The 144,179-nt window shown below is 39.1% G+C and overlaps 1 protein-coding gene and 4 long non-coding RNA genes across 5 annotated transcripts; 3 read left to right on the top strand and 2 right to left on the bottom strand.

Moving 5' to 3' along the window:
- The first annotated feature begins 54,372 nt into the window (after positions 1 to 54,372).
- On the top strand, positions 54,373 to 55,766 carry LOC128515933 (uncharacterized). The gene is made up of 3 exons (XR_008356722.1): positions 54,373 to 54,503; positions 55,242 to 55,314; positions 55,717 to 55,766. It is a non-coding gene; the product is annotated as an uncharacterized LOC128515933 (long non-coding RNA).
- Positions 55,767 to 58,767: 3,001 nt separating this feature from the next.
- On the bottom strand, positions 58,768 to 60,430 carry LOC128515932 (uncharacterized). Its single transcript, XR_008356721.1, has 3 exons — positions 60,078 to 60,430; positions 59,267 to 59,339; positions 58,768 to 58,864 (listed from the first exon to the last, which is right to left on the bottom strand). It is a non-coding gene; the product is annotated as an uncharacterized LOC128515932 (long non-coding RNA).
- A 13,251-nt stretch (positions 60,431 to 73,681) lies between these two features.
- On the bottom strand, positions 73,682 to 75,315 carry LOC128515931 (uncharacterized). Its single transcript, XR_008356720.1, has 3 exons — positions 74,589 to 75,315; positions 74,110 to 74,202; positions 73,682 to 73,992 (listed from the first exon to the last, which is right to left on the bottom strand). It is a non-coding gene; the product is annotated as an uncharacterized LOC128515931 (long non-coding RNA).
- A 145-nt stretch (positions 75,316 to 75,460) lies between these two features.
- Positions 75,461 to 139,526, top strand: LOC128515923 (NLR family CARD domain-containing protein 3-like). The gene is made up of 11 exons (XM_053490184.1): positions 75,461 to 75,532; positions 78,738 to 78,880; positions 86,200 to 86,316; positions 91,948 to 92,064; positions 99,061 to 99,177; positions 99,880 to 101,646; positions 102,800 to 102,994; positions 106,715 to 106,888; positions 121,825 to 121,998; positions 137,322 to 137,495; positions 138,220 to 139,526. The coding sequence occupies exons 2-11, from the start codon at positions 78,828 to 78,830 to the stop codon at positions 138,224 to 138,226; spliced, it is 2,895 nt and encodes a 964-aa protein (XP_053346159.1). The 5' UTR covers positions 75,461 to 75,532; positions 78,738 to 78,827; the 3' UTR covers positions 138,227 to 139,526.
- A 1,713-nt stretch (positions 139,527 to 141,239) lies between these two features.
- On the top strand, positions 141,240 to 142,876 carry LOC128515930 (uncharacterized). Its single transcript, XR_008356719.1, has 3 exons — positions 141,240 to 141,969; positions 142,356 to 142,448; positions 142,566 to 142,876. It is a non-coding gene; the product is annotated as an uncharacterized LOC128515930 (long non-coding RNA).
- Positions 142,877 to 144,179: the final 1,303 nt, after the last annotated feature.

Raw genomic sequence — 144,179 nt, 5'->3', positions numbered from 1 at the left:
CCGCCGCTTCGCGTCGCGTCCTTTGTTGTCCCTCAGGATCTCACTTGGCCAGCTTGGATCCGGAGTTAAAAACTTTAAAACATAATAATTATATAAATATTTCTATATTTTGTAATATTTTTATTATGCCCTTTTTTGTACAGTTTGTTTATTTTACTAGTTACATTTATTTTCTTTTGTATTTTATTTATTTTTATTATAATTTATTCCTTATATATAGTTTTTATTTTCCTTTTAAGGTCACCGGCGGTTGTACAAGCATTTCACTGCATATCGTACTGTGATTGTCTTTGTATGTGACAAATAAAATTTGAATTTGAATGAATTTAAATTTGACAGACACACACACACACACACACACACATTAAAGGCGAGAGAGAGAGAGAGTGTGAACCGGCACGGTGTTAAATTACGCGCGCACACACATGACACACACATACACTCAAAAACTGACACACACTAACGACGAGAGTGTGTGTGCGAATAATCAGATAACACACACTCTGCAGCGCAAGAGAAAGAAAAACACACACATAACACACACACTCAAACACTGACACACAGTAAAGACGAGAGAGAAAGAGAGCGTGTGTTTTTGTGTTTAAACAGGCGCAGTGTCAAATTATGCACACACACATAACACACACACTCTGCAGCACTTTCTCCCAAGAGAAAGAAAAACACACACACATAAACCACACACACACTCTGCAGCACTTTCTCCCAAGAGAAAGAAAAACACACACACACAACACACACTCAAACACTGACACACAGTAAAGGAGAGAGAGAAAGAGAGCGTGTGTATGTGTGTGTGTGTGAGAACCAGCGGTGTCAAATTATGCGCGCACACACATAACACACACACTCTGCAGCGCAAGAGAAAGAAACACACACACACACACACACACACACACGGATTGATTATACCAGTAAGAGACAAGCACTAAGACCCAGCAGGGGAGATGATTTCCCCGCAGCGCCAAAGAGAGAAAAACCGCTGGCTCAGTTGTGGTGACGCGACGCTCGGTGTCAAAACAAGAAGCGCATGCGTTATACATGATACTCGGTGCTCATAAACCACTACAACGCTCATTTTTAAGTCAAAATCTATTACAAATCTTTGCTTGTCTTGCGAAACACTCGTAAACCGTGTTACTCGTAATCCAAGGTTTCACTGTACATTTATTTTACTAATTTGTAAATAAAGTCTTTAATGTAATTTATAGTTGAGTATTTATTTCCAGTTTGCTTATTATTTAGCAAAACAGTTAAAGTGCATGTAAAGCATTGCTGCAAATGACATTGAATAGAATCAGATGTTACTCCACTTCCTTACTGTGTGAGGGTACAGGCTTACTGTGTATACAGTATGTGATTTTAGCATCATTAATGTTTTTCTGCTAAATAAAGCATGCTGCCTTGGAGATATTATTGGCATCTCTGTTTCAGTTCGAACAACATATTCCATAATATTTATGAATACAGATACTCGAAAACATACGTTTCGAGAAAAAGGATCCCGCGACTTGTCGCGGCAAGCCGTGAAACTGTCCTTCATTACCTGTAGGTGGCAGTCGTGTTTCAGTCAGAAGTATTGTGTGTCTACCGAAGCTGAAAATGTGTTATCTCTCTTAGGCGCCCCATGACAGCAAGCGACAGAGCTCATAAACGTGTCAAGCTCAAACTGTAAATACTGATATGTATTTATTCTTCATTTTCTTCTCCTTCAGTGATGATACTGTACTTCTTTAACTGCAATTTCTCCATTCAGTATTATTATTATTATTATTAGTAGTAGTGCTCCGAATTTATTATTATTGTTATTATTCTTATTTTTATTGTAACGCACCTGCGCGTGTGTGCAAAAAGACGAAATAATAATACTCCCTTTTGTATATGCAGTAAACCCATGGGCGAACACGATGATTTACGAATTTAATTAAACACAAATTGTTTTGTCACTGTTGTATATAATTGAGTAGTGGCCCCTTTAAGAAAAGTGTAAGTAGGGTTTTGTCAGGTGACCTGTATTCAGAGGCAGTCAAGCAGAGACAGAGAGTAGCGTGTTCGGCTTTCCTTGCAGTGAAATGCGATATTTGAGTACTCCTTGCTTGTAGTAGCATCGTGGGTATGTGTTTATTGTTTTATTGATCCCTACATGCGTTTTGAAATTATTGACAGCACTTAATTTAAGTGTTAAGTTCTTTCCTAAAAATAATATTTCTGACTAGGTTGCTTTGCTAACATATTGTTGCATTAGCATTTTTTTGCAGTTCATAGAGTGCTAACACTACATGTACAACAGTGCAAAAAATAAGGTTTTGGTAACTGTCTGTTAAATGTTAGTGAATATGTTATATTTGAAAAAGTGCTACAGTTAAAATGAGAACATTTAATTTATTTCTTTGAGCATTTGTTTAGCTGTGCATTTTACACAGAAGTTTAATTGTATTATTCTTTTGTACTTTTAAACATTTCAGTTTCACCTTTCTTGTTAATGTCAATAAACCTGTGGACAAGGAGAGTCTCGTCTTCAGAGTCTTGATGTTACGAAAGTGTTTATCTGGCATATATTCCAGGACATATACCGAGGGCAGCACACAAATATATATATATATATATATATATATATATATATATATATATATATATAAGTGGCATTTTAATTCAAATCCAACATTTTAATGGTTAAAATGTTGCACGTTCTGTAATATTTTATTGTCAATCATACTGCCATTGTTTTAAAGCCCTTTACTAAAGCATGTTCTAGTAAAGTACCCTAGCATGAGTTTATATATAATAAAAATATTATGTATAAAGAAAATCTAATTTATATATTTGTGTTTAATTAAATTCTTAACATTTTAATGGTTAGTGTAAATGGTTATCTTACACAATTTTTGGGGAAGAGCTTGGCTTTTACTGGCTACTATACGCTGATCAGCAGTCGACGCCCCGCCATAACCAGCAGATCAAAGGAGCAGTTATCAGCTATGACACGTAGCCTTCTGAGTTTGGGGGCCAGGGTTAGATGGTTGTTGGAAACCTTGTTTAACACTAGAAGCGCCGCGCCAGTGTCACCTACTAAAAGCGCGGTTCAGCGGTCATTTGACCGCCTATTGTTTTGAATGGGAAGCTGCTGCTGACACACAATGATCGCTAGATGGCGCTTTCACCCAAAGCAAATAGTTTAGCTCCAAGATCAACTTGCACTTGGACAATGCGCCATTCATTCCCGCGTTGATAATAAGCGGTATCTTTTTTCATATTCAACTGAGAAAACCTACTACAGAGTCTCTAAGGGGACAAAGGAAAAGGGAAAAAACAAGTTATGTTTGGAATTATAACCCAAAGTTTTTGACTTTTTTCTGCCGTTTTTTCTCCTCCTTTGTCCATCTAGGGGCTATAACAAAAAGGAAAGCTCTACTTAATTTTATATCGTATGGAGAAAATGTTATTAGTTTGTTCATTCTATTTGAAGCTTCTGAACGTCTCGGAGCAGCGATTTAGTTCTGAACTCGCTTCCGTAAAATTATCGCTAAAACAATATTAAATTTGTATAAATCAGATATACTACAGCAAATAATAAACTATGCTATGTCATAACCGAAGCAAACACAACGAATATGTCTCGTTTCGTTCAGTGTTGCTAGGCAACGGACCACGCGCCTAATCGGTTCACTTGGCCGCGGTGTATTATAAACCTGCGGGATGTTTCACTGCTTATGTTCATGTAATAAAAGCGAGGGAAATGTGGAGGTGATGTGTGGCCACTGAATGAGAACTAAATCAAAGATTTCGGTAACTACACTGAGTGTAACATCTGCATAGTGACACTAAACAGCTGAACACCTTCACTTTCCCGTTTACCTCTGAGAAAGAAAAAAGCTGTATGTTGTTTGTTTATATTTAGAATGTTTATAAAAGTACACGAAGTAGGCGCGCGCGCGCGCGCGCACACACACACACACACACACACCTCCCCTGAGCTCTCGGTCAACATCTAATGACCGTCGATATGCAAATGAGTCAAGACGTAGCCTAACGTGGTGTCGTGTCGGATTTCAGCGGTCAAGGAGAGGAAAGACTTTGAACAGTTGCAGCGTTTTTGTCAGTTACAACAAGCACAGCGATGAGTCCACGTTGTTTCACTGGTTATGACATAGTGACACTAAACAGCTGAACAACTTCACTTTTCCGTTTACCTCTGAGAAAAAAAGCTGTATTTAGTTTGTTTATATTCAGAGTAACACCTTCCAACCACCTCTCATAGTCTATTGTTAGTTTTAATGATTTGGCTGAAACTAATTATCACTACATAAGTACCCCAACACCATTGATCATGAGTTTCAGCTGAAACTAATTCTATACATGCAACAGAAAATGTAGATGCAGATTCCAAATGTATAAAGATGCATGCTATATATATATATATATATATATATATATATATATATATATATATTCCGCTTCAGCGTGTTTCTTAATCTTTCCCTATATATATATATATATATATATATATATATATATACTTTTCAAATAAAATCGACCCTGAAGTTTAGTTTAGCACACAAAAACTGAAAAGTCCTTTCTGGTAAATCAACTGCATATGTAGTTTATTCACAACAATTCATTAATAAAATAAATATACATTGTACAGTACAAGGTAAACACGAGAAAGATTACAAAATAAAAAAAACAAACAGTGTCTTCTTTATAAACAGCTTCTACTGTGCGTCGAGATGCTGAAATCCCTTGCATGTTGCCCCTCAATTTTGTGCTTCCATTTCAAGTGGAGAGATATTTGACCGACAGCTTAGAACAAAAGAACTGTAGGTGTGATCACAACCCCCTCCGAACGACCGTGCCATCAATCACTGACCACCTCAGAAGTTCCCTCCAATGTATGCTGATGTTTTGCAAGTATTTTTGCAAAACTATGGCACTCTCTTGAGAGGTGGTTGGAATGTGTTATTTATTTATTTATTCTATACAAGGGCACTAACTACACAGACCAAACTGTTACCTTATTTTATTCTTATACTCATCGCTGTGCTTTTTGTAACTGAAAAACGCCGCAACTGCTTCAGGGGAGGTGTGTGTGTGTGTGAGCGCGCGCGCTGCAGCCTGTGAATGAATACACACAGCAGAGGGACAGAGACATGAGGGACATCTATTACCTTATTGTGTAGTGTCCCTTTTTCAGCGGATTTCTCTGCTACCGCAGATCAGTTTATCAACTTGTAATATATTAATTTTAGGAATATATTAACATGTGCAGACATTTAGTTGATGGGGCGCTGCCCCTCTTGCCCCTGAATAGAGCCAGCCTCGATTACACACACACACACACATATACATAGCATGCATCGAATACACACATATATATATATATATATATATATATATATATAGCATGTATCTTTATACATTTGGAATCTGCATCTACATTTTCTGTTGCATGTATAGAATTAGTTTCAGCTGAAACTCATGATCAATAGTGTTGGGGTACTTATGTAGTGATAATTAGTTTCAGCCAAATCATTAAAACTAACAATAGACTATGAGAGGTGGTTGGAAGGTGTTACTCTGAATATAAACAAAATAAATACAGCTTTTTTTCTCAGAGGTAAACGGAAAAGTGAAGTTGTTCAGCTGTTTAGTGTCACTATGTTATAACCAGTGAAACAACGTGGACTCATCGCTGTGCTTGTTGTAACTGAAAAAAACGCTGCAACTGTTCAAAGTCTTTCCTCTCCGTGACCGCTGAAATCCGACACGACTCCACGTTAGGCTACGTCTTGACTCATTTGCATATCGACGGTCATTAGATGTTGACCGAGAGCTCAGGGGAGGTGTGTGTGTGTGTGTGTGTGTGTGCGCGCGCGCGCGCCTACTTCGTGTACTTTTATAAACATTCTAAATATAAACAAACAACATACAGCTTTTTTCTTTCTCAGAGGTAAACGGGAAAGTGAAGGTGTTCAGCTGTTTAGTGTCACTATGCAGATGTTACACTCAGTGTAGTTACCGAAATCTTTGATTTAGTTCTAATTCAGTGGCCACACATCACCTCCACATTTCCCTCGCTTTTATTACATGAACATAAGCAGTGAAACATTCCGCAGGTTTATAATACACCGCGGCCAAGTGAACCGATTGGGCGCGTGGTCCGTTGCCTAGCAACACTGAACGAAACGAGGCATAATCGTGGTGTTTGCTTCGGTTATGACATAGCATAGTTTATTATCTGCTGTGGTAGATCTGATTTATTTACATTCAATAATGAGGCTTTATATCCTCAGGAGGGGCCATTACATATGTAATATGTAAAACAATATTGTTTTAGAGATAATTTTACGGAGGCTTCTAACAGAATGAATTAATTTTCTTAAAACCTTATAAAATTAAGTAAAGCGAAATTCCCTAAATGTCCTTATAAAATATCGCTGATTATCAACGCCAGAACGAATGGCGAATTGTCGATATTTTACGGAAGCATATATATATATATATATATATATAATAAACTGCATATATGGAATGAAACCTGAGATAGTTACATATACGCACTGAATGACGCATAGATAGTATGCGCGATTCCTTGCGCCATCTGCTGAGAGAAATGAGAATCGCAGGTTGGAAAAGACAGGAAACGTCATGCCGCCGCGCAGCTGTCAGCGATTTCACGTAAATAAGAGCAAAATAGCTTTATACTGGCTTTTACTGGTGCGATTTAAAAAATTTAAGCATACAGGGTGATTAAGCTCACAGAACTAGGAAAAGTCATGAAAGGAGGGTCCTGGAAATTGATCGAGTGTGAAGTATTATTTTTTTTTTACCCCCTTGCGGTCAAATGACCGCTGCTCGGCGCTTCTAGTGTTAAAGGACAATATAACGTCACAAACACACACACAAACTCTCCGTACATACACACACAAACTCGCCGTGCACACACATACAAACTCTCAGTGCAGATACACCGTGCGTGAAAAAGATAATTTAAAATCCATCTAAAAGTTATTCATTGACGTGTATAAACCCGCGGCATAAAAATGCAGACAACCCCCCCCCCCCTTCTTTACCATAGAGAAAGTATAATACGACTGTCCATACAGTAAATAAAAAGAAAAGTATCAAATACAACTATTAAATCTGATTTAATTGCTGTCATAACAATTAACAATTAGCTACCAATGGTAGTATATAAAATAAGAAAAGCTCAATGAGTGCTCAAATGTAAAGTAAACGCAATTATTAATTTATTGTGTATATTTAACTTCATTCAGCCGTCTAAGTTATATGAAAAATAACGTTCCTACCAGCCCACTATTATTTTTTGTTCAAATTTAAAGATGCCCGCGCGTGTGTGCACAAAGACGAATACAAATAATACAAAAGTGAATAATTTTTAATAAAGTTATTGTGGGAGATAATTCTTTCACCTGTTGATGTTGCTGTTAGTTTAAAATATCAGTTAACAAGTCATTAACAAAGAGAATTAAAGAAGAATTAAAAAAGTTTACGCCACGCAGAGCTGGATGAAGTAAGTCAGGCTTTTATTGCAGCAATAAGAACCCAGGTGAGCCGGACTAGCAATTCTTTAGATCAGATCACAAGCAATGCTGAAAAATCAGACTACCTTCACAGTCAAAATCATGCTCCTTTTATACAGTTTCTGAGGGAGGGGGATCTCCAGTCCCCTCCCCTGTACCTTCACCTTGTTTGACTGCATCAGAAGTTTTATTCCATTATAATCCAGTTTATATCAATTAATATTTCCATTATAATTACACCTCGTTATTTTTGACTCCTCCCTGCGCTTAACTGACTCCTCCCTGCGCTTATCTTTCCCATTATAAATCGTTTTCTTTAGTAATGATTTTCTATTATCTTTACACTTTTCGTATCATTTTTATAAAAAAAATATAGGGTGGCGCTTGTTTTCAAGGCTTTTTTCTCGTTTTTCTTTGGTTTGTTCTTTATTTCTCAAGAGACCAGCCATGGGTAAGCATCTCCTTTGCACTATTTTACTTATTTGCCTTATTTTACCCATTTCAATGTTTCTCATGTATTTTGTTCTATTTTATAGCTAACCGCGACTTCTCCATTGATGACTTTATACCTTTGGATAATTCAGACAGCCAAGGCAGTCCAGATCGTGTGCCTTCTAAGGACTACAACCCAACTGAACCTGTTATGGATCAGGCCTCCGTGATTCTGAGTTGTCTGGCATTATCTGCGTGACAAAGGGTTTACCTATGTTAAGAAAGGTGATTCTAAACCTGGTCTTTCTAAAAGACGGCGTTTGGATTTTGAGAGTCCTCACTGTTCTTTTCAGCCAGTGAGGCCAGAGTCTTCTACTCCAGCTTCATCTGTCAGAAAGCCTAGATGGTATGTAAGTATTGGTACCCAAACTGATTTTAAAGTGTCTGTTAGTAGACAGACTAACGAGACAGCTACTATTGGTACTCAAACAGATTTTCCTCAAGCTCCTGTTCCTTTGTTAAATCGTGGCATTTCTTTTATTCCTCTCGGTGTTGTTTTAACTCAAAGAAGGTTTGATATGTAATTTTATTTTTGTTGATGCTTCACCCTAGCCCCTTATGTTTTTGTGTTATACGTTGGGCTTTTATACTCTGTATTTTTATATTATTACCATGTAGATACACATTTTTATTCTGTATCTACTCTTTTTAAACTATATTATTCATAAGACTGGCTCTGTGTCTCTGATTTTTTCCCTGCTCTTTGTTTGCTTGTACCAGCCTGTGCCCATGGTGCCTTGCACATATGTTTTAGGGAAACTCCTGATCCTTTTATGTTTGGTTTCGAGGACATAATTTATTACATAGGTTACTGTGCACCTCGCTAGCTTGTCTCATTGTCTGTTTTTTTCTATGACCTGGTCTTGTGTTTTTTTCTATGTTTCTCTCATTACCTTAGTTTCTGTTTATCTGCATGGGCAGTTTTCATGTATTTCCCAAGCTCCTGGTACCGCTGTTTCTGACTTGCTCCTGTCCTCTCTTTCTGCCATAATGGTATACTTACAGGTCTTTTATATTTCTGCCTGCACAAATATATATTAATTAAAACATGCTTACATGAATATAAGTTGATTAAAACATGCATACATATTTGATTAAAATATGCTTACATATTTCCCCCTCTGCGACTTTTAAGTCGCATAATGGAAATAACTCTGTAAGACATAGGTAAAGGAAAATACATCAAAGAAAAATAAATGGTGATTACGGGTCCATTATAGTCATATTATATGGTTATCATGTTATACGTTATATCATGTTATATGTTATATGTTCCACTTACATATTACCCCCTCAGCCAAAGGCCCACATCCAATCAGGGTCACACATTGGATACACATGGTGATGAAATAAGGACTAATAAATGATTAAAGAAAGGGTAAATATTGGTTACAACCATGAGTAAATAGCGGGTATGTATAATGAGTTCAGAGGTGGGCGAAAACCCCTCAAGTTCAAAAAGGGAAAAAATTCCACATCTTGCTAGCTTGTTTGTGCTCGACAGTGCATTCATCAGTGTGTGGACAAGGCATCCAATGCTCGCTGTGCAGTGCTGGGAGTATCTGTCCACAAAATGTCTTCTCCCAATCGTACCTTAGTGATGACCTTCGATGCTCTTAGATAGACACGTTCGAATTCAAGTATTCCACAAGGACCATACCTTTCCCCGTGCTCCTCACCGTTGGCAGTCGTGCAGAGGCCAAACTCAAGGTATCTCCCTAGTTGGTACAATGTCGTTTCTAGAAGAAGTCCTCGGTTCTCATCAAGGGAAACTGTGTCCTGTTTTCTCGATGTGACCCATTTGAGGTCCTGAGTCACTACGTCTGCCATGATGATGAATCTAGTAGGCCATGTTGGGTAGTGTGGATACCAGTCGACCAGATCATGTCGTAATGCGTCCCATCGTTTCGTGGGGGTCCGTGCTGTAGTCTGCCTCCAGATCTCCGTGCAGATGGTACAGGAGATTGTCCACTGTGGCCACGGCCTTGCTTCCCCCTCTGGTGCAGGTTCTACAGGGTCCATTCTGTAACACATATATCTATAGCAGGACAACAATACACTCTACTGGAACTAGGTCCATTTTCTATTGTTATGTAACTACTATTCATGGGTTAAGTGGTTTAAAGGACTGATTCAGAGAGTACAAGATAAAGCATGTTTTCTGAACAATTTCAGTATACATATGATCATCAAAGATATAGTTCATGATGCAGCTGGTTGATCAGTGATCACTCATTTGCATGTAGATTGATTCATCTCCCTCATTTTCAACATAGACTGTTTGCCTGTCATATTCCACAAGAACAGTATACTGTCCTACCATTTTTCTGATGCTTGCTTTTGCTAGTGGAATGACAGGTATGTCTGTATGAATAAATTGTTTAAATGTATGTATCTCATTGCTGTGCTGTTTGGGGAGGGACGTGTTAATGAAGATTTGGTCTGCTGTGTGTATGTGTGTGTGTGTGTGTGTGTGTGTGTGTGTGTGTGTGAGAGAGAGAGAGAGAGTGAGTGTGTGTTTGTGTGTGTCAACTTATCAATGAATTATTAAAATGGCCAGTCAGTTTCCTTGCTGTTTTTCCCGACGCATTCATAATCATTAGTCTACTTCTGCCAGTGCGGTGTTTTCTTATCCCCACCCCATTAAAATGTCGTATTTAGACGATCGCCAGCGAGAGGTTGTGCGCGCGGTCCACTACAAAGCAAACATATGTTAATATATAATAAGGCAGGTCACACCGGCGTGCGTTTCGCACAGCTCCGCAAATATAGCGCTTATTTAACACGTATAGATGTGTGTTTGTCCTATTTCTGGGAAAGAGAAATCTCTTATAAATCTCTCGATTCGACGTGAAAGAGCGCACGCGCGCCATGTTCTCTTTGCTGTTTGAGTTCAGCTTCGTGTATATTCATGCCACGAGTCATTTTATCATACAAACATTATTACGTTGTGCTCGGACCATAAGCGTCTGTAGATTCAAAAATTGACATTTTTACCGTTTTTTAATCACTGGAATGAAAGAGATAGAAAGTTTCCTTATCATAACAAGCCTTATATTGTTTTATATAGTTTCTTCAAATGTGTAAAGGTGAGAACAGCTGATTCACACCTGGGGAGGGTGATTTGTTTGCATTTGAATGTGTCTGCTGTGTGTGTGTGTGAGAGAGAGAGAGGTGTCGAGAGGTCTTACATACTCATGAAAAGTCGTGGATTATTCACTGAAACATACTGTAGGCTCTGCTAAAAAAACGTTAGGCACATCAGTCACGTTCTTCTGGCTCTTGTTCTTCTGGTTCAGTCCACGGCAATCCTTCTGTGTGCTCGTAAGGGTCTGGTGCCTGTCGTCTAGGTCTTTCTTCAGTTTCCTGAGTCCCCTGGGGGCCTGCTTGTAGTCCCGATGGTTTGGCCCTTGGAGAGTCTTCAGGGACCTCTGGGGGAAACCTGTGTCTTACCCGGTCTGGGTTTGGTGCTTTGCAGCAGTGGTTCAGATGATACCACACGTCTTTTCCTTGTACTTTTATGGCGGTTGGAGTTGCCAATACTACTTTGTATGGCCCTTCTCTCCTGGCTTGGTTCGACCTTCTTCTGAATACTCGAATGAATACCCAGTCACCAGGTAGTACTGTCCTGTCATCTTCTTCTTCGTTAACTGGTCTTTGTCTGTTGTCGTCAAGTAGCGTTGCTCCCTTAACCTGTTGGAAAATACCTTTGTGTATTTCAGATAAGTGTTTTACATAATGATCAAGTTCACTTTGTAGTTTCACCTTTATAGGGTCCTCGAACAAAGGACGTCAGCATTGGTCTGCCAGTAAGCATTTCATGCGGTGTTAAATGCGTGTTTCGGTTAGTCTGCGATCTCATGCACATTAAAGCTAGTGGTAAAGCTTCTAGCCAATTCATGTTTGTTTCTGCGCAGATCATAGCTAGTTTCATTTTAAGTACCCCATTCGCCCTCTCTACCATCCCTTGATGTTCAGCCACTGAGTTACCTTTTGTATTACCTTGTTTGCAAAATGCTTTCTGTTATCTGAGCTAAGGGTCTCTGGAATCCCAAATCTCAGTATTACCTCTCTACATAGAAATTTTGCTACAGCAGTTGCATCTTCCTTAGCCGTTGCTACAGCTGCTACCCATTTGCTAAATTTATCAACAACTACTAGGATGTATCGTTTCCCTTGGAATCTAGGTTCACCCATGTCTACAAAGTCACACATTATGTGTCTAAATGGTCCATCTGGCTCTGGAATGTGCCCTACAGGTGAGGTGAAATGCTTTCTATTGTTGAATCTAGCACATATGTCACAAAATTGAGACAACATTCGATGGACCATGGGGCCTAAATAGGGTGACCACCATGTCTTTTGGATCCTCCTTATCACCTCTCCTTTTGCTACATGGTCGTCGCCATGGGCTCATCTTATTAAAGCCAGGAGGAAGCTCTGTGGTGCTACCAATCGCCCATCCATGCTTCGCCAAACATTGGTATCGTTATCTTTCTTTGCCCCCCTAGAGAACCATTTTCAAATTTCTTCGCCCGAGGCTGTCGTCTGCATGTCTGCTAAGTAAACTAAATCTGGTGGGGGCGGTGCGTAATCTTCAGGCCTGAGTATTATCCTTTCTTCTACTTCCGGGTCTACTTCTGGCCTAGCAATGCTGGCGGCTGAGCCAAGGCTGGAGCTTGAGCTGGAGCTCAAACTAGATCCTGAGCTAGATCCTGAGCTAGATCCCGAACTAGAGCTGGAGCTAGAACTGGAGCTTAATCCTCCCTCTGCCTGCGGTTCAGGCTCTACCTGTGGATCGGGTTCTCCCTGCGCATTGGGGTCTCCTTATACAGCCGATTCAGGCATCATATTTATCCGCCTTACTGCTGCTTTCTTTGCTGCTTTATCTGCTGCCTCATTTCCCTCACTAACAAATGTACCGTCTTTTTTGTGTGCTGCACATTTGACTATGGCTACTTTTGAGGGTAATTTAATTGCTCTTAGTAGTTCTGCTATTGCTTCTCCATGTACCACTGAGGTTTCATCTGCTTTTTTATAACCTCTTTGTGCCCATATAAATGGCATATCCCGTATGCATATGCTGAGTCAGTATATATGGTACACGCCTTTCCTTTTGCTAGTTTACACGCATTTGTTAGTGCGAGTAACTTAGCTAGCTGAGCGGAACAGGGTTGTGGCACCTGTTCCGCTTGTGCTATTCTGAATGTTTTTCCATCTAGTGTCGGTGTCACTACAGCATAACCTGCTTTATTGCTGTCTCCATCTCTGAAACATGATCTATCTACAAAGAATATACAGTCTGGATGTGTTAGAGGTTGATTTTGTAGGTCTTGTCGTGTCTTTAAGTGCTCTGCAGATACTAACTGACAGTCATGTGGTTCTCCCTCTGCTAGGGTCATTATGCGATCTGCTGGATTGACCGTCTGACACCTCCGTATGGTCAACTCAGGTACAGAGAGTATAACATCATATCCTGTTCTTCCAGCATTTGTGATTACAAATGACGGACTGGTCAGTAGTGCGTAAAGTGCATGGGTGGTGTACAGCGTAACTGGGTGTCCCATAGTTATTTTAGCTGCTTTTTGATAAGCAAATGCTGCTGCTGCCACCCCTCGGTAGCAGGGCGGCATGCCTTTTTCAATGTTATCAAGTGCTGTACTGTAGTAGGCAATTAGTTGTTTACTAGGCCCTTGTTGTTGAGTCAGAACCCCTGTGGCAAAGCCGCCACGCTCTGAGACATACAGGTGAAACGGTTTATTATATTCTGGACTAGCCAATGCTGGTGCCATGCAGAGTTCCTTTTTCAACTGTTCAAAGGCTTCAAATGCTTCAGGCGTCCACTCTAGTAGTGCACTATTTTTGGCTTGTCCAACTGCCTTGATTAGCGCCCTCAGGGGGGCTGTATTTAATGCAAAATCACAAATCCAATCTCTGCTAAAGCCTACCATGCCTAAGAAGGACAACATCTCTTTTATAAAATGCAGCTTGGGGGCCTTTAATATTGCTTCTACGTGCTCGGGAGATATGTGCTTAGATGTTCCTTTTAGTATTCTGCCTAAGTATTCCACCTTCTGCTGCCTGTTTGACCATTAGTCCTAGTTCTTTTGACTGCATTCCTTCTCCCACTAACAGTGAGATGTGGGGTGCGGTGTTCGGTACTTGATGCCAGTGTTCTATCTGTTCAGTCAAATGCACAGTGATGGCTGCTCCTACAGCACCTACGAATATGTCTCCTAATGCTACATAGGTGATTGTGTCTTCCATGACTTCTGTCCATAGCTGTGCATATTCTTTATCATGACTTCCTGTGTCGTAGTACATGGTACAGTGTAATGACAAGGTCACTTCTTTGCAGTCTGGTCGTCGTTGAATTATCCAGTTTTCTTATAATTTTTGAGCATGTTGAGCTCCTCTGCTTGTGCAAAGCAACCAGTATACTGTGTCCATGTTGTGTTGTTTTTCTACAGTCTGTCATGATAAAGGGAACTGTCCTATTGTTTCACATAGTCCTTTAATATTACATTGGATCTTTGCTTTTAGTTTACACAACAAATCTCTTCCAAGTAGATTAACTGGGGTACTTGGTGAGAAAAGTAAAAGTGCCGTTATAGTAGTGTCTTCTAGTGTTATCAGTTGGGGCTCTGTAAAGTGCAATACTTGGGATAGTCCCGAGAAGCCTGTGGTTTTCATCGTACTGCTTGAGAGGGGGAGCTTCGAGCCTTCGCTACCTACACATGAGTAGGTTGCACCTGTGTCAATCATAAATGGAATTGGTTGCGAATTGTTTATAGACACCATAACAGTTGGTTCTTGTTGTGGATGCAGTGTTGAGACATACTGCATCTGCTCCCCCTCTGGCTTCTCTGGGCCTCATCAATTCCAGTTTTGAGGTCCCATTCAGGGGCCTGTCCACTGGTTTTGGGGTTGTCTCTGTGTCCAAGATCCAGGGGGTCCTATGTTTCTAGCAGATGCTTGCACTGCTCCATACGGTCCTCGAGGTTGGGGTCCCATTGGCATTCCTCCTGTCAGCTGTGGGCAGTTTCGTCTGAGGTGTCCCATTCCTCCACATTGCCAGCACTGTATGTCTTGAGATCTTGGACCCATTGGTCCTGGGGCACTCATTTGTTGTCTCCTGGACTGTTGTTGATATGATCCCCTCTGACCTCGGCCTCCATAGGGCCTAGGGCCTTGTCCTTGCCACCTCATTGGTGGAGCTGGTCCTTGCTGGTTTCCAGGATATGTATATGGTGGAGGGGCTGCTGGTTGCTGTACTTGCTGTATTTGCTGCACTTGTGGTGCTGGTCCAGCAGAGGGTGGTATTGTCTGATTTTCCGGCACCATCACAGCCGCTTGGATCTTGCTTTTTTCTTTTTCTTTTTTCTTGGCAGCTGAGAGTTCTCCCAGCTGTATTTTGTGCAGTTGGGTTGTGATTGACTCAGCTGCTTCCTTGTTCTCCCTCTTTCTCTTTCGATATTGGTCCACATGATGTACAATGTGGACTTGGAACGTGTCCCAAGGTAGTGTGTTTAAGCCCACCACTTCCTCTAGGGCTGCCTGGACCTCCAAAGGCATGCATTTCTTTAGCATCATTCGGAACAGGCATTTACTTGTGTCTGTTTGGTCCCATGATCCTCCTGTTCCTTTTCTCCACTTGGTTTGAAAGTTATTAATGAATTTAACTGTATTCTCATCTTCCCCTAGTGACACTGATTCTAGTTTTCCTGGGTCCATTTTTGTAGGATAGGCTCTTCGTAGAGCATTTCATATCTCGTTTCTGTACGCCTCGAATGCAAGTCCATCTCCGGCGTTTTGGCCTGTCAGGGCAAACCTACAAGCATCGTCTAATATCTCCATGGTTTTCACTCTTCCAATTGTTTGTGCTAGGATAGCTTTTACGTCCCAATTGCTGGCAAATATCCAGTAGTCTTTTCTTCAAACTTAGTTAGCCACTTCTGTGCTCTGTTGCACAACTCAGGTAATTGGCCAGCTAGGCCTGTCATGTCCATGAATGACCATGGCACATACTGGCACTGGGCTTCCTTTATCACAAGAGGGCACTGTTTGGTGGTGTAATCTTCTGTATCTGACATACTAACACATAGTTTATAACCTATTTATTGTCTGGGTTTTCTCTCGTATGTGGGCACGTGCCATTCTGGGCCATCGTACCAACGTGATGTTTGCTTTGTGCGTGCAGATCTCCTTATTACTCTTGGGTCTGTCAGTGCTCTCTCTGTCTTTTTCAGGGCACTTTTTGTGTACTGTGTCAGATGGTCTTCACACAAGGCTATTCCTTCTTCTGCCTGCTTGAGTGCCTTGTCCATGGATCTTTTATCAATGATTTTTTTTTTCAGTTACACGGGGAGTTTCATGGCAACTTCTACTCCTGTATGTCTGTTCTTTACTTTTTGTATATTTTTAATTGCTGCGTCTTGGGGTGCTCATCCGGCCTTGTCTTTCTGCTCGTTTCACTGCATCTTCTCTCGGTTGAATGTACATAAACCCCTGTACTTTTTTTCTTACCGCTTTGCCTTGAACCTCTTCAGTCACCTCGTCTTTTTCTTCAGACCCCGCTTCGTCCTTATCTGAATCGGACCCAGGATCTGAATCGGACCCTCTTTCCTTTTCCTTCATGGGAGGTCTTTCTTGTTCCCTCTTTCCTTTGTCAGGCTTGGGGTGCCGTGTAGGTTTGAGCATTTGGGTTTTCTTCAGAAATAGCTCACTTTGTTTCTCCATTGAATCTGTTATCTTTTTACCACTCTGTCCTTTCTCTCTTTCTATGCGGTATCTGAGGGTTGTCGCTTCTTGCTTTTTACGTTCAGCTTGCTGATCGTCCCATTCGGGGTTGTATGATGTCAGTTCAGGGTTGCATGGCATCAGTTCAGGGTTGCATGGCGCCATTTGAATATGTCCCGTCACTTGCCCTTTAAAGTCCCATGTTCCTTCGTTATTTTCTGTTAGTGTCGGGTACATTCCCCTAGCCCTCCGTTGCATGTGTTCCTCAGTGTATGTTGGTGGTCTTTCTTCGTCTATACTTATCTAATTTCTCTTTTCCTCACGTGCTTCTTCTTCTTTACCTGCTTTTACTTCCTGTTCTTTTTCTTCAGTTGGTTTTGCCTTTCCCTTTCTTTTTCCTTCTTTTATAAACCATTCAATGATGTCTAACTTATGCTCCAGTTTTATTCTTTCCTTACTGCTTTTTCCTTTAGTAGTATGCCTGAGCATTTCTTTGACTTCATTGCAATTTTCTTCATTGAAGGTTCCCTCTTTAGGCCATTGCAGCTCTCCTGTTGTCCCGTCATGCCATTTTGTCATGCATTTTCTGATGTACTTTTCCTCTTCTCTGTGTTTATCTATAAATATATCTGCTGGAGTTACTGGCTTTGGCCAGGTGCTCTTTCTGCAGTGGAACATCCTCTCCATCACACTCTTTTGTTCCTGTTTATGTGTTAAATGCTTGTGTTTCTTCTCTCTCTTATTCACTACCGTTCGTCTGTTGTGTACCTTGTGATTGTTGCTGTAGATCTTAAATGCTTGCTTTTCTTTTATATGTTCTCTGAGCATTAATCATCCACTGCTGTCATAATCAGAGGCACAACAAATTTGTCAAGAGTCTGAAAAATTATTCGTCCGTCAGGGCCGACTGGTATCAGAGTAAAAATCACTAGTATTACTATTAATCCACCATCACGACACAGCACTAGCGGACCAGCTTCTGCTTCTATCAATCTGTACCTTCTTAATGTTCGTCCGTTTCGTCTCTCATCTAGGCGTAACACATCTAAACTTAGATATGTGCGTAGCAGCAAAATGAGTGGAATAAGACTGGGGGGTCCGCCTATTCCTTTTAATTCTAATGTACCGTTTATTACCCTTAAACAAATTTCTCTGGGCACTAATCCGATGAAGGACATCTCTTCATTTTAAAATAGGACGTAAGGACTATAGTGTGTGTGTTATATGTGTTGACGTCAGTTTTTAGTACGTCAGGTATCAGCGAGTGTCTAAGCGTCCACTTTCCCTTACTATCCTCTATTCTAAAAAGTAAATCCTTTCCTGTATTATTCAGCAACCATCGGTATATTTCGTTTTGATGTACTTCCGGTATCCTAAATATCTGGTCACATTTAGTTAATACTCCCTCTTCACTTATCTATTCATCCGAATTTATCTCTCTGCAATCAGCTGTCATACGTTTTATCTGTTCCCTTATAATCTATTGCGGATGTGCCACATCCGCCAATATCTGATTATTGCTTTAACACTAGAAGCGCCGCGCCAGTGTCACCTACTAAAAGCGCGGTTCAGCGGTCATTTGACCGCCTATTGTTTTGAATGGGACGCTGCTGCTGACACACAATGATCGCTAGATGGCGCTTTCACCCAAAGCAAATAGTTTAGCTCCAAGATCAACTTGCACTTGGACAATGCGCCATTCATTCCCGCGTTGATAATAAGCGGTATCTTTTTTTTTCATATTCAACTGAGAAAACCTACTACAGAGTCTCTAAGGGGACAAAGGAAGAGGGAAAAAACAAGTCAGAGGGAAAAAACGAGTCATGTTTGGAATTATAACCCAAAGTTTTTTACTTTTTTCTGCCGTTTTTTTCTCCTCCTTTGTCCATCTAGGGGCTTCGTACTATAACAAAAAGGAAAGCTGTACTTAATTTTATATCGTATGGAGAAAATGTTATTAGTTTGTTCATTCTATTTGAAGCTTCTGAACATCTCGGAGCAGCGATTTAGTTCTGAACTCGCTTCCGTGAAATTATCGCTAAAACAATATTAAATTTGAATAAATCAGATCTACTACAGCAGATAATAAACTATGCTGTGTCATAACCGAAGCAAACACAACGAATATGTCTCGTTTCGTTCAGTGTTGCTAGGCAACGGACCACGCACCTAATCGGTTCACTTGGCCGCGGTGTATTATAAACCTGCGGGATGTTTTACTGCTTATGTTCATGTAATAAAAGCGAGGGAAATGTGAAAGTGATGTGTGGCCACTGAATGAGAACTAAATCAAAGATTTCGGTAACTACACTGAGTGTAACATCTGCATAGTGACACTAAAAAGCTGAACAACTTCACTTTTCCGTTTACCTCTGAGAAAAAAAAAAGCTGTATGTTGTTTGTTTATATGTTTATAAAAGTACACGAAGTAGGCGCGCGCGCGCACACACACACACACACACCTCCCCTGAGCCCTCGGGTCAACATCTAATGACCGTCGATATGCAAATGAGTCAAGACGTAGCCTAACGTGGTGTCGTGTCGGATTTCAGCGGTCAAAGAAAGTGGAAAGACTTTGAAGCAGTTGTAGCGTTTTTTTCAGTTACAACAAGCACAGCAATGAGTCCACGTTGTTTCACTGGTTATGACATAGTGACACTAAACAGCTAAACAACTTTACTTTTCTGTTTACCTCTGAGAAAAAAAGCTGTATTTGGTTTGTTTATATTCAGAGTAACACCTTCCAACCACCTCTCATAGTCTATTGTTAGTTTTAATGATTTGGCTGAAACTAATTATCACTACATAAGTACCCCAACACCATTGATCATGAGTTTCAGCTGAAACTAATTCTATACATGCAACAGAAAATGTAGATGCAGATTCCAAATGTATAAAGATACATGCTATATATATATATATATATATATATATATATATATATATATATATATATATATATATATACAGTGGTGTGAAAAACTATTTGCCCCCTTCCTGATTTCTTATTCTTTTGCATGTTTGTTACACAAAATGTTTCTGATCATCAAACACATTTAACTATTAGTCAAAGATAACACAAGTAAACACAAAATGCAGTTTTTAAATGATGGTTCTTATTATTTAGGGAGAAAAAAAATCCAAACCTACATGGTCCTGTGTGAAAAAGTAATTGCCCCCTGAACCTAATAACTGGTTGGGCCACCCTTAGCAGCAATAACTGCAATCAAGCGTTTGCGATAACTTGCAACGAGTCTTTTACAGCGCTCTGGAGGAATTTTGGCCCACTCATCTTTGCAGAATTGTTGTAATTCAGCTTTATTTGAGGGTTTTCAAGCATGAACCACCTTTTTAAGGTCATGCCACAACATCTCAATAGGATTCAGGTCAGGACTTTGACTAGGCCACTCCAAAGTCTTCATTTTGTTTTTCTTCAGCCATTCAGAGGTGGATTTTCTGGTGTGTTTTGGGTCATTGTCCTGCTGCAGCACCCAAGATCGCTTCAGCTTGAGTTGACGAACAGATGGCCGGACATTCTCCTTCAGGATTTTTTGGTAGACAGTAGAATTCATGGTTCCATCTATCACAGCAAGCCTTCCAGGTCCTGAAGCAGCAAAACAACCCCAGACCATCACACTACCACCACCATATTTTACTGTTGGTATGATGTTCTTTTTCTGAAATGCTGTGTTACTTTTACGCCAGATGTAACGGGACACGCACCTTCCAAAAAGTTCAACTTTTGTCTCGTCGGTCCACAAGGTATTTTCCCAAAAGTCTTGGCAATCATTGAGATGTTTTTTAGCAAAATTGAGACGAGCCTTAATGTTCTTTTTGCCTAAAAGTGGTTTGCGCCTTGGAAATCTGCCATGCAGGCCGTTTTTGCCCAGTCTCTTTCTTATGGTGGAGTCGTGAACACTGACCTTAATTGAGGCAAGTGAGGCCTGCAGTTCTTTAGATGTTGTCCAGGGGTCTTGTGTGGCCTCTCGGATAAGTTGTCTCTGCGCTCTTGGGGTAATTTTGGTCGGCCGGCCACTCCTGGGAAGGTTCACCACTGTTCCATGTTTTTGCCATTTGTGGATAATGGCTCTCACTGTGGTTCGCTGGAGTCCCAAAGCTTTAGAAATGGCTTTATAACCTTTACCAGACTGATAGATCTCAATTACTTTTGTTCTCATTTGTTCCTGAATTTCTTTGGATCTTGGCATGATGTCTAGCTTTTGAGGTGCTTTTGGTCTACTTCTCTGTGTCAGGTAGCTCCTATTTAAGTGATTTCTTGATTGAAACAGGTGTGGCAGTAATCAGGCCTGGGGGTGACTACAGAAATTGAACTCAGGTGTGATAAACCACAGTTAAGTTATTTTTTAACAAGGGGGGCAATCACTTTTTCACACAGGGCCATGTAGGTTTGGAGGTTTTTTTTCCCCCTTAATAACGTAAACCATCATTTAAAAACTGCATTTTGTGTTCAATTATGTTATCTTTGACTAATAGTTAACGGTTTTTGATGAGCAGAAACATTTAAGTGTGACAAACATGCAAAAGAATAAGAAATCAGGACGGGGGCAAATAGTTTTTCACACCACTGTATGTGTGTGTGTGTGTATTCGATGCATGCTATATATATATATGTGTGTGTATGTGTGTGTAATCGAGGCTGGCTCTATTCAGGGGCAATAGGGGCAGCGCCCCATCAACTAAATGTCTGCACATGTTAATATATTCCTAAAATTAATATATTACAAGTTGATAAACTGATCTGCGGTAGCAGAGAAATCCGCTGAAAAATGGACACTACACAATAAGGTATTAGATGTCCCTCAGGTCTCTGTCCCTCTGCTGTGCGTATTCATTCACAGGCTGCAGCGCGCGCACGCTCACACACACACACACACACACACACACACACCTCCCCTGAAGCAGTTGCGGCATTTTTCACTTACAACAAGCACAGCGATGAGTATAAGAATAAAATAAGGTAACAGTTTGATCTGTGTAGTTAGTGCCCTTGTATAGAATAAATAAATAAATAACACATTCCAACCACCTTTCAGGAGAGTGCCATAGTTTTGCAAAAATACTTGCAAAACATCAGCATACATTGGAGGGAACTTCTGAGGTGGTCAGTGATTTTTTTTAATTTTTTTTTTAAAAGTTAGTCCTGTCCAATTCTTTTTTCCCCGATTTTCTCCCCAATCTAGTCGTGGCCAATTACTTCCCGTCACTAGGAGGCTCCTACACACATCAAGGCTACTACAACCACTCAGTCGGGAGGACGAAAGCTATCCCGTGTTTCCTCCGAACCACGTGACGCGAGCCGACCGCATCTTTTCGAACTGCTCGCTCACACACCGTAAGGGGCGGAGTAACACACTTGGAGGAAAGCGCTAGCCGCTCCTTCCGTGTGCGCGAGCTCACAGACGCCCCTGATTGGCTGTAGCGCCGTGACTAATGTGGGAGCACAAGTACCTCTCATCCCTCCCCCCTGAGAGAGCTCAGCCAATCAGCTCTCTCTGTGCCTCCGGCTGTGAGAGGAAAATAGCATCACCCGGGGTTCGAACCAGCGATCTCCGGATGATAGGGCGAGCGCTTTACCACTGCGCCACTCGGAGGCGTTAGGTGGTCAGTGATTGATGGCACGGTCGTTCGGAGGGGGTTGTGATCTGTCGGTCAAATATCTTTCCACTTGAAATGGAAGCACAAAATTGAGGGGCAACATGCAAGGGATTTCAGCATCTCGACGCACAGTAGAAGCTGTTTATAAAGAAGACACTGTTTGTTTTTTTATTTTGTAATCTTTCTCGTGTTTACCTTGTACTGTACAATGTATATTCATTTTATTAATGAATTGCTGTGAATAAACTACATATGCAGTTGATTTACCAAAAAGGACTTTTCAGTTTTTGTGTGCTAAACTAAACTTCAGGGTCAAGTAATAGCGATTTTATTTGAAAAGTATATATATATAGGGAAAGATTAAGAAACACGCTGAAGCGGAATATATATATAGCATGTATCTTTATACATTTGGAATCTGCATCTACATTTTCTGTTGCATGTATAGAATTAGTTTCAGCAGAAACTCATGATGTTGGGGTACTTATGTAGTGATAATTAGTTTCAGCCAAATCATTAAAACTAACAATAGACTATGAGAGGTGGTTGGAAGGTGTTACTCTGAATATAAACAAACTAAATACAGCTTTTTTTTCTCAGAGGTAAACAGAAAAGTGAAGTTGTTCAGCTGTTTAGTGTCACTATGCAGATGTTACACTCAGTGTAGTTACCGAAATCTTTGATTTAGTTCTCATTCAGTGGCCACACATCACTTCCACATTTCCCTCGCTTTTATGCATAAGCAGTAAAACAATTCGCAGATTTATAATACACCGCGGCCAAGTGAACCACGTTCCCGCCGATTAGGCGCGTGGTCCGTTGCCTAGCAACACTGAACGAAACGAGGCATAATCGATGTGTTTGCTTCGGTTATGACATAGCATAGTTTATTATCTGCTGTGGTAGATCTGATTTATTTACATTCAATAATAAGGCTTTATATCCTCAGGAGGGGTCATTACATATGTAATATGTAAAACAATATTGTTTGAGATAATTTCACGGAAGCTTCTAACAGAACGAACAAACTAATTAATTTTCTCAAAACCTTATAAAATTAAGTACAGCAAAATTCCCTAAATGTCCTTATAAAATATCGCTGATTATCAACGCCAGAACGAATGGCGAATTGTCGATATTTTACGGAAGCATATATATATATATATATATATATATATATATATATATATATATATATATATATATATGTGTGTGTGTGTATATATAAACTGCATATATGAAATGAAACCTGAGATAGTTACACATACGCACTGAATGACGCATAGATAGTATGCGCGATTCCTTGCGCCATCTGCTGAGAGAAATGAGAATCGCAGGTTGGAAAAGACAGGAAACGTCATGCCGCCGCGTAGCTGTCAGCGATTTCACGTAAATAAGAGCAAAATAGCTTTATACTGGCTTTTACTGGTGCGATTTTAAAAATTTAAGCATACAGGGTGATTAAGCTCACAGAACTAGGAAAAGTCATGAAAGGAGGGTCCTGGAAATTGATCGAGTGTGAAGTATTTTTTTTTTTTTTACCCCCTTGCGGTCAAATGACCGCTGCTCGGCGCTTCTAGTGTTAACTATATTTTCATTTCTTTTATTACTGTAAGGGTCCACCACTAGATGTCACTGTTTTTCATTTTGTAGTTTTTGTTGGCTGACTCAGTTTCCCAGCAGGCACCTCGGTCAGGTGATGCGAGTGCACACCTGAACCGAGGTAGCCATCAATCCATCTCTATAAATAGCCGTTTGGACTGGGAAACTGGGTTGAGCATTTTTGGTATCACCACTGTCACTTGTGTGGGCATTTTGTTTTAGTTTGTTTTTCTTCTTTGTTTAGTTTATTTTGATTTTAGTTGTGTTGACATGCTTAGCTAGGTGTATGTGTAGCTAACTGCCATGGTTAAGCACAGCTTAACCATGTTTAGATTAAAGCCATGCCTAGCTGATTGCCATGTCTTTAGCCCTCGTCCCGTCCCTCTCTTAGTCTCTATGTGTCTCCCCTCTCTCTAGTGTTTAGTTTCAGCTCCACGCATAGGTTGGGTGTCCTGTTATGTGTTTATCCTCCCTCTGCCTGTGTCTCGCCACAGGGCGTGTTATGTGTCCCTCTGCCTGTGTCTTGCCACAGGGCGTGTTATGTGTCCCTCTGCCTGTGTCTCGCCACAGGGCGTGTGTTTGTCGTCCAGTCTTTGTCTTGCCAGAGAGCCCCTGTTAGCACAGAGTTGAGTATTGTTTGTGTTTGTTCCATTGTTTGTGTCTTTTATTTACTTTGTTTAACCATCATTAAAAGACTCTTTTTTTTTTTTGATTACACAACCCCTCTGCCTCTATGCCTGCTCCTTCCACCCACGGCGTTCAACACCTGCCACTACACCCCATTCGTGACAATTACTTGTTTATTTATATATATTTATATATGCTTTCTTTTACTTCATACACGCAGGCTCTATACCTAGGTGTTAACACACACATATAACATATACACAGAAAATGTACACTCCAAATTACACACAATACAAGCGCTTTTGATGAGTTTTACAAGTTTGAGTACTCCAAATCACTTCAATACTAATTAACAGTTCATCACACAACTGGGCCCAGAACACAAATACCACCTGTAGGAATTTCAGATATCTCTTATCTCCTCGTTCCTAGCGAAACCTCATACACATGGGCTCTAGCCCTCGTACGTTAATCACCTACAGGACTTTTCCACAATACCACCTGTTGAGCTCCGCGTCTTAGAAACACCTCACTTTTCAATGAGTTCTATACTTAGCGGCTTATTACAGGACTTTTCCACCTGCCACGTCTAAGGATTTGCTACCGTCCTCTACCTAGTGAACTGCAGGACTTTAAACCATCTGGGTCCGGCCCCACTGTTTGGCGAATCCTCGTGTACGGGCTCTAGCCCCAACACAGTGGCGTTACCTCAGATATACCAAACAGAACGTGCGTGCACCACAAATATAAAATAACCTTTGAGATCTCCTATTGTTTTGTTACTTCATCCAGTCTTTTGTATTAACACAAATACAGTACTTATTTTGTCAATATCAGCAACATTCAACAACATGTGTTCAATATACCTTAGGAGTTGCTTCTTCTAGCTGGAAACACGCATACTAACAGACCATAACCTTCTAATGCAGAAATTTGACAAACAGGTTTTCTGCTTACCTTCTCTATGGTGGCCAAAGTCGATGGTCTGTCAGCCTGCGGTGGTCCTAGGTGCCCAGAGAGACTGCCCCCCAACGGCAATCACGTCAGGGTCACCAATAAATGTGGGAGATAATATAGAGATATATAGGTCAAAATATCAATCAGTTAACAAGTCATTAACAAAGAGAATTAAAGAAGAATTAAAGAAGTTTACGCCACGCAGAGCTGGATGAAGTAAGTCAGGCTTTTATTGCAGCAATAAGAACCCAGGTCTTGCCGGACTAGCAATGCTTTAGATCAGATCACAAGCAATGCTGAAAAATCAGACTACCTTCACAGTCAAAATCATGCTCCTTTTATACAGTTTCTGAGGGAGGGGGGGGGGGGGGATCTCCAGTCTCCTCCCCTGTACCTTCACCTTGTTTGACTGCATCAGAAGTTTTATTCCATTATAATCCAGTTTATATCAATTAATATTTCCATTATAATTACACCCACTCTAAAAAATAAAACTGTGCTGTACTCAATGTTTTTGGTGAAACATTTTTACACTTAAAAATATTGAGTAAATATAAAAAAATATAAAAATCATGTAAAATATACTTCATGAATTAAGTACAAGTCAGTAAAAAAAATTAAGTAGACCTGAATAACTATATTTAGTACAACGATGTACAAAATTGAGTAAATGTATTGAAAATTAGAAGTTAATGAAAAGTGAAAATGAGTAAAATAATTGAGTAGATATAATTGAAATTGAAGGTAAAAGATACTGAAAATTATACTATTATTTAATAAACAAATGTGCGACATTTACTAAATATTTTAACTGAATGAAAGAAACAATACACACATTTTCATTTTAATTAAACATTTATTTGCCAAATTTGACAAGACATGAAGTCTAAACTCAACCTGGTTTACTTTGCAAATGACATGTAACAAGATCATAAACAAAGAGCTGAATTTATGTTATTAGTAAACAGTTTCAGAAACAATACTCCTGCCACAAGTATTATACAGTTAACACATGGAAAGTAGACTTTTGTATTAGAATCTAATGAGTCACATTTTACATCTGAAAGATTGCACACCTTCAAACTTCAGTTTCCTGCAAACTGTGGGATCCATACAAATGTGTGTGCAGACCTTCTCAGGTCTTAAAGAAGCAATGACAGTCTAAATGAAGACAGGACACCAAATATCCATGACCAACAGTACCATGCTTCACTCGGTAATGATCGAAATTCCTTTTGATGATACGACAAATATGCAGAGCTTACACCGCCTTCCCATAAACTGGCACCTAAAAAGGAACAATAGTGTACAAGTAAGTACAAGTGTGACTGTTAATATAAAGTCTACCAGACTGGTAAAATAGTACTTCTGTTCAAATACATACTTTTTGGACTAATAGTCTATTACTATCTTTGATTCAATGGTTACACATTTAATACTTCTGTAACATTTAAAAAAGTTGACATTTACCAGTTTTATCTCTATTCAACTTCTCTTGATTAGTGGTGTTGGTGCTGTGAAAGAGATATAGAAAATATATAACATGTTTCACACAAAATCAATCAGTTTTAGGTTCTTTTACTTACATATCAGAACATACATAATGTTTCACTTCAATATTTTAATTTCATATTACTTTCTCCCAATTCTGAGAGAAATGTTGTATTTTCACTAAATCTTTATATTTTATAGCTTTAGTTACTAGTACAGTACTTACCACATTTATTTTATAACATCTGCTGCTGCTTGCTCAGTGTTTAATCATGTTAAAAATACTCATATACAGTAACGTATAAAACACTGCCAGAATCCGGACACTGCACCTCATTTCTGCTGTTTAAACCTGCTTTGGTCCGCGTTTCTTCCTTAAAGTGTCGGAGTGACCGAGCAGACTCGCGGTTCAGTATGTGAGGTGGACCGGTACAAGTGCGTTAATTACTGTATTTGAACATCTTAGTTTTATATCCTCGCCACAGTGGCGGTAGGCTGCACAAAATCACCGCATTTGGCGGGAGAAATTCAAATATTGCGGCACAACCGCCGCCGGTTACACCGAGAAACCCGGACATGCACGGTGCTCGGTGCTGCTCGGTGTTAAATCTCTCCTTTTACACCAGAGTTTAAGTGTCTGTATTAAACGCGCTTTAGCTGAGCAGTTTGGTGGTTGGAACAAACAAGCTAAATCACACTGAACCCCAGGACTGGCCTGTTGCTAGCTATCGTTAGCTCTGGAGCTCGGCTGTGACAGGATTCAGAACAGTAACTCACACCCTATAAAGTTGTGTGTGCAGGCAGACAGAGTCATTATTACAGTAACGTGTGTTAGCTGTTTACTTACCAGGATTTGTAAGGAATGTTCCAGAATGTTTCAGGTGCTTCATGTCCATTCTCACATCCTCACAGCCTTCTTGTCTCTGATGTTACACCAGACTGCCCATGAGCACTTGCACAGGGCAATTTACTCAATTATTTAAGTTTTTGTTGTTAAAAATAAAGAATATTGAGTTGGAATAATTTATAATTGTAGTTCTTGAAACTAATCAGTACAATTACTCCATTAACAGATATTTTGATTGAAATGTATCAAAAATATTAAGTGCATGTTAAAAATATAATTCAGTTAGTCAAATACTGATTTTTACTAGTGAAGTAAACTTAAATTATAGTGTAAATTTAAGACAAAATGAATAATTGTTTTTTTAGGCATTTATTTTGATTTGTCTAACTCAAACAATCATGTATGTGACTTTTAGAGATTTTATTAAGGTAACATAACTTTTTTATAACTGTGAAATTTACAAGGCCACAGAATCATTTTTTAGAGTGCCTCGTTATTTTTGACTCCTCCCTGCGCTTATCTGACTCCTCCTACGCTCATTAATTTTCCATTATAAATCGTTTTCTTTAATTTTTATTTTCTATTATCTTTACACTTTTCGTATCTTTTTTATAAAATGTATAGGGTGGCGCTTGTTTTTAAGGCTTTTTCCTCGTTTTTCTTTGGTTTGCTCTTCATTTCTCAAGAGACCAGCCATGGGTAAGCATCTCCTTTGCACTATTTTACTTATTTGCCTTAATTGACCAATTTCAATGTTTCACATATATTTTGTTCTATTTTATAGCTAACTGCGACTTCTCCATTGATGACTTTATTCCTTTGGATGATTCAGACAGCCAAGGCAGTCCAGATCGTGTTCCTTCTGAGGACTACAACCCGACTGAACCTGTTATGGATCAGGCCTCCGTGAGTCCTGTCCGAGCTGATTCTGAGTTGTCTGGCTCTTTGATGCATTATCTGCGTGACAAAGGGTTTACCCATGTTAAGAAAGGTAATTCCAAACCTGGTCTTTCTAAAAGACGGCGTTTGGATTTTGAAAGTCCTCACTGTTCTTTTCAGCCAGTGAGGCCAGAGTCTTGTACTCCAGCTTCATCTGTCAGAAAGCCTAGATGGTATGTAAGTACTGGTACCCAAACTGATTTTAAAGTGTCTGTTAGTACACAGACTAACGAGACAGCTACTATTGGTACTCAAACAGATTTTCCTCAAGCTCCTGTTCCTTTGTTAAATCGTGGCATTTCTGCTTTTATTCCTCTCACTGACCTTCCTCTTGGTGTTGTTTTAGCTCGAAGAAGGTTTGATATGTAATTTTATTTTTGCTGATGCTTCACCTTAGCCCCTTATGTTTTTGTGTTATACGTTGGGCTTTTATACTCTGTATTTTTATATTATTACCATGTAGATACACATTTTTATTCTGTATCTACTCTTATTAAACTATATTATTTATAAGACTGGCTCTGTGTCTCTGATTTTTTCCCTGCTCTTTGTTTGCAAACCTCCAGCGCACTTTGTCTTTGGCCCTGACACCTTTTATTGGTGCGACCGAATGATCACATGAGTGTCGCGGTATCACGACCCGGCCGTTGTGAACAGTTTACAGGCTCTGCCCCTCGCGCGAGCCACGTTGTTACATACAGATGGAGCCACGCCAAATAGCCGCAGCCGTGTGAATTGCGTACGAACGCCCTATGCACGCCGTAGTCCCCCCTCCTTTTTCTTCGAAAAAGGCGTGTCAAGATTTTACAGTAAACACGCCCATTCAAGCCCTATTTATGCATTTACCTGGTTCCACCACTAGATGGCGCTTCGTTCTCAAGGACACGTTAACAACAAGCCAGCAATTTAGCTGCGCTGAGTTGCAATCACGTGATTTTAACAACCCACCCCCACCCCCGCCGAACTGACGCTGCCAAACTGCACTAGAGATGAAGATGGCGGCTTAATGGACTATTCGCGGTAAGTGGTGTTTTTATTTATAAAATTTGTTTGGGATTAGTTTACAGTTTATTTTTCAGTTTCATTTTTTTACCGGCCGTTTCGAAAATCACTGGCAGCACCAGCAGCGGTCAGATGTGACTTTAGATAACTTAATGATCTGTTTACCAAGGAGGAGGAGGTGTGTGGGAGGAGGAGGTGTGTGGGAGGAGGAGGTGTGTGGGAGGAGGAGGTGTGTGTGTGTTGTGGGCAGGGGGAGGTGTGTGCGCGGGGGGGCTTCAGTACTCGGGAAGTTATAGTTTGGCTTCAGAGATGAACTAATATATACGAGTGTTATATCGCCTAACTTATTTGTATGAAAAGCGCATTTTAATTTAATGCAGACTATACTATAGACAGACCGGGGTTAACACTAACATGGTTAAAGTTAGCCCAGTTTATTTACATTCCAGAATTCCCCAAAACAGTATTTTACACACTCTGTGGTGTAGGTTTACTAATATCTTTTATATATATTACACCTAGATATTCTGTAAAGTTTATTTATCTTTGTCTTCACTAAATTCTCCTGTTGTCTTTAATCAGAGCTCTGTTGTGGAGGATTGGGGGGTCAGACGAATGACGGTTGGCCTTTTGGAGCTACTGGAGGAGCCTGAACAAGCTGTTGAGGGAGCTGTAGGAGGGATGACGTCACAGTGCAACAGCTTTAGAATTATGTTTGGTCAGGTCTACTGTATATTCTGAACATAGAATTGCAAAACATCTAATACTTTAGGGGGTAAACAAAGAATTAAACAGTTCCATCTTTAATATTTTTTTAAAATGATATTTTAATATAAAAGAACCAGATAGAGACTGATAAGCAGCTGGTGTTATCCGGGTATTTTAATGACCTTTAAGCCAAAAATTAAACATGTATTTACCTGTTTTATACAAATTATTGTTTTACCTTTGACTAGTTTTGAAAGAATAAATTTTATTTTTAAAGTCATGTGTGCGTGTTTTAATTGTTGGGGGATTGTTTGTGTATTTAAAAATACATTTACTTAAACCAACAACTTCAATGTGCAAAAAATGGGACCGGATATTGTTTTAAATAGTCAAAGAGTTGGGCTAATAATAATGATGATAATAATAATAATTATTATTATTTACAAATTTATCACTACTCTTCTCTTATGCAGCACGGCTAAAAAGATAAAAAAAATTACACCAAAGTGCTGCAGGTTTGGTGTCTGTGTGCTTTTCCTAATCAGAGTTATATGGGGGGCATTTTGTGGCTGCCCCAGTTACACTCTACTTAGATATTGCACAGAGGGGAGTTCACTTCTGTTCTCTTCATCCTAGCTTAATTTCATCTCATGAAATAATAGTAAGTTTTGTAAAGTCTGAGTTCATCTCCCCAGCCAGTGTTGTGTATGGACAGGGTAGCATCATGGCAGGATTGGTGTAATTTTTATTATCTTTTTAGCCGTGCTGCGTAAGAGAAAGTAGTGGAAATTCATTACTTTCGTTACTAGACTATTTTGTCTGCAAGTGAAATACATCGATACGTTAATAATTTACACCACGACATTACTGCAGAAGGATCTAGAGACGTGACTTTGAGACGTTCACAGTATATTCGAACCGTAGACAGTGTTTATTCTGCATAACATTACAAAACAGCCATGTCCAATAAAACAGTGCATCTTTAATAAGCCACATTGGTTTCCAGTCAGTAGTAAAATTAACGAAAGACTGAGAAGCCCCGTAATTTATATATATATATATATATATATATATTTATATATATATATATATATATATATATATATATATATATTTTTTTTTTTTTTTAATGTTCAAATTAACGTTTTAGAGTAGCCTATATAATTTGTCCTGTTATCTGTTTACAGCGTTGGCTGATTTTGTGATTGAGACCCATGGGTTACATTGAAATATTTTTATTAGTAGTAGTAAGCCAGTCTTTAGTAACCTTGAATAAATCACAATATAATTCCTCTCCCGCGTGCACGCTCTCTCTCTCTCTCTCTCTCTCTCACACACACACACACGTACACACACAAACAAATAAAACATGAAATTGCGTAAAACCAAATGAAACTATGGCAAAAATATATAAGCAGTAAAAATTACAGTAGTATCCTGTAGGTGATTCCTGTCCTGATAACAGGCGCTGACCCTCTGGAACTCTTTAGTTCTGTTAGTAGTGTGAATGTTTAAAGGGATTTAATCTGTCTCTGCTGCTTCATCTATTCACCGTAGTGATAAGTGATTATTGTCCCATCAGATCTTTGATGTGGGAACGTTATACTGGTTAAATGACTAAAGAAATACTGATCCGTATGGACAGATATTTGTTTCAGATATTATGCGTTATTAATCGATTTGTCCATCAGCGAAAAAAAAAAACATCAGAGAAAACATCAAAAATATAACGAAAACAAACCCAAGCAGGAGTTAAATTTTAAGCTTTACTTTGCAGCAAAATATTATCTACCAGTGTATTAAACGGAAATAGATAAAATACACCGTAATGTAAAATACTGTACATAGCCCGCATTTGTATTCCATACCTACAACGACTGGTATAGATAAATTACAGATGTTAACGTGTCTTTAAGTGTTATTAAGGATGTCGTGAAAAATATTGCAATAAGTAGTTTTATTAATTAATTTAATCATTAATTAAAAATAGCATAAGCATCATGGATTGTGTATTGAGGGATTTAAATCTGTTTTATGAATCGTTTTTATCCCTCTTTTTTACCACATCATCTATTTATGAAACTAAGTTGACGTAAGTTATGTTCAATTCAATTCAATTCAATTTTATTTATATAGCGCTTTTAACAATGGTCATTGTCCCAAAGCAGCTTCACAAAAAAAAAAAATTAAAGATTTTTTTTTTTTTTTTTTTTTTTTTAGAAAAGAAAAGAAAAGAAAATATTTGGAAGTGTGTATGTGTGAGAAAAATGTGTCTAGATAATAATGAAATGAATGAATGATGAATGAAATGTCTCTGATGAGCAAGCCAAGGGTGACGGCGACAGTGGCAAGGAAAAACTCCCTGAGATGGCAATAGGAAGAAACCTTGAAAGGAACCAGACTCAACAGGGAACCCATCCTCATCTGGGTGATAACAGATAGAAATAACATCAAGTGTGTTGTGCAGGTGAAAGTTCAATATATCAGAAGTTGTGTAGATTCAGTTCAGCAGTAGCTGCAGAGGGCAGATGGGGTCAGGATCACTGGAAGCACAGGAGCAGGATGTGTAGCTCCAGCCATCATAAAGCAGAATCTAGCTGGAGCAGGTCCTTCTCAAGATGCCTTAGAAACCTCGCAGGGTTGGCCTTTGTCTACTGAAGCTGGCACAATCTCCATATGTCTCAGGATGGGTAGAAAAATACAGAAAAGATGGAGAGAATTAGCGTAGTTGCCATTCAGGATAGGTGTACTGGAGTATGAGGTTATGGGATGAGTTACGCGTATGCCAGATTAAAGAGATGCGTCTTGAGCCTACTTTTGAATAGGGAAACTGTGTCTGCTCCCCGAACAGTGTCTGGAAGGCTATTCCAAAGCTTTGGAGCCAAATATGAAAATGCCCTGCCCCCTTTTGTAGATTTTAAAATTCTGGGAATTACCAGAAGTCCGGAGTTTTGTGATCTTAAGGGACGTGGTGGATTATAGCGTATCAAAAGACTGGTTAGGTATGAGGGAGCTAAACCATTTAAAGCCTTGTATGTAAGTAGTACTATTTTGTAATTAATTCTAAATTGAACAGGTAGCCAGTGCAGGGATGATAATATAGGTGTTATATGATCATATTTTCTGGATCTAGTGAGAACCCTGGCGGCTGCATTTTGGACTAACTGTAGCTTGTTTATTGAGGATGCAGGACAACCACCTAGTAATGCATTACAATAGTCCAGTCTGGAGGTCATGAATGCATGAACTAGCTTTTCTGCATCAGATACGGATAGGATACTCCTAAGTTTGGCAATATTTCTAAGATGGAAAAAGGCTGTTTTTGTGATATTGGAAATATGATTTTCAAAAGACAAGTTACTGTCTAATATCACGCCCAGGTCTTTTACTGTTGAGCTAGTAGTAACAGTACATCCTTCTAAACGCAGGCTGAATTGTGAAAGCTGTTGTGTGCTGGTTTTTGGGCCGATGAGCAATATCTCTGTCTTATCTGAATTTAGTAAAAGAAAGTTATTGGTCATCCAATCTTTTATGTCCTGGACACACTCTCTTAATCTAGACAACTTGGGTATTTCATCTGGTTTTGTTGAGATGTATAATTGGGTATCATCAGCATAACAATGGAAACTAATCCCATGCCTTCTAATGATGTTTCCCAGGGGAAGCATGTAAATTGAGAACAGGAGAGGTCCTAAAACTGACCCTTGTGGGACCCCATATTTCACTGTCATTACATCAGACGGTACTCCATTTAGATCTACAAAATGGTATCGATCAGACAGGTATGATCTAAACCATTTTAATGCCTGCCCCTGAATACCTATATGATTTTGTAGGCGGTCTATGAGAATATTATGATCTATGGTGTCGAATGCAGCACTTAGATCAAGTAAGACTAGTATTGAGATGCAGCCTTGGTCTGAAGCTAAAAACAAGTCGTTTGCAATCTTAACTGGTGCAGTTTCTGTACTATGATGGGGCCTGAAACCTGACTGAAATTCTTCTAGGATGTTGTTTTCCTGCAAGAATGTGCATATTTGAGCTGATACTACTTTTTCTAATATTTTTGATATGAACGGAAGGTTTGAAATCGGTCTATAATTTGTTATTTCATTCGCGTCCAAATTAGATTTTTTAAGAAGCGTCTTAATAACCGCCAGCTTCAAAGGTTTAGGGACGTGACCTAGATATAATGAAGAATTAATAATGTTTAGAAGTGGCTCTCCAACTGTAAGCATCACTTCTTTTAAAAATCTGGTTGGTATTGGGTCTAACAGGCACGTTGTTGATTTAGCTGAGGTGATAAGTTTATACAGCTCTTCCTGTCCTATACCTGTAAAGCACTGAAAATCTAAATGTGAAGCTCTAGGCTGAACTAGATCATGAGATGCTATTAGAGGTTGAACCTCTGTTATTTTCTTCCTTATGCTATCGATTTTTTCATTAAAGAAGTCCATAAAATCTTCACTACTAAAATGTTGTGGAGTACTCTCTGCAGGCATCTTAGGTTTTGTTAGGCAGGCTACTGTACTAAATAAGAACTTGGGATTGTTTTGGTTTCTTGCTTCCTGTTTTCGTATCGTTGGTAGCTTCCTGTTTTCGTATCGTTGCCGCGAAAGTTTGCGTTTGTGTTAGCGTTTAAATTACATACTTTTTTTCATTTATACAATAATAATATTAATAGCAACTAGTTTTTACATCTCACACTATTTGGCTTCGCCTTCTTCTGCGATTTATGGAGAACGCGCGAGTTTCTTTTTCTAAAAACAACAAACGGAATTCAGCTCCAAACAACTACAACTCCGACTCAGGTACGTTATCATGTCCAATATTCAGCTTGTTCAGTGTGTAGAGTGCAGGATGTTTAGACATTCTTCCTCCGTCGTTAGCGGTAATTTTATTTGTGATAGGTGTGTGTTAGTGAGCACTCTGACGGAGAAGATATCAGCGTTAGAGGAGCGCATCCAGACTTTAGAGAGGGTTAGAGAGTGTAAGAGCAGCGTTATTCCTGTAGCGGACAGTCTGGGTGCCGCAGGCAGAGATAACAAGCCCCCGACTCCGGCATTAGAGCCCTCACAGCGGGGCGAGTGGGTGACGACTCGGCGGCATACTCGTTCAGCCAAAGCTAACGCTAAGGCTAGCCCACCGGAGCACACCTCTTCTGCGCTTCACGTGTCCAACAGGTTTGCTCTCCTCAGTGATGCACCCACTGAGAAACCCGAAAGAGCTCTGGTTATAGGAGACTCTATGATGAGGCATGTGAAATTAGCTAAGCCTTTAGGGGCGCCAGCGGCAGTGGTTAGGTGTATCCCGGGAGCCAGAGCACCGGACATAGCAGGTAATCTTAGGGCTCTAGGAAGGCACAGGTTCTCCAAGATAGTAGTACATGCTGGAGCTAATGATATACGCCTTCGTCAGTCAGAGGTTAGTAAGAATAACTTTATAGAGGTGTTTAAATTAGCGAAGGCGATGTCCGATGGAGTAGTATGCTCTGGTCCCATCCCAATGAGACGTGGTGACATAACTTACAGCAGGTTATGGTCGCTGAACCGCTGGATGTCCAGGTGGTGCTCCGAAAACAACGTGGGCTTTATTGATAATTGGAAGACCTTTGAGGGCAAAGCTGGCCTGTTAGGGCGGGACGGTGTCCATCCCACTCGGGAAGGTGCTGCTCTCATTTCTTGTAGTATAGCTCATAGTCTTAGAAAAGGCCTAGTTAATCGGTGACAATCCAGAGCCCAGGCCAGGGAGCAGACAGACAGGCTAAACCAACCGTCTGCTAGCTGCATAGAGTCGTCACTCAGGGTTCACTCTATTGAGACTGTGTCTGTTCCCCGAGCTAAAATCTAATTTAGAAAGACTCAGAAAGTCTGTTTTAGTAATTTAATTAGCATAAAGACCACAAACTTGGATCAGACTGAATGCGCAGCCGGCACCTCTGATCTGAAGCTAGGACTGTTAAATATTAGATCTCTCGCATCTAAAGCAGTTATAGTTAATGAAATTATCACAGATCAGGAGTTTGATATACTCTGTTTAACAGAAACCTGGATTAAACAGGACGAGTATGTAGCTCTAAATGAAGCTAGTCCTCCTGGATACAGCTACATACACCAGCCTCGGTTAACTGGTAGAGGAGGAGGCGTCGCAGTTATTCACAATGATAATTTGACTATTGTACAAAAACACGGACACAAATTTAATTCATTTGAAATTCTTTATAGTAACATAAGTGTATTTAACTATATTAAGTCAGCTCAGTCGATCCCGCTAATTGTCATTTACAGACCTCCAGGACCGTACTCGGAATTTCTTAGTGAATTTGCAGATTTCCTCTCAAACCTAGTCGTTTCTGTAGACAAAGTGTTAATTGCTGGAGATTTTAATATTCATTTTGAAAACCCAGAAGACCCTCTGAGAACTGCATTTATGTCTATACTGGACTTGGTAGGAGTAAATCAGTGTGTAGTAGGACCCACTCATAAAGCAGGTCACACTTTAGATTTAATAATATTATTTGGATTAAGTATAAGAAATTTATTCACAATACCACTATCTGAAGTTATCTCAGATCACTATCTTGTCTCAATTCAAGTGTGTCACAATAATAATGTACACACAGCGCCGCGCTACCGTATGAAACGTACATTCACATCAACTACCAAACAGAGTTTTATCAGTAATCTCCCAGAGTTCCCAACTTCGATTAGATCACCGTCTGACCCCACAGAACTCGATCAGGCGACTGAATATTTAGAGTCGACATTTCGCTATACCCTAGATAATGTAGCTCCAGTCAAAAGAAAAATTATTAGAGATAAAAAACTTGCTCCCTGGTATAACGATCACACGCGCACTTTAAAACAGACCGCTCGGAAATTAGAACGTAAATGGCGTCAAACTAAAATACTAGTATTTCGAATAGCATGGAAGGAGAGCATCCTGAACTATAGAAAAGCTCTTAGTGTAGCTAGATCAACATATCTCTCCACTCTTATAGAAAATAACAAAAATAATCCTAGATTCTTATTTAATGCTGTAGCCAAATTAACCACAAATAAGACCACTGCAGAAATCTCCACAACAACATCATGCAATAGTGAGGACTTCATGAACTTTTTTAATAATAAAATTGTAAATATTAGGCATAAAATTGAGGTTTTGAAACCGAACAATGTAATTGATGCAGATGTTGATCTAGCCATGTCAGACCAGAACCTAGAATACTTTACTCCCCTTGAAGAGAATGAACTAATTTCACTCATCTCTTCTTCAAATTCATCAACCTGTATATTAGATCCTGTACCGACACATTTTCTTAAACAGATAGTACCAGCAATAATAGAACCCTTGTTGAGAATAATTAATTCTTCACTCAGCATTGGATATGTTCCAAAATCTTTTAAATTAGCAGTTATCAAACCAATAATTAAGAAACCTGACCTCGACCCCTGTCAGCTGTCCAGTTACAGACCAATATCAAACCTCCCCTTTATCTCTAAGATCCTGGAAAAGATAGTAGCGGAGCAGCTATGCTCATATATACATAGAAATGGCATACATGAACTGTATCAGTCAGGATTTAGGCCTCATCACAGTACAGAGACAGCGCTCGTTAAAGTAGTAAATGACATTCTATTGGCCTCTGATCAGGGTTGTGTAACTATGCTTGTATTACTTGACACTGTTGATCACGCTATTCTTCTTCACAGATTAGAAAATGTAGTGGGAATTAAGGGTACAGCCCTCTCCTGGCTTAGATCCTATCTGACCCATCGTTATCAGTATGTAGACTTAAATGGTGATTATTCTGCATGTTCTCTAGTGGAGTTTGGCGTTCCGCAGGGTTCAGTTTTAGGTCCACTGCTTTTTTCCCTTTACATGCTTCCTCTGGGCAACATAATCCGTAAGCATGGTATTAGTTTTCATTGTTATGCTGACGATACACAGTTATATGTCTCAGCAAAACCTGATGAGAAAAAACAGCTTACTAAAATTGAGCAATGTGTGCAGGACATAAGAAATTGGATGCTAATTAACTTCCTTCTGCTAAATCCGGATAAGACAGAAGTTCTAGTCATAGGACCGCATACAGCTAGGAGTAAAATTTTAGATCACACCGTAACTTTAGATGGCCTTTCTGTTCCATCAAATGCAACAGTGAAAGACCTTGGTGTGATTATTGATTCCAGCCTTTCATTTGAAGCACATGTAGATAATATTACCAGGATAGCATTCTTTCACCTCAGAAATATTGCCAGAATAAGAAATTTATTGTCGCTAAACGACGCAGAAAAACTAGTTCATGCTTTTATCACCTCTAGGTTGGACTATTGTAATGCCTTACTGTCTGGTTGTTCAGCTAGATGCATAAATAAGCTTCAGCTAGTCCAGAATGCAGCAGCGAGAGTCCTCACCAGAACCAGAAGATATGAGCACATCACCCCTATCTTATCTTCACTCCATTGGCTCCCTGTGAAATTTCGCATTGATTTTAAAATACTACTCTTGACATATAAAGCATTAAATGGTCTCGCGCCGCAGTACCTGAGCGAACTGCTAGTGTCTTACGATCCGCCACGCCTACTTCGATCAAAGGATGCAGGCTGCTTGTCAGTACCGCGTATTATGAAAAATACAGCTGGGGGCAGAGCTTTTTCTTACAAAGCCCCAAAGTTATGGAATAGTCTTCCAAATAGTGTTCGGGACTCAGACACAGTCTCAGTGTTTAAGTCCAGGCTAAAAACCTATTTATTTAGCCAAGCATTTTTATAAATAGATTTGCCTTAGGTAAAGGAGCAGATCTGGGGGACTTATGGACATAGAGTATTATGGTGAACTGGTATGTTTGGATGCTGTCTTCCTCACTCTCATTGATCACTCAGGTTTGCTGACGGTGAGGTGATTGTTTGCTTTACATGTCAGGAAGCCCTCATGTTTGTGTTTCCTTCTGGCTCTCCCTTTTAGTTATGCTGTCATAGTTAGTCCTGCCGGAGTCTCTGCTTGCACTCTACAGTTAATATACATTCACATTATACATTGTGTGACTGTGACCATACCTAACTGCCATCTCTCCTCTTCTTCTCTTTCCCCCCCTCTTTCTTTTTCCTCTCTCCTCCTGTCCCCCCTTTCACTCTTTCTCTCTCTCTCTGTCGAGCTACACATGTCGTTCCTGAGCTGCCAGTGATCCAGACTCCCTCTGCCCTCCGGACCTGTCTGACCCATCCTGGTGCCCCGCTTCTGGCTGAAGATCTCGTCACATGGATGCCCCGTGTGTCTCTCTGGGATGCGTCTGGTGTCTGGGAATGATTCTCTCTACCTAGAAAATGGTTCTGGCCTTGACTGGTGTTGGCAACTGTTTCTCTGGGGACTTGACAGTTCGATAGTTCATGACTGGAACTTCTTACAAGTCTACCTGGGTCTTCAATAACTACCTGGACTCCATATTAACATCAATTAACATCAGCTATTATAGCTGAACTGCCTCCCACCCTACACACTGTATTAATGCAGATCATTTACTGCTTTCTGTTTCACCCAAATGAGGATGGGTTCCCTGTTGAGTCTGGTTCCTCTCAAGGTTTCTTCCTATTACCATCTCAGGGAGTTTTTCCTTGCCACTGTCGCCCTCGGCTTGCTCACCAGGGACAAACTGACCATTTTGATTCATACAAATTCACATTTCATACAAACCTAAATAATTCTTTTGACTATGTAAAGCTGCTTTGCGGCAATGAAAATTGCTAAAAGCGCTATACAAATAAAATTGAATTGAATTGAATTGAATTGCTATCAGTTGGCTAAGATGCTCGGTCCTAGCGGTTTTTAGAGCCCGTCTATAGCTGCACATACTGTCTTTAAACGCAATTCGAAAAACTTCTAATTTAGTTTTTCTCCATTTTCGCTCAAGGTTACGGGTTGCTCTCTTTAGGGCGCGAGTATGACTATTGTACCAAGGAGCAAGTGTTTTATCTCTAAGTTTTTTGAATCTGATGGGAGCAACAGTGTCTAATGTACTGCTAAAAATAGTTCCCATGCTGCTGGTCACTTCGTCTAGATCGTCTGCATTTAGGGGTCTAATAAGAATTTGGGACAGATCCGGTAGATTACTTGTGAATCTGTCTTTAGTAGTCGGATTCATATTTCTAACAAATCGATAACGTGGAGAGACACAGCTAATCTGTTCTACGGGTAGAGTATATATCAGGAGGTGATGATCTGTGATATCATCACTTTGAGTTAAAATCTCTATATTAGTGACATCTATACCATGAGATATAATTAAATCTAGTGTATGATTACAGCAGTGAGTTGATCTATTTATATTTTGTTGAACCCCAAAGGAATTTAGTAAGTCCATAAATGCGAGGGCTAAAGTGTCGTTAGCATCATCTACATGAATGTTAAAGTCACCTACTATCAACACTTTGTCAGAGTTAACAATTAGGTCTGATAGCAGATGTCCAAATTCTTTAAGAAAATCGGCATATGGCCCTGGGGGTCTGTACACGGTGGCCAGAGTTAAATATAGCACGGGTTTATTATGCATTTCATTAAGTGCAACATTGATGACGAGCACTTCAAATGAGTTAAACCTGGGCCTTATTTTCTGAGTAACAGTGAGTACATTTTTGTAGATAGTGGCGACACCACCACCGCGACCAATTAGACGGGGCTCGTGCTTATAAAAATATCCTGACGGAGTAGACTCATTCAGACCAATATATTCATTTGGTTTAAGCCAGGTTTCAGTGAGGCAGAGTGCGTCAAGGCAATAATCTGATACCATTTCATTAACAATAAGTGCTTTAGGCATAAGGGATCTAATGTTGAGAAGTCCAAACTTTAGAGGTAGACTTCGATTACTTATTTGGCCTTTTTCTGGTTTAATGGTTACCAGATTGTTTCGGCTGGATTTAACGAATTTATTATTTTTTCTCACTATTCGGGGAACAGACACAGTTTCTATAGTACAAGCTATGTGTGTGCGTCTATTAGTATGGTGAGTTGTATTGTGGCTGATATCTAAAGAATCTGAGGTATGACTTACCGCAAGTAATTGCTGGAGATTTTAATATTCATTTTGAAAACCCAGAAGACCCTCTGAGAACTGCATTTATGTCTATACTGGACTTGGTAGGAGTAAATCAGTGTGTAGTAGGACCCACTCATAAAGCAGGTCACACTTTAGATTTAATAATATTATTTGGATTAAGTATAAGAAATTTATTCACAATACCACTATCTGAAGTTATCTCAGATCACTATCTTGTCTCAATTCAAGTGTGTCACAATAATAATGTACACACAGCGCCGCGCTACCGTATGAAACGTACATTCACATCAACTACCAAACAGAGTTTTATCAGTAATCTCCCAGAGTTCCCAACTTCGATTAGATCACCGTCTGACCCCACAGAACTCGATCAGGCGACTGAATATTTAGAGTCGACATTTCGCTATACCCTAGATAATGTAGCTCCAGTCAAAAGAAAAATTATTAGAGATAAAAAACTTGCTCCCTGGTATAACGATCACACGCGCACTTTAAAACAGACCGCTCGGAAATTAGAACGTAAATGGCGTCAAACTAAAATACTAGTATTTCGAATAGCATGGAAGGAGAGCATCCTGAACTATAGAAAAGCTCTTAGTGTAGCTAGATCAACATATCTCTCCACTCTTATAGAAAATAACAAAAATAATCCTAGATTCTTATTTAATGCTGTAGCCAAATTAACCACAAATAAGACCACTGCAGAAATCTCCACAACAACATCATGCAATAGTGAGGACTTCATGAACTTTTTTAATAATAAAATTGTAAATATTAGGCATAAAATTGAGGTTTTGAAACCGAACAATGTAATTGATGCAGATGTTGATCTAGCCATGTCAGACCAGAACCTAGAATACTTTACTCCCCTTGAAGAGAATGAACTAATTTCACTCATCTCTTCTTCAAATTCATCAACCTGTATATTAGATCCTGTACCGACACATTTTCTTAAACAGATAGTACCAGCAATAATAGAACCCTTGTTGAGAATAATTAATTCTTCACTCAGCATTGGATATGTTCCAAAATCTTTTAAATTAGCAGTTATCAAACCAATAATTAAGAAACCTGACCTCGACCCCTGTCAGCTGTCCAGTTACAGACCAATATCAAACCTCCCCTTTATCTCTAAGATCCTGGAAAAGATAGTAGCGGAGCAGCTATGCTCATATATACATAGAAATGGCATACATGAACTGTATCAGTCAGGATTTAGGCCTCATCACAGTACAGAGACAGCGCTCGTTAAAGTAGTAAATGACATTCTATTGGCCTCTGATCAGGGTTGTGTAACTATGCTTGTATTACTTGACACTGTTGATCACGCTATTCTTCTTCACAGATTAGAAAATGTAGTGGGAATTAAGGGTACAGCCCTCTCCTGGCTTAGATCCTATCTGACCCATCGTTATCAGTATGTAGACTTAAATGGTGATTATTCTGCATGTTCTCTAGTGGAGTTTGGCGTTCCGCAGGGTTCAGTTTTAGGTCCACTGCTTTTTTCCCTTTACATGCTTCCTCTGGGCAACATAATCCGTAAGCATGGTATTAGTTTTCATTGTTATGCTGACGATACACAGTTATATGTCTCAGCAAAACCTGATGAGAAAAAACAGCTTACTAAAATTGAGCAATGTGTGCAGGACATAAGAAATTGGATGCTAATTAACTTCCTTCTGCTAAATCCGGATAAGACAGAAGTTCTAGTCATAGGACCGCATACAGCTAGGAGTAAAATTTTAGATCACACCGTAACTTTAGATGGCCTTTCTGTTCCATCAAATGCAACAGTGAAAGACCTTGGTGTGATTATTGATTCCAGCCTTTCATTTGAAGCACATGTAGATAATATTACCAGGATAGCATTCTTTCACCTCAGAAATATTGCCAGAATAAGAAATTTATTGTCGCTAAACGACGCAGAAAAACTAGTTCATGCTTTTATCACCTCTAGGTTGGACTATTGTAATGCCTTACTGTCTGGTTGTTCAGCTAGATGCATAAATAAGCTTCAGCTAGTCCAGAATGCAGCAGCGAGAGTCCTCACCAGAACCAGAAGATATGAGCACATCACCCCTATCTTATCTTCACTCCATTGGCTCCCTGTGAAATTTCGCATTGATTTTAAAATACTACTCTTGACATATAAAGCATTAAATGGTCTCGCGCCGCAGTACCTGAGCGAACTGCTAGTGTCTTACGATCCGCCACGCCTACTTCGATCAAAGGATGCAGGCTGCTTGTCAGTACCGCGTATTATGAAAAATACAGCTGGGGGCAGAGCTTTTTCTTACAAAGCCCCAAAGTTATGGAATAGTCTTCCAAATAGTGTTCGGGACTCAGACACAGTCTCAGTGTTTAAGTCCAGGCTAAAAACCTATTTATTTAGCCAAGCATTTTTATAAATAGATTTGCCTTAGGTAAAGGAGCAGATCTGGGGGACTTATGGACATAGAGTATTATGGTGAACTGGTATGTTTGGATGCTGTCTTCCTCACTCTCATTGATCACTCAGGTTTGCTGACGGTGAGGTGATTGTTTGCTTTACATGTCAGGAAGCCCTCATGTTTGTGTTTCCTTCTGGCTCTCCCTTTTAGTTATGCTGTCATAGTTAGTCCTGCCGGAGTCTCTGCTTGCACTCTACAGTTAATATACATTCACATTATACATTGTGTGACTGTGACCATACCTAACTGCCATCTCTCCTCTTCTTCTCTTTCCCCCCCTCTTTCTTTTTCCTCTCTCCTCCTGTCCCCCCTTTCACTCTTTCTCTCTCTCTCTGTCGAGCTACACATGTCGTTCCTGAGCTGCCAGTGATCCAGACTCCCTCTGCCCTCCGGACCTGTCTGACCCATCCTGGTGCCCCGCTTCTGGCTGAAGATCTCGTCACATGGATGCCCCGTGTGTCTCTCTGGGATGCGTCTGGTGTCTGGGAATGATTCTCTCTACCTAGAAAATGGTTCTGGCCTTGACTGGTGTTGGCAACTGTTTCTCTGGGGACTTGACAGTTCGATAGTTCATGACTGGAACTTCTTACAAGTCTACCTGGGTCTTCAATAACTACCTGGACTCCATATTAACATCAATTAACATCAGCTATTATAGCTGAACTGCCTCCCACCCTACACACTGTATTAATGCAGATCATTTACTGCTTTCTGTTTCACCCAAATGAGGATGGGTTCCCTGTTGAGTCTGGTTCCTCTCAAGGTTTCTTCCTATTACCATCTCAGGGAGTTTTTCCTTGCCACTGTCGCCCTCGGCTTGCTCACCAGGGACAAACTGACCATTTTGATTCATACAAATTCACATTTCATACAAACCTAAATAATTCTTTTGACTATGTAAAGCTGCTTTGCGGCAATGAAAATTGCTAAAAGCGCTATACAAATAAAATTGAATTGAATTGAATTGAATTGCTATCAGTTGGCTAAGATGCTCGGTCCTAGCGGTTTTTAGAGCCCGTCTATAGCTGCACATACTGTCTTTAAACGCAATTCGAAAAACTTCTAATTTAGTTTTTCTCCATTTTCGCTCAAGGTTACGGGTTGCTCTCTTTAGGGCGCGAGTATGACTATTGTACCAAGGAGCAAGTGTTTTATCTCTAAGTTTTTTGAATCTGATGGGAGCAACAGTGTCTAATGTACTGCTAAAAATAGTTCCCATGCTGCTGGTCACTTCGTCTAGATCGTCTGCATTTAGGGGTCTAATAAGAATTTGGGACAGATCCGGTAGATTACTTGTGAATCTGTCTTTAGTAGTCGGATTCATATTTCTAACAAATCGATAACGTGGAGAGACACAGCTAATCTGTTCTACGGGTAGAGTATATATCAGGAGGTGATGATCTGTGATATCATCACTTTGAGTTAAAATCTCTATATTAGTGACATCTATACCATGAGATATAATTAAATCTAGTGTATGATTACAGCAGTGAGTTGATCTATTTATATTTTGTTGAACCCCAAAGGAATTTAGTAAGTCCATAAATGCGAGGGCTAAAGTGTCGTTAGCATCATCTACATGAATGTTAAAGTCACCTACTATCAACACTTTGTCAGAGTTAACAATTAGGTCTGATAGCAGATGTCCAAATTCTTTAAGAAAATCGGCATATGGCCCTGGGGGTCTGTACACGGTGGCCAGAGTTAAATATAGCACGGGTTTATTATGCATTTCATTAAGTGCAACATTGATGACGAGCACTTCAAATGAGTTAAACCTGGGCCTTATTTTCTGAGTAACAGTGAGTACATTTTTGTAGATAGTGGCGACACCACCACCGCGACCAATTAGACGGGGCTCGTGCTTATAAAAATATCCTGACGGAGTAGACTCATTCAGACCAATATATTCATTTGGTTTAAGCCAGGTTTCAGTGAGGCAGAGTGCGTCAAGGCAATAATCTGATACCATTTCATTAACAATAAGTGCTTTAGGCATAAGGGATCTAATGTTGAGAAGTCCAAACTTTAGAGGTAGACTTCGATTACTTATTTGGCCTTTTTCTGGTTTAATGGTTACCAGATTGTTTCGGCTGGATTTAACGAATTTATTATTTTTTCTCACTATTCGGGGAACAGACACAGTTTCTATAGTACAAGCTATGTGTGTGCGTCTATTAGTATGGTGAGTTGTATTGTGGCTGATATCTAAAGAATCTGAGGTATGACTTACCGCAAGTCAGATGGTTCGTAATGTCCTGGAGATGTTGTCAGAGATGACCGCTGCTCCAGCTCTGCTAGGGTGCAGGCCATCTGTGCAGTAGAGCCTAGGACGCTCCCAGAAAACATTCCAGTTATCAACAAAGGGTAATCTCTGTTGTTGACACCAAGATTGTAACCATTCATTCAAGGCAAATAATCTACTGAACCTCTCGATTCCTCTCTGAAATGTCGGAAGTGGTCCAGATACGACGATCTTTGTCGTGGGTGATGTGCTGCGGACCTTCTCGACCAGGCTCCTGAAGTCCTTCTTTAGGATCTCCGTCTGCCTCAGCCTGATGTCGTTGGTGCCAGCATGAAGAACCACAGCTCGAATGTTCTTCCTCAGGGCCGCAGGCACCTGTGCAGCAACATCAAGAACACGTGCACCAGGTAAACAGCGCGTGTACGCCTTACCTTTAGCTGTGGTAGCACGCACGTGCCGGACAATGGAGTCTCCGATGACCAGCGCGTCGTGTGCCGTCTCACGGAGAGGAGCGAAGCGGTTTCGGGTTGAGATCTCGAAGACGGGTGGTGGCGGAGGAGGAGAGGTCCTCGCCCGGGGCTTGGCGCGCGTCTTCCGCTGCTGCAGTATCCAGGCCTCGTTGTATCCCGGCGCCGGGGTGAAGGAAAGCTGGGCGGGCTGCGTCCTCGGTGCGTTGGACCTGGGCAGAGAAGCACGCGGAGTAGAGGTTGTCGGAGAATTCTCATGCCGAGAATTTACCTGGGACAGGTGAGCGTCGGTCCGCGACGATTCCAGCGTGGCTTTCCGCTGCTGTAGCCGGGCCAGCTTCACCTGTAGGTCGCGGATCAGCTTCTCCACAGCCTCCATCTCCAAGTCCACCGAGTGCAGCTCCAATGTCTCCTCACCTGCACACAGAGGCAGAGACACAACCGACATGGTGTCTAAAAATAGAAATAACCGGTGCGAAAGAGCGTAAACAAACTTGTGATAGCCGGGCTAACGGGCTAGCGATGCTAATGAAAAGCCGGCTAGGAGCGGTGTGCTGCAAAACAATTAAAACTTATGCGAAATAAACTTATACGAAAACGATATAACACGCATTTCTAGTGAATATATTATAAGGTAGTATGAAATACTTATCTGTTATATGTTTACTCTTCGTAAGGGGACGAAAAAGTAGAAAAATTGGTCAGTCTGGCGGAGCTCGGAAAAAAGCAGCCTGCAATCACAGATGCAAGGCTGTGTTATATATCAAATATAGTAACCGGCTGCTTGGACACTGCAGTTAACTGAAGCAGTCAATGCTCCATCTGGCGGAATTATACAGCATTGCAACCATCTTTTTAAAAAGCGCATGGGGGCGTTTATGGGGCGGGGCATCGTTAACTACGTCATCGCGGGGGATCACATTCCGTGCACGGATCGATCATGGTCCTGTCACGGTCCTGTCATGGACCTATCATGCTCCAAGCGGCTGTTTGACGTGGCTCCCACTGTACATATCCACAAATGCTTTAACAACTTACACTTATCATGAATTGCATTTTATATGAATGTTACATATGAGCGGCGTGCACAAACACATACTTATATAATATATTCACATACAAACACACACTATTTGGCTTCGCCTTTTTCTGCGCTTTTTGGAGAATGCGCGAGTTTCTTCGTCTAAGAACAACAAACGGGATTTAGCTCCAAACAACTAAACTCCGACTCAGGTACGATATAATGTCTAATATTCAGCTTGTTCAGTGTGTAGAGTGCAGGATGTTTAGACATTCTTCCTCCGTCGTTAGTGGTAATTTTATTTGTGATAGGTGTGTGTTAGTGAGCACTCTGACGGAGAAGATATCAGCATTAGAGAAGCGCATCCAGACTTTAGAGAGGGTAAGAAAGTGTGAGAGCAGTGTTATTCCCGTAGCGGAAAGTCTGTTTGCCGCAGGCGGAGATAACCAGCCCCCGACTCCGGCATTAGAGCCCTAACAGCGGGGCGAGTGGGTGACGACTTGGCGGCATACTCGTTCAGCCAAAGCTAATGCTAAGGCTAGCCCACCGGAGCACACCTCTTCTGCGCTTCACGTGTCCAACAGGTTTGCTTTCCTCAGTGATGCACCCACTAAGAAACCTGAAAGAGCTCTGGTTATAGGAGACTCCATAATAAGGCACGTGAAATTAGCCAGGCCTTTAGGGGCACCAGCGGCAATGGTTAGGTGTATCCCGGGAGCCAGAGCACTGGACAAAGCAGGTAATCTTAGGGCTCTAGGACAGCACAGGTTCTCTATGATAGTGGTACATGCTGGAGCTAATGATATACACCTTCGTCAGTCAGAGGTTAGTAAGAGTAACTTTATAGAGTTGTTTAAATTAGCGAAGGCAATGGCCGAAGGAGTAGTATGCTCTGGTCCCATCCCAATGAGATGTGGCGACATAGCTTACAGCAGGTTATGGTCGCTGAACCGCTGGATGTCCAGGTGGTGCTCCGAAAACAACGTGTGCTTCATTGATAATTGGAAGACCTTTGAGGGCAAAACTGGCCTGTTAGGGCGGGACGGTGTCCATCCCACTCTGGAAGGTGCTGCTCTCATTTCTTGTAGTATAGCTCATAGTCTGAGAAGAGGCCTAGTTAATCGGTGACAGGCCAGGGAGCAGACAGACAGGCTAAACCAACCGTCTGCTAGCTGCATAGAGTCGTCACTCAGGGTTCATCATATTGAGACTGTGTCTGTTCCCCGAGCTAAAAACAAATTTAGAAAGACTCAGAAAGTCTCTTTTAGTAATTTAATTAACATAAAGACCACAAACTCAAATCATACTGAATGCACAGCCGGCACCTCTAATCTGAAGCTAGTGTAAGCATATTTTAATCAAAAATGTATGCATGTTTTAATCAACTTATATTCATGTAAGCATGTTTTAATTAATACATATTTGTGCAGGCAGAAATATAAAAGGCCTGTAAGTATACTAGTATAGCAGAAAGACAGGACAGGAGCAAGTCAGAAACAGTGGTACCAGGAGCTTGGGAAATACCTGAAAATTACCCATGCAGATAAACAGAAACCAAAGTAATGAGAGAAAACATAGAAAAAACGCAAAGACCAGGTCATAGAAAAAACAGAACAATGAGAGAAGCTAGTGAGGGGCACAGTAACCTATGTAATAAATTATGTCCTCGAAACCAAACTTAAAAGGAGCAGGAATTTCCCTAAAACATATGTGCAAGGCACCACGGGCACAGGCTGGTACGAACAAACAAAGAGCAGGGAAAAATCAGGGACACAGATCCAGTCTTGTGAATAATACAGTTTAATAAGAGTAGATACAGGATAAAAATGTGTATCTACATGGTAATAATATAAAAATACAGAGTATAAAAGCCCAATGTATAATACAAAAACATAAGGGTGAAGCATCAACAAAAATAAAGTTACATATCAAACCTTCTTTGAGCTAAAACAACACCAAGAGGAAGGTCAGTGAGAGGAATAAAAGCAGAAATGCCACGATTTAACAGAGAAACAGGTGCTTGAGGAAAATCTGTTTGAGTACCAACAGTAGCTGTCTCGTTAGTCTGTGTACTAACAGACACTTTAAAATCAGTTTGGGTACCAATACTTACATACCATCTAGGCTTTCTGACAGATGGAGCTGGAGCACTAGACTCTGGCCTCACTGGCTGAAAAGAACAGTGAGGACTCTTAAAATCCAAACGCCGTCTTTTAGAAAGACCAGGTTTGGAATCACCTTTCTTAACATAGGTAAACCCTTTGTCACGTAGATAATGCATCAAAGAGCCAGACAACTCAGAATCAGCTCGGACAGGACTCACGGAGGCCTGATCAATAACAGGTTCAGTCGGGTTGTAGTCCTCAGAAGGAACACGATCTGGACTGCCTTGGCTGTCTGAATCATCCAAAGAGATAAAATCATCAATGGAGGAGTTGCGGTTAGCTATAAAATAGAACAAAATACATGAGAAACATTGAAATAGGTAAAATAAGGCAAATAAGTCAAGTAGTGCAAAGGAGATGCTTACCCATGGCTGGTCTCTTGAGAAATGAAGAACAAACCAAAGAAAAACGAGGAAAAAAAAGCCTTGAAAAAAAGTGCCACCCTCTATTTTTATAAAAAAGATACGAAAAGTGTAAAGATAATAGAAAATAAATATTAAAGAAAATGATATATAATGGGAAATTAATAAACGTAGGAGGAGTCAGATAAGCGCAGGGAGGAGTCAGATAAGCGCAGGGAGGAGTCAAAAATAACGAGGTGTAATTATGGAAATATTAATTGATATAAACTGGATTATAATGGAATAAAAATTCTGATGCGGTCAAACGAGGTGAAGGTACAGGGGAGGAGACTGGAGATCCCCCCTCTCAGAAACTGTATAAAAAGAGCATGATTCTGACTGTGAAGGTACTGTCTGATTTTGGCATTGCTTGTGATCTGATCTAAAGCATTGCTAATCCGGCTCACCTGGGTTCTTATAGCTGCAATAAAAGCCTGACTTACTTCATCCAGCTCTGCGTGGCGTAAACTTCTTTAATTCTTCTTTAATTCTCTTTGTTAATGACTTGTTAACTGATTGATATTTTAAACTAACAGCAACATCAACAGGTGGAAGAATTATCTCCCACACTAGGACTGTTAAATATTAGATCTCTCGCATCTAAAGTAGTTATAGTTAATGAAATTATCACAGATCAGGAGTTTGATATACTTTGTTTAACAGAAACCTGGATTAAACAGGACGAGTATGTAGCTTTAAATGAAGCTAGTCCTCCTGGATACAGCTACATACACCAGCCTCGGTTAACTAGTAGAGGAGGAGGTGTCGCAGTTATTCACAACAATAATTTGACTATTGTACAAAAACACGGACACAAATTTAATTCATTTGAAATTCTTTATAGTAACATAAGTGTATTTAACTATAATAAGTCAGCTCAGTCGATTCCAAAAATTATCATTTACAGACCTCCAGGGCCGTACTCTGAATTTCTTAGTGAATTTGCAGATTTCCTCTCAAACCTAGTCGTTTCTGTAGACAAAGTGTTAATTGCTGAAGATTTTAATATTCATTTTGAGAATCCAGAAGACCCTCTGAGAACAGCATTTATGTCCATACTGGACTCGGTAGGAGTAAATCAGTGTGTAGTAGGACCCACTCATAAAGCAGGTCACACTTTAGATTGAATAATGTTATTCAGATTAAGTATAAGAAATTTACTCACAATTCCACTATCTGAAGTTATCTCAGATCACTATCTTGTCTCAATTCAAGTGTGTCACAGTAATAATGTACGCACAGCGCCGCACTACCATATGAAACGTACATTTACATCAACTACCAAACAGAGTTTTATCAGTAGTCTCCCAGAGTTCCCAACTTCAATTAGATCCCCGTCTGACCCCACAGAACTCGATCAGGCGACTGAATATTTAGAGTCAACATTTCGCTATACCTTAGATAATGTAGCTCCAGTTAAAAAAAAAATTATTAAAGATAAGAAACTTGCTCCCTGGTATAACGATCACGCGCGCACTTTAAAACAGACTGCTCGGAAATTAGAACGTAAATGGCGTCAAACTAAATTGTTAGTATTTCAAATAGCATGGAAGGAGAGCATCCTGAACTATAGAAAAACTCTTAATGTAGCTAGATCAACATATTTCTCCACTCTTATAGAAAATAACAAAAATATGCCTAGATTTTTATTTAATGCTGTAACCAAATTGACCAGAAATAAGACCACTGCAGAAATCTCCACAACAACATCATGCAATAGTGAGGACTTCATGAACTTTTTTAATAATAAAATTGTAAATATTAGGCATAAAATTGAGGTTTTGAAACCAAACAATGTAATAGATGCAGATGTTAACCTAGCCATGTCAGATCAGAACCTAGAATACTTTACTCCCCTTGAAGAGAATGAACTAATTTCACTCATCTCTTCTGCAAATTCATCAACCTGTATATTAGATCCTGTAGTGACACATTTTCTTAAACAGATATTACCAGCAATAACAGAACACCTGTTGAGAATAATTAATTCTTTACTCAGCATTGATTATGTTCCAAAATCTTTTAAATTAGCAGTTATTAAACCAATAATTAAGAAACCTGACCTCGACCCCTGTCAGCTGTCCAATTACAGGCCAATATCAAACCTCCCCTTTATCTCTAAGATTCTGAAAAAGATAGTAGCGGAGATGCTATGCTCATATCTACATAGAAATTGCATACATGAACTGTATCAGTCAGGATTTAGGCCTCACCACAGCACAGAGACAACACTCGTTAAAGTAGTAAATGACCTCCTATTGGCCTCTAATCAGGGTTGTATAACTATGCTTGTATTCCTTGACCTCAGTGCAGCTTTTGACACCATTGATCACGCTATTCTTCTTCACAGATTAGAAAATGTAGTAGGAATTAAGGGTACAGCCCTCTCCTGGCTCAGATCCTATTTGACCCATTGTTATCAATATGTAAACTTAAATGGTGATTATTCTGCATGTTCTCTAGTGGAGTTTGGCGTTTCGCAGGGCTCAGTTTTAGGTCCACTGCTTTTTTCCCTTTACATGCTTCCTCTGGGCAACATAATCCGTAAGCATGGTATTAGTTTTCATTGTTATGCTGACGACACAGTTATATGTCTCAGCAAAACCTGATGAGAAAAAACAGCTTACTAAAGTTGAGCAATGTGTGCAGGACATAAGAAATTAGGTGCTAATTAACTTCCTTCTGCTTAATCCGGATAAGACAGAGGTTCTAGTCATAGGAGCGCATACAGCTAGGAGTAAAATTTTAGATCACACCGTAACTTTAGATGGCCTTTTTGTTCCATCAAGTGCAACAGTGAAAGACCTTGGTGTGATTATAGATTCCAGCCTTTCATTTGAAGCTCATGTAGATAATATTACCAGGATAGCATTCTTTCACCTCAGAAATATTGCCAAGATAAGAAATATATTGTCGCTAAACGATGCAGAAAAACTAGTTCATGCTTTTATCACCACTAGGTTGGACTATTGTAATGCCTTACTGTTTGGTTTTTCAGCTAGTCCAGAATGCAGCAGCGAGAGTCCTCACTAGAAACAGAAGATATGAGCACATCACCCCTATCTTATCTTCACTGCATTGGCTCCCTGTGAAAGTTCGCATTGATTTTAAAATACTACTCTTGACATATAAAGCATTAAATGGTCTTGGCCCGCCGTACCTGAGCGAACTGCTAGTGTCTTACGAACCGCCACGCCTACTTCGATCAAAGGATGCAGGCTGCTTATCAGTACCGCGTATTATGAAAAATACAGCTGGGGGCAGAGCTTTTTCTTATAAAGCCCCAAAATTATGGAATAGTCTTCCAAATAGTGTTCGTACGGTGGCCCAGAAGGGCAAATCATCTTTCCCGTATATGTGTGTTTTTTCCCTTGTAAGTGTGTTTTTTCCCCTTGAAAATGTCCGCTTTTTCCCTTATAAATGTCGTTTTTTCCCTTATAAATGTTTTTTTTTCCTTGAAAATGTGCGTTTTTTCCCTTATAAATGTCGTTTTTCCCCTTATAAATGTGTTTTTTTTTCCATTGAAAATGTGCATTTTTTTCCCTTATAAATGTGTTTTTTTTCCATTGAAAATGTGCGTTTTTTCCCTTATAAATGTCGTTTTTTCCCTTATAAATGTTTTTTTTTCCTTGAAAATGTGCGTTTTTTCCCTTATAAATGTCGTTTTTTCCCTTATAAATGTGTTTTTTTTTCCTTGAAAATGTCTGCTTTTTCCCTTATAAATGTCGTTTTTTCCCTTATAAATGTGTTTTTTTTTCCTTGAAAATGTCCGCTTTTTCCCTTATAAATGTCGTTTTTTCCCTTATAAATGTTTTTTTTTTCCATTGAGAATGTCCGCTTTTTCCCGTGTAACTGTGTGCTTTTTCCCGTGTAAATGTCTGCTCTTTTCCGTTTGTGCGCAACTACTTCTTTCCCGTGTAAGAACTCTTTCTCCAGTATTTTGCAAGCTAAAAGCTAAAGCTAATGCGCAAAGGACTATGGAAGTGAGGTCAAAACGCAACTGAACACGGAACCTTTCCGGATATCAGCTCCAGGACTCAACATCATGGAGTATACAGTGAATTATAGCGTGATAAAGTTATAATTTTCACTAAATTTTCAACTGCACACACTTACCAGGTAATGTTTAATATATATAATTAATCAGATTTTACTGTTTTAGGCACTAATGATAACTTTGTAGCAGTGTTAATACTATTGGAGTGTTTGGGGGAAATGCCGAGCCGAGTGTAAATGGCAGTGATTAAAAGGAATATTATCTCATTTAGACCATTAAACACTGATGTAAACCATCAGCTCCATGGCATCTCTGTAATATACATCCACATATGGATTTATAAGCAAGCTAATATCACTATGCTAACCGCTAGCGCTTAGCATGGGGAAACTAGCTTGTTTATTAATATATATTAGTTTAATAGTGTATTTGGACACATATACGTGATGTAAACAGTTAGCTCCATTGTTTCTGTAAAATGCCTGTCCAAATATGAATCTATAAGCAAGCTAATATAATTATGCTAAGCGCTAGCTTACTAAAAGAGCTAAAATAGCAGCAACTATTGCCAATTATCCCTGAGCTGCTCCTGTTCTGTGCTAAATGTTACAGATGGTTAATGAATTGTTGTATGTAGTTTATTGGAGCTCCTGAGTGCCATATAATGTACACTGCTGTATAATGTAGTGGTTTTATCATAGCTAGAGATCTTCTGAATAGTTAGTTATGTGCTTACACAATGTATGTAACAGTCAAGAAAAGGGGCTTTTGTTCAGGTTCTATCTATTCTATTATAAAGTCATTAAATATATGTTTATACTCCTTATAATATGTATGATTGTGTGTTTTTCTTCTCACAGTAAACTGTGTGTATATCATCAACTGCCTGTGTATCAGCTGATTTCTACACCAGCTTTACATCCTGAGCAGAAGGTGAGTGCTCAGAAGTATTTACCTCTCTTTTCAAGAACACCACTGAGCACATCTTAATCAGGGGACAGGGACACATTTCTCTTCATGGACATGATGTGTGTGTTAATGAATGGTGGAGATGGGGCCAAATTTTGCAGCAATCCTTAATAGCAAAACCAAATAATTGGTTTTAATACACAGCATTACTGAAAGCTTGCATTCTATGAAATTTTTTGTGCGTGCCTGCCTGCGTGTGTCAAACTGATGTCATATGATGTCAAACATCATGAAATGATATTAACTTGCTTATAAACCCATATGTGGATGTATATTACAGAGATGCCATGGAGCTGCATAGTAACACCATGAAGTCTTTTTACTAGACACTTATAATAACATGTCTTTATTTCTCCCCTGTTGTAGATTGTCGTGGAGAGGTCGGACCCTTGATGCTTTGCCTTTTTGCACCAACAATACATACATGTATTTTATTAATTTGTAAATAAAGTCTTTAATATAATTTATAGTTGAGTATTAATTTCTAGTTTGCTTATTATTTAGCAAAACAGTTAAAGTGCATGTAAAGCATTGCTGCAAATGACACTGAATGGAATCAGATGTTACTCCACTCTGTGTGAGGGTACAGGCTTATATACAGTATGTGATTTTAGCATCAATAATGTTTTTCTGCTAACTAAAGCATGCTGAGATATTAGTGACATCTCTGTTTCAGTTCGAATAACATATTTAGTAATATTTATGAATACATTAATCCCATATGTTCAGCAGTTAAAACAGAGGTTCTTAAACATTTTACAGCGAAGGACTCCTTCAACTGTAAAACAAACACCTCTGCATACATTTACTTATAGTGCATTTCCAAAAATACATTTTTATGTTATTCAAAAAGTAAAACCTTTTGTTTTTATTTAAATGATTAAATGATCCATGAAAATCTAAAATCTAGTATGTCAAAATATTAGAATATTTCACTTCGATCATGGGGAAGACTGCTGACCTAACAAGTTGTCCAGAAGATGATCATCTACACCTTCCAGAAGGAGTGTAGGCCCTCAAGGTCAAACTTTACCACCAACTATTTCACTGACCATGTTGTTGCTTGCCATTTTTTTTTCATTTGCCAGCCATCTCATCTGACCTTAGGTTTCATGGGAAAGATGAGCTGAAATCTGGGATAAATTTACAAGCTTGAATGCTCCAAGTGTGATCTGCAAACATAACCAGGGTGTCATGTTTAACAGCTTAATGCAATGGGTTACATAAAAACACCACCTATTTAAAAATATGTAGGCTTATGAATAGTGGCAACGTATATCTACTGTATGTACTGTGAATGCATGTTCAAGAATAAGAGTATCATAAATTGTCCAATAATTAAAATACACATGTAAACAATGAGTCTGTCATTCGAAATGCCGTTTATCTAAAAAAATTAGAATATTGTGCAAAAGTGTTTAAGTTTTAAAATTATTGGGGGGGAAACACATTCACAAGGGAAAAATTATACATTCACAAGGAAAGAATTATAAATTTACAAGGAAAAAATAATACACTAACAAGGGAAAAATAATACACTAACAAGAGAAAAATAATGCACTTACAAGGGAAAAATAATACACTAACAAGGGACAAATAATGCGCTAACAAGGGAAAAATTAAACATTCACAAGGGAAAAATTATATACCTACAAGGGAAAAATTCCCCCTTGATAATATATGCTTTTTCCCTTGTAAATGTGTTTTTTTCCCTTGTAAGTGTGTGCTTTTTCCCTTGAAAATGTATGCTTTTTCCATTATAAATGTCATTTTTTCCCTTGAAAATGTGTGCTTTTTCCCTTATAAATGTGCTTTTTTTCCCTTATAAATGTCCTTTTTCCCCTTGAAAATGTGTGCTTTTTCCCTTGTAAATGTGTTTTTTTCCCTTGTAAGTGTGTGCTTTTTCCATTATAAATGTCATTTTTCCCTTGAAAATGTGTGCTTTTTCCCTTATAAATGTGCTTTTTTTCCCTTATAAATGTCGTTTTTTTTACCCTTGTAAATGTCCTTTTTCCCCCTAAAAATGTATGCTTTTTTTCTTATGTGTTTTTTACCCTTGTAAATGTGTGCTTTTTCTTTTGTAAGTGTGTGCTTTTTCCCTTGTAAATGTGTACTTTTTCCCGTGTACATATATTATTTTTCTCTTGTAAATGTGTGCTTTTTCACGTGTACTTATATTACTTTTTCACCTTGAAAATGTGTACTTTTTCCCATGTAAGTATATTATTTTTCCCTGGTGAATATAGTATTTTTCCCTTTTAAGTATATAATTTTTTCCTCGTAAATGTATTATTTTTACCTATAAGTATATAATTTTTCCCTGTGAATGTATTATTTTTCCCTTGTAAATTTATAATTTTTTTCCTTGTGAATGTATAATTTTTTCCTTGTGCTCTATGATTTTTTTTCTATGTGTATGACATTTCTCTTGTGAATGTGTTTCCCCCCCCCCAATAATTTTAAAACTTAAACACTTTTGCACAATATTCTAATTTTTTTAGATAAACGGCATTTCAAATGACAGACTCATTGTTTACATGTGTATTTTAATTATTGAACAATTTATGATACTCTTATTCTTGAACATGCATTCACAGTACATACAGTAGATATACGTTGCCACTATTTATAAGCCTAAATATTTTTAAATAGTTGGTGTTTTTATGTAAACCATTGCATTAAGCTGTTAAACATGACACCCTTGTTATGTTTGCAGATCACACTTGAAGCATTCAGCTTGAAATTTATCTCAGATTTCAGCTCATCTTTCCCATGAAACCTAAGGTCAGGTGAGATGGCTGGCAAATCAAGCAACAACATGGTCAGTGAAATAGTTGGTGGTAAAGTTTGACCTTGAGGGCCTACACTCCTTCTGAAAGGTGTAGATGATCATCTTCTGGACAACTTGTTAGGTCAGCAGTCTTCCCCATGATCGAAGTGAAATATTCTAATATTTTGACATAGTAGATTTTTGATTTTCATGGATCATTTAATCATTATTCATTTAAATAAAAACATAAAATGTAACTAACATAATAACATAAAAATGTATTTTTGGAAATGCACTATAAGTAAATGTATGCAGAGGTGTTTGTTTTACAGTTGAAGGAGTCCTTCGCTGTAAAATGTTTAAGAACCTCTGTTTCAACTGCTGAACATATGGGATTAATGTATTCATAAATATTACTGAATATGTTATTCGAACTGAAACAGAGATGTCACTAATATCTCAGCATGCTTTAGTTAGCAGAAAAACATTATTGATGCTAAAATCACATACTGTATATAAGCCTGTACCCTCACACAGAGTGGAGTAACATCTGATTCCATTCAGTGTCATTTGCAGCAATGCTTTACATGCACTTTAACTGTTTTGCTAAATAATAAGCAAACTAGAAATTAATACTCAACTATAAATTATATTAAAGACTTTATTTACAAATTAATAAAATACATGTATGTATTGTTGGTGCAAAAAGGCAGAGCATCAAGGGTCCGTCCTCTCCACGACAATCTACAACAGGGGAGAAATAAAGACATGTTATTATAAGTGTCTAGTAAAAAGACTTCATGGTGTTACTATGCAGCTCCATGGCATCTCTGTAATATACATCCACATATGGGTTTATAAGCAAGTTAATATCACTTCATGATGTTTGACATCATATGACATCAGTTTGACACACGCAGGCAGGCACGCACACAAAATTTCATAGAATGCAAGCTTTTAGTAATGCTGTGTATTAAAACAAATTATTTGGTTTTGCTATTAAGGATTGCTGCAAAATTTGGCCCCATCTCCACCATTCATTAACACACACATCATGTCCATGAAGAGAAATGTGTCCCTGTCCCCTGATTAAGATGTGCTCAGTGGTGTTCTTGAAGAGAGAGGTAAATACTTCTGAGCACTCACCTTCTGCTCAGGATGTAAAGCTGGTGTAGAAATCAGCTGATACACAGGCAGTTGATGATATACACACAGTTTACTGTGAGAAGAAAAACACACAATCATACATATTATAAGGAGTATAAACATGTATTTAATTACTTTATAATAGAATAGATAGAACCTGAACAAAAGCCCCTTTTCTTGACTGTTACATACATTGTGTAAGCACATAACTAACTATTCAGAAGATCTCTAGCTATGATAAAACCACTACATTATACAGCAGTATACATTCTATGGCACTCAGGAGCTCCAATAAACTACATACAACAATTCGTTAACCATCTGTAACATTTAGCACATAACAGGAGCAGCTCAGGGATAATTAGCAATAGTTGCTGCTATCTTAGCTCTTTTAGTAAGCTAGCGCTTAGCATAATTATATTAGCTTGCTTATAGATTCATATTTGGACAGGCATTTTACAAAAACAATAGAGCTAACTGTTTACATCACGTATATGTGTCCAAATACACTATTAAACTAATATATATTAATAAACAAGCTAGTTTCCCCATGCTAAGCGCTAGCGGTTAGCATAGTGATATTAGCTTGCTTATAAATCCATATGTGGATGTATATTACAGAGATGCCATGGAGCTGATGGTTTACATCAGTGTTTAATGGTCTAAATGAGATAATATTCCTTTTAATCACTGCCATTTACACTCGGCTCGGCATTTCCCCCAAACACTCCAATAGTATTAACACTGTTACAAAGTTATCATTAGTGCCTAAAACAGTAAAATCTGATTAATTATATATATTAAACATTACCTGGTAAGTGTGTGCAGTTGAAAATTTAGTGAAAATTATAACTTTATCACGCTATAATTCACTGTATACTCCATGATGTTGAGTCCTGGAGCTGATATCCGGAAAGGTTCCGTGTTCAGTTGCGTTTTGACCTCACTCCCATAGTCCTTTGCGCATTAGCTTTAGCTTTTAGCTTGCAAAATACTGGAGAAAGAGTTCTCACACGGGAAAGAAGTAGTTGCGCACAAACGGAAAAGAGCAGACATTTACACGGGAAAAAGCGCACAGTTACACAGGAAAAAGCGGACATTCTCAATGGAAAAAAAAAACATTTATAAGGGAAAAAACGACATTTATAAGGGAAAAAGCGGACATTTTCAAGGGAAAAAAACACATTTATAAGGGAAAAAACACACATATACGGGAAAGATGATTTGCCCTTCTGGGCCACCGTATGTTCGGGACTCAAACACAGTCTCAGGGTTTAAGTCCAGGCTAAAAACCTATTTATTTAGCCAAGCATTTTTATAAATAGATTTGCCTTAGGTAAAGGTGCAGATCTGGGGGACTCGTGGACGTAGAGTATTATGGTGAACTGGTATGTTTAGATGCTGTCTTCCTTACTCTCATTGATCACTCAGGTTTGCTGACGGTGAGGTGATTGTTTGCTTTACATCTCAGGAGGCCCTTATGTTTGTGATTCCTTCTGGCTCTCCCTTTTAGTTATGCTGTCATAGTTAGTTGTGCCGAAGTCTCTACTTGCACTCTACAGTTAATATACATTTACATTATGCATTGTGTGACTGTGACCATACCTTTTCACTCTTTCTCTCTCTCTGTCAAGCTACACATCTCGTTCCTAAGCTGCCAGTGATCCAGACTTTCTCTGCCTTCCGGACCTGTCTGACCCATCCTGGTGCCCCGCTTCTGGTTGAAGATCTCGTCACATGGATGCCCCGTGTGTCTCTTTGGGATGCGTCTGGTGTCTGGGGATGATTCTCTCTACCTAGAAGATGGTTCTGGCCTGAAGTTGGCAACTGTTTCTCTGGGGACTTGACAGTTCGATAGTTCAGGACTGGAACTTCCTACAAGTCTACCTGGGTCTTCAATAACTACCTGGACTCCATATTAACATCAATTAACATCAGCTATTATAGCTGAACTGCCTTCCACCTAATACACTGTATAAATGCAGATCATTTACTGCTTTCTGTTTTACCCAAATGAGGATGGGTTCCCTGTTGAGTCTGGTTCCTCTCAAGGTTTCTTCCTACTACCATCTCAGGGAGTTTTTCCCTGCCACTGTCGCCCTCGGCTTGCTCACCAGGGACAAACTGACCATTTTGATTCATACACATTCACATTTCATACAAACTTAAATAATTATTTTGATTGTGTAAAGCTGCTTTGCGGCAATGACAATTGCTAAAAGCGCTATACAAATTAAATTTAATTGAATTGAATACTGTGTACACATAAAACATAATATATTCAGTAAATTTGTGAATTACACTCGAAGTAATTGTGAATTCTAATTTAATTGGTACCATTAAAAATTTTATTTCTATTTATTCTATGTTTTGCTGGCGAAATACATTTTAGGCCGCAATGTCTGCTCGTTCTTATTAAATAGTTTTAAACCCTTCAATTCTGCCAATTCCCCCATCCGCGAAACCGGTTAGATAACTTCACACCTACATCAAAGGTGAGAAGACGAATGACAGTAACTGAGCGCGCTGTCACATTGTATATATATATATATATATATATATACAATGTTCATTCATGTCTTCAGGACATTCGCATAGTTAACACTATCAGATAGCCTACTATCAGGAAATTCAATTATTTTTAATACCATTTAAACTGAGGCATTGCCATGTTTTTCATTGTTTTGTCCCTGTTAAAACATTACAAAAACTATAAAAGAAACTTTTAAAGCAGGAATTTGGGCATCTTATTTCATCAATATAAAAATAACATGAAGTACATATACACACGTTCATTATGAAATATCTGTTTTACAACAAAATAAAATTCATGTTTGCTTTAGCATTGGAAACAATATTGTTTTAGGCTAACTAAATATACACAATTCATCGTTGTACTTGGTCCGGCTTTTAGATAAAGTCCTTCCATGCGCCATCTGGCAGATATTCAGTGAAGCACAACACATTTATTTAAATTCCTGAATGTTGCTGTATATTAATCCCATATGTTCAGCAGTTAAAACAGAGGTTCTTTAACATTTCTTTAACATTTTACAGCAAAGGATTCCTTTAACTGTAAAACAGACATTTACTTATAGTGCATTTCCAAAAATTCATTTTTATGTTATTCAAAAAGTGAAACTTTTTGTTTTCATTTAAATGATTACTGCTTACTGTTCATGAAAATCTAAAATCTAGTATGTCAAAATATTAAAATATTTCACTTTAATTATGGGGAAGACTGCTGACCTAACAAGTTGTCCAGAAGATGATCATCTGCACCTTCCAGAAGGAGTGTAAGCCCCCTAAGGTCAAACTTTACCATCAACTATTTCGCTGACCATTTAGTTGCTTGATTGGCAAGCCATGTCATCTGACCTTATGTTTCATGGGAAAGATGAGCTGAAATCTGGGATAAATTTGCAGATCACACTTGAAGCATTCAGCTTGTAAACATAACCAGGGTGTCATGTTTAACAACTTAATGCAATGGGTTACCAACTATTTAAAAACATGTAAGCTTATAAATAGTAGCAACTTATATCTATGTACTGTGAATGGAATGTTCGAGAATAAGAGTATCATAAATTGCCAAATAATTAAAATACACATGTAAACAATGAGTGTGACATTTGAAATACAGTTAATCTAAAAAAAAAATTAGAATATCATGCAAGTGTTTAAAAAACACTTACACAGAAAAACAAACTCACTCACAAGGGAAACGTCATACACATAGAAAGAAAAAAAAATCATAGACCACAAGGGGAAAATGATACATTCACAAGAGAAAAAAAATCATACACTCACAAGGGAAAAATACTACATTTACAAGGGAAAATTAATATACTCAAACAGGAAAAATAATATATTTACAAGAAAAAATAATATACGTACACGGGAAAAAGCACACATTTACAAGAGAAAAATAATATACTTACAAGGAAAAAAATAATATACTTACACAGGAAAAAGCACACATTTTCAAGGGAAAAATTATATACAGGGTTGCCATTTACATGTATATGGATACACCTTTAAAAAATGGGAATGGTTGGTGATATTAACTTCCTGTTTGTGGTACATTAGTATATGTAAGGGGGAAAACTTTTCAAGATGGGTGGTGACCATGGTGGCCATTTTGAAGTCGACCATTTTGGATCCAACTTTTGTTCCAACATATTAGCTTTTTTTTTTATCATGCTGTCTCCTCACATTGTTCTAGTTTAAATGAAAGTGGCTACATTTTGCTAAATAAACTTTACAGAGGCTATTTCTCCCTGAGTCCTCAATAAGGAGGTACATCAGGGTAACAGTTACTATTATCAAATCTAGATTGCATTGGGGTGTTGTTGGAATCGATTTTTAATTTTTAACTGAGGGTCCAGTATAGCTAATTCAATGTCTGTCATGTCTACGTGAGTGTGATTAATCTCAGTCACTGATATTCTCTGTCTTGTAAAACAGTTTTCTATCCTCTCATTAGTTACAACATATTTTTAACTCTAGTTGTTGCTACTGTAAACTTTGACACCTTACAGTTTCCTCTCGTGTTGTCCTCAGATGTAGTGCTGCATGAATTTGTGATGAATTTAAGTGGAGAGTCGTAGTTCTGCGTCGTTCCTGTCACTCAAGTCGGTTCTTCTGACTCGTGCACTTTGTGTGCAGATGAGAGTCTGTTGGGGTTCACAGGAGAGGTTACTAGCACGTCACCGCTCACCCTTGTTGACCTCTGTCTCGTCATTCATCCAGGCTCTTTTCTGTTCTGGCACCTAGGTGGTGGAATGAACTTCCTCTAGATGTCCGTACATCAGATACTTTGACTATCTTTAAACGACGACTCAAGATGCATCTGTTTCTCCAGTACTTGGACTAACACCCCACCCCCCGAAAAAAAAAAAATAAAAAAAAAAACTCTTCTCAGATGTGTTGGACTAATGGTACTTAGTTATTAACCTAGTTAACCCAGTGTAAGTATGTATCCAATGTTGTAAACATTAAAGCACTTTTTGTAAGTCGCTCTGGATAAGAGCGTCTGCCAAATGCCTAAATGTAAATGTAAATGTCTTCTCTCAGGTTTTGGACCATGTTTGCTGTGACTGGTGTGTATCCACGTCTCTCTTTCCACTACCTTGCCTGCTGTTTGTGGTGTTAGGAGCACTTTCAATGGGCCTGAACTAAGATATTGACAAATTCAATTCAGTGAAAGATTGTTCTTGCTTCCAGATTTTAACTAAGTGCACTGTGGACAAGAAAGACCCTTCACATGAGTGTGTATCTCACTGGGGCCTCAAGGATCACATAGATCACAATAACTTTTCTGCAGTACAAACACTCTTACAAAATTTATGTCATTTTTATTTTATTTGTTTTAGAATTTGGAATATTTTTAATTACTACTTGGATTCAAAGTTTTATCTTGTGCCAAAACAAATTGTTCTAAAGACTTGACTTGTTTTTATATGAATTGTATCTTTGATACGCCTTGCTTTATGACCTTGTTCTTCTGGACAATAAGGAGGTGCTGGTGTGGACTATGACATTAGCTTTTAATAAAGAATTAAACTGGAATTATTTCAATAATGGCCTCAAGTAGACAGGGAGACTGTAAGAAGTGTTCAGGACATAAATTTAGACTTTGGGGTGATCACCACCAGTTCAGTTCCCCTAATTAAACCTACATCATGCTGCCCTTAGCACATCAATTTTAGTGATTGATGATCAACGTGAATTGTCATTAAATAAAAAGTCTTCATATACTGATGAGCTCATTTTCTGTCTGTCCAGGTCTTATGAGCTGTAATGTACCAGTTCTTTTACACTTTACCACATAATTTAACGGCATTGCATCAGTGTTTTTTTTCTCTGAGGCTGTACTTTACTGTTGGACAAGAGGTCACATTCCTAATCACTCTCACTCGTACCACATGTCGCCCAAAAACCCAAATCTTTTTACTCATTCTTATCACTTTCAACCAATAACACAGTAGGGCTGCCCCTGCTAATGACATAAATGTGACGCATTCTCATGTGCACACTGATTATATCTACATTAACTACACATCTGTGCTCGTCTTAAACACATGAGATGTGTAACATACAGTGTGATGTATTTACTGACATATGATCTACAGTATAATGTCTGTCATCATAGTGTTTACTGAACTCACAGCTGAAGTGCAGAGCTTCCATTCATACACCTGACAGGGGTGACGGATCACATTTCACAAGAGTCAAATCTTCAGGATCAATACTGGTTTAGCCTCAGGAGTTTTAGACCTAATTTACATATCAAATCTTAACCCAATAGATTTACTGGCCAGCATTTACTGGCCATTTATCATACACACCTGGAGAAAGTCACACACTAGGCCATGTGAAGTTTTCTCGATCTGCATGTCCTGAAGTGTCCACAGAGTTCAGGAATCTGTCGCTCTGTGATGTGTTTGTCATTGAGCTGCAGATCTGTTGTTGGCGTTTTGCTGTTAGACTTCAAGATCAAACTTAACATCTTTACCTACAGTGGATGTTTCTAAGATAAGAAATTACTTCATCAATTACACAAGAATCACTAAAAAGATAAAGAGCTTTTCTTCATTGTGATCAGAGCGAGAAGTGTTAGTAGGAGTCGAGCGGTTCCTCATCGTCCTTCAGGGTCTCACTGCTGAGTCTATTGTCCGACTTCTGTTACTTCTGTCTCTCTGATACGTGATGACACAAGTGAGGTCAGGACTGGTGTTCCTGCTTGTGCTGCTGAGCTGTATGATGGGGTGGAGGGTCAGGAGCAGTAGGTTGTGGACGTCTACGAGGTGGACAGACATCCAGGTCAGGATCTGTATTAACACCCTGGAGAGATTGTATCACTTCCCTCTCTGTCACACACCTGACTGAAAGACTCATTATGAAGGTCTTTGTCTTATCTAGTGTAAATTACAGCACTATTCATAATCATTCACCCCTCCTCACATATGACCTTTATAAACAAAAAGTGTCTTAGAAAATGTAAATAATGACATTGTTTTCTGTCAATGAGTGAGCAGGAGAATTGTTACAGCATTTTGAAGTAAAAACTCAGGATTACAAGATCCAGTTCACAAAAGTCACGTAAACAAGTGCTATATAAATATACATGTAAGAAGTGCTTTACTTCTGACTCTGTGTGTGAGCTGGGTTCCTGAATAGGAATCTTCAGAATTAAGGGGGTGATTTCTTTGTGTTCTATTTTTATTCAGGAAATGACCTGTTGTGTCCTTTAGTCTCATACAGCATTAATGCTAATAATCTCAGATATTCCACAGTTTTTTAGATTTTTCTACATCATTCTGGTATTACTGGTGCACTGAATCTTATTTTATTTCCTTTTAAAGACAAGGCAAATTCTCTCTCTCTCACTTTCTCTCTCTCTCTCTCTCTCTCTGTGTCTCTCTCAGTACATGGGTAAAAGTGTCTCTGAGAGAGTGAGGACGAAGATTATCGAGACGCTGTACAGCTGGACTGTAGCGTCCCTAACGAGTCCAAGATTAATGAAGCGTACCAGACACTGAGGAGACAAGGTGACTGTAGATCATTACAGCGAATAATCTCTCTGAGCTTATTATAATTAATACATCCTGATGTGTTGCACTTTAGATGTGTTGTGCTCTTTAAGAAAGGGGCCCGCCCCTCCCTGGTGGCCCTCACTTGTGCTCGAGTTGTTGGTCACGTTGGCTGCTGGAGGTTATTAATAAATACGTCATGTTCATGCTGTCTATATCGCTCAGGTCATTTTTATTAAACATATAACATGGTGTCAGAATACGGCACAAACTTTTCGCCTACGAGTAAATAGTTTTCATAGTAAACAAACTACTCGTAAAACGTTTTTTTTTCTCATCCAAGCGTGTTGAGTACTGAGTGCCAATGGCGGATTGTTTTCGGAGACCCGAGCCGCTCTCTTTCGAAGGGAATGTTGCCGACAACTGGCGAATCTTTGAGCAGGAGTATGACATTTTCATCGCAGCGGCCCACCACGACAAGCCTGCCAAGACAAGGGCATATATCCTCCTCAATCTCGCAAGACCGGAGGCCATAGAACGAGAGCGTTCGTTTGTCTATGCAGCAGAGGTGCGCGCCAGGTGAAAATGGTGCCGTCATAACTCCCGCCGAAACAAGAGAGGATCCCGAATGCTTAAAAAGGAAATTTCGTGAAATTTGCAATCCACAGCAAAACAAAACAATGGAGAGGCACAAGTTCCACTCCAGAAACCAGAAACAAGGTGAGACCATTGAGTCATTTATCAGTGATCTCAGGATTAAAGCAAAAGCATGCCACTTTGGAGAGCTGACTGACGAGCTATGTGACAGGATAGTATGTGGTATCAAAAGTTAAGGCTTAAGGAAAGCGCTGTTAAGGGACAGCGACTTAACTCTTACAAAAGCCATCTCAATATGTCGCATTCATGAAATGACCGAGGAAAACAATAAAACTTTGGCGATGCGTCAAACACCCACTAATGTGGATGCAAAACACCCAGTTTTCAGCAGGAGGCGCCAGCACACAAGGCAAAAGCCTAGAAATGAACAGAATGATTCACTCACCATTGCCAATTGCAAAAATTGTGGGAACAGTCATGTGGCAAAGAAAGAATGTGGAGAACAACACTGAACAAATTCTTCAAGAATACAAAGATTTGTTCACTGATAACCTTGGGGAACTCCCAATTACCTGGAGGAGGTTGGAAATCTGGAGAACTGGTGCCAGAGAAACAATCTCCTCCTGAACGTCAGTAAGACAAAGGAGATGATAGTGGACTTTAGTACAAAGCAGGTGAGGAACTACCAGACCCCCGTCATCAACAGGAGCCCAGTGGAGAGAGTGGACAGCTTCAGATACCTCGGTGTTCACATCACGCAGGACCTGGCATGGTCCTGTCACATCAACACCGTGGTAAAAAAGGCCCGGCAGCGTCTCTACCACCTTAGACGCTTGAGAGACTTTAGACTGCCCTCCAAGGTGCTCAGGAATTTCTACTCCTGCACCATAGAGAGCATCCTGACGGGAAATATCACGACCTGGTTCGGGAACAGCACCATGCAGGACAGACGAGCTCTACAGAGGGTGGTGCGATCAGCTGAGCACATCATCCGCATCGAGCTCCCTGACCTGCACTCAATCTACAGCAAGCGGTGCTTGACCAAGGCCAGGAAGATCGTGAAGGACCTCAGCCACCCCAATAACGGACTGTTTACTCTGTTGCGGTCTGGGAAGCGATTCCGCTCCTTGAAGGCCAACACAGAGAGACTGAGGAGGAGCTTCTTCCCACAGGCGATAAGGTCTCTCAACCACAACCACACCACTATGCAGAACTAACAATCTTTTCATCTTTTTCATAATTGATCAAATCTATCAATCTTCTTACATCCATGAACACTATGGACAATTACATGCTCACCTTCCTTCATATATACACTACATGTCGTACGTTTACATCCTGGACCATTGCACAAAGACACTTTAATAACTTTGCACACCTACCTTCACAACTACACTACATTTTACAGTTTTACGTTTACATCCTGGACCAGTGCACAAAGACACTTTAATAACCTCTGCACAAAGTCACTTTGTTCTATGCATATTTGCACACACAGCACAGTATATTTCAATTTGTACAGTAGATTTCTATTTTTGCACATCATATTTCTATTTTTATTTTTAGTTCTATTTTTTCCTAGCACATTTCTATTTTTATTTTTATTTCTATTTTTCCTAGTTTAATTTAATTTTTTATTTAATTTCTATCGTATTTCTTTTATTCATATTTATCTCTTATTTGTAAACTTTAATTCTCTTCTAGGGTCAATGGCAGTCATATAATGCATTTCACTACATTTCGTACTGTGTATGTTTGTGTATGTGACAAATAAAATTTGAATTTGAATTTGAATTTGAATTTACTTACTCCATGACACTTGACCTAAGTGTGCAGCCTGTAGTTCGCCCTGCACATCGCATTCCACTGGCGATGCAGGACCGTGTCAAAACAGAACTGGACCGCATGCAGAGTTTGGGCGTCATAACACCAGTCTCCGAGCCAACAGACTGGGTCTCGTCCATGGTCGTGACAGGACATGCAAAGAGCTCTTTCTGGCAGATACGCCTAGACCGCAAATCTTTTATGATGACTACGTTCAGCACTCCATTTGGGCGCTACAGGTTCCTGCGTATGCCGTTTGGCATAAACTCAGCAAGTGAAGTATTCCAGCGCTCAATGGAGCAGCTGTTTTCAGGATACCCCTGTGCAATCATTGTTGATGATATTATCATCGGAGGCCGTAATCGTGCAGAACATGACATCAATCTGAAAAGAGTGCTGAATCGAGCACGGGAGGTAAAGCTTAAACTAAATTCCGCCCAATGTAAATTCTGCCTTGACCAGGTTAGCTATGTGGGTCATATATTCACCAGTGAAGGCTTAAAGGCAGATCCCTCAAAAACAAAAGCAATCTCTGAGATGCCGGCTCCTAGGGATGTTCCCACATTGCAGCGCTTTCTGGGAATGGTAAATTACCTGGGGAAATTCATACCAAACTTCAGTGATGTTGCTGCACCCTTAAGGAAGCTGACACACAGAGAAACTGCATGGTGCTGGTATCAGCAGCATCAACATGCATTTGACACCCTCAAAGCGTGTCTTACCACCCCACCTGTATTATCATACTATGATGTAAAAAAAACAGTCACATTAACCTGTGATGCCTCATGTTTTGGACTTGGCGCTGCATGTATGCAGGACGGCAGACCGGTTGCATATGCGTCCCGCACAGATACAGAGACGCGATATGCACAGATAGAAAAGGAGCTGCTGGCAGTTGTATTTGCCTGCACTAAGTTCAGGGATTATGTGTATGGGAAATCAACAGTCGTCGAAACAGACCACCAGCCTCTTGTGACAATTTTGAAGAAGCCTATTCACACAGCCCCTGCACGTTTACAGAGAATGATGCTCAGATTACAGTGCTACGACATCACTTTGGTGTACAAGAAGGGTAAACACATGTATCTTGCAGATACCCTATCACGCGCTCCAAACACAGAAGTTCCTCCAAACACTGAAAATGACACATCCGAGGTCATTTCTGTCAGTTACATTTCCACTACTCGGCTGGAGGAACTCAGAAAGCAAACGGCTGAGGATGAGGTGCTACGGGTTCTCAGCTCGGTGATTCAACGAGGCTGGCCAAGCAAGGAACACAGCCTGTGTCCATACTTTCCTTATAGAGACGAACTAGCTGTAGAGGATCGAATTGTTATGAAAGGCCACAAAACAGTAATTCCTTGCTCACTACAGAGAGAATATATCACAATAGCTCACAGAGGCCACCCTGGTCTGGATGCTACCAAGCACAGAGCAAGAAGTATAATCTTCTGGCCAACGATGACAGCTGATATCACCGCAGAAATCCTCACATGCTCAGTCTGTAACAGCACAAAGCCGCATCAACAGAAAGAACCACTGAAACTCTATCCAGTTCCAGACTTGCCCTGGTCTACCGTGGCAACAGATATGTTTGAATGGCGCGGGCAAAACTACCTGGTGCTTGTAGACTCATTCTCCGGTTGGTATGAGATTGACCTTCTTCGTAACATGACATTGTCAGCTGTAATCACAAAATTAAAGAGACATTTCTCTGTGCATGGCACACCACACACAATCATTTCTGATAACGCTAGGCAGTATACAAGTCAACCGTTCAGAGACTTTGCCAAACAGTGGGACTTTACCCATGTCACCAGTAGTCCAAATTTCCCGCAGTCAAACTGCCTCGCAGAAAGAGCGGTCCGCAGTGCCAAACAGCTGATGGAGAAATCTCACAGGGACGGGACAGACGTGTTCCTCAATCTGTTAAATTTGAGAAACATTCCTCGTGACCCAACATTAGGTTCACCTGCACAACGGTTGTTGTCACGACAGACACGGTCAACCATTCCCATTAACTCAAAATTATTAGAACCAGCTCCTAAACACACCCAGAAAGTAACTGCACAACTCCTCCATAAGAGAATGACCCAAAAGAGACATTATGATGCTTCAAGTCATCCACTACAACCATTGGCAGAGGGCCAAGTTGTCAGAATGCAAACCCCAAAAGGATACAACAGTCTCGGCGTGGTGAAGGAGGTAAACAAGGAACCTCGATCTTACACAATACAATGCAATGGGAGAACATACAGGAGGAACCGACGGTACATCCTTCCTGTTGCAGAGCCCCCTCCATCAGGGCTCACACCTGAGGACATTGACGTTCAAAATACCACTGCACGTACACCGAACTGTGTTTCTGCCGCACCACACACAGAAAGAGCGCACACACATCACACATACACCTCCCACAGTCTGAATCCACACCTGCTGACTTGCCAAAACACACAATACAGTCACCTACCAAGGCCAGCAACACACCTTACAGAACTCGTTCAGGTCGCATTTGCAGGCCTAACCCAAGATATGAACAGTGAACTTTACTAATGACCAAATAAGTGACACTTTGTTTATTTTCTTAAGTACCTGCTAAAGTAATGTTTATTATGGCTATTTCTTTATTGCCAATACTATTATTTGTTAATGTGTCTTCTTAAAGCAGAGATAGTCTTTTGCGTATATAATGGTTCAGTTTCTCATTGTGACAGTTATATTGATTTATGAGAAGCCATTAACATTCCTGGTTGTCGATTAAGTTAATGTCATGCAGCAAATACGTTTATTGCCAAATGTTCTTCTTTCAGTTTTAGGAGGTTTCAGCTAAAGGAAGGGGATGTAGATCATTACAGCGAATAAGCTCTCTGAGCTTATTATAATTAATACATCCTGATGTGTTGCACTTCCTGGTGGCCCTCACTTGTGCTCGAGTTGTTGGTCACGTTGGCTGCTGGAGTTTATTAATAAATACGTCATGTTCATGCTGTCTATATCGCTCAGGTCATTTTTATTAAACTATAGATATAGATTTTATTAAGCTTTAGATATTTTAAGGGGAACATATTTAGAAAGAGGAACTGATTTATTAGTTTTGAAGGACAGAATGTGTAAATAATTTTGTATTTATTGACTGTTGCAAGACAAGAGGCTTCCAATTACTGCAGTTAACTCTGAGGTAATCTGTATGAAAGTAAGGAGTGGTACAGATTCTCCTGTGTCGGCTCATTACAGCTAATGTGATCCCGCCTCCCCGTGCGCGCGCTGTTCATATGGAAATGACCCTTTTATCAACAGCGCACGCACAGGGAGTCTGGATCACGTTAGCTGTAATGAAACAAAAAAAGCATAAAAACAGATTATTTATTTTCGAGTTGAATTGGTAAATGTAAAAGAAGACAATTCGAGCTTTCTATAGATATGTATTTTGTGTCTCTCTGTGGAGTATTTGCTGAGTTTCAGTTCATTTTATTGACGTGTTTCTCTCTGCAGTTCACGCAGACCAAAGCGACAGACAGCCCACCCGGTTTATTTTCTTTATTTTATTTATGTTTCAGCTGAAAACATGTTATTTAATCTTAACTGATGCAGTGAGTAGCTTCTTATTTCTTACATCACATCAAAGGAAATATCCTGTGGTCATGGCAAAGATGTCACTCTGTCCTGCATCAAGAAAAGCAAACTACTAAAATTGATTAAGAACTAAAAAAAAACATCATTAAAACCTGGATGGAAGTAAGTGTTGTGACATTGCGTGAGTTTATTAAAATTATGCCATGGCCGTAATCAAATCAAAAGGCGGCCAAATGAAATATTAGAGTGTGACATTTTTAACCGGGCAGAATAAAAATGTGTACTGAAATGTTCTATTGAGAGCATATCCATGTCACAAATCCATGCCAAATTATTGATCACAAAACAACATAATGTTCAAATCTCTTTTTAGGTATTTATTTATGATTTAGAACATGTTATCATTTATCCATCAGGTGTTTATACTGATTATATTCTGTACACAGTGATACAATGGAGTACATACTGTATATTTACTGTATCTATTAATGTAATAATTAGATTATTATTACTGTAAAAACTTTTATTTTTGATTATAAAAGTGGACTTGTAGTGTAATTTTATAACAACAAAACATTAAGAATTCCCCTTAATAATTAAATTTAATTTAAACGTTTAAAACATCTAATTTTCCCAGTGGGCACAAACTCGTGGAAACCACGTAAAGAAGACGTGTTTTCACCACGTGGAAAAGCCGGGTAATTTAGGCGTAAAAGGCAAGTCCAATTCCACGTGGATTTGACACATGGAATCCACGTGTTTTTTACCACTTGGAAAAGACATGGATATAAGCCCATGGAAAATACGTGTTGTGTTCAACGTAAATTCTGCAAAGTTCAAAATGTCTACAACATCAAGTGTAAAGCAGACACAAATTACATAAAAGTTGTAATAACCAATAATTTATTCATATTTCAAAACAAACAATACAAAATGCACATAAAAACTGGGTGTAGTGCATAATACTAAAATACCATAAAAATGTGAATACTAAAAGACTAATTAAACCAACAAAACATCTAAGAGAAGATAGAAAACTGTCTCAAACAGCAAAAGAAACAAAATTACAAAAACATTTACTTAACACTTAATAAATGACACTGCATCCAGCCTTTCTTTCCTCTTAGGTGCAAGGATTATTGGCAATGGTGCTGAGGGCAAAGGCTTCTGTAACATCATGCGCCTTTACTACACTGTCTGTCAAAGGACAAAAATGTTTAGTATAATTTAGATGCATGGACTTCAATTTATCAATACAATCATTGTTTTAATATAAAAAAAGACACAACCACAAGGCACTATTCAATTACTTACCAGTTATTAATTTGCACAGCGCTGTCAAATGATGTTTTATCCCCTCGTGATCCCTTCATGTTTAGTTGAAACATAAGTGAATTGGTAAGGAATCTAGAAGTAAACAAACTTATCTATTTATCTTCAAAGAAATAAATGGGTAGAGTAACCACATACTGTAAGTTACACTGAAAAGTTCCTACTTCTATTCTTAGAAATTCAATGGAACATATTCTGCAAGTGAATGTTAGTGTTCACTGTCAGAACTCCTCAGTGCATATAATATATTATACATGGTGATGGTGCTGCATTTATGACAAATTATACCTGTTCATCAAATACTAGCCTGTTTTTATGATTTTTGACAAATTAACGTTTGCAATTGCCTGTTATGCTTCGAATCCTACGTTAGCTACATACATAGATTCACAATCAAGCTAACCGCGTCGGTTAGAACCTACACTAACTGCCACAGAACATACTAGAATATTACTGCTTACCTCAGTGCTTACCCTGTAACATCACACACAATTGTTCTCTGTATGAAACACAATTGCCACGGGTACTTTGTAACTTCAGCAGACCACAAATTTAAACAAATTTCGAAGTTTCTAATTTCTTTTTATTAGCTATAAATGTTTCGCGCTTCCACTTAAAAAAACGGGATCCAGGAAAGGCTGATCACTGCGCATGCTCAGTACCACTCGCTAGACTGCAAAGTCACTCTGCGCAGCGACGCCTATGTGTCGCCTCTAATAGCACATCGGTGTTCTAAACTTCTTTTTAGTTTGCAAATCCAGTGTACGTTGTAGTCAGATGTGGCATTTAGGCGATCAGTAATACATTTTGAAAATGCCATTTTAGAACACATTTTGGCTCATGTGTTCAACTTTAGAACACATTGGACGCGTCATATGCGTCATTTTATTTTAGAGTGTGTTTTTTAATTAATGATTGTCACATTTATGTAAAAACATACAAAATATGCATTCAAAATTAGATCAAGCAACCATCAATAGGTGGTACGAAATTATTTTCCACGTGATATCCACGTGGAAATGCACGAAGAATAATGTAGAACTAAAACTCCATGTGGATTCCACATTAATTTAGAACAGGTTTTCCACGTGCCTAAAACCACGTGGAATCAACGTGGATATCAGGTGAAAATTGGTGGATCCACCACTTCACCAAATATCCACCAGAAATCCACGTGGATTACATGTGTTGTGCCCGCTGGGTTCATTCTTTACCTTTTCGATTCAGAGTTTATTCTAATGAGTCGAATCAAAGAACCGATTCGCTGAACGACACATGACTCGGACAAAGTGAAAGTGTTTCTATCGCACACTCCATTTTGTTGCTGTTGTTTTCGACCCAAAGCCTTCAACATGCAGCAGAAACGGTGATATTAATGTCACACAACAAGTACTGCTAAATAAAAGTAAGTGATTTCTTTATCAGAAACGACTTTATATTAGAATAATGAATTTATATTTAATATAAAACTCGTGTTATATGTTATTAAGTTGGTGTAAAAACAGCCGTTAAACTGCGTCACCGGAACTAAACTGTTTATCTCCTGTGTGTGTTATATACTCGGGTTTATCTCTTCTGTTTATTATTAATTAAACATTCAGAGTGTTTGTGTGAATTTAGATTTAATAATCTGGAACAAAATAATAATAAACTTTAAGATCTGACTCTGGCGGAAGTCCAAGAAAGACGGCGAATTTCACGCGTCTTGAAAGCGAAATTCATTATAACATGAGTTGTATTTTTATTATTATTATTATTACTGGTATACACTACCCATGATTTCTTCATGCTATTTTATCAAGGGATTTTATAATAAAATAAATAGACCACTACAAGTGCTTATTTCTTTTATATACAGTTTGGGTTTAATCAGATTGATGTGACCTACTGAGTTGATATCACGCGGATAAAATGCTAATTATCTCGCATTATTTTTACTATTATTATTATTATTATTATTATTATTATTATTAATGTCTTGAGACTGTATCTGACGGGTTTCTATTCTGGCATTATTTTGCTGAAAAGACATGTTGGAGGAGAAATGTCAGAAAAAATACTGACATGTTTACAGCCTACAAATGACTCATCATTCTAAATATGTCCATGATGGCAAGGGAAACACATCCTGATGGCTAGAGTTCGTCAGGGATTAAAAAACGCTAACAATGTCATTTTTGTCCTTTAGTGCGCTCCGTAGAATCTCAATGGTACACACATAACCCTCCGCGGCCAAGCCTTCTCCTAAATGCGCGTTCCCTGTGCTGTTTTCATGGGGGTGAGCCTAAAAAAACGCATCCTGATGGGGGAACCAACTTCGACACAACACCGGTGTTCTGTCGATTTTTCCTGCCTTGTTGAAAAATGCTACCGTAGCACAAATCGATAACAGAGTCTATCGATTTACGCTACTGTAATTCATACGGTAAACCTTTTCACCGGGGTAATGGCACAGAAGTTAGTTAGGAGTTCATTTGCACTTATTGTTACTAAGGTTTTTGTAAATTAATAAATGCTGACCGAAATTATTGAAAAACTACACTATGGACGTTCAATGTTATTAGAAGAGCTTCAAGTATACAAAAATATGTAAATGTAGGTGTTTAAATGTAAGTAATAAAGCTTTTCCACTCTACGTTTTTATTTTCCTCAACGTTAAGGCTCATTCATGACAATTTATGCAGAAACTCAAATGTTTCGGTCAAAGTAAGCAAAGGAAAACGGTTTAAACTCACTGTCAACCGAAGTCTCAGCACCAAGGTAGCATGGATTTATGGGCGTGGAAACAGAGTGCAAACTGCATGCACAGATACGGTATGTAGCACAACTCGATGGGTAGCATTTTTCGATTGAAAACCGGCATTGTCCACCATTATATGGAGGGTTTACATAATAAAGACAACGAATGACGGTCGCATTGTTCACTAATAAATGTAGACATTTTAATGTGGACACAATGCTTAACGCATCCTTCATCATTAATAAGTAATGTTTAGCTCTGGGCCAGAGTTGTATCAAATCTTTAACGATTCGGGTTAATTTGATTAACTAAAACAAAATTTATAATGTACACTTTATCGACTACCCGTCCAACGTTTAGCACAATTTAGTGTATCTTACCAGTTCTGGTTATCACATGGCCAACGACGATACACAAAATCTAGTATGAAGCAATTATGACCAAGGTAACAAGATCTGGGCAAATGTTTAGACTTTAAAACACCTGACCAAGACAACAGTTCTTCATAAAGAAGAACTGAGAATTTATTTGACTAATCTACGATACATGAAACTACACTACTTGAACACACACACACACACACACACACACACATACATACAAACAGACACACATACAAACAGTTTGGAAGGTGAAAATGAAATTAAGTTATTCTAGTACTGTTTACTAGATCAACGAAAGTCACAAGAGCAGAGTCTTGGGTTTAATCTTACGGTTTAGTTATGAAACGAGCACCAACTTCAGCAAGGTATGCAGCTTTGTTTGTTTACTTGCGTTATGTTTCGTTCTCCTCCGTTGGTTCGCCTCCAGCAAAGGGAATCACGTTGCTGATTGGTCCAGTCGGATGTGGTTGTGGGGCTTAGCCACGCCTCACGTGGTTCCTCCTTTTGTGCATACATTAGCCTGGTGTTTTGGCTGTCACATGTGACCCATCCGGTTGGAGTTTTTAATACCTTTTATAAAGTAACTTTGCATAAGATCGGTTCTTGCTACCAATTTCTGTGTTCACCAACATTCTTGAAATAAAGCCAGCTTTAAATTGACATCAAACATTACATATTTTACCCACTCAGCCCTTCTAATAAAAGGTGTTTGTAAATACTGATTACACCTTTAAAGTTATGAAGAATAATTAAACCTACACACAGGAGTAAAACTGGCACACTTTAAAGATGTTTAAAATAGTGTCCATGCCGTATGCCTTTGTTCATTGAAAGGGATGTGCTCCGGAGGTCAGGAGAGTGTCCAGGTGTGACTTGGTCGTTCTCCCCCCAGCTCGGGGTGAAGCTGTAAAACTGTCTGCTTTGTTTGCCGGATCGCCGATTTGCACCCTTAGTTTTGGGGTCTACTTCAAAGCATTTGGCCTTGTGGAGTTTCTTGCAGCTTAGTTTTACAGACGTTCCCCTTAAGACCGTGAACCAGATAAGGTTATCCCTTGATTGCTTTCTCTGTGGGAGCCCTGTTATTTGCTACATAAATTAACCACGTCCCAGTTTAATGCTGAACTACATCCAACATATGTGTAGGTGACGTCATTAGTTGGAGTCTGGAGCATTAACATTGGAGTGAATGTGTAAGGAAGAGGAACACACAGCTGTGCTGTCACTGTAACACACTGTATTCAGGAGTGAAAGAAACGACAGAGTGTGCGGCAGTAATAGACATTCCCCTTGAGTAACCACTGTACATATATACTCTCTCTCACTCTCTCTCTCTCTCTCTCTCTCTCTCTCTCTCTCTCTGACATGACACACTGCATAACACTCATAATCCCTCTGCTGTGATTATATTTGACAAAAAAAAAAATTGACTTTTTTTCCTTAAAAAAAGTAGATATTTATTAATTGCATGATTGTTGTTGTGTGTTTAGGAGTGTAATTTATTCCAGCAGTAGAGATCAGCATCTTCAGGATTCAGCAGTGTGTCCGTGAGCTCTCTGTACATACACTAATATTGAAACATGGAGAGCCCTGATCTGGAGACAGAGAATGAGACCCCGCCCTCAGAAAAGCAGTAAGTTACTATGTTCTAGTGTTTTAGTCACTAAACATTCATATCTAATATATGTAGTGAGTATTCATGAAAATAATAACTAACACAGACATCACCTGAAAAAAATACCAAATTCTGTACATTGTAAAAAGATGTCCTTAAAAAGGGCAGTTATAAAGTAAACAGTAGTCATGAGACAATACACTAATGTCATGATATAAGACATATTGCTATACAGGCTTCACAATAATGAACAGGCAGCGTTGACACAAAACACTTTATATTAAATTCTATTACATTAATTTTTCTCTGTAATGGCAACATATCCAATGACTGGACATTCATGGACACTTATGGACCCATTCATGCATACTTACACTTAAATATTTATATTTTCATTTCTGGATCATTGCACAAGACACTTTAATAAGACAGTTTTTATGCATATTTGCAGACCCTGAGTAATTTTTACATTTTTTTTCTTTATTTACAGAAAATTTCTAAAAATTACAATTTTTTTCTATTTATTTATATTTTTATTTGTTTGTGAATGTCATTATTTGTACAGTATATTTCATTTTTACCTTGGTTAAATTTATGTTCTATTGTATTCCTTTTTAATTCATATTTATTTTTTATCTACAGTATAAGCTTTTATTTTTTAAGGTCACAGGCGGTCATATTTCACTGCATATTATACTGTGTATGACTGTGTATGTGACAACGATTGCAATATCACTACCACAGGGTTTAAACTTTCCTGAAGAGACTTCAAAAATATTTTCCAAGTGTTAAATATACAATCTTCATTATTTTTCAATCTTACAAATTCAGGTCGACAAAATTCAGGTAACAAAATTCAGGTTGCAAAAATTCAGGTAACAAAATTCAGGTTGCAAAAATCCAGGTAATAAAATTCAGGTAACAAAATTCAGGTCACAAAATTCAGGTAATAAAATTCAAGTCGCTAAAATGCAGGTCTTCACATCCGGGATATCACAGGAAGAGCAGTGGAGAGCCGATTGCTGCTGTCCGTGCCGCAGTGTGCTTTCTGCGCCCTGTGCAGTCTACTTCTCAGAAACTACTTACCGATCGGAACGCAGCCCTCTTAACTAACAGGCCGGGTTGCCAGTTGCACAATAAAGAGTGTATGTGTTAAAACCCCTCTGCCGTAAAAACTATATTCAAAGCAAAGCCAGCGCTCTTTCATTCACTTTTATTCATTGGAATAACTCCAAGATGGCGCCGGTGAGGTCGGCTGCCGTCACGACTGCTCCGACCAGTTTTTCTTTGTTTTTGTTCTTTAAGTTAGTTTTTACCGTTTTAAAACCAGTCAAATTACCACCATGGAGTACATTAGTTATGATAGAGACACTCTTGTTTCTATTGGTATACAATGTACTCACAATTCGATGTTTTTAACTCCGGATCCGAGCTGGCCGAGTGAGATCCTGAGGGACAACAAAGGATGCGACGCGAAGCGGCGGCCCCGAGGGAAACGAGCCGGCGTCAGGAACAGGCTGAGAGCCCGTGCACACCGCACACCTCTGCCTAGCATCCTGCTCGCCAACGTCCAGTCACTGGAAAACAAGCTCGATGACCTCAGGGCCAGGATAAAGTTCCAGAGAGACATTCGGGACTGCAACCTCCTCTGCTTCACCGAGACATGGCTGAACCCAGCGGTGCCGGACCACGCCATCCAGTCGGCCGAGTTCTTCTCGGTTCACCGCATGGACAGGACGCGGGACTCGGGGAAGTCAAGGGGAGGCGGCGTGTGTTTAATGGTGAACAGCAGCTGGTGCTACAGCGCGAGTGTTGTTCCTCTCACACGCTCCTGCACACCAAATCTGGAGCTACTGTCCATCATGTGTCGTCCTTTTTATCTACCTCGGGAGTTTACATTGGTCATAATCAGCGCCGTTTATATTCCACCACAAGCGGACACGGACACTGCCTTATGCAAGCTGCATGAGGCACTCACACAACAACAAACACAACACCGGGACGCTGCGCTTATTGTGGCGGGGGACTTTAACAGTGCCAACCTCAAACGTGCAGCGCCAAACTTTTATCAGCACATCACCTGCCCCACCAGGGGCGAAAGGACACTGGATCATTGCTACACCACAGTCAAGGACGGTTACAAGGCACAATCTCGCCCTCCGTTTGGTAAATCCGACGACGCCGCCATCTTCCTCATGCCAAAATACAAACAAAGGCTGAAACAGGAAGTTCCGGTTCAGAGGGAGGTCGCGCGCTGGACGGACCAATCGGTGGCCGCGTTACAGGACGCACTCGATGACGCAGACTGGGACATGTTCAGAAACAGCTCCGATGGTGACGTCAGCGTGTTTACGGAAGCGGTTGTGGGATTCATCGGGAAACTAGCGGATGATACCGTGGAGAAAAAGACTATTAAAACGTTTCCCAACTAGAAGCCGTGGGTGGATAAAACCATCCGCGACGCTCTGAAATCTCGCACCGCTGCCTACAACACGGGAATCACGTCGGGGGACATGGAACCATACAAGGCTGCGTCATACAGCGTCCGGAAGGCGGTGAAAAAGGCGAAGCAGCGCTACGGGAGAAAACTAGAGTCACAGCTCCAACAAAGTGACTCTAGGAGCCTGTGGCAGGGATTAAGGACAATAACGGATTATAAAGCACCAACATCCGGTATGATAAACGCAGACGTGACTCTGGCAGATGAGCTGAACACTTTCTATGCTCGCTTCGAGGCTGCAGCTAAAGACGCTAGCGATGCTAATGCTAGCGGCGCTAATGCTAGCGGCGCTAATGGCTGCAGACAGGAAGTCACTGCCAGCACCGGAAGCGCGTTCATCATCACCGAGCACGACGTGAGGAGAGCCTTCAAGAGAGTGAACACCAGGAAAGCAGCAGGACCAGATGGCATCTCAGGCCGCATTCTCAAAGCCTGCGCAGACCAGCTAGCACCTGTGTTCACTGAGATATTCAACATCTCTTTATCTCAGTCGGTGATCCCCACATGCTTCAAAGAGTCCATCATTGTTCCAGTCCCAAAGAAACCTCATCCTGCTTCCCTCAATGGTTATCGCCCTGTAGCCCTCACTTCAGTAGTGATGAAGTGCTTTGAACGCCTGGTCAGAGACTTCATCATTTCTTCACTACCAGACACACTGGACCCACTACAGTTTGCATACCGTCCAAACCGTTCCACGGACGATGCAATCTCACATCTCCTCCACACATCTCTCACTCACCTGGACACTCGGAGGGGGAATTATGTGAAAATGCTCTTCATCGACTACAGCTCTGCATTTAATACCATAATTCCCTCCACACTCACCACCAAGCTGGAGCACCTGGGACTCAGCTCATCCATGTGTCAGTGGATCTCCAATTTTCTGACTGGCAGACCACAGGCAGTAAGGATGGGCGGCCATGTCTCAGCCTCCATCACTCTCAGTACTGGAGCCCCCCAGGGTTGTGTTCTGAGCCCCCTGCTGTACTCTCTGTACACCTCTGACTGCGTGGCCACTACCAACTCCACCACCGTCATCAAGTTTGCTGACGACACTGTCGTGGTGGGCCTGATCACCAACAACGATGAGACGGCCTACCTGGAGGAGGTTGGAAATCTGGAGAACTGGTGCCAGAGAAACAATCTCCTCCTGAACGTCAGCAAGACAAAGGAGCTGATAGTGGACTTCAGTACAAAGCAGGAGAGGAACTACCAGACCCCCGTCATCAACAGGAGCCCAGTGGAGAGAGTGGACAGCTTCAGATACCTCGGTGTTCACATCACGCAGGACCTGACATGGTCCTGTCACATCAACACCGTGGTAAAAAAGGCCCGGCAGCGTCTGTACCACCTCAGACACTTGAGAGACTTTAGACTGCCCTCCAAGGTGCTCAGGAATTTCTACTCCTGCACCATAGAGAGCATCCTGACGGGAAACATCACGACCTGGTTCGGGAACAGCACCATGCAGGACAGACGAGCTCTACAGAGGGTGGTGCGATCAGCTGAGCGCATCATCCGCATCGAGCTCCCTGACCTGCACTCAATCTACACCAAGCGGTGCTGGACCAAGGCCAGGAAGGTCGTGAAGGACCTCAGCCATCCCAACAATGGACTGTTTACTCTGTTGCGGTCTGGGAAGCGATTACGCTCCCTGAGGGCCAACACAAAGAGACTGAGGAGGAGCTTCTTCCCGCAGGCGATAAGGTCTCTCAACCACACCACTAGGCAAAACTAACACAATATTTTCACAATTCTCAAAATCAATCAATCAATCTTTATACATCAATGGACAATATGGACAACTCCACGCACATCACATCTACACTACATGTTCACGTTTACATTCTGGACCATTACACAAAGTCACTTTAATAACCATTGCACAGAGTCACTTTTTCTATGCATACTTGCACAAAATTATAGTTCTATGCATACAATATATTTCTATTTTCATGTTCTATTTTTTCTAGTTAAATTTTTATTAAAATTTTTTATCATATTTCGTCTATTGATATTTATTACTTATAAGTTTTAATTCTCTTTTAAGGTCACTGGCGGTCGTGTAAGCATTTCACTACATTTCGTACTGTGTATGACTGTGTATGTGACAAATAAAATTTGAATTTTGAATTTGAATTTGATTCACACGCGAGAGCGATGGGTTTCCCGCCCCTGAGCTCGGTAATGTTCAGTCTGTGGAAAAATTCAGTACAGCAGCAGAAACAAATTTAGGAAGCAGTCAAACAGCATGGGTTTAGCGAGTGACACCAGAGTAACTGCAGAAGTCTGACTCTGTGCAAATAAACTGATAGGGACAATTCAAGACAAAGAATAAAGACAGATATATACGATAGATAGATAGATAGATAGATAGATAGATAGATAGATAGATAGATAGATACTTTATTGATCCCGAAGGAAATTCCAGATATCCAACAGCAATAGAGACAGTAACAGTAAGACAGGTTATAGACTCCACACTGTATATCTTACAGTCAGTATACAGTCAGTATACACAGGGTAATGTGAGAACTGACCAGAGTTACTAGTGCAATGATGGACAAAAACTATATATGAAAAGTATATAAAGAAAATAAATATAAATTTCAATAAAAAATAGAAATGGGGTTAATTGCAGTGCAGCCATTAATGTACAATGTTATATGTGACAAAGTCACAGTGCGACAGGTATTTATGAGGCGCCGTATAGGGCTTAAATCAAACTTCACTCATACACACATATGAAACAGTCACATATACATATATACTACTAACTGCTCAAATAACTACATGAAGACTTATGACTTCATACTTAATATTAAACTGAAACTGAAATGTTTTAATTGCGTTGCATAAAATAATTTATATAATTTATTTATATTATATTTTAATCAGACTGACATTAAACCGTACTATCCACACCTAACGTTTTTCTTAATTACAAAGTTTTTATGTTTACCTTTATTTATAAGCAATATAAATTTAACAAAGTCTAAACAGCATGTATGTTGTTGTTGCTGCTGAGGAAATTAATCCCCTCTTGTTACTGAATGTGACTGTAACATTACCGAGCTCAGGGGCGGGAAACCCATCGCTCTCGCGTGTGAATGAAAGAGCGCTGGCTTTGCTTTAAATATAGCGTTTACGGCAGAGGAGTAATTTTAACACATTACACCGTTTATTGTGCAACTGGCAACCCGGCCTGTTAGTTAAGAGGGCTGCGTTCCGATCGGTAAGTAGTTTCTGAGAAGTAGACTGCACAGGGCGCAGAAAGCACACTTTAAAGTACACTGCGGCACGGACAGCAGAAATCGGCTCTCCACTGCTCTTCCTGTGATATCCCGGATGTGAAGACCTGAATTTTAGCGACTTGAATTTTGTGACCTGAATTTTGTGACCTGAATTTTTGCAACCTGAATTTTGTTACCTGAATTTTTGCAACCTGAATTTTGTTACCTGAATTTTGTCAACCTGAATTTGTTGAATTGTAAAATAATGAAGATTGTATTTTTAACACTTGAAAATATTTTTGAACTGCAATTTAGTAACTTGAATATTTTTGCATTGAATTTTAAATGCTTGAATTACATTTTCACTTGAAATATACAACCACAATAAATTGCAGTGGCAAAAATTTCAAACATTGTAAATGCTCTAAGGATTTTTTTCAATTCAGATCAAATTGCAATGCAGAAAAATTCAAACATATTTATTGCAACACGTTTTTTTTCAGTTCATGTAATTCAACCTGCTATTTTGCTTTGAGGAATTTTAGCACTATTATACTTCCATACAAGTGTGATTTACATCAAGCACAGCACACAGGTGTTGATTTTAATCTTTATTTTTTTTATCGTTGCCATGTCAACCGTGATAGAAACTGGAGTGTACGTATATACAGCAGTTTACAGTAACTACCTTTAGATGGCTGCACTGTGGATCTGCTGTGAATTCTGGGTAGTGTGATCATGTTAAACACAGTTTCAGTATTATTTTTCCAAGTTCATGCAGAGAGAATGAGACGAGGCTGTTGGCCTGGTGTTTGTCCCGTGTGCTATGATTGGATCTTTCCTCAAAAAATTGATGTGGCGCAACGGAAAAACACCAAGTACACTAAAGCAGGGCTGCAACTAACGACTATTGTGATTATTGATTTAATATATTGATTACTGAAATGATTAATTGATTAATCAGACTAGTATTTGCACAATTACTCAATAGCTCTTATTCAGATTTCAGGTTTTAAATTTAGCTTTAGGTTGTTTTGTGCATGTGATAACTAACAATGAAGACAATAAAGATGAAAACTTCATTAAATAAACTTAATATTTATGTCTTTATGACAAAACTTAAAATCCAAGGTAAAGTAAAGTGACGTGTGAAGGGCCTGAGAGTGAGGTAAGTGAGAAAAGAACACACACCTGAGGAGTGTGTGTGTGTGAGAGAGAGAGAGAGAGAGAGAGAGAGAGAGAGAGAGAGAATGCTTGTACGTATTTGCAGAGCCAGTAACAAGGCCGCATGCTTGCGTGTGCATTTCCTATAAAAAGGTTGATTGATGAGAACTGGAAATGAAAACCAGACTGAGATCGACACACACTTAGTAATTATCCACATTCTCCTCAGAGTTATGAATCTATTCTCTCTATCCTGACAGCATTTGTGTGAGATCCTGAACATTGTCAATATTAAAAGAGTGTTTGAGGTGGAGCTCATGAAGGTTTTTAAATAGAAGTATCGTGATACGAATTGCTGCTCATATCGGGTCTCTCCTGGTATTCTGAATAATATTAGACAATTAATTTCTGTCTCTTGTCCACTCTATAATGTTGTACAGTAAACTCAAGAGAAAGAGATCAGACTCACCAGAACCCAGCTGTGTCTCCATGAAGAGTGACCGGTCTATGGATCCTCCTGCAACCTTTAAACGTGGAGACTCCTCATCTGTACACAGGTAACATCCCATAGTTCTCAGAGTTAAAGTCAAACACATTATCTGTTCATGGTGTAGTAATTAAGGATGTAACAATTGTGAAATTCTGGGCTGATGCTGATATTTAAAATTATAATGTGGTTGATGGCTAATACCGATGGTTGTTTGTTTGGTTACAGTTCTTGTGTATTTGATACAGAATACATTCTCGTGTGCACAATATAACAATCAGAAGTTTATTATAGTGGCTTTACAGTAATGCCAACTAATGCCAAAAGGGGGCATGTCTTCTTGTTAGTGTAAATTAAACTTGAATGTGTAGAGAAGAAGAGTGCTACGATGCTGCTCTAATTAACCTGCATGCTAAACCTGTTACTCCATAATAAGCGGTGTAAGGAATGATTATTGTATTCTGTGTTCCAGTCATGTATGACCGAGTGAATGTAGGCTTGTGGATCCTGGATTAATGTGAATGACATTTTATTTTGTTCAAGTTCAAGTAGGCTTTATTGTCACTTCAACCATATACAGTTAGTACACAGTGAAACGAAACAACGTTCCTCTAGGACCAAGGTGCTACATGCAACATAAACTCACAACATAAATTAACAGAGAAGCTAAACTAGCTAACTAAAAGGCCTAGTTAGCTGGCTAGCAGAGACAAGACAGATAGTCCTAACATAAATTTACAAAAACTAACTAAAACTAACTAACTAAGGAAGACTATATACAGGTTTTACAGTCAACAGACAACATAAAGTGCATGTGCAAATGTGCAAACGAGCAACAACAAAGTGACAGTGCGACAACAACGACATATCAGAACATAAAATATGGTGTTAAGGTAGTAAACACAGCTGCAAGAATTGAGGAATTAGTGCAAAAAGTAATGAACATTGTGCAAAAGAGATAAACAGTGAAGCATTTACAGATTTGTGTGTACGATAGTTTGGTAGTGTAGGTCAGTGTGTCTGCGCTTGTGTTAATTAGTCAGTCCAGTGTCAATGTTTTGATGTAGTTGAGTTTTTGATGTTAAGCTGAGTGATAATGTTTGTGTGTGTGTGTGTATGTGTGTGTGTGTGTGTGTGTGTATATGTGTGTGTGTGTGTGTTTATCAGTTCAGTCCCTTTTTGTTGAGGAGATGGATGGCTTGTGAAAATAAAAGCTGTTGCACAGTCTGGATGTGTGTGCCCGAATGCTTCGGTACCTTTTTCCAGATGGCAGGAGTGTGGTGTGTGTGAGAGGGGTGTGTCCGATCAGCCACAATGCTGGTGGCTTTGCGGATGCAGCGTGTGGTGTAGATGTCTTCAATAGAGGAAAGAGAGACTCCGATGATGATCTTTGCTGTCCTCACTATCCGCTGTAGGGTTTTGTGGTCCGATATGGCACAATTCCCAAACCAGACAGTGATGCAGCCGCTCAGGATGCTCTCGATAGTCCCTCTATAGAAGGTGGTCAGGATCGGTGGTGGAAGCTGGGCCTTTCTCAGTCTTCTCAAAAAGAAGAGACGCTGTTGGGCTTTCTTGTGCAGGGAGCTGGTGTTGAGGGACCAGTTGAGGTCCTTCTCGAGGTGGACACCCAGGAATTTGGTGTTTTCGACAATCTCCACAGAGGAGCCATTGATGCTCAGCGGAGAATGGTCGCCTCATGTCCTCCTGAAGTCAACCACCATCTCCTTTGTCTTGTCAACATTCAGAGACAGGTTGTTGTCGTTACACCAGTCTGTTAGCCTCTGCACTTCCTCTCTGTATGCTGACTCGTCGTTCTTGCTAATGAGACCCACCACGGTCGTGTCATCAGCGAACTTAATGATGTGATTTGAACTGTGTGTTGCTACACAGTCGTGAGTCAGCAGTGTGAACAGCAGGGGACTGAGCACACAGCCTTGTGGGGCCCCAGTGCTCAGTGTGGTGGTGCTGGAGGTGCAGTTCCAGATCCGTACTGACTGAGGCCTTCCGGTCAGAAAGTCCAGGATCCAGTTGCAGAGGGAGGTGTTCAGGCCCAGCAGGCTCAGCTTCTCGATCAGTTGTTGGGGGATGATAGTGTTGAATGCTGAGCTGAAATCTATGTACAGCATTCGAACGTATGTATCCTTCTTGTTCAAGTGTGTAAGGGCAAGATGGAGTGTAGTGGAGATGGCATTGTCAGAGTAAAGGTACAGTGTGGAAATCCATATGCAAGTCAGTTATTGGCTCTTAATGCTAATAGGCTATGCTGGGGCTATTGCTAATATTGCAAATAATTAACATGTCCCAGCAAATGGTGTTGTACACTAGTAACCCAGTGTAAGGATCTTCCCTATGACGGAAACTTCAAAGCACTTGTGTATGTTTCTTTAGATAAGGACGTCTCCCAAAATCCTAACAGGAAATGAAAATGTTATATTAGGTGGTATTATGGTATTATAGTACCAGCTAGGATCTTTCCCTTTTAGTTACAGCTGGATCAGCTACTATTGTCCCAGTCAGACCACAATTAACCAGCAGAAAACTGATGCGACAGAACAGATAAACTTTGACCTCTTCCAGCGGTGAATCTTAACTTATTTGCCGGGGCCGATATTGGCCGATTGCAGTCAACAATGTAAATATCAGCCGATACCAATGTACAGCCAATTAATCAGTGCATCCTAAATATTCTGTAATATTTAATCATATTACATTTTATGTAACACATAGAAATGAATAATAAAAAAATCTTGAATTAAAACAGAGTTTTTTTTTTCTCCAGTTCAACAAAATTTTTGTCATGTTGCGTTTACCATCGTGTTCTCTAAATGTTAATGAACTGATACAGAATTATTCGATTAAAATTAGGGCTAATTTTAGATTGTAGAATAAAGTGAATTTAGTTCCAATCGCTGTTTATCAACACCAACAGCATGACGGTGTCACTGACATGAAAAGAATAACGTAAGACAATCACCATTGAAAACATTGAAAATTTGAATTTTGAATTTGAATTTGATTCACACGCGAGAGCGATGGGTTTCCCGCCCCTGAGCTCGGTAATGTTCAGTCTGTGGAAAAATTCAGTACAGCAGCAGAAACAAATTTAGGAAGCAGTCAAACAGCATGGGTTTAGCGAGTGACACCAGAGTAACTGCAGAAGTCTGACTCTGTGCAAATAAACTGATAGGGACAATTCAAGACAAAGAATAAAGACAGATATATACGATAGATAGATAGATAGATAGATAGATAGATAGATAGATAGATAGATAGATAGATAGATACTTTATTGATCCCGAAGGAAATTCCAGATATCCAACAGCAATAGAGACAGTAACAGTAAGACAGGTTATAGACTCCACACTGTATATCTTACAGTCAGTATACAGTCAGTATACACAGGGTAATGTGAGAACTGACCAGAGTTACTAGTGCAATGATGGACAAAAACTATATATGAAAAGTATATTAAGAAAATAAATATAAATTTCAATAAAAAATAGAAATGGGGTTAATTGCAGTGCAGCCATTAATGTACAATGTTATAAGTGACAAAGTCACAGTGCGACAGGTATTTATGAGGCGCCGTATAGGGCTTAAATCAAACTTCACTCATACACACATATGAAACAGTCACATATACATATATACTACTAACTGCTCAAATAACTACATGAAGACTTATGACTTCATACTTAATATTAAACTGAAACTGAAATGTTTTAATTGCGTTGCATAAAATAATTTATATAATTTATTTATATTATATTTTAATCAGACTGACATTAAACCGTACTATCCACACCTAACGTTTTTCTTAATTACAAAGTTTTTATGTTTACCTTTATTTATAAGCAATATAAATTTAACAAAGTCTAAACAGCATGTATGTTGTTGTTGCTGCTGAGGAAATTAATCCCCTCTTGTTACTGAATGTGACTGTAACATTACCGAGCTCAGGGGCGGGAAACCCATCGCTCTCGCGTGTGAATGAAAGAGCGCTGGCTTTGCTTTAAATATAGCGTTTACGGCAGAGGAGTAATTTTAACACATTACACCGTTTATTGTGCAACTGGCAACCCGGCCTGTTAGTTAAGAGGGCTGCGTTCCGATCGGTAAGTAGTTTCTGAGAAGTAGACTGCACAGGGCGCAGAAAGCACACTTTAAAGTACACTGCGGCACGGACAGCAGAAATCGGCTCTCCACTGCTCTTCCTGTGATATCCCGGATGTGAAGACCTGAATTTTAGCGACTTGAATTTTGTGACCTGAATTTTGTGACCTGAATTTTTGCAACCTGAATTTTGTTACCTGAATTTTTGCAACCTGAATTTTGTTACCTGAATTTTGTCAACCTGAATTTGTTGAATTGTAAAATAATGAAGATTGTATTTTTAACACTTGAAAATATTTTTGAACTGCAATTTAGTAACTTGAATATTTTTGCATTGAATTTTAAATGCTTGAATTACATTTTCACTTGAAATATACAACCACAATAAATTGCAGTGGCAAAAATTTCAAACATTGTAAATGCTCTAAGGATTTTTTTCAATTCAGATCAAATTGCAATGCAGAAAAATTCAAACATATTTATTGCAACACGTTTTTTTTCAGTTCATGTAATTCAACCTGCTATTTTGCTTTGAGGAATTTTAGCACTATTATACTTCCATACAAGTGTGATTTACATCAAGCACAGCACACAGGTGTTGATTTTAATCTTTATTTTTTTTATCGTTGCCATGTCAACCGTGATAGAAACTGGAGTGTACGTATATACAGCAGTTTACAGTAACTACCTTTAGATGGCTGCACTGTGGATCTGCTGTGAATTCTGGGTAGTGTGATCATGTTAAACACAGTTTCAGTATTATTTTTCCAAGTTCATGCAGAGAGAATGAGACGAGGCTGTTGGCCTGGTGTTTGTCCCGTGTGCTATGATTGGATCTTTCCTCAAAAAATTGATGTGGCGCAACGGAAAAACACCAAGTACACTAAAGCAGGGCTGCAACTAACGACTATTGTGATTATTGATTTAATATATTGATTACTGAAATGATTAATTGATTAATCAGACTAGTATTTGCACAATTACTCAATAGCTCTTATTCAGATTTCAGGTTTTAAATTTAGCTTTAGGTTGTTTTGTGCATGTGATAACTAACAATGAAGACAATAAAGATGAAAACTTCATTAAATAAACTTAATATTTATGTCTTTATGACAAAACTTAAAATCCAAGGTAAAGTAAAGTGACGTGTGAAGGGCCTGAGAGTGAGGTAAGTGAGAAAAGAACACACACCTGAGGAGTGTGTGTGTGTGAGAGAGAGAGAGAGAGAGAGAGAATGCTTGTACGTATTTGCAGAGCCAGTAACAAGGCCGCATGCTTGCGTGTGCATTTCCTATAAAAAGGTTGATTGATGAGAACTGGAAATGAAAACCAGACTGAGATCGACACACACTTAGTAATTATCCACATTCTCCTCAGAGTTATGAATCTATTCTCTCTATCCTGACAGCATTTGTGTGAGATCCTGAACATTGTCAATATTAAAAGAGTGTTTGAGGTGGAGCTCATGAAGGTTTTTAAATAGAAGTATCGTGATACGAATTGCTGCTCATATCGGGTCTCTCCTGGTATTCTGAATAATATTAGACAATTAATTTCTGTCTCTTGTCCACTCTATAATGTTGTACAGTAAACTCAAGAGAAAGAGATCAGACTCACCAGAACCCAGCTGTGTCTCCATGAAGAGTGACTGGTCTATGGATCCTCCTGCAACCTTTAAACGTGGAGACTCCTCATCTGTACACAGGTAACATCCCATAGTTCTCAGAGTTAAAGTCAAACACATTATCTGTTCATGGTGTAGTAATTAAGGATGTAACAATTGTGAAATTCTGGGCTGATGCTGATATTTAAAATTATAATGTGGTTGATGGCTAATACCGATGGTTGTTTGTTTGGTTACAGTTCTTGTGTATTTGATACAGAATACATTCTCGTGTGCACAATATAACAATCAGAAGTTTATTATAGTGGCTTTACAGTAATGCCAACTAATGCCAAAAGGGGGCATGTCTTCTTGTTAGTGTAAATTAAACTTGAATGTGTAGAGAAGAAGAGTGCTACGATGCTGCTCTAATTAACCTGCATGCTAAACCTGTTACTCCATAATAAGCGGTGTAAGGAATGATTATTGTATTCTGTGTTCCAGTCATGTATGACCGAGTGAATGTAGGCTTGTGGATCCTGGATTAATGTGAATGACATTTTATTTTGTTCAAGTTCAAGTAGGCTTTATTGTCACTTCAACCATATACAGTTAGTACACAGTGAAACGAAACAACGTTCCTCTAGGACCAAGGTGCTACATGCAACATAAACTCACAACATAAATTAACAGAGAAGCTAAACTAGCTAACTAAAAGGCCTAGTTAGCTGGCTAGCAGAGACAAGACAGATAGTCCTAACATAAATTTACAAAAACTAACTAAAACTAACTAACTAAGGAAGACTATATACAGGTTTTACAGACAACAGACAACATAAAGTGCATGTGCAAATGTGCAAACGAGCAACAACAAAGTGACAGTGCGACAACAACGACATATCAGAACATAAAATATGGTGTTAAGGTAGTAAACACAGCTGCAAGAATTGAGGAATTAGTGCAAAAAGTAATGAACATTGTGCAAAAGAGATAAACAGTGAAGCATTTACAGATTTGTGTGTACGATAGTTTGGTAGTGTAGGTCAGTGTGTCTGCGCTTGTGTTAATTAGTCAGTCCAGTGTCAATGTTTTGATGTAGTTGAGTTTTTGATGTTAAGCTGAGTGATAATGTTTGTGTGTGTGTGTGTATGTGTGTGTGTGTGTGTGTGTGTATATGTGTGTGTGTGTGTGTTTATCAGTTCAGTCCCTTTTTGTTGAGGAGATGGATGGCTTGTGAAAATAAAAGCTGTTGCACAGTCTGGATGTGTGTGCCCGAATGCTTCGGTACCTTTTTCCAGATGGCAGGAGTGTGGTGTGTGTGAGAGGGGTGTGTCCGATCAGCCACAATGCTGGTGGCTTTGCGGATGCAGCGTGTGGTGTAGATGTCTTCAATAGAGGAAAGAGAGACTCCGATGATGATCTTTGCTGTCCTCACTATCCGCTGTAGGGTTTTGTGGTCCGATATGGCACAATTCCCAAACCAGACAGTGATGCAGCCGCTCAGGATGCTCTCGATAGTCCCTCTATAGAAGGTGGTCAGGATCGGTGGTGGAAGCTGGGCCTTTCTCAGTCTTCTCAAAAAGAAGAGACGCTGTTGGGCTTTCTTGTGCAGGGAGCTGGTGTTGAGGGACCAGTTGAGGTCCTTCTCGAGGTGGACACCCAGGAATTTGGTGTTTTCGACAATCTCCACAGAGGAGCCATTGATGCTCAGCGGAGAATGGTCGCCTCATGTCCTCCTGAAGTCAACCACCATCTCCTTTGTCTTGTCAACATTCAGAGACAGGTTGTTGTCGTTACACCAGTCTGTTAGCCTCTGCACTTCCTCTCTGTATGCTGACTCGTCGTTCTTGCTAATGAGACCCACCACGGTCGTGTCATCAGCGAACTTAATGATGTGATTTGAACTGTGTGTTGCTACACAGTCGTGAGTCAGCAGTGTGAACAGCAGGGGACTGAGCACACAGCCTTGTGGGGCCCCAGTGCTCAGTGTGGTGGTGCTGGAGGTGCAGTTCCAGATCCGTACTGACTGAGGCCTTCCGGTCAGAAAGTCCAGGATCCAGTTGCAGAGGGAGGTGTTCAGGCCCAGCAGGCTCAGCTTCTCGATCAGTTGTTGGGGGATGATAGTGTTGAATGCTGAGCTGAAATCTATGTACAGCATTCGAACGTATGTATCCTTCTTGTTCAAGTGTGTAAGGGCAAGATGGAGTGTAGTGGAGATGGCATTGTCAGAGTAAAGGTACAGTGTGGAAATCCATATGCAAGTCAGTTATTGGCTCTTAATGCTAATAGGCTATGCTGGGGCTATTGCTAATATTGCAAATAATTAACATGTCCCAGCAAATGGTGTTGTACACTAGTAACCCAGTGTAAGGATCTTCCCTATGACGGAAACTTCAAAGCACTTGTGTATGTTTCTTTGGATAAGGACGTCTCCCAAAATCCTAACAGGAAATGAAAATGTTATATTAGGTGGTATTATGGTATTATAGTACCAGCTATAGGATCTTTCCCTTTTAGTTACAGCTGGATCAGCTACTATTGTCCCAGTCAGACCACAATTAACCAGCAGAAAACTGATGCGACAGAACAGATAAACTTTGACCTCTTCCAGCGGTGAATCTTAACTTATTTGCCGGGGCCGATATTGGCCGATTGCAGTCAACAATGTAAATATCAGCCGATACCAATGTACAGCCAATTAATCAGTGCATCCTAAATATTCTGTAATATTTAATCATATTACATTTTATGTAACACATAGAAATGAATAATAAAAAAATCTTGAATTAAAACAGAGTTTTTTTTTTCTCCAGTTCAACAAAATTTTTGTCATGTTGCGTTTACCATCGTGTTCTCTAAATGTTAATGAACTGATACAGAATTATTCGATTAAAATTAGGGCTAATTTTAGATTGTAGAATAAAGTGAATTTAGTTCCAATCGCTGTTTATCAACACCAACAGCATGACGGTGTCACTGACATGAAAAGAATAACGTAAGACAATCACCATTGAAAACATGCCAGATTGTGAAATGATGCAGTTAAACAGTAAAGCGAGGACGAGATAACACACTAAAAACATATGAGACGTGTCCCTAGACAGGTTACACAATAATGATTGTAATAAATTTATTTTTATCTGTAATGGCATCATACTGACATAAAGTCAAACTGTGACTGGGCCACATCAGCCTTTGTGTGAAACCCTGAAGGGACATACAGGTGCATCTCAATAAATTACAATATGATCGAAAAGTTGATTTATTTAATTAATTTAGTTAGAAATGTGAATCTCATATATTATATAGATTCATTACACACAGAATTATTGATATATTGGAAAAGTTTATTTCTTTTAATTTTGATTATTGTCTTATAGCTAATGAAACCCCAAAATTCAGTATCTCAGAAAATTTAAATATTGTGAAAAATTTCAATATTGGAGACTTGTGGTGTCACTCTCTAATCAGCTAATTAACCCAAAACACCTGCAATGGTTTCGAGAGCCTTTAAATGGTCTCTCAGTCTGTTTCAGTAGACTGGCTGTACACGGAGTTCTGTATTCAAGCACATTAAATAGAAAGTTGAATGGAAGGAATAAATGTGGTTCACAAGCAACAGGGTTAACCGCAGCCTTGAGAGGATTGTGAAATGAAGCCCATTCAAGAATTTGAGGGAGATTCACAAGGAGTGGACTGCAGCTGGAGTCAGTGCTTCAAGAGCCAACACACACGTTTTCAGGACATGGGCTACAACTGTCGCATCCCTTGTGTCAAGCCACTCTTGAACCAGAGACAACGCCAGAGGCGTCTTACCTGGGCTAAGGACAAAAAGGACTGGACTGTACTCACTGTGCCAAAGTCCTCTTTTCCGATAAGAGTAAATTTGCATTTTATTTGGAAATCAAGAGTCTGGAAGAAGAGAGGAGAGACACAGAATCCAAGTTGCTTGAGGTCCAGTGTAAAGTTTGTACAGTCACTGGTGGTTTGGGGAGCCATGTCATCTGCTGGTGTTGGTCCACTGTGGTCAGGTCCAAGGTCCAGCTGTCTATGAGGAAGTTTTAGAGCACTCCATGCTTCCCTTTACTGACCTGCTTTATGAAGATGCTGATTTAATTTTCCACCAAGATGTGGCACCTTTCCACGCTGCCAAAAGTTTTAACACCTGGTTCAGGGACCATTGTATCCCTGTGCTTAATTGGCCAGCAAACTTGCCTGACCTAAACTTTATAGAGAATCTAAGGGGTATTGTGAAGAAGAAGATGTGACACACCAGAGCCAGCAACACAGAAGAGCTGAAAGCCACTATCAGAGCAACCTGGTGTGTCATAAAATCTCATAAGTGCCACAGACTGATCGCCTCCATGCCACACTGCATGGCTGCAGTAATTCATGCAAAGGGTGCTCCGATGCAGTATTGAGTGCTGTAAATGTTCATACTTTTCAGTAGTCCAACACTTCTGTGTTAAAAATCTTTTTTTTTTTTTTTTTTAAATCAGTTTTAGGTAATATTCAAATTTTCTGAGATACTGAATTTCAGGGTTTTCATTAGCTGTAAGCCATAATCATCAAAACTAAAAGAAATCAACACTTTTAATATATTATTGTGTGTAATGAATTCATATAATATTTTGAATTAAATTACTGAAATAAATAAACTTTTCAATGATTGTCTAATTTATTGAAATGAGCCTGTAATCATAATTTATGATTTTTTAAACGCCCCCCCCCCCTTTTTTTCACATTTTTTAATATGAAAAAATGATTTGATGGTAGATTGTGCATTTAAAAAAATAAGAATAATAAATCAGTGTTATTATTGCTCCTCCTGCTGTCTGAAATCCCCCTGAAATGCTGGAGCATCCCACTAACCATTTTAACCACACAGGAAAATAATTGTGATTTTATTTTGTATATTTCCTTATCTTATATACAGTGGAACCTTGAATTGTGAGTAACTTAGTCTGCAAGCGTTTTGCAAGATAAGCAAAATGTTTAAATAAATTTAATAAATGGGCAAGGTCTTGATATACAAGTACTGTAGTACGCATGTTACGGGATTATGGGTAATCCATAATCAGCCTCGTTAATCCACTCATACAAAATTATTTATGGAAATTAGGACTAAACTCTAGGTTTACAGCAACCATATACAGGATAAGCAGTATAGAGAATGAACGAAACATTAGGACTAAAAGTTGTGCGTGCATCACTCGCATAGTTAACATCCGTGCACACATGTACTGTTTACTATAACATTGTGACCACGTATGTGTGTCTCTGCGTGCGTAAAGCAAGTGTCATTAGAGAGGTTCCTTGTTAAAGATTCAGAGAGTCTCTCTCTGTAAACAAGCAGAGATTCTGTTAGTGTGTATGTATGTGTGCGAGTGTCATTAGAGAGGTTCCATGACATGCGCGCACACACACACACAATCACTGCTGTAAAATAAAGTAAGTCATTCTACACAGTAGGCCCTCACTCCTCTCGTCGTAGTTAAGCTTTACACACACATAAACAGCACGTGCTCATACAAACACACACAAATGGAAACACTGCTCTGTTTGGATTTATTTTAACTTTTTTCAAAAGTAGAGTATAATTTATGCTTTATATTTTTTATTAATTATTTTTGTATGAATATTTTTGTCTTGTGGAATAAATAATTTACATTTAGGCATTTGGCAGATGCTCTTATCAGAGTTTCCATTATTTCTTATGGAGGAAATTTACTTATACTGTATATACAGTGGAACCTTGAATTAGGAGCATAATTTGTTCCAGAAGCTGACTCGTATTTCAAAACACTCGTAAACCAAATTTAATTTTCCCATAAGAAATAACAGAAACTCAAATTATTTGTTCCACTGCCCCAAAAAATAAATACATAAAAATAATTAACACAAAATATAAAGTAAAAATAAAACAAATTAATCTGCACTTTAACTTTTAAAAAAGGTAAAAATAAATGGTGTTCAATGATACACGCGGACACAGAGCAGGCAAAGAGCAGGCTGAGCCTTGAGCAGAGAGTGAAAATGGATTTTTAACCCCTCTAATGCGACTTGCTTTTGCTTTACACACGTGCTGTACACACACCCATACGGACACAAAATAAAATATGTTTTATGTCCACACACGTGGTCACAGTGTTATAGTAAACAGTGCACGCGTGCACATATGTTGATTATACCAGTAATACTGCGCACTAAGACCCAGCAGGGGAGACGATTCCACAGTGCAAGAAAGAGAAAAAACGTTGGCTCAGTTGTGATCACATGTTGCTCGGTGTCACAACAAGAAGTGCGTGCGTGATACACACTACTCGGTGCTTGTAAACCAAGACTTGCTCGTTTTTCAAGTCAAAATTTATTAAAAATCTTTGCTCGTCTTTCGGAAAACACGCAAACCGCGTTACTCTCAATCCGAGGTTCCATTGTATATGATTTGAGTGTTTTGATATACAAGCACGCTTCCGGAAAGAAATTATGCTCGCAATCCAAGATTTGACTGTAATTAATTTCTGGTTACTCCACCACCAGTACAAACACACTGTGCTTCTGAATGGTGTTAGACACGAGTGTGACTTACATCAAGCACAGCCCACAGGTGTTGATTTTAATCTGCATTTTAGATCGTGATCAAGCCAACTGTGATAGAAACTGGAGTGTGCGTATATACAGTACAGCAGTTTACAGTAACTACCCTCAGATGGATGGACTTTGGATCTGCTGTGAATTCTGGGTAGTGTGATCATGTTAAAGTTATCTAGACGGGACGAGATGAAGATGTTGGCCTGGTGTTTGCTCCTTGTAGCATAATGTGATTTGAGAGGATAGCATAATCTGATTGACTTAATTTTATATTTGTAATTAGGAATGCTTTGAAGCAGTTAGGTTTTTTCTCTGTAACATTGTGCTCCCTGTGCTACTAGCACTGATGCTCTCATCTAGTGTGTATGACGAGGTAGAGCTGATAAAAATATGAAATGGAAGTATTGCGCCACAAATGAGCTGCAAGTTCATCTCTCCTAGTCTTTTGAATCACAAAATTACTGAGAACTAAATTCTGTCTAATGTCCACTTTATAATGTTTTATAGGAAACTCCAGATAAAGAGATCAGACTCTCCAGAACCCAGCTGTGTCTCCGTGAAGAGTGATGCGTCTATGGAGCATCCTAGAAACTTTAAACGTGGAGACGCCTCATCTGTACACAGGTAACATCCCATAGTTCTTAAAGTTAAAGCCAAACACATTATCTGTTCATTCTGTATGATGTAGTAATATTCTGTTACATCTCAAATGACTGTGCAGAAAAAAATAGTAAACCTCAAATTAAAATAGGCAGATTTTTTTTCCAGTTCTACAATATTTTTCTACAAATGTTAATCCACTCATACAAAATTATTTATTGAAATTAGGACTAAACTCTAGGTTTACAGCAACTATATACAGGATAAGCAGTATAGAGAATGAACGAAACATTAGGACTAAAAGTTAGGCTGTAGTATTTAAGTGGTTGAAGTTATTGTCTTCAAAATATTTTTGTTCCCAGTGATCCACAGAAGACACGAGACGGAAACAAAAAGATCATTATTACTATATACCAACTTAAATAATTATTTTGATTGTGTTGAGCTGTTTTACGACAATGACAATTGTTAAAATCACTATACAAATAAAATTGAATTTAATTATTACAGATACAGGGTAAGATCAACACTAACTACATCACACACTGGTGTTAAAAACCTCTCTGCTGTTATTTCATACAAAGTGATTTGATAATAGCAAACATACAGGAGATATACAAAGTAACAAAATCATAAAGAACTGCCTGTGGTAACCACTCAGAAAAAGTGATCTTTAATAATTAAGCCCCATGTCTCACCATGTCTTCCTACTTCACCCTGTCACAGACACGACTTGGAATCTGCTGCTGATAATGAATTCCAGAAAAAGTTAAAATTAAATCTGATAAAGAAGTTTGAGTGTGTAAATGGAGTGATAATAAATCAGGAAAACCGAGCTCTCCTGAATGAGATCTACACTGAGCTCTACATCACAGAGGGAGACAGTGGAGACGTCAATAAAGAACATGAGGTGAGACAGATTGAGGCAGCATTTAGGAGAAGAACAACAGAGGAAAGGCCAATCAAATGCAATGACATCTTTAAGTCCTTATCTGATCAAGACAAACCCATCAGAACTGTGCTGACAAAGGGAGTCGCTGGCATCGGAAAAACAGTCTCTGTGCAGAAGTTCATTTTGGACTGGGCTGAAGGGAAAACAAATCAGGACATCCCCCTCATATTTCCACTTCCTTTCAGAGAGCTGAATCTGATAAAGGACCAGAAACTGAGTATGATGGAGCTCCTTCATGTCGTTTTTAAGGAAACAAAAGAAACAGAAATGTCCAGTTTGGAAAAAGTTCTGTTAATTTTTGATGGATTGGATGAGTGTCGTTTCTCTCTGGATTTCCAGAACACAGTGAGTGTGTGTGATGTAACTGAATCAGTATCAGTGCCTGTGCTGCTGATAAACCTGATCAAAGGGAATCTGCTTCCCTCTGCTCTCATCTGGATCACCTCCCGACCAGCAGCAGCTGATCAAATCCCCTCTGAGTGTGTCGATCGATTCACAGAGGTACGAGGGTTCAGTGACCCACAGAAGGAGGAGTACTTCAGAAAGAGGATCAGTGATCAGAGCCTGGCCAATAACATCATCGCACACCTGAAGTCACTAAAAAGCTTCTACATCATGTGCCACATCCCAGTCTTCTGCTGGATTTCAGCTGCTGTTCTAGAGAGAATGTTGGGTGAAGCAGAGAGTGGAGAGATCCCCAAGACTCTGACTCAAATGTACACACACTTCCTCATCATTCAGATAAACATCATAAGAGAAAAGTACTCAGAGAAGCAGGAGAGTGATGGAGAAATGTTTCTCAAATTGGGACGACTGGCTTTTCAGCAGCTAGAGAAACACAACCTGATCTTCTATGAAAAAGACCTAAGAGAGTGTGACATTGATGTGAGAGAAGCAGCAGTGTACTCAGGTGTGTGTACGCAGATCTTCAGAGAGGAGTTTGGGCTTCACCAGAGTAAAGTGTACTGCTTTGTTCATCTGAGTATTCAAGAACATCTCGCAGCTCTGTATGTGCACCTGATGTTCATGAGGGAAAAGAAAAATGTTCTTAAACAGAATCGGTCCTTTATTACAATATCAGATGTACACAGGAGTGCTGTAGATGAGTCCTTAAACAGTCAGAAAGGACATCTGGATCTTTTCCTCCGCTTTCTTCTGGGTCTCTCACTGGAGTCCAATCAGAAACTTTTACATGTCTTAGTAACACAGACAGGAAGTAGCTCACAGAGCAAAGAGGAAACAGTTCAGTACATTAAGATGAAAATCAGTGGAGATCTTCCTACAGAGAAATCCATTAATCTGTTCCACTGTCTGAATGAACTGGGTGATGATTCTCTAGTGGAGGAAATCCAACACTACCTGAAATCTGGAAAACAAAGTGAACTCTCTCCTTCACAGTGGTCTGCTCTGGTGTTTGTGTTACTGACATCAGCAGAGGAGCTGGAGGAATTTGACCTGAATAAATATATCAGTCCAGAGAAGATAACAGAAGATGTTCTTGTGAAGTTGATGCCTATGATTGCAGCATCGAGAAAAGCAATGTAAGTAAATCTGTATAAATATGGTTTACTGTACAAAGAGAGAAACTGAAAACACTTTGATAAATATGTATTTTAAGATGTTTTGAGCTTCAGTTGATCCAGAGTGGTGGTAATGTGAATAAATAAATAGATAAAAAGAAAAGAACTATTACATGAACAAATAAACAAGACTTAAGGGCAGATATTAAATGTGTAGAAGACAGTTTCTGTCAATTGAAGAGAAAAACACTTTGTAAGTCTTTAATTTATGCCTTGATGTCTGAAGTAATAAGAATTCATTAAAGTTATGATTTATTATAACAGTAAAGTTGGTTTCATACTAGATATTTAACATAAATTCTCACCACTTGGTTCAGAGGAGAGCCTGTAATAATCCCGTAAAAAAAAAAAAAAACTGTTTTCTATCACATAAACATTGTCAATTTCATACACATTGCAACATTTTTTTATTAAACATAAGTTAGATTATAAGTGCAACTATGCACGCACTGAGCAAATTTCATTATTAGTTTGACACATTTAAATGAAAAAGACAAATTTATTGAAGACCCTCCACCACACAAAACGAAACCCAACAGACCCCTGTCACTGTATTGTGAGTTAGAGCAGTGAGAGAGTTGGAGGATGGTATTGAACTTAAGCAACCAAATTAATTTTTTTCCCAACTAATAAGGATTTGAAGAACAAATGGCACTCATTTATTTATTTATTTATTTATTATTGCCTGATAAAAATGCTCTGGCATTTATTCTAAAAGTGTGTGTGTGTGTGTGTGTGTGTGTGTGAATGAATGTGAGTGTGTGAGCCCATGAACGAATCTAGTGTTTATTACTAATATACAGTTTCAGAGAAAACACTTTCAGTGTGTTTGAGGTGAGCTTTTTGGAACAGTGTAGTACACACACATATGTGAACTCATGAAAAACAGTACAATATGGAGCTTTAAATTAGCATCTACATCTTAATTTACACTGCAAGTCGATTCTGAGCCGCTCTGACTGTGAATTACTATTACAGCACTTATCTGTTTTGTCTAACTGCTGTTTGTGCTTTTGATGTTTATAAAAATGAGAAGGTGCAGTGAAAGCTTTGAGGATCTGTTTGATCATTTGTACTAGTGTTAGTTCATTATGTCTTATTTAATTTCCTTTAGTATCAGGTGTGATAGAATTAAAGAGAGAAGTGGTGATGCTCTGGTCTCAGTGCTCAACTCAGAAACCTCCAGTCTGAGAGAACTGCATCTGACTGTGAAGACACTCGACCTGTCTTGGAATAAACTAACAGACTCGGGAATGAAGCGTCTCTCTGCTCTACTGGAGAATCCACAATGTATAGTAGAGACACTGAGGTAAGATCATCTCTTTGAGTCACAATAACTCCCTAAAAGCAGCAGTTAATAGTTTATTCAGTGTTTTAGCAACTGACATTTTTCGGTAAGATTACAGCATGCAGAACAAATACATTACTACTACTAATAATAAACTTAAACAGACCTACAGTTAGATCCTCGTTCACTAAAATACTGTTAAACACATAATAAATTCTATAAAATGTAGCTCATTACATTTAACTTTTCTTAAAATAAATTTTTTTTATTGATTTTTAGACAGAGACATACCAAAGCAAACATGTACGTTTCAAGAATTAAACTATAAATTTATATGGAAATTAACGGAAGGGTCCACATACCTGTTGACATTTCAAGTCTGAATCATGGATTAAGTGAATCTTCTCCAAAGACAAACAAGACATAATATCCCAGAGCGACTGGGCATGAGTGGGTGAGGTGACATCCCTCCACTTAAATAAAAGAGAGCGCTGGGACAGTAGGGATGCAAAGGACAATAATCATAATCTTAATCTTCCTCTCCAGTTATGCCAAAAAGAGCAATCATGGGGTCTGGTTCATGATTGCAATTTAGTATGTAAGGCAGGATTTGAAAGACACCCCTCCAGATTTTTTTTAAATTAATGGAAATTTGGTATTGAAGAGCTAATTCAATTCAATTTTATTTTATTTGTATAGCGCTTTTAACAATGGTCATTGTCTCAAAGCAGCCTCACAAAAATGAAAGAGATTTTTAAAAAAAGAAAATTTATGGAAGTGTGTATGTGTGAAAAAAAATGTGTGTGTGTGTGTGTAGATAATAATGAGAGTGTCTTTCTTGCAAATATCTTAAAATGAGATTTGGGTAGGTTAAATCTTTTAGACAACTGTTCAAACGAAGGAAACTTACGATCAATAAAAGATCTTTGCCTTGATACCCTTACTGTACCAATTTTGCAACACTGAATCACGTAAAGAAAGTTGAGGAAGATGTTTAGAAACAATAGGACTGGAGAGTAAAAAGCCCAAACAACTACTGTACTTTCTAAACTGAGACCATACTCAAAGTATGTCTAATAACTGAATTATTAATTGATTTAATTCAGGGGATGGGGAGTGCAAATCCAAGAATTGCAGAGACAGAGAGGTTTTTGACAGAGTTTATCTCCATTTCCAACCAGGCAGGCCGTTTAAAATATGACCAAAAAGTGGGACATTAAATGTTTGCTGCCTAGTAGTAAAAACAAAACTGGGTAGAGCCATTCATTTTAATGACATTAATTTGGCCCACCAGGTACATGGACAATGGCTTATTTCTGTTTTTGTTTGATTCAGCAACCCAACAAAATCTTCTTTTAAAGTGCATTTTCTTCTTGTAACTGTGATACCAAGATAGGTAAACAGATTTTTCACCATCTTGAAAGGAAGATTGTACATTTCTGTTGTTAGTGCTGCACAATTTAGAAGAAAAGGTTAGCTTTCGTGCAAATTTTATTTATATCCAGAGAAATGCCTGAAGTCACTAAGCAATGACAGAAAAGATGGCAGGGAGTGGATTGAATCTGATATAAAAAGTACACGATCATCTGCATGAAGAAAGACTTTATGTTCTACTCCCTGCCTCCAAATCCCAGATATATCACTGCAATTACAAAATGTAATTGCTAATGGCTCAATGGCAAGGTCATAGAGCAATGGGCTAAGAGGACACCCTTGATGAGTGTTACGACCCGCAAGATGTTGGTCACTGTATGTGTTTTGTTCGTGTCTGTGTTGCTGTGTTTTCTCGCACGCATGTATATTGTCTAGGTCACGAGCCTCTCCAGACTCCACTCCAGGTTCTCCGACTGTCGCTACATGGGTGTCTACCTGACCTTCTGCATGGTTGCTTCCGCCCTGAGAGTGATGTCTAGTGATGGGTTGTTCATAAATGTGCTCTGAATCCTCTTAACTGATTAGCTAACAGTTTCCAGGATTTGTCACCATAAGTGTAAAGTTGATCCTTACTCTTTAGTAATTGACGTTAAATTACATGTGTTGAGAACAAATTTAGTTTGAAGTTCTACACATTTTTTTTCATAGGAATCAGGATTTTTAATTAGAGCATATTGTTCATTTATTTCTTTAATTTGGTCGGCCAATTCGTTTCACTCTTTATATGCCTATCTTTACATATTTGCAGTGTATGAGATTATTTGCCCTATAAGGTAGGCTTTCAGAGCATCCCAAACAGTTAAACTTGACGTTTCAGGTGTTTCATTTGTGTATAAGAATACATGTATAAGATTAAGAATATAGTCTGGTCTTCCATAAATTTTATAAAATCATCATCTGCTAGTAAGGATGAATTAAAGTGCCAGTTGTTTTTGATTTGAGGGAGATTAGGAAGGTTTATAGACATGACATATCTGGAGCATGATCCTATAACTGCTTTGACCTGTCAATGCTCTGATAAGCATGAAAATTATATTATTGAAATATTTAATTTACATAAACTAAGAATTTTAACACTCCCATACTGAAATCTCTTAATGAAGAGTACAATAGTGGTGTACTGTGTAGTTTTCGGCAGGCTATCAATGTATTTTTGTGCATCTTTTACCAGCGTAGCCACTTCTTCTGTCCGGTAGCGAGTTATCCGGAGCCATGCTGGATACAGAAGAGAAGGCAGGAGTCCATGGTTGGCTAACTCCGTCATGACTTCTCTATACTCTGCTCGCTGACTTAAAACTTGGGGAGCGTAGTCTTTCATGACACAGATCTGCTATACGTGATATTCCAGCTTCAATCTCCACCTCAGCACAGAGATTAGACTGTTAGATCGGTCACAGTGTCATCGTTTTCCGGTTTTAACACTTCTAGTAGCAAAAAAAAAAATATTATGTGGGGTAAAGTATAAAAATATAATACCCTAAATAGTAAATTTAACATCCAGGGACGAATAAAAGAAATTAAGGCTTGACGGAGCATCTATCTACCACTTCTGCTGTAGTTCAGTTGGCTTTGTAACTTGTGGAGCTCCAGCGATGCAGCAAAGTTGAAAGCAGCTGTTTTTCTTATTGTTAAAGGTGAAAGTAAAGTTGCAGGAAAGACAAACACGTGTGTGATGCTGCTGGGTAACACTGATTGATTTTACACTGATGAGCGATGTGATCTATTCTGTTTTTATGGTCTCACCAAGAGGGTCAAACCAGAGATTTACTTTGTAGTCACATCACACCAGAGATCAGCCTGAGAGAGAGAATAAAGTGGATCCTTTATTTAGTTCACTATGTGTCAACAGCTGCTTTCAACTTTGCTGCATCGCCGGAGCTCCACAAGTTACAAAGCCGACTGAACTGCAGCAGAAGTGGTAGATAGATGCTCCGTCAATTCTTAATTTCTTCACTCTTTTATTCGTCCCTGGATAATAAATTTATTATTTAGGGTATTTAGGATTAGGGTACAGTATCTGGTGTTATATGACTGTACTTTAATTTAAGATGTCCACTTTTTTTTTTTTTACCCAATAACATAATAAAAAAAACAATAATAACAACAAACCAGTAATCAGATATGGAAAGTAATTAATGTTAATTCTCCTCAAAGTAATCCTTTACACTTTAGAATTTAATTAAGAATTTAATTCATGGTGATGTCCAGTTACAGCTGCTAATAGAGATGAGATAAACTAAATATAACACTCGGTATAAATCGAGATGTAAATCTGTTGATGAAGTGTGTGTCATTGTGTGTCTGCAGGTTGTATAAGTGTGATGTCTCAGGTGAAGGCTGTGCTGCTCTGACTTTAGCTCTGAGATCAAACCCCTCACACCTGAGAGAACTGGATCTGTCTCTAAATAATGTAAAAGATTCGGGAGTGAAGAGTCTCTCTGCTGTACTGGAGAATCCTGACTGTAAACTGGAGGAACTGAAGTAAGATTCAAATTCAAATTCAAATTCAAATTTTATTTGTCACATACACAAACATACACAGTACGAAATGTAGTGAAATGCATTATACGACTGCCATTGACCCTAAAAGAGAATTAAAGTTTACAAATAAGAAATAAATATAAATAAAAGAATACGATAGGAATAAAAAAAAAAAAAAATTAAACTAGGAAAAAAAATAGAACTAAAAATAAAAATAGAAATATGATGTGCATAAAAATAGAAATATACTGTACATAGAAATATGATGTGCATAAAAATAGAAATATACTGTACAAATTGAAATATACTGTACTGGGTGTGCAAATATGCATAGAACAAAGTGTCTTTGTGCAGAGGTTATTAAAGTGTCTTTGTGCAATGGTCCAGGATGTAAATGTACAACATGTAGTGTAGATATGAAGGAAGGTGAGCGTGTAATTGTCCATAGTGTTCATTGATGTAAAAAGATTGATAGATTTGATCAATTATGAAAAGATTGTGTTAGTTCTGCATAGTGGTGTGGTTGTGGTTGAGAGACCTTATCGCCTGCGGGAAGAAGCTCCTCCTTAGCCTCTCTGTGTTGGCCTTCAAGGAGCGGAATCGCTTCCCAGACCGCAACAGAGTAAACAGTCCGTTATTGGGGTGGCTGAGGTCCTTCACGATCTTCCTGGCCTTGGTCAAGCACCGCTTGCTGTAGATCGAGTGCAGGTCAGGGAGCTCGATGCGGATGATGCGCTCAGCTGATCGCACCACCCTCTGTAGAGCTTGTCTGTCCTGCATGGTGCTGTTCCCGAACCAGGTCGTAATATTTCCCGTCAGGATGCTCTCTATGGTGCAGGAGTAGAAATTCCTGAGCACCTTGGAGGGCAGTCTAAAGTCTCTCAAGCGTCTGAGGTGGTAGAGACGCTGCCGGGCCTTTTTTACCACGGTGTTGATGTAACAGGACCATGCCAGGTCCTTTGGATGTGAACACCGAGGTATCTGAAGCTGTCCACTCTCTCCACTGGGCTCCTGTTGATGACGGGGGTCTGGTAGTTCCTCACCTGCTTTGTACTGAAGTCCACAATCAGCTCCTTTGTCTTACTGATGTTCAGGAGGAGATTGTTTCTCTGGCACCAGTTCTCCAGATTTCCAACCTCCTCCAGGTAGGCCGTCTCATCGTTGTTCATGATCAGGCCCACCACAACAGTGTCGTCAGCAAACTTGATGATGGTGGTGGAGCTGGTAGTGGCCACGCAGTCGTGGGTGTACAGAGAGTACAGCAGGGGGCTCAGAACACAACCCTGGGGGGCTCCAGTGCTGAGAGTGAGGGAGGCTGAGACATGTCCGCCCATCCTTACTGCCTGTGGTCTGCCAGTCAGAAAATTGGAGATCCACTGACACATTGATGAGCTGAGTCCCAGGTGCTCCAGCTTGGTGGTAAGTGTGGAGGGAATTATGGTATTAAATGCAGAACTGTAGTCGATGAAGAGCATTTTCACATAATTCCCCCTCCGAGTGTCCAGGTGAGTGAGAGATGTATGGAGGAGATGAGAGATTGCATCGTCCGTGGAACGGTTTGGACGATAAGCGAACTGTAGTGGGTCGAGTGAGTCTGGTAGTGAAGAGATGATGAAGTCTCTGACCAGGCGTTCAAAGCACTTCATCACTACTGAGGTGAGGGCTACAGGGCGATAGTCATTGAGGGAAGCAGGATGAGGTTTCTTTGGGACAGGAACAATGATGGATTCTTTGAAGCATGTGGGGATCACCGACTGAAATAAAGAGATGTTGAATATCTCAGTGAACATAGGTGCTAGCTGGTCTGCGCAGGCTCTGAGAATACGGCCTGAGATGCCGTCTGGTCCTGCTGCTTTCCTGGTGTTCACTCTTTTGAAGGCTCTCCTCACGTCATGCTCGGTGATGATGAACGCGCTTCCGGTGCTGGCAGTGACTTCCTGTCTGCAGCCGTTAGCGCCGCTAGCATTAGCATCGCTAGCGTCTTTAGCTGCAGCCTCAAAGCGAGCATAGAAAGTGTTCAGCTCGTCTGCCAGAGACACGTCTGCGTTTATCATACCGGATGTTGGTGCTTTATAATCCGTTATTGTCCTTAATCCCTGCCACAGGCTCCTAGAGTCACTCTGTTGGAGTTGTGACTCTAGTTTCCTCCCGTAGCGCTGCTTCGCCTCTTTCACCGCCTTCCGGATGCTGTATGACGCAGCCTTGTACGGTTCCATGTCCCCCGACGCGAGTCCCGTGTTGTAGGCAGCGGTGCGAGATCTCAGTGCGCCGCGGATGGTTTTATCCACCCACGGCTTCTGGTTGGGAAACGTTTTAATAGTCTTTTTTTCTACGGTATCGTCCGCTAGTTTCCCGATGAATCCCACAACTGCTTCCGTAAACACGCTGACGTCACCATCGGAGCTGTTTCTGAACATGTCCCAGTCTGCGTCATCGAGTGCGTCCTGTAACGCGGCCACCGATTGGTCCTCCAGCGCGCGACCTCCCTCTGAACCGGAACTTCCTGTTTCAGCCTTTGTTTGTATTTTGGCATGAGGAAGATGGCGACGTGGTCGGATTTACCAAACAGTGGACAAGATTGTGCCTTGTAGCCGTCCTTGACCGTTGTGTAGCAGTGGTCCAGTGTCCTTTCGCCCCTGGTGGGGCAGGTGATGTGCTGATAAAAGTTCGGCGCTGCGCGTTTGAGGTTGGCACTATTAAAGTCCCCCGCCACAATAAGCGCAGCGTCCCGGTGTTGTGTTTGTTGTTGTGTGAGTGCCTCATGCAGCTCGCATAAGGCAGTGTCCGTGTCTGCTTGTGGTGGAATATAAACGGCGCTGATTATGACCGATGTAAACTCCCGAGGATGGTAAAAAGGACGACACATAATGGACAGTAGTTCCAGGTTTGGTGTGCAGGAGCGTGTGAGAGGAACAACGCTCGCGCTGTTGCACCAGCTGCTGTTCACCATTAAACACACGCCGCCTCCCCTTGACTTCCCCGAGTCCTGTGTCCTGTCCATGCGGTGAACCGAGAAGAACTCGGCCGGCTGAATGGCGTGGTCCGGCACCGCTGGGTTCAGCCATGTCTTGGTGAAGCAGAGGAGATCATCTCTCTGAGAGTCACATGACCTGCTCTTGAGTAAGACACATTCTCTAATAGTAAGACTGAAGCAGAGGTTTTAGGTTCATCATCAATGTCCTGAGGAGAAAGGTTGTTTCTTTTCACTGCACACTGATGATTTGTCACAGAGTCTTTGGGTCATATGTACGTATGTGAGAAGCTGCAGCACAAAACCTGACTTGGTGTGACTGCAGTGTGTCTGAAATGTGACATTCACCATAATTTGTTTACTAGATTCAAGATTCCAAGGTGCTGTATTTTTTTATTGTTTCGCTCATAGAAACCCCAAGTTCCTGCTCCCATGCATTCTTCAGTGATTCAGTGGAGTAAGAATTTTACGAATTGTGATTCGTATATGATAGAAATTAACCTTTTACTATGTGGATTAAGAGCAAGAATGGTGTCCATTTTCAAACAGTAGGAAGGTTAGGAAACTGTGGAAACTGATTTTGTACAAAATGTCTAATCTGAAAGAAATGAAAAAATATGTGTCCTGGGAAGATTAAACTTTTCTGACAACTCAGAAAATGACAAGAATATACCTTTATCATACAAGTTTTTGATAGATATAAGACCTCTAGAGGACCGGTCAAGAAAAACTGCATCAGTACATGATGGTAGAAAAGATATATTGTTTACTACAGGCAAAAGAACAGATGGAGTGATTAACCCGAAATGTTTTCTAAAAGTAACTCATATTCTAAGAGTATAGTTCACCACTAAGCTGTCTGAGACATTTTTAGTGTTTATAGGAAGCTGAGAGCAGATCAGTAAGTAAAGGGAAGACTTTGAAGATGACAATTCTATTTGGGCCCAAACAGGGTGTTCAGAAACTCTAGAAGCGTTAATCCAATATAAAAGCTTGTTAATATTGCAAGCCCAGTAATAATATTTGAAGTTTGGTAAGGCAAGTTTGATCTTGGAAGTTCAAGAACTTTTCTTCCAATTCGTGCATGTTGGCCAAGCCACAAAAAAGAGTTAGTTACTGTATCTGATCCAAAGTAACAAAGAAAGATTTGTTAATGTAAATGGGTATATGTTGGAAAATATATAAGAATTTAGGCAGAATTGTCATCTTGACCAAATTATTACGACCAATTAGCGATATTGGAAGAGAGGACCATCTCCGTATATCTTCCCTGTAAGCATCTTACAAAGCATTAGCATTTTTCCTAAAAATGACCGCAACTGTTTTAGCAACAAAAACACCCAGATATCTGAATCCTTCCTGAGTCCACCTAAAAGGAAAAGGGTATTTAGACAGCATCTCAGCTGCCGGATTGATTGGAAACAACTCACTTTTTTGAAGATTTAATTTGTAACCTGAACATTTACCAAACAAGTAAAAAAATTGCAGGATTGGTGGTAGTGATGAAATGGGGTTAGATATATACAAAAGTAGGTCATCTGCATAAAAGGATAATTTATAAGAAATTCCAAATCGGGTAATGCCTTTAAACTTTTCCTCCCCTTGCAGCCATATCGCCAATGGCTCCATTGCCAAAGCAAATAGTAAAGGCGAAAGAGGGCAATCTTGACGTGTACCGCGAAGCAGGGGGAAAGTTTTAGAATGTGTCGCATTGGTATGTACCGATGCAACAGGGGAGAAGTACAGTAACTGAATCCAAGCTATAAACTTTGAGCTGAAACCAAAATGAAAAACAAATACCCCAATTCAACCCTGTCAAACGCCTTCTCTGCGTCTAGGGATAACAGAATCTCCGCATTGTCAGAGCTCGACGAGAGGATAGTATTAAAAAGTCTCCTAGTATTATAAAAAGAATGTCTGCCAGTCATAAAGCCTGTTTAATCTGGGGAAACAACAGCAGGCAACACTTGCTGAAGACGAAGCACAAGGATCTTAGATAAAATTTTTAAATCCACATTCAACAAAGAAATTGGCCTATAATTGCTGCACAGCAATGGGTCTTTATCCTTCTTTAGCAACAGTGAAATAGATGCCTCAGACATGGTTGTTGGAAGCTGACCCGAAGAGAAGGCCTCATTATATACTCTTTGCAATATTGGGGCTAAAACAGAAGAGAAGGTTTTAAATATTTCAATGGTAAAACCATCAGGGCCAGGTGATTTACCACATTAAAGTGATTTAATTGCCTCTTGTACTTCCTTCATAGACACTTGTCTGTCCAAATCATTTGTTGGGCCATCATTTACACAGGGGAATGATAGTTGATCAAGAAGGTTCTGGTCATTCAGTATTTCTGCATCGTACTCTGAGGCATAAAGTCCCGTGTAATACTTTTTAAAAAATTGAATTAATTTTCTCTGGATCTGTAATTATATCACCTTGAGGAGATTTAATTTTGGGGATCAGTTTAGCTGTATGGGCAATTCGAGTTTGAAATGAAAGTGTAAGGAATCACCACTAGAGGGCACTGTTTTGTCATTTGTAGCATTTGTTTTGCATACTCAGTTTCCCAGAAGGCACCTCCGTCAGGTGATGCGGGAGCACACCTGAACCGAGGCATGTCATTAAATCTTCAATAAATAGCTGATTAGTCTGAGAAACTGAGTCGAGCATTGAATGTTTGTTTGCGTGGACTGTTTATGTGGGCACTTTGTTTGGTAGTTTGGTTTATTTATATTTTGGTTTGTTTTATACAGTATATTGGTTTTATTGCTTTACCTTGTACTATGACTTAAAAACATGTCCCAAGGCACTACTCTATGTAAGTTTTTTGGTGTTTAGTGTGTGTGGATTTGATTCGGTGTTGTCAAGTTGTGTTGTGAGAGCAGATAAGTAATTAGCCTCTAACCCTAACCCTAGCCTTTGAGCGTCCCCTAGCCCAGCCTTTGAGCGTCCCCTAGCCCAGCCTTTGAGCGTCCCCTAGCCTAGCCTCTGTGTTTCTGTGTCCCGAGTCCCTAGTGTTGTGTTTAGCTATTTAGTAAGTGTAGCTAGCTGTATGTTTAGCTATCAGGAAAGTCTCTTGTCATGTTTTGTCCCGTGTCAGCTCCAAACTTACTTTGTGGGTAATGTCCGGTATGTCGTCCAGAAGCCTGTGTCACAACACAGAGCTAGTTCTGGGTATCGGGTATTAGAGCCTGTTTGTCTGTAAGCCTGTGTTTCACCATAAGGCTCAGAGTTTGTCTCGGGTATTAGAGCCTGTAGGTTTGTCTGTAAGCCTGTGTTTCGCCATAAGGCTTAGCATTTATGTACCAGGTATTGGAGCCTGAGTGTTCGTCTGTAAGCTTGTTTCACCTAATATATGTCTTCCACTAGTGCCTTGGTGAGGTCTCATGCCGGTTATAAAGTACAAGTGTTTATGTTTCTTTGTTACTTGTTTTGCTATTAAAGACTCTTTTGTTTAAAAACACCCCTCTGCGCCTATGCCTGCCCTCTTTCTGCCCACCGCCTCGCCATCCGCCATACCACCCCCAACATGACAGAAAGTAATTTACCAGCCTTTTCACCAAATTCAAAAAAAGTTTGCTTGGTACTCAACATTTGCTTATCAATTTTATTGGTTAAAAGTAAATTATACTCTGAATGAAGTTGAAGTCGCTTTTTATAAATTGCGGGTGATGGGGTCAAAGAATATTGGAGGTCCAGTATAGACAATTGATCCGATATTTCCGCCATTCTGGAGTTCTCCGATCTCCTTAGCTGACAGACATATGAAATGATCTGTCCTCTGATATAACACTTGAATGCCTACCATAACATGCTACTGCTAACTGAATTGTTGTCGTTCGTTTCAAAATATAGATTTATATGGGTTGCAAGAAAATCTTTGTAATGGTTATCGGAGAGTAGATGTGAGCTAAATCTCCATTGCTTAAAATAAGTCCTAGCTTGAAGGAACATTAAGTCCAAAGAGGTGGGGGCATAATCAGAAATGATTATACTATGAAAATCACAGGAGCTTATAGAATGCATCATTCTGTTATCCAAAAGTAAAAAATATCGATCCTTGAGTAGGAATGGTGAACATGTGAGGGGGAAAAAAAGAGAAGGCTTTGCTAGCCGGAAATCTTGATCTCCTAGGATTGGATAGACCAATCTGTTTGGCGTAAGACTCTAAAAGTCCTGCAGAGTTAGTCAGCGTTGACTCTTTTGAGGAGGATCTATCCAATATTGTATTTTGCACCAAATTAAAATCCCCCTCTATAATTATGTAGTGACTATCAAGGTTAGGCAGTACAGAAAAAAAAATCATCAAAAAACTTATCATTATCCCAATTTGGGCCGTATACACACACTAAAACAACGGGGACTGTTTGTAAAATACCAGACACAATCACATAACGGCCATGCGAATCTGAGGTCACTGATTCTGGTTCAAAAGCAATGTTCTTGCGCACAAGAATTGCAGCCCCTCTTGCCTTCACACCAAATTTGGAGTGAAAGCAATGACTGATCCATGCACTTTTAATGCGAGAAACATCTGAAGTGCAAAGATGAGTTTCTTGTAAAAAAAATTATATCTCTGTTAAGAAGCTGTGAAAGAACTTTTTTGGCCTTAAAGGTCCTACACATCATATTTTTCATTAAATGTTAATATGATCTTTAGGGTCCTAATGAAAAGTTTGTATTATACGTTAATTAAAAATTCAAAAGGATTGTGTAAAAAAACACTACTTTTACCTGGTAAAAACTAGCTCTGTTCTCAGCAACCTGTTTCAGTACATGCTAATTTAAATGCTCATGACCTCTGCTGAGCCCGCCCCCCTAGTTTTGTGGGGCGTGACACGTGGGGTATAGCCACGGAAGTGTAGTCCAGTGCGGGCAATGCTTTGGACTGCATTACCCACAAAGCATTGACCACAATGCAGTGCTTTGTGGGTAATGCAGTCCAAACTGGAAAACTATGGAATATGGAGCCCGAGCCTGTTTTCTTCAGTCGTTTTTGGTTTGATTTAAGTACGGAACCTACGCGGAAGTTTGTAATATCGCCTGACAACGCAGAAATTAAAAGAATGGACATGCATCGACTGGATTTGTCTCTCATCACTGCATGGGCATGAATTAATGGGCTGTTGCGCTGCCGCGAGCAACAACAACAAAAAGCGGAGAAACTTACCGAGACAATACGGACGCGATGTGTTTACTGATGTGTTTACATGACTTCTTAATCTTCGACAGACATCGTTATAAACCATCTAACGTTACAAAGGTAAGCATAATATAGTTGTCCGACTACGTACACAGTTTGCAACTAGACAATCACCTTAATGCATTGTTTATTATAAACGGGCGATTAGGAATTATATAGAGACGGATGTACACAGAGAAGAAGCCATAACCATGTTCTATGAGAGTATAAGTTAACTTACACTCCGCATTCATCGTGATTATTAGAAAAGGCGATCTGCAAAGAGTCATATAAAAAGAAATTACTCACTGAGCCTGGTGAAGATGAAGCAGGAACACGAAGTGTTAGTACAGATCCATTTTTAGGAGCAGCTTCCTAGTAAAACCTGCTTTATATTGACCCTCGTTTATAAAGCAGGCTGGTGAAAAATGATTATCGCAAACAGCTTTAAAAACTAAATTCAGCCACTGCCTCCTCAGTGGCTCAGATACCTAACCCTAGGTAGGTACCCTAGGTCACTAACCGTAGGTAGTGAATGACGCCTGCTGTGTTGCTATTACACCCAACAACTGTACACAACACTCACTTAGGCAACATTTTGCTCCAGCGGCGAAAAACAATAGCCGACAGCTTCTTCTCACTCGGGGCGGGTCTTTGCTAAAACACCAGTGTCAATCAACTAGTGTAGGAGCGGCCTCTGTCGGTTTGGCGTCACATTGACAGGCATTTGTGATTGGCCTGATTTCAGAAGGGGGATGTTACTGTAATAAACGAAAAGAAAACCACTGGGCGGCTCTTTATCCTCGTAGAGTGGTTGTGTACGCACTCTCCTAACACACAGTTCAGTCCAAACAGATTAAAATAGTGCATGTAGTGCTGTATGACCCCTTTAACACAATTATTTAAACCTTTTACATTTCAAGAGACAAAACAAATATTTGTATATAGTTTCGTCGGGTTACCAGCCATTTGGGTCTGATATAACTATTGGATGAACCTGATACATGTGATGCTGAACTGAGGAAGGAAAGAAAAAAAGAAAAAAAAAACCTACACAGACATAATACTAAACAATTACCCCTAAGCTCCCTTTAAACAACTGAACAGTAGCTTGTGTGCCTTTACAGGTACCTTACTTCTGTTTCTACTCCTGCTAAGCAAACAAACCTTAACTCCCCAATAATTCACTGTAACCCCCACATGTAAAATAATAATCCAAAAATGTATTTCCAATTACCTATCAAATGAAAACTGATTCATCCATCACAAATTTAGTGTATATTAGATTAATAAAGCTTCAAACTTAGAGTTCCTATAACAGTAGAGATTCAACATAAGCTTGTGCTGTGTCTTGTTTAACACATCCAAAAACAGCTGCGTCAGGCACATAATATTACAGCGAACTGTCACACTGAGTCTACAAATCGCTTGCTCTCTTCCACCGATGTAAACTTCTTTGGTCGTTATACGAAGCCTCGCCGGATACAAAAGAGCCGGTTTTAATCCCTGTTATATATTTCGGCCATAACTTCACGATACTGAACCCGCTGTTCCAGTACTTCAGGGCTGTAATCTCCAAGGATGGCGATCGGATTCCCTTTATATTTTAGTTCCCCTCGCTTTTTACGCGCTTCGTGGACTACCTTATCTTTTAACTGGTAGTGATGAAAGCGGACCACAACTGCTCTTGGCCTCCCCCCTGCTTTCGGTTTAGAGGCGAGGGATCTGTGCGCTCCGTCAAGCTCTGGGGGGGGGGTGGCCATGGGCCGTGGGACTTCCAGGGATTCTGGCACTCCGATTATTCTGATATTATTCCGCCTGCTCCGCGCTTCCAGATCAGCGGTCTTAGTTTTGAGTTTAGCATTGCTCTCCGCTAGCGCTGCGAGGGAAGTTTCCAAGTGTTCTACCTGTTCATCTAACGATTCCGCATGAGACTCCAACGTGGTGAGCCTTTGACCGTACTCAGACACAATGGCTTGTACGTAGTCAAGCTTCACTCCCAATGCTGAAATAACGGTCCTAAACTCGGCCGCTAAGGCCGCTCTATGTTCTTCTAGTAGGCCTGTTAGGGCGGCCATGCTCACCTCGCCCAAAATCGCGGGTACTTTGGCTTCTTTACTAGATGCCTTCGCCGCTCTAGTTGTCATTTTGGACATATATACTTATTCAAAAAAGAAAGATATAGATATAATTAGCCTTTATAGTTTTATCGGGAAGAGTTAGAGGGGTATATAAAGGGGCAAATGAAATTTAATGGGGAGGCGAGACAAACACATCTATCAGATATGCTCTGTTTTAAAGTTTTTGTTTATTAATCTTGTCTGGTGAATTTAGACACACTGTGAGGCTAATGCTGTTAACTGTAGCTTGTACTGGTTTTCAGTAGCAATAGACATGTGTGTGGATATAAGAGTGTTCTTTCGCCATGATATGCTTAATTTCACCTGTTTAGTGATATAAAGTGATATTAGTCATATAAAATTGAAAACGGGACTGATATGAAGTTACATTTCTGGTGGATCGGTAGGTTAGTGGCTAATAGTTAGCTCTCGTTACCTATTAGTGACAGTATAACTTTTATATAGCTGAACATTGACAACATCAGTTAGTTGCTGTGGAAAATATATTTTTTCACGTTAGATTTATTAGAATACGGATTCGAAAAACAGCAAAAACGGCTGTGAAATGAAAATCAGAACATCAGACATACAGGATCTGAGATGTATTTCAGCTGGAACATTAACACACATTTTGGAGCACTCTAAGGCTTATATTAACTTGTTTAAAAAAAAGAAGTAGAATTGGGAAGATTTAATATGAGAGTAATATTCTAAATCATGTTTAACTCTTATGTTCCTAAGGGAAAATTTGATATTAATCACATCCATATGTCATGGTGAACAAAAATTTATGAAATTTAAATGTTATGTAAATTTACATTTACATAACATTTACAGTACAAGCCCTTATATTACACAAACACACACACACACACACACTGTATTGTTTGTTCTCATAGACCTGTCCTCGGGAAGTGTGTCTTCCATCTTTCATACACATTACAAAGAGGCTCAGGGGGTATAAAAGTTTTACATTAGACACTACGGGCCCTATTTTTATGAGTGTAGACCCTATTCAGTCCTATTCTCATGACTCTATTAACCTGTAAGTTCTCTTTGTTCTACTTTCTGTTAATCATGTATTTCTCTACCGTGTAATAAACCCTTTAATTACACCCTAAAAAATGCTGGGTTAAAAATAACCCAATCTGGGTTGTTTTTAACCCAGCTGCTGGGTAACTATTGGACTAACTACATGCTGGGTTAATTTAACCCAGCAAAATGGGTTATTTTTTTTAACCCAGCAAAATGGGTTAAATATTCAACCCAAATGCTGGGTCATATTTAACTATAATGCTGGGTTAATTCTACCACATAAATTGGTCAAATGTTCTACCCAGATGTTGGTTCATTTTAACTGGAATGTTGGGTTAATTCTACCTCACAAATAGGTTATTATTGTTTTCATGTTTTACAGTGAATCTGTAAAAAAAAGGACCCATGTCTGTTTAACAGTTAAATTACTTTGATATACTGGTTTATTACAACAACAAAAAAAAAACTTAAAAGTTTTGCAAACCATACATATATGCAATAAACAACATCCTATTAAATGTTCAAAGAAAAAAAAAAAATTTAAAAAGCACAAGAACAGATAATCAACAGCGACATCATTTCTATACTATTACTCACAAGGGCAAAATGGAATAATAACACAAATAGGCTGAGGCAGGTTCTACAGAGCAGGATCTCTTTGTGACATTAGATATCTTTTCTGCAGAACAAAACTATCCAGCCCTGGTCCTGTTTTAACATACAAACACTGTCTATGACTTTTCAAGTAGGCCTCGCTATTTCATAGCAACATTACAAAAAGTCCTATACAGGGGCACACTGCTTTAGAAAGTTAATGTCAAAAATATAAAATGCCTTAAAGCACACATCAACCGCCCCAAGTAGTGTGCCATGCTCTAGAGCCTGTCCCACCAGAATGACACATGCCTGAAAGCAGCGCTGGTCATCATCCCCCAACGTCAGGATGTACAGTAGGGGTACGGCCTTGACACTTCATCCTGCTGGAGGTATTCCACCATGTTGGTGACAACCTTAGAAAGAAATGAAAGAAAGTAAAAAAATTTGGTAAATAACAAAGATTAAACTGAATAAGACTATCAATTTAATGTGTAATAGGATTTATACTAAATAAAAAAAAATAAAAGCTAGGGTATAGGTAACATGAAACAAAAACATGGAGACAGCTACTACCAAAAATAAAATATGCAAAATAAGCATGTCTTTTGGGATAAAGCTCATATATATATATTTTTTTTTGTCAGACTAGTTGATTTTGTGGTCTGCGTTGATTTTGAGCTAATTACCGAGGAAATGCATTGTCATAGCTGGGGTCATACTGGCACATTACAATCACCCAAATATTAATCCTTCCATCTAGTAGTTATCTGTACAGCTGACTGCTAGTTAATTTAGTCTAGGTCACAAGCAACTTTGGTTAAAGAGGGCTACCTGGTTAGCTTACATGCAACAGTCATATTTGCATACTTGCCTTGAAGGGGTAAAGGTGTAAAATATTGTTATAACTCGGGAGAGACGCGGGCGACTTTTGACCGCGGAGTAAATTACTAGCTAGTGAAAAACGGGAGGGTTAGCAGGTGTGTATATTTTTGAGAGGGTCAGTGTTTTGTAACACCCCAGCATTTTATTGTCTAAAACAGTGAGATTAATAAAGTTATAATGTTAACGTAGTTGCTAACGCTAGCAACCTAACTAAATGCTAGCTTCATGCTAATACTACAATTACAGTTTCGTCACCCTGCAAACATTCTACAGAGAAAGCTAAAAAGCTCAGACATCTTATCTGTTTCTTTCATACACAGGTGGGGTTCTGTGGCTAACTAGCAGCTATTGTCAGCTAAATTAACTTACCTCAGACCAGCCTGAAAGTTTAAGTGTAACCTTAACACGGTAACAGTAATAAATCTTACATATAGTAATCATTTTTCAGTCATATGTGACTTAGGTGAGTGAACATGTGTATACAGACCTTGTATTTAACGTCATTTTCCCCTAAATGAACCGCCATCAGCGGTGTGGGAGCTCAAGAGAGACACGAAGCTCTGACTGACAGCCGCTGAATATACCGGTGAACTTTGGGGAAGGAGCAAATTAAACTTGAACCCAGCAGCTGGGTTACACAAAAACTACCCAACTCTCTGTAAATAACCCAGAAAAATGACCCAACAGTGGCAACCCAGCGCTTGGGTAGAAAAAACAACCCAGCATTTTTTAGTGTGTAGGATGCCAACTTCAAATATCCACAAGTAGATAGGAAAAGCCTAGGCCTGCACATTGGTTGAAATCTAGAAAACAGAATAGATGTTTAATAAATAATAAAAAGCCATTGATGTATTAGGGATGTGCACGAGTACTTGATTAATCGATTACTCAAACCCATCAGCGACGATCGAGCATGAAACTGACGATCGATTGGCTCTAAAAATGCATTTTTTAAAATTGAACTACTTTTATTCTTTCTAATTGGTTATGCTGGTATTTGGGCGGCAGTCTGATATTTAGTTGGTTACGGCTGTGGAAAGTTGCGGTCTAGAGACAAGACCGGAGCACAGAGCGAAAATGACTTCTAAAGCACGCAGTGATGTCTGGGTTGGGGGCTTTAGTTGCCGTGGGGGCGGGTTTAACCGATTCACTCTGCTCCGGCAGCGCTTTACTGTAGCAGTGAGATCACACTGAGCGGGCAGGAGGCTGCTCCGAGAGCCGCGTGCGAAAAAAGGCACCCCTTTGGGACCGCATCCCTGTTCCGGAAGCTCCGCAGCACCAACAAGGGGGATCCCTTTAGTTGCCCTTGCTTTAAAGTAACGGGAGAAGCGCATCCACTACGTTATGATTGGCGTAGTTCAAGCTCACATGCATTTTGTGTAGATTTACATATTTATGTATCTAGGCTATGTGATTAATTTTATATACAATGCGCCATGTAGAAAAAGCGCTTCAACTTCACCTCATGCTGTTATTTTTTTTAAATGTTTACTTTATACTGTGATGCAAATGCCCCGCCCCTTGCTTAAACTCCACCCGCAATTAATTAAGTAATCGTTTCTCAAACCTGTGGATTACTCGAAATGAAATATGAACAAAAATGCCCATCCCTATGATGTATAATGTAGCATATAATACAAGTTTTGCAAAAAGCTTGTTAAGAATGAATGCAAAGTTAACACTGAGATATTACACTCACAACAAGAGCTAAAAAATTATAAATTGAAGTCAGATAGTTAAATGTCTTTAAATTAGATATTTAAATTACAAAAGTAAAAACACACATTTAGCCTTCAGCTGCTCCTGTATTTGATCGTTGGTTATAGGAGAGCAGTGGACTAAAAATTATATCAACTGGTACTGTGCTTGTTTTTCACCATCAACTGGTATTGTCTTTGTTTTTTCACCATGATTCAGACTTGATCATCCTTGATTCTGCAGTAAAATAAATCTATATTTTTATAAGAATGGCTACTGTTGTTTCTCCATAGCCTTTGTTTTATATATTATTACGCCTGTATAGTGTACTTTAAGTCTCTTAGAGAACCATTTTGTAGACTCACCATGTTTACAATAAAATACAAACCAAGATGTAAATCTGTCAGTGTGTAAAATTTTTTGTAAGTGTGTCATTGTGTCTCTGCAGGTTGTGGCAGTGTGGTGTCTCAGATGAAGGCTGTGCTGCTCTGAGTTCAGCTTTGAGATTAAACCCCTCACACCTGAGACACCTGGATTTGTCCTATAATAATCTAGGAGACTCAGGAGTAAAGTGTGTCTCTGCTGTACTGGAGAATCCTGGCTGTAAACTAAAGACACTGAGGTAAGATCATCTCTCTGAGAGTCACATGACCTGCTCCTTAGTAAGAAAAACTAAATAAAGTGGCAGTCCCTTTTGTGGCTTGGGAGACAGCTTCACCCAAGGGCGCATGTTATATTTATTTTTGAGTGAAAAATAAAACATGATGTCACACACACACCTGCTGCCGCCATATTGGAGGAGAGAGCATCTAATCAAATCATTTTTCTTTAAAGGTGTTATTTAAGGGCAAAATATTTATTTGATCTCCTGGATATTTTTTAATATGCAAGTATGCTTAAGTTTTTTAAGATGTGGAGTTACATCTCTGGTCAGTGGGTTGTTTAGTGGCTAATGGATAATGCTTAGCCTTCTTTAACAATTACTTATGGTATAACTTTTATATAGCTGAACACTCACATTACAGTCAATTGGTTGCTGCAGAAAAAATACTTCATGTTATGTTCATTAGAATACGGGTTCAAAAAGCAGCCACGGATGGGAAATGCCATATAACATCCCCAACATAAGTGGGTTTAAAATAGAGATGAAACCCGGATCCATTAATGAATTTGAATCCTTTTGAATCATTTACTGAATGGATCTGGGTCTCATGAGTCCTTTGAGTCATTTGAGTCAGTATGGATTTTGACTGCATTTTTCTATGGTTTCTCCACTAGAGGACCCTTGTAAAATGTAGAATCCACTAAATCCTTGGACTCATGAATCTCACACCCTCAGATCTGTCTGTTTCAGTCTACATTTTGAGGCCGACATATCCGCTAAATCCCCCCGGAAGTTCGATTCCCCGATGATGCTGTAACCTCTCGCAGCCAGAGGTCTAGAGAGGGTGTCTGTAAGCTCAGGCAAGCGGACGTAGAGGATAGCGCTGTCCTCGGAGTGTGTTACCCAGCGGTGCGTGAGCAAGCAGTTCAAAAAGATGCGTTCGGCTGACGTCACCTGGTTCGAAGGAAACGCGTGATAGTCTTCTGCCCTCCCGACTGAGTGGTAGTAGTGGCCTTAATGTGGAACGACTAAATTAGGAAGAAAATCGGGGGAAAATCTTAAAAAAAAAAAACATTTTATATTCGTGATTCGTGAGTCATATAAAGGATCAGCTTATTTAACCCATATAAATCCAGATTCACTCATCTCTAGTTTAAACTGGGATTTTTTTCCCAAAGTGCATGTCACCAAAAGGGGGAGTTCCATGGTGTGAACCCGCTGAAATGGTGTGTTTTTGAAAGGAGTTAAACAGAAAGAAAATCAGTCATGCAGGATCTGAGCTGTATTTCAGCTTCAATATTAACACACTCATTTTGGTGTACATTAACACTTAGAATAACTTCTTAAAAAAGAATTAGAATTGGGGAGATTTAAGATGAGCATTAATTTTCTATACCATTTTTAACTCACATGTTATTCAAGGAAGGTTTGACATCAATCACATCCTATTTTATGCTAAATAAAAAAAATATCATACACATTTACATAAAATTTACAGGATTAGACATCATATTACACTCACACGCATTTACACACATTAACAATACAGTATTTTTTTTCTCATGCACTTATATTCATTTGTGTCTCCCATCTTTATGTATTACACAGAGGCTGAGAGTCTATAAAAGTTGAACATTAGACAGTACATGAGCATTTTTTTTTTTACCAACATAGACCCACAGGGGCTTTTACCCTCAGAATGAGCATTACCATCAAGCCTAAGAAGTTTCCTATAACAATAACCCTATAATAAACCCTTTAATTACTTTGTCCTTGAATAATAAGTAGTCCTGCTAAAAAAGTGTGATGTATGATTTGTATGATTAGTTGTCTGGTGAACATATAGTGATATATGGCCTTATACTGTAAATGTTGTAATCTAAAGTCATATGATTTTCCATTAGCTCGTTGTTCACAATGAAACATTGATTTAGTTGATATTAAACCTGCCCAAACAGGTTTTAAACATGACTTCTGACATGCTAATATAAAAGGCTAATACCTGCTAATTTTAAATTTAACCTCTGACAAGTAAATAGGAAAAGCCTAGGCTTCCACATGGAATAGAAATCTCTGAGCTATCAGTCAGCTAGTAAAATTGTTTAATAAAGACATGTTTTGTTTATAGTTTTATAATTCAGGGCTTTTTATTTACTTAATGATCAGTCAGTAATATTGTTTATTAAAGACATGAGTTTTAATTCTCCTCAAGACTGGAATTAGTATAACTTGGTTTAAATTCATTATTGTGTTCCTTGATTCTGCAATAATATAAATCTACAGTGAAACCTCGGATTGCGAGTAACGCGGTTTGCGAGTGTTCCGCAAGACGAGCAATGATTTTTAATAAAGTTTGACTTGGTAAATGAACAAGTCTTGGTTTACGAGCACCGAGTATCATGTATCACGCATGCGCTTCTTGTTTTGATGCTAAGCGCCACGTGATCACAACTGAGCCAACGGTTTTTCTCTCTTGTGCTTTGGAATTGTGGGTAATCGTCTCCCCTGCTGGGCCTTAGTGCGCGTTTCTCACTGGTAAAATCAACATCCGTGCACGCATGTACTGTTTACTTTAACACTGTGACCGCGTGTGTGTGCGTAAAACATATTTTATTTTGTGTCTGTATGTGTGTGTGTACAGCGCACGTGTAAAGCAAAAGCTAATTTTTTGGTCTCATTAGAGAGGTTAAAAATCCATTTTCTCTCGGCTCAAGGCTCAGGGATGGTTGTCTAATCCTGCTCGTTAATAGGTAATAGAAATTATATAGTATTTTAGTGTTGACTGTATGATATCAGCAGCTGAACATTTAAAGAAGAATGTTATATTAGCTTATCCCCAAATTTGGGTGGGGTTACAAAAACACAATGTTTATACTGTTCAATAACAAGAGCTGGTACCAGGGGTCCGTTCTTCGTACGTCGCTTGACACATCTGAGATGAATTGACACATCTAAGATGAGATCATCGTGCTAATTACGATCTGGCTAAGTTGGTTCTTCGAGCTCACCTGTTAATGATAATTAGTATAGCTGGATTGAGTTGTCTAGGATTATTGCTCGTTCGTGCATTGGTTTAAAAGGCGATATGCATCGACAGTAGAAACACTGATCACGAGCCCTTTGATTGGTTGACGAAATGGAAAAAGAGCAGCTCAACTTTTTTTTGTGTGTTATGCGCTGAACTGCCCCCGCCCACCCCCCCACCCCCCCAATCAGATGTGACCTCGCCATTTCAACCAATCATAACCCGCCAGGAACGCAGGCTAAATCCTATTAACATGAAATAAACCTGCTCCCGAGCAGGTTCAAGCTTACGGATATGTATGTCCGAAGAACGGACCCCAGGTCACCAAATATTAAAGATATGTTTGTGATGCATTTAACCCTATTCTGTGCTCTCCACAATCAAGGTTAACATTTGTTGGCTTATTTCTCTTTCCCAAATAACCATGATTAAAAGGATATATTCTATTTAACAACCTTTCTAAATGTTTAAATAGAAATTTCATCTCATACTGAACAGCCTCTTCCAAAATACCATGCATGATATTAACAGCATAATTTTCTGTGATTTTGAAATATTGCAACGTATTAAGAATACTATCTTTTTATGCCAAATGAAGAGTTTAATGTTGGGTCATCTATGAAAGTGAGACAGTTTTAGTAATTTAGAACTGCTGATCTTAATGTCAAACATGACTTATCCTCTGAGAAAATTGTCTAAGCAGAAGATTTATCAATTAAGCAAAATCTACAGAAATTATTTGCTCTAAAAAATTTCAAAAATCCAAGAATACTATGCATACCCAAGTTATCACGTGTAATTTGTGCAAGATATGTGCCATATACAGGAACTTCGGCAAATGGAACGGCAACTCCAGTAGTTTCTAACATTTTCAGGTCTTTAACTAAGGGTTTCAGTATTTCATTAATTCCATATTTCTTAGCATCTTGTGCATAAAACAGTGATACCAGGTGACTGTTCATTAAAGCAGAATGCGGACTGGGTGGAAGATTTCTAAGGATGAAGTAAAGGCAGCCAACTTTATCTATGGCCTTTTTTGAGCCTTAAGTATTTGCACACATTTAAATTCATGATAGTATAATTGAATTTGGAGGGTAAACTTACTTCTTAAAAACAAAGGATGAAATTTGAAGTAGCTTCCATCACAGAAGTCAGACTGAGTACATATTTGTGTCATTTCAAATACTTTCATTCTTAATAATTAATTGAAGTGTTTTCAATATGGGAATATATAATCAATGTCACTGATTGGAACTTGCTCACATTCCAGTTTTACTAGATCGTTTGGTGTCATACTGTACCTTACTTCTACAGTAGGTGCAGTTCAATTGCAAGGCTGTACTATTTTCCATTTTTTCCCTAAAATATTTCTTCCATTTCAGCTGGCTAAAAGGATTGTCCAAACTTTTAAATAGCTTCTCTGTGGCTGATCTGGAGGGATTATGGGTTGGTGGCAAGTTCAGTTATTTGTTACACCACTCCCCAAACATCTGGCTATAACGGAGGCACACATATCCTTGCTGTTAGTTGACATTGAAGGGCCTGCTTCAATATTTTGGTACTGGGATGAAGTCAGGACTAAAACACAATGAAAGGAATCTTTTCCAGAATGTCTTGACAGAATGGCATCTGGTATTCCCCTCACAAACTTAGTTTGCAGTAAAGAGAGTGATCATTTTCAAAGGTAAAATGCAGGTTAAAGTTTGCAGTTTTAATGTGTGTATGTGTGTGTGTGAACACCACCCCCTCCTCTCCTGCCTCAGCTTCACACACAGCCTGATTCTTTTCATAGGTAAAGTGCAGGTTAATTAGTTTTATTTTTACTTTTTCCACTGATTGGAACTTGCTCATACATTCCAGTTTTACTACAACATCGGTTATTAAAGATAGCGTCTATTTAGAAAAAATGCCCTAACGATTTCGGAGCTTCAGGAAATCTCCTGGCGCTCCCAGCTTAATTAAGGCTTATAAAGGCTATGTAGTCTTATAAAGTTTTATTATATAGTTTTTGCACATTAATCTGGCAAACTTTTTCTGATGCACACCCAGAGTCAGTTTTCTGAAAGTCTAGATATAAAGGTATACATTTACTTTGCTTAAATTCGTGCAAATAAGAAACTCATATTTAAATAAAATTCTAGATTTTTTCTGTAATTTTAGTACTGTGATTGTAAATTCGATTGCTACTGGGATGTAAAAATGTAATTTGTTAAAATGTTTTAGTTATTTATTAAGGAAAATTATGATGATCATAACAGCCTACTGCAATGAATTATATATATATATTTTTTTTTTATATATATATTTTATATATATATATATATATATATATATATATAAATATATATATATGTATATTTATATAAATATATATATTTATATTTTATAGAATTTGAGTTTTAGGAAATTCTCAGGCGCTCTACACATACAGTAGGTGGACAACCAGAATGCCTATTACAGTCGCACTCACCGCCATGGGAAAACAGCAGCAGCCAAAATAAATCAGTTTCATTTTAAAGTCATTCGTGAAATGACCGCCAGGTGGTGCAAAGTGACATTTTTTACTCTACGCAGTTTAAAATATAATTAAGTCAATAAAAAAGTCTTAACAATATGTTGTATAGAAGAAATACTACAGTGATTGTAATTTCCACATCTGAAAACTTTATACAACAAAAATGAAAAATCTGAACCAGATATATTGATATTTATTGTATAAAAATGAGTCAAAAAAACAAACATTGGTTAAATGTTGTTTTGACAGATGATCAAGTTCACTAGCTGATCATTTTTTTTGTACAAAGAATGAACTGTTATATCTCTGTTTGTAACTGTTTATTGTTATATTAAAAAATTTATTCAAAAATACATCAAACTTTAAATATAGAAACTTGTAAAATAGACTTTCAGAATAAAACATTAAAATAACTCAAAAAAGACGCACTAAAAATGCTGTGTTGTTTCTGTAAACTCATCGTTGGGTGGTTTATGCTGGGTCAAAATTCTGGGTTATTTCGGGTACTTTAAACACATTGTTGTGTTGCTCATGTTGGGTCAGATGTAGTAAGTCATTTACAAATGAACACCTGGTTGGGTTATTTTGACCCAACAACTAGTTTATTCTTTATTCTCTGGTTTCTTCAAACGTCAGCCTGCAAAATGTTTGAAATATTACTGTTATTGTGTCACAGGTGTAGTTTTCGGAAATTTGAGCTTCAGTAGGCTACATCCCCCGGCGCTCTGCGCATAACACCAGTCCAAGGCAGCCTTGTAAAGAATTTCTAAACGTGGGCAATTGTTGTTTATTTTACAATATTTGTTAATTTAATTTGGTGGCAGTGGGCAGAGGTGCACAACGGAGCACGCGGAGGCAGCCCGCCTGCACGGAGTGAAGGCGCCGCGAGAGCGCGAGGATCAAAGGGTGGACTTCCAGTGTCCTGTTTGAAGTCCCTGGACCGCGTCACATTGCCCCGCTCGCATGCCACTCTGTCCTGCTTCACCGCATCACGTACTTCCCGGACTCAACTCCGCGCCTTGCCTTTATAATGCGGAGCCTGAGATCTTAAGGTTAATTATCGCCGCCGGCCCGAATAGGCGGCTCCGTCCCTTTACATACCTGCCGCCTATCTAGGGAGCCTACGGAGTGAGCGAGAAGCGATAGTATATTTGGGCGCACGCCCATCATAGGCGCACGCCGTGACATATCGTGATCCACGTCTTTAACTTCGTAATCTAATCAGCGCTCAGCTGCAGGCATAAAGTAAAAAAAATGCGTTGGGGAAAAAACAGCAAGGAGACTCACCCTGACCATTTTAATAATTCACGTATACACAGAGTTTCGGTTCATTTTCTGACACGCTAAACGTGGGCCATTGTTGTTTATCTCCTCCTCTCGCACGCATAAAGTTTTCCCGAGCGCGGAGGAATTTTGTTGTAATATTTAATAATATCTATGCCGTTTAATCAGGGGCTCTTATTCCTATTTGTCCTGGGATGTTAGTGTTACTGTGTGTGCTTAATAATGGCAGGCAACGTTCAAATGCAAATTATTCACCCTCCCCAGGTGTGAATCAGCTGTTCTCACCTATACATTCAGATAAATTAAATGCACCCCTCCCCACTTTAAGACCTGGATTTTGAAGACCTGCAGTGATTCAGGTCTCTTTTTAAATTTCTGCAAATTTTATCTTCTGGATTTTAGATTCTAAGATTGACATTATTACTGTTTTACTGGAATAGAAGAAATGGAGATTTTCTTTATCATAACATAAATTGTATTGGTTGTAATCACTCTATACACAATTATTTGTCATTGTGAGCGCACCTAATAAAATTAAAGTCTTATAAAGGCTATGTAGCTTATATTGTTTTACTATATAGTTTTTGCACATTAATCTGACAATGTTTTAATTTTATGGTCGTTTATTTTCATTTATTTCAGTTAATAAATCTACTACAAATTTAAAGAACATAAAATATAAGATGACACAAGACCCTACACGTGTAGCTTTTCTAATTACACGTAAAAATCTCTTTTTAAATTTGTGCAAATTTTATCTTCTGGATTCTAGATTCTAAAATTGACATTATTACTGTTTTACTGAAATAGAAAAATGAAGATTTTCTTATCAGAACATAAATTGTAATGGTTGTAATCACTCTATACACAATAAGTTTCTTTGGTATTTTTTATAAAATATTGAAAGTTAATATTTTATAGAAAATGAAAATAACAAAAAATATTTAATTTGTATTTCCCATCTCTAAAATAGCATAAAAATCACGGGTTGTGTATAGAGTGATTAAAAACCGGAACAAGGCATGTTATGATGAGGAAACTTTCTATCTCTTCCATTCCAGCGATTAAAAAACGGTAACAATGTCAATTTTAGAATCTGCAGGAGCTGAGTGGTCTGAGCACAACCTCTCGCAGGGGCGCTTTTCTCTGAATACGCTGTGTTCACGGTGGCGGGGCTAAGAAACACGCATCTCGGTTTATTCATTTTACCTCCTTTTACATTTAGGCATTTGGTAGACGCTCTTATCCGGAGCAACTTAGATTTTTATTTGGGGTAAAGTGACTGATGTGCCCAACGTTTTTCAGCAGAGCCTACAGTATGTTTCAGTAAATAATCTACGACTTTTCATGAGTATGTAAGACCTCTCGACACCTCTCTCTCTTTCTCTCTCTCTCTCTCTCTCTCTCTCACACACACACACAGCAGACACATTCAAATGCAAACAAATCACCCTCCCCAGGTGTGAATCAGCTGTTCTCACCTTTACACATTTGAAAAAACTATATAAAACAATATAAGGCTTGTTATAATAAGGAAACTTTCTATCTCTTCTATTCCAGTGATTAAAAAACGGTAAAAATGTCAATTTTGGAATCCACAGACGCTTATGGTCCGAGCACAACGTAATAATGTTTGTATGATAAAATGACTCGTGGCATGAATCTACACGAAGCTGAACTCAAACAGCAAAGAGAACATGGCGCGCGTGCGCTCTTTCACGTCGAATCGAGAGATTTATAAGAGATTTCTCTTTCCCAGAAATACGACAAACACACATCTATACGTGTTAAATAGCGCTGTCTTTGCGGAGCTGTGCAAAACGCACGCCGGTGTGAGCTGCTTTATTATATATTAACATATGTTTGCTTTGTAGTGGACCGCGCGCACACAACCTCTCGCTGGCGAGCGTCTGAATACGACGTTTAACGGGGTGGGGAGAAGAAAACACCGCACCGGCAGAAGTAGACTAATTATTATGAATGCGTCGGGGAAATTGACTGGCCATTTTAATAATTCATTGATAAGTTGACACACACAAACACACACTCACTCTCTCTCTCTCTCTCTCTCACACACACACACACACACAGCAGACCAAATCGTCATTAGCACGTCCCTCCCCAAACAGCACAGCAATGAGATACATACATTTAAACAATTTATTCATACAGATGTACCTGTGTGTGTATGTATGTGTATGTGATCCTGCATCAGCGCGCGTAAAGTTTTCCAGAGCGCACCGGCAGAAGTAGAGCAATGTTTATGAATGCTTCGGGAAAAACAGCAATGAAACTCACTCTGACCATTTCAATAATTAATTAATAAATCAGTGATTTCTTTGGTTTCGGCTGTGCTGATGGTGATAATGTCATCTAGTCGTCTGCGCACAAGTGAACGCGCCTACAATTCACTTTACATACGAATTACATAATCTAATAATTTGTTTTCCATTAGTTTATATAAAAGCCAGACATTTCGGTTTCTATAAGTATATATTTTTCACGTCTGTGAGGTGAGTATACACGGAGTCTCGGCTCATTTTCTGACGCGCTCAAGTTCACTGAAAACAATACAGAATAGCGCACCCTGTTTACTTTCTTCATTTAACAAAATCATAAAGTTTTTTCGTCATTGTGAGCGCACCTAAATAAAATTAGAGTCTTATAAAGGCTGTGTAGCTTATATAGTTTTACTATATAGTTTTTGCACATTAATCTGACAGTGTTTTAATTTTATGGGCATTTAGTTTAATTTATTTCAGTTAATAAATCTACTACAAATTTAAAGAACACAAAATAAAAGATGACGCAAGACCCTACACGTGTAGCTTTTCTAATTACACATAAAATCTAAAGGCTTAGTGTGTTAACGTTTACGTTGCTTAAATTCAATCCTAAAAATATTTTTTAAATAATTGTAATTATAAATTTGTACTGTAATGTTAATACTGTGATTATGAATTCGTTTAATTACAATGGTTCACTTGATTTTATCTGCAACTACATGCGACTATAGCCGAGCTGCGACTCATTAATCCTGGAGAGAACGAACTAAGGCCTGAGGCGTCAGTCTGTAGTTATATAGCGCCACGCAGCGGTAAAAGCCAGCAAACGCACAAACCCAAATGTAGTTGTCGTGCGCGGCGACGGTAAAAGTCGCATACTGCCTGTCCACCTACTGTAACACCGGCCCAACGCAGCCTCACCTTGTAAAGAATTTCTGAAAATCACTGCTGGCTGTGATGTCTCTGTAATGGTAAAAACAGCTGAGGTATTTTATTTTGGGTATTTCTAACTGGTCTTCTTTGGTATAATACGCTTATAGTAGAATATATCGCGGCTGTGTGACGCATCCTGTAGTTTGCATTCCAGGCTCTTTGGTGGAGGCTGTTGATGTTTGTTTTAAACATTTTCTTGTCTTTAAACTACTTAAAGCAGTGTCTTTCCACCTGGAAGTTTCTCTAGCATACTGTATATCAGATTGATGGATACGAGTCCTCATCTGTTACATTTTTGAGGACATCATTTTTAACAGCCCAAATGTAATCAACAATATTTTAAACAGTTTTATTGTTTTTATTTTAATGTTATTTTGAAGTAAATGAAACAGTAATAGCTAAAATAGTAAAAATAAATAGTTTAATGGTTTAAATAGTTAAAATAAATAGTTCGAATATTAACAAGGGGAATGTTTGATGTCATGTGGGCATTATAAGATTTGTATTGAAAACTTCTAACTAAAAAGTGACAGCTGGCACACCTAAAAATAGATGCAGGATTTTTTATAGTCTAAATAAAAATGCTTTTCTAAACGTGGGCTATTGTTGTTTACTTTCTCCTCTTTAATTTCCTACATAGTCTAATCAGCGCTCAACCGCACGCATAAAGTTTTCCAGAGCTAATCTAAATAATATTTATGCAGTATAATTGGGGAATCTTATTCCTATTTATTCTGGGTTGTTGTTCTTTAAGTGTTACTGTGTGTGCTTTACAGAGTCAGACAACATTCAAATGCAAATTATTCGCCCTCCCCAGGTGTAAATCAGCTGTTCTCACCTATACATTCTGTCACGGTTCCTCAGTCGGCATGAGTGTTTTGGTGGCTGCAGGAGGCGAGCTGGCGGTTCAATAAAGGTTTTTATTTAACTTAAAACACAACACAAAAGTAAAAGTGAAGCGACATCCGCTAAGCGGGGCGGCGGCTGAGGAGCTGAAGCGACGTCCGCTGAGTGGGGCGGTGGCTGAGGAGCTGAAGCGACGTCCGCTGAGCGGGGCGGCGGCTGAGGAGCTGAAGCGATGTCCGCTGAGCGGGGCGGCGGCTGAGGACGATGCTCTTCCAGTCGCTCCACGACTCACCACCTTTGCTTTCGAGCAGGGGCGGAGGTAGCGTGTCGTCCTCACCGTTCAGCGGCGGCGCGTCGTCCTCAATGAGAAAGAGGGGCGGCGGTGGTGGAGGAAACGCGTCCTTGTCGCCGTGCAGCAGCGAAGTGCGTAGTCCTCCACGTCGGGCAGAGGCGGCAAGGTTGACGCAACGCTTGCGGAGCTTAAAGGCAGCGGGGCTGAAGTGATGTCCTCAAAGCCGACCACAGGCGGCGGGAGCGCGTCGTCCAGATCAGAGAGAGGGAGAACATCCGGGACTACAGCGTGACTCTCCTGAACCTGGACGAGCAGCTTTTGGAGCTGCACCACCTGCTCCCGCAGGTCACAAATGCGCTCCTCGTTTTGCTGCGGCAAAAACGTGTAGACATCTCCCGTTACTTCCTTGCCACCGTCATGCCAGACCTCCTCGGCCCATGCCTCTTCGTCGGTGCTTGGGACCTTGTATCTCCCCGCTGCCTCACCTTGAAACGGCGTCCACCGAATGGCGAGCCTGCAGCCTTCCCAGCTCTGCCGCGCCTTTATCTCTCTCTACACCTTGTTGTCTTCCAGCAAGTCCGCCAGTTCGGCGAGCCTGCAGCCTTCCCAACTCTGCCACCGCTCTCTCTCTCCTTCCCCCTCGCTGCCGTCCAGCCATTCCGCCAGCTCGGGCGAGATGGTAATAGCTCCCCCCCAAAAAACATCTAGGGGAGAGACCTCCGCTATGCCACTTTGACGGTCTAGCTTTCTGTCACGGTACCTCAGTCATCGTGAGTGTTTGGTGGCATAACTGCAAGAGGTGAGCTGGCAGTTCAATAAAGGTTTTTATTTAACTTAAAACAACACAAAAGTGAAGCTCCTTCTTTTAGAGCACCTTTGAAGCTTTAATGTACAGCTTAACAAAAACAGACCCGACATAAACCATAAATATAATTACAACAACAAAAGCTAGACTGAGCTTCAGTCAGGCTATTTATAATAAACTAAATTACCTGCCTCGATTCAGATGAGTGCTTCCCTCACCTGATCGAGGTGCAGTCTGGGACTTAAAGTTTCCCTTCAAAAAAAACTAAAACATAAACGAAACACAACAAACCAGTCTTTGGGCGAAAACAATACAGAATAGCGCACCTTTTTGCTTTCATTATTTTACAAAATTATAACGTTTTTGCGTAATTGTGAGTGCGCTTAAATAAAAGTGGAGTCTTATAAAGGCTATGTAGCTTATATAGTTTTATTATTTTGTTTTTGAACATTTATCTGGCAAACTTTTTCTAATGCACACCCAGAGTCTATTTTCCAGCTATACACTATTAATCCTCGCAATGGGGGTCATTAACAGCCTACTGCATTTCATTCTTATTATAACGCAAAAACACAAGCGGGGCTGAATGACATCGATATCTGCTTACGCAGTAGTACGTCCTGGCAATGTTTTAATTTTCTGCTCATTTATTTCAGTTAATAAATCTACTACAAATTTAAAGAACAGAAAATATAAGATGACACAAAACCCTAAATGCGTACAGTAGTTTTTCTAATTACACATGATAAAATCTAAAGGCTCGCTGTGTTAACGTTTACTTTATTTAAATTTGATTCTAATAAGATTTAATTTTATTTGAATTTGAATTGTACTGTAATTTTAGTACTGTGGTTATGAATTTGTTTCTTTGAACTACAATATTTCACTTGATTTTATCCGGAACCACGTGCAGCTCTAAAGGAGCTGCGGCTTATTAATTCTTGAGAGAATGAACTAAGGCCTGAGGTGTAAGTCTATAGTTATATAGCACCACTCAGCGGTAAAAGCAACATTCCGATTGGGTACCAACTGTAACACCGTAGGTTGTCTTCCTTCTGTACTCCTCGAGCAGTTCTTGGTTGCTGTACAATTCTTCCCTGAACTTTGTCAATCTGGCCTTTGTTAAAGCTTTTTCTCACTTGCTGAGTGTCTGCAATGAAACAAATCATAAAGCAAAATATCAGCAGTTAGTATATTTTAAATTCATATTAAATTCATAAGAGATATTTAAAAATCATACACAATATGCTTAAATTCTCGCCTTATATTTAAGATATACAAGTTTTTATTACCGCAACTGGCCTTAAACGTTGCAGTGTATGAGAATGGTGTTGTGGAGGAGGAAGTGCCTCAGGATGTTTTGCTAACTATAGAGAAGCCATGATGGCTTAACTATTTTTTTTCCTCAGTGCATATTTATTAAAGTACATTTTCATAAAAAAAATTAAATCTAATTTTCAAAATGTAGAAAACCTTCTGTTTTGGTAATGAGAATCAAAATGCCCTGTTAATATTTTGACAATAGATTATTTCATATTTAACTGAAAAAATATAAAGAGATTATCTTACCTGCTAGCCATCTTGAAGTAACTGTCCCATGTGCTTCATCCATATCAAACTGTGAATATTTTTTTCTTTTTTTAACAATTCTTTAATGTGACTCAGAAGAACGAGTAGTGTCAGAGTGTGATTTGTTTATTTTCCTACTGCACATGCGCAAAGCATTGCAAAACTCTGTAGGAAGGAAACAGAAATGAGTAGTTACCTCAAATTCTTGGTCCGAATCATTTGTTCTTTTGTCACGTGACTCCCATAGACACTATGCAGTGCATTAGACAGAAAACACAATTGAGCGGTTCTTCTCATGAGACTTCTAATCCGAATCGTTCAGTATTTGGTCACGCAACTCCCATAGAGGCTAAAAGCGTAAAAGAACAAACGATTCAGACCAGAAGATATGAGAGGTGAGCTGCTCATTATGTTTATCATAATATGTCCTTAGCTAATTGCATTATTGGAACTCTAGCCAAAATTAGTGTATTTGGGGTCTGTTCATTGAAAATGTAACATTTTATTTTATTTTTGAGCAAGAGAATGAAATGAACTAAATGATTAAAAAAAAGAAATTTGTCCATTTTGATGAACGAGACTCAAAGAACTGAGTCACTAAAATGATCCAAACTTCCCATCACTACTCCACTGTCTAAAGAAATTTCATATAAAATGCAAAACAACAATTAACAACAAAACTAAGACATTCTTAATCAACCAAAATCAACTATTTAAATCTATTGATTACCTGAGTTATTTACTAACTAAAAAATCCCCTTTTAGTTATTTTTGTTATTATTATTTTTTGTGCTTATGCTTGAATGTGAGCTGCAGGGTTTAAAAGCAGCAGTGACACTCTCAGAGATGAAAATTTGTTCTGTTATTTCAGTGCATCTGTGTCTATGTGCTATGAACAGGGTTGCCAGATCTGTGTTTCAGAAACAGACAAATGGACAAGCAGTATTAAACTCATGAGCTTTCACTCATTAGTTCTTTCTCACATTTTGTCATAAATACAGAATGTCTATGAATAAAAACACAGACTCAAATCCATTTATATAGTAACACAGAGCTAAAGTAGAGAACACCATCAGTAGGTGTGTGTGTGAGAGATCACAGGGCATGATCACTACTTGTAGTTGGTACTATAATGGTTGTATGTAAGATACAGTAGAAAGAAGTGAATAAGCTGTGAGATTTTCTTTTGTTAATTTGTTTAATTATTGCACAATTATTTAAGGCAATAGGTAATTTGGCATTGTAATTAAAAGTGTTTGTAAAATTACCTGTGCTGTAGATAAAATTTATACCTGTACGAGTCACGTGATAGCGCGACCTGGAAGTGTACGTAAACAGTAGCGGGAGAGAAAAGTTACGGGAGAAGTCAGAGAAATATGAAAGAACAACGATAAAGGAACAAATGTTTACCTGCAATTGCAATATAATTCTACTACTGGTCAACAGACGCACACGGTAAATATTATTTGTGAAGCTGTTACTGCCTCATTACATACGGAAAGTGCAATCTGTGTTTATTATTGTGATGAATGTAAATCTGAAATATTGAATTTGTTTAATTTAGTTTTCACGTTGTTCCATCAGCGTTTTATGATCTGTGTGAAAGAAATAAATGTCTGTGGATATCTGTTTGAAGTCCTTTTGAGCAGACCAGAGTAGTTACACTACTGTAGTTATTTACTGATTACATTAAAATAATGTCCATCAAATGCCCAAATTTAAACACACAGTATGTTTTGATGTTTATATAATAAGAGAGTGAAGTGTCTGTCTTTGTGTCTCTGCAGGTTGTGTGGTTGTGGTGTCTCAGATGAAGGCTGTGCTGCTCTTACTTCAGCTCTGAGATCAAACCCCTCACACCTGCGAGTACTGAATCTGTCTGAAAATAATCTAGGAGACTCTGGAGTGAAGTGTCTCTCTGCCCTTAAGGATGATAAACATTATAAACTAAAGACACTGAAGTAAGTAATGATCTTTTTATACAAACACAAACATATTAAAAGACTGATTAGCATTATGTTGTACATTAGATTATTGAGTTAAAAGTTCACTTTATTTTATTTATTCAGACTTTTTAAACAACAATTATCTTTATTGCTGTTTGGTGTTAATTAAACTTCATGTGAAATCAGAAGACAGGGAGTCAGACGGAGTTTACAAAAAATCCCATCTGAGTGCATGAGAGTGATTGTAAATGAACAGCTGGTCTCCTTGTGACACCCTGCTATCTCTGACTTCATACTGCTGCTTCTGTCTAAATAAGATAATCTCAGCTTTTCTGTTTCTGTATTTGATTTAATAAGTTACTGACACTCCTTCCAGCTCTCCACCTCCTCACCGTGTCTTCTGTCATTCCTGTAAAATTCAACTTCACTTCTTCTTAAAGTCTGCACTTAAATATACATGTAGAACAGGAGATAAAACACACAGCAGTGTGAGTTACTTTATAAAAATCTCTAAAGCCTGTGATTGTATAAGAGCAGTGATGTGATGATAAACGTCTGCCCACTTTCCTGTTAGAACTTGTGGAAGTTCTCATTTGTTCTAAATAAAATGTTCTAACACAGATATTGTATATGTAGGAATAAATGTTGAATGAAATTATATACAGGAAATGTTTCTCCTGGAGCAGAGATGAAGTCAAGTTTATAATTATTTATTCAGATGTTTTTATTTTGTTTTCAGAGTTTAGTGAACATCTGTGTGTGAGATGAAGACTCCAGTATTCCTGCATTTCTATGTTGGGAAACACAGTCATTTATTTATAACTAATTAAACAGAGTCAGAGACGTGGTGAGTATTCATCAGGCACAGTGAATCAGACTGCACACAATTCTACTCTGAATATATAACAACCTCTGATCTCTGGATAATACACCGCGAGCCTAGACAAACACCTTGAGGTTTAGTGTCTTCTAATGTCTTATTCCAGCATGAGAATGGACCAGAATCTCAAAGAAATCTTTCCTACATCTTGTAGAATCTGTTGATCATACCCGCTATAGGATCAGTGCCACCTTTTTTACTTTAATATACACTACATGCATTATTTTGAGTAACTGCTTCAGTCAAATATATTTTAAAGAAATATAGAAATGCGCTCTGATCATCACTGAACTTCCAGTGAACTTTTATTGATCTGTCCTGATATGATAAGAGCTTATTTGGGTGTGAAATAATTTTCTGGTACTTTAAGGTATAATGCTTAAAAGAGTGAGAAAAAAGCAAGCACATACAAAGACCTGGGGAAATGCAATAGTTTTCGTAAAACAAACTTTTATTCAAAGTCAAGTCACTTCATTCAGTTTAATATGCAGTACAATGTGTGTGTGTGTGTGTGTGTGTGTGTGTGTGTTCCTCCATAATGCCCATTGTCAAATTGTGAACCAGTGCCAAGTGTAGCTGCTCCAGTTTCATTTACCTAATCATCAGCCTGAAAAAACACACACGCAGTGATTCACAGCACAGAGTGATTCACTTGGGCTCAGAAGGTGTTGATGTATTTTCTTGGGGCATGTTGTTTTAGTCAAGACCTTTATAATTACTCTACCTTCATCACACAGCCAAGTCTGCTTATAATCTGTAAACTACTAACAGCAGTAATAACAGACACAACGCCCCATTTACAGTCCTTTATTGTACAGCCTTACATAAAAGAAAATGTAAAAGTGGCTAGTCTAGTAAATATTCCCACTGAGTCTTTTAGTATGACACTACAGGTAGCTAGGCCTAAATGTTAAATTATGTGTCCTTATCTGATCCTCTTTTGTATATAAGTTGAAATATATATTTTATTTAACATAATAGTAATATGCTATATACTTTATGGTGTGTGGTAGGAATTAACTGGTGTGGGGGCATGTATTATAAACACTACGGTATTCCTGCATTTTTGTGTGTATGTGGGGTTCAGGAAGTTGTCTGAACTCTGGATTAAGATCAAGTATGTTTATGCTATGTTCAGTGATTTGTTAATGACAGAAATAAAAACAACTTTTAACGTACAAACTGACTGACTGATTTTTCATACATGGAGATTGAAGTTGCAAAAAATCCAACACTAAATCCCACTCCTGAACACAAACACATTCATCACTTTTAAATTAAAGTGATAGGCTTTTTGAACACATATGCTTTTAAAATACATGCCTGTAGAACTTATAGTAGAACAAAATAGCCTATATAGGACTAGGTTTTCAAAACGCAAACTATGAAATGTTTTTTTAACTCCATAGACTCACCCCACCATTGTTCTGTCTGGTTTACTCTTTCAAACAGGTTTTAAAAACCTGTCTCTGATAGTCAGTTCCTCTATGTAAGGTAAGGACGAGACTCCATAGGCTAAAAAGCCTCTCCACAGGCGCACTGGACGGTATTGGAGTATTGAGTTGAACAAAAATGTTCTTGATCATGGGGAATTTGTTCAAAACATCCATCACGACACCCGACTTGTGATTTCTGTGTCTACTGACTTTGTCACTGTGTAGCACCTCCTTTGGGGACAGGCGCAGGCAAGGGCACGGGAAGCATCTTTGTATAGAAATTGATAGTCTAAAAATAACAAATTACATATCTGAAAATGTAACTAAATAACTGAGTGTTTAAATTGCAGACCCAACACATTAGATTACTCCTTACATGTAAAAGTAAATGTGTTACACCCAACACTGTCTGACAGTGGTGCAGGTGTGTGTTAAAGCATTTGTTCCATAGAGATGCGTCTAAACTGGGAAACTGTGTCTGAGCTCCACACATTGTCTGGAAGGCTATTTCAAAGCTTTGGGGTTAAATATGAAAATGCCCTACCCCCTTTTGTAGATTTTGATATTCTGGGAACTACCAGAAGTTCGGAGTTTTGTGATCTTAAGAAACGTGGTTGATTGTAGCGTATTAAAAGACTGGCTAGATATGGGGGAGCTAAACTATTTAAAGGCTTGTATGTAAGTAATACTATTTTGTAATTAATTCTTAACTGAACAGGTAGCCAGTGCAGGGATGATGATATTGAGGTTATATGCTCATATTTTCTGGATCTAGTGAGAACCCTGGCGGCTGCATTTTGGAACTGTAGCTTGTTTATTGAGGATGCAGAACAACACCCCCTAAAGACAGGTAAAAACAATAACCTCGTTTCCCCACTGTATCCCATGTAATAAGCAGGAGCCTCGATGAAAAGATATTACTGATGTTGTGGTGTGTTATATCGCTAAAGTCAATTTTGCCCATATACAGTTAAAAAGCCTGGATTTATTCATATGCTCAAAATAATCGACCCCTGTTATGAGCTTCCAAGCCAAATGTATTTTTCAGAACATGAAAAGCAACACGAGGCAAACTTTTCAAGATGTGCCTCCCTATAACCGCTGCAAATGCCCCATTAAAGAGGGTCTTTAGGGTGGGTGTGGTATTTTAGTCAAAATAAGCTGTTCATGTTTGGTTATATTGTTTTGTTTAAATAAAAAAAAAACCTATACCCTCTAGTTTTATTCATTTAATTTATTAATTTTTTTTTTTAAATCTGAGATTAAATTTATAGGGTATATCGCCCAGCTCTACTTGTAAGTATTTTCAAGCTCTATCCAATGACACCAAAAATAAGATCAGATTTGGAGGCCGATGAAGTTGGTTTGAAGTTGTCCTTTGGATATTCAAATGCGCTCCGGATTCTGATCTGTGGCGACAGCACCTGACCTACCCAGCGGGCACAACACATGTAATCCACGTGGATTTCTGGTGGATATTTGGTGAAGTGGTGGATCCACCAATTTTCACCTGATATCCACGTTGATTCCACGTGGTTTTAGGCACGTGGAAAACCTGTTCTAAATTAATGTGGAATCCACATGGAGTTTTAGTTCTACATTATTCTTCGTGCATTTCCACGTGGATATCACGTGGAAAATAATTTCGTACCACCTATTGATGGTTGCTTGATCTAATTTTGAATGCATATTTTGTATGTTTTTACATAAATGTGACAATCATTAATTAAAAAACACACTCTAAAATAAAATGACGCATATGACGCGTCCAATGTGTTCTAAAGTTGAACACATGAGCCAAAATGTGTTCTAAAATGGCATTTTCAAAATGTATTACTGATCGCCTAAATGCCACATCTGACTACAACGTACACTGGATTTGCAAACTAAAAAGAAGTTTAGAACACCGATGTGCTATTAGAGGCGACACATAGGCGTCGCTGCGCAGAGTGACTTTGCAGTCTAGCGAGTGGTACTGAGCATGCGCAGTGATCAGCCTTTCCTGGATCCCGTTTTTTTAAGTGGAAGCGCGAAACATTTATAGCTAATAAAAAGAAATTAGAAACTTCGAAATTTGTTTAAATTTGTGGTCTGCTGAAGTTACAAAGTACCCGTGGCAATTGTGTTTCATACAGAGAACAATTGTGTGTGATGTTACAGGGTAAGCACTGAGGTAAGCAGTAATATTCTAGTATGTTCTGTGGCAGTTAGTGTAGGTTCTAACCGACGCGGTTAGCTTGATTGTGAATCTATGTATGTAGCTAACGTAGGATTCGAAGCATAACAGGCAATTGCAAACGTTAATTTGTCAAAAATCATAAAAACAGGCTAGTATTTGATGAACAGGTATAATTTGTCATAAATGCAGCACCATCACCATGTATAATATATTATATGCACTGAGGAGTTCTGACAGTGAACACTAACATTCACTTGCAGAATATGTTCCATTGAATTTCTAAGAATAGAAGTAGGAACTTTTCAGTGTAACTTACAGTATGTGGTTACTCTACCCATTTATTTCTTTGAAGATAAATAGATAAGTTTGTTTACTTCTAGATTCCTTACCAATTCACTTATGTTTCAACTAAACATGAAGGGATCACGAGGGGATAAAACATCATTTGACAGCGCTGTGCAAATTAATAACTGGTAAGTAATTGAATAGTGCCTTGTGGTTGTGTCTTTTTTTATATTAAAACAATGATTGTATTGATAAATTGAAGTCCATGCATCTAAATTATACTAAACATTTTTGTCCTTTGACAGACAGTGTAGTAAAGGCGCATGATGTTACAGAAGCCTTTGCCCTCAGCACCATTGCCAATAATCCTTGCACCTAAGAGGAAAGAAAGGCTGGATGCAGTGTCATTTATTAAGTGTTAAGTAAATGTTTTTGTAATTTTGTTTCTTTTGCTGTTTGAGACAGTTTTCTATCTTCTCTTAGATGTTTTGTTGGTTTAATTAGTCTTTTAGTATTCACATTTTTATGGTATTTTAGTATTATGCACTACACCCAGTTTTTATGTGCATTTTGTATTGTTTGTTTTGAAATATGAATAAATTATTGGTTATTACAACTTTTATGTAATTTGTGTCTGCTTTACACTTGATGTTGTAGACATTTTGAACTTTGCAGAATTTACGTTGAACACAACACGTATTTTCCATGGGCTTATATCCATGTCTTTTCCAAGTGGTAAAAAACACGTGGATTCCATGTGTCAAATCCACGTGGAATTGGACTTGCCTTTTACGCCTAAATTACCCGGCTTTTCCACGTGGTGAAAACACGTCTTCTTTACGTGGTTTCCACGAGTTTGTGCCCACTGGGTACTGTGTGAGTTAGGGACTGTGCGTAAATTACTGCACTGTAAAAACTGAGATTGGGATGAAGTGATCACTCACTCACTGGCAACCAAATTTAATTTAGACCAGTTTGTTATTTGTCCTTCAGTGGAGCAGTTTAAAAGGTGCAGGAAGGATGACTTATTGTTGCTTGCTGACTTTTACAGCAATTTGGTCCCACAGAGCGCGAATAAGCGAGATTAAACAAATGCTTCAGACAGAGCTAATTAAACAGCGCATTCTTATGGATCCTACCGAGGCAGGTGTTGCATATCAGTCCGGTATGTCCGAGGATTCAGCTACAGTGAAGGCTGAGGTCGAACTCAAGGACCCCGCACACATAGATCCTGTGGTAGTAGGTCCGTCACTGAATGACCTGAAGCTCGCGCTGCAATTGAAGCAGTTGGACCTAGAGTTAGCCCGTCCAGGGGCGTAGAAAGCTTTTCAAAAGTGTGGGGGATGAATATGGTTTGTTTAACAATAAAAAAGATAAATACAATAACAGAAGGGTACAAAAGGTATTAACATACAAGATATAAAAAGCTTTCAATTTAAATGAGTGATAGTGATACTAGAGTGATACTAAAAACACACTCAGAACACACTTGTCACTAGACTTGCTAAAGATTTAGAATCAGAAATGCTTTAATAATCTCAGGGAGAAATTATTTTGCTACTCCAAATATACAGACATTTCATACAAACAACATACTGTATATTCAGAACAAAAATATAAACAACTATGTACATATATAAATGCAATCAACAACAACTGACCAAATAATATATGACCAACTATATCTCTCATTTAAAAGAACCAAAAGTGCTCTTTCTGCTCTCCTTACTGTTGTGTTTGTTGAATAAACACTCTTGGAAGTAAATGTATGAACTGGCATGTAGCCTCTTTATTTGTCAACACTCAAAATGTTCTTTTTTTTTTTTTTTTTTTTACCACGGTGTAGGCTCTCTTCCACCACCGTGTTCTAACCTGTTATTCTTATATCTCGTTTAGCACTACTGCCATCTAGAGGACAA

Source organism: Clarias gariepinus, chromosome 28 (genome assembly GCF_024256425.1).
Source record: "Clarias gariepinus isolate MV-2021 ecotype Netherlands chromosome 28, CGAR_prim_01v2, whole genome shotgun sequence".
NCBI classification, from domain to species: Eukaryota; Metazoa; Chordata; class Actinopteri; order Siluriformes; family Clariidae; genus Clarias; species Clarias gariepinus.
Note: the sequence above shows the minus strand (reverse complement) of the source record. Positions and strands in the feature narration are given on the sequence as shown.

Excerpts from the sequence above, each read along its gene's own strand:
- LOC128515923 (XM_053490184.1), top strand. The coding sequence starts at position 78,828 with ATGGAGAGCCCTGATCTGGAGACAGAGAATGAGACCCCGCCCTCAGAA. Across the intron at positions 99,178-99,879 it reads GACGCCTCATCTGTACACAG|ACACGACTTGGAATCTGCTG; the intron begins GTAACATCCCAT and ends ACCCTGTCACAG. Across the intron at positions 121,999-137,321 it reads TGTAAACTAAAGACACTGAG|GTTGTGTGGTTGTGGTGTCT; the intron begins GTAAGATCATCT and ends GTGTCTCTGCAG.